This window comes from Drosophila sulfurigaster, chromosome 3 (assembly GCF_023558435.1).
Source record: "Drosophila sulfurigaster albostrigata strain 15112-1811.04 chromosome 3, ASM2355843v2, whole genome shotgun sequence".
Lineage (NCBI taxonomy): Eukaryota > Metazoa > Arthropoda > Insecta > Diptera > Drosophilidae > Drosophila > Drosophila sulfurigaster.
In genome coordinates, this window is record NC_084883.1 from 11,608,355 (window position 1) to 11,740,065 (window position 131,711).

Here is a 131,711-nt window from a genome sequence, read left to right on the forward strand (position 1 = left end):
TCGACTGAGAAGTACACATACTATTAATTTTCAATGAAAGCAAAGCAAATCAGTAAAAAACGCAATTTTTGCACTAATATACAAAATTAATACTGATAAAATACTAAGAAACATATCGAAACGAAATTTGATAGATTGCAAAATAAACCAACTTGCCATCAAAAGTAATAAAGCCCCGAATGAAGCCCAATATATTAGTTAACTAATGTTTGGGTGTCATCGATTTTCAATAGATATAGTAAGACTAATCATTCACTTTCTATAGAATCAAGTAGTTTCTTAATGGTTTCAGATTTTTCTTTGCGAATCGAATTAAATTAAAAATACATTTTATTTAGTATATATTTTGTATATCGTATGTGATTGTTGCACCATTCTTTATTTGTGATTAAGTCGCAACTTAAATGCTTAAGAATTATTGAAAAGCTTGATACTATCATAGACTAGACTGAATAGACTAAATTCATCCTAATAAATCAAAAATATTGTTATGTTGAAATACAAAAGATATATCTTAAGGGTAACTAATTAGCAAGCTGGGCTCTCAATGGCGATTTGGTGTAGGTGAGTCAGCATCTTCGAAGACAAAATCCTCCTCTTCATTCCAACGTACAGTGCGTTCGCCGCCGCTTCTGATTTTGGATTATTTTGATGGGTTGTTGGGGAACGAAACGGTTGGCGGTACAAGAAAAAAAGGTTGAGTTTTCGGTTAGGTTCAGATTATATAGTCTTTGTCGCTGTGAACACATAAGAATTTGTATGCGCTTGGATTGGTAATCTTGTCAAGAGCTCAATATTCGATTAGAAATCAAAAACCAAAAGAGAAACAAAAAGCAAAACTCATTCGATAAATGTTCAATAACGTTGGTAGAACCTGTTCATCCCGGTCGTCGGTGGCGGTGGAGGCGGAGGTGCGCTGCGTGGCGGAGTGCGACGTGCGCTAGAATGGACAAGGGAGAAATCAAATGTTTGCTTCAGAGCATGAATTGGCTTTTGCATTTTGCTTACGCAGCGACGTCCGCGTCCAGATGTGCTCCAGTACCGTAGGTATCGCTCTCATCTAGATCAAATTCATCGGTACCAGTACGTTGGCTGTGGGGAAAAGTGAGATGAGTTAACTCAGTTCTACATAGATTAATGGGAAATATCAGGTATTACAAATCGGAGATGACAGCGACTGAATGTGACTAGACTTAAGTGGATCAAGATTTGGGACCAGGATTGACTGTTGAGTTGGATGGATGGATGACTCACAGACGCTGGCTTCGCTTATTCACAATATCCTGCACGGCTCGGGCTGTCAATGAGACCTTGCTCCTCAAACGCATTGGCGTTCGGGGCATCGGCACGGCAGCTGGCACATCGGGATTGACGCTCAGAACGGGCGTGACCGGACGACGAGCCACTTGGCTACTAGCTCTGTCCACATTCGTACTACGCCTTGAATAAAATATTGTGTCGCTACAGGCTGAGGCTGTTACGGTTATCTGACGCTCTCTGAGACACTTACAACTTGGACTTAGCTTGCGATTGGGATCGATTGTCCGGGTGTTGCTGCTGTTGGCGTCGGTTCTCGAATTGTCGCAACTCGGGACTGGCGCTGGACTTGGCCCTCCGCTGTCCGCTGTCCTGCTGTGCTTGTTCATCCTCAAAGTCTAGCTCCTCAGTACCTTGGCGGCGACTGCGGCAGCACCAAGTAACAACAACGACAACAGAGAATATCCTAGGTCAGAAATGAAGATGGGAGGGTTTCCTTGCTCAACTTACATCGGTGCCTTGATCTTATTTCTCGACTGCCAAATGTTGATGATCTTTCTAGACTGACTGCTTTCGCGCTCATTGGAGTTGGCTCTACTGGGTGCACTGGATGAACCCCAATTGTCATCCTCGGGCATTGGTTCAGCGCGACGTCTAATCGAAGGCATAGATGAAATGTTTGAGATGAGCTGAAGATGGTGATGATGTGCCGCTAAGCTGCATCTTGTGTTGTTGACTGTCTACTTACAGCTGCTGGCGACTTCGAACTGGGGTATTGCTCATCGCCATTTCTCGTCCACGACTCAGCTCACGCTCTCGGCTCCGCTGCTCGCGATCACGTCCTCGCTCACGATCCAATTCACGTTGCTCCGACTCCTGTCGCCGCTGCTGTTGTGGGTGATGATGCTGTTGGTGCTGCTGTCTCGATGGCGTGGAGTCCTCGTCAGCTATGTCTAAAGTTTCCTCTGTGGCAGTGCGTCGTCTGTGGATCACAATATTATTACTGTCTTTCTCTTCATTTGCCTCTGGTCACTCACAATGGTGGTCGGGAGCGTGCCGTTGCACTACTAGTGCTTCGATCCCGTTGCTGTTCTCGCTTCCCAGCGTTGCTCGTCCGCTGCTTCGGGCGTCCACGTGTGCCAGTTCCTCGCTGGTCCCGTTCACTGTCTCTGTCACTCCTGCGCTGCTTCCCCTTGTTTCGCTTCTGTGCCAGCAACATGGCATTCAGTCGCGTCTGTATGGTGATCAGATTGAGGCCAACTGGTGTGCCAATGGCCCAGAGCAACAGAGTCAGAAAGACAAAGAACCACAGACCATTAACAAAGTCCACCAGATTGCGGCACAAAAATATCCGACTGGCATCAAACGTATCGTAGAACGGACGGCACTTGGTTGTGGTATCCCCCAGCTGTGACTCCATTGTGGCTCGACTGCTGGTCAGGTATGTCTTGAGGCTGTTGAGTGGTGAAAGCAGAATAGAGCAGTGTTGACCAAACAAACAATAATTCAATTGGTTAAAGTGCTCGATATTGAGAGCTCAATACTGAATTGTTGAATGCATCTTTCAACGATTGTTTTATTTGTTATTTGTTGCCAAACTTCTTCAGGCGAATTGCAAGTTGCAAACACAGAGAGAGAGAGAGAGAAAGAGTAGAACATTAAGTGAAGCACAGGAAGAAGAGATGCAATCATGACACTTGGCAAACTTAATCAAACGATTACGACTTTCAATTATCTGATAAAACTGCAAAACTATGTACCAGTTGCCACTTGCCATTTACCATTTACCATTTGCCAGTTGCCAGTTGTTCTACCAGTTGTACTTGAGTTTGCTCGTTTGTTTGTTGGGTTATTTGTTTGTTTATTTGTTTGTTGTTTTGCCAGGCATTGAAAGAGCAACACACACTCGAATGTTAGCACACATATGCACAAATGGAAACACAGACACGCTCTCTTGGCTTGCCCAGCCACAGACGAGACGTGGATGAGAGTCGGGAGTGTTGATTCAACTGTAGTCGTTCCATACAAAATCACTCTGAGATTTCAGTGCAATTAACTTTGAAAAGTGCTTCTTCATATGTGTGCATGCTTGTGTGTGTGTATATATGTTCGACACTTACCGCTCTGTATAGACGCGCGTCAGATTGTGACAGATCTCCCCAGCTTTGTTCTCCAAATATCCTTGAATGTTTTTCAAGTGATTGAGTGTCTGATTAACCTGCTTCGCCCAGGGATCTCTCTGCAGCTCCAACGCAGTCAGATGGTAAAGTATTTCATTCTGCAGATTCTCAAGCGGCTGCAGTATCGAAGCTTGCAATCGTTTCGACCGACTGCCCAAAGTTGTCATGCGGGACGAAGTGGCCACATCTTGAATCTACAGTGATTGCAAATGCACAATTATTGGGACTAAACACATTGCTCTCCCTTGTATTCTTGACCGATACCCGATCTCAATTTAAGCGCCTTTAGGTATAATTAGGAACCTTCTAACTGAATGCAGTAACTCACCTGGAGGGCAACGCGCTGCATTTGATCAATGAATGTGGCTAAATCCTTCTCGGGCGTGGGTGCACCAACGCTGTTCCGATACGTGGTCAGATTAAAGGCTGACGTTTGCAACATGTTCTCCAAAATATTCTGAATAGATTGGGTCAGCGAGAGGAGCGTTCGCTCCGATACCGAAATGGCATCGATGGCCGTTGATACTTTCGGGAATTGTTTTAAGTCGGCTATTTTGGTGGTATTAACGAATGCATCCAATTGAAAGACATTGTACGATGCTTGATTTTGTTCGCAGCCCCTGTTACGCAGCACATTACGTATACGCCGTGTGTGTGTGTCAATCATCGATATGGTTGCCATTGGTTATTGTGTTTTGTGTTGTACATTTCATTGTTATGCGAGTGCGAGTGTAAGTGTGAGTGCGTGTGTGAGTGCACAAAGTTGTGAGTTATTGGGTGTTCGTTGTAGTTGCAAAGAAATGAGAAGAGATTTTTGGTTTACTTTTCCGTTTCAATGTACGTTCAGTTCGGGCTGCTTTTGGCCCAAAATCCCGGACACACACATTCCCCCACACACGTACGACAGTTTTATACAGTGTTGCAAGGGGGTGGCGGGTGGCGTGTGGCCTCTAGCAGGCAGGAGGGGAAGAATATGCGGTCATGCATATTCTGCAACGCTCGCATGCATGCGCATTTGTATCTGTGCAGATAATTGGAATCGGGCTTAAAATTTGTGGCTACAAGTGCTGGTCGTGTGGTTGTGGGTGTATGTGTGTGTGTGTGTGTGTGTGACAACGACGGCGACGACGGCCAAAGGGTGTGGCTAGCACAGGGCTGTGGCTATGGACTGTGGTGCTACAACGGGCTATTCTGCGTAAAATTGAGTGCCATGTGCGGCTAACAAAACTCATAGGGCTTTCACAATTTTGCGGCTTGGTTGTCTCAACTGCAATCTAAAGTCTCTCGTCTCCACTTTCTTGTCCTTAGGCTCTTGTCTCTAGCCTTCAGTCTCGGCAGGGAGTGTGCATTGCGGTTGGCATAATAAGTGTTTGGGAAGTGACAAGATTTCGTTGCCAGTTATTTCCATTTTTGGCATTTACATACCTAGTGTAAATTTGTGATAGTGCTGTTTGGTCTTGGGGTAATTAAGCACGGCTTATGGCTTACAAACAAGTGAGCTTCTCAACATTCATTGAAGCATGCGCGAGGCAAAAACATTGACCTATGACCTGTCAATAAGGTCTTCTAACTTGCGACACTTTTCAAAAAGCTAATTGTTCGTTTTGGTGGCAGAGGTACGACTTGGGGAAGTGTTCTATCAAAATTACAGGCACGTACAGTATCAAAGTAATTGGATTATCAAATTCGTTACTTGCTGGTTTATCGGGTTAAGGGTATCTGGGAAATCTAAGCAGACGCATATTAGTACTCGTATATTTTTATACATAGAGAAAAATTAAGTTCTAAAAACCAAAAAATACATTAAGCCTCTACGTTCTTACAATCAGTATACAAATTCATATGGTAAATACAAAATTTAATCTATATTAAAACGAAATTTTAAATATCAATCGTGATATTATTAAAATTAAAATTATTAAATTATAAATTATTAGGAAAATATATTCTTTAATTTAAACTATAAGAATTTTACATTCTTGGTTTAAGAATTTCAGAATGAACTCATTTTCTATTTGGAAACTAAAAATATATGTAAGTATAGAATATGTTGGAGAACTTAAAACATATTTATAATGTAAAATGGAAACAGGGAAAAAAAATAAGATTCTTTAATTTATCTTTTAAAAATGTATACTAATATTTAGGATAATTTTTATATTCAAGTTCGCTAAACAGTCTTTTTTTAAGAATGACAATTGCAAATATTTATTTTAATTAAAATCAATTCATATTCTCAGTTAATTTTTGACTAATATTCGATTATTTAAATTTTTGAATTTGGAACGTAGTTTTTCTCTGTTTACCGTCTAAATTTTTTTAGTAGCTGCCACTTACCTGAGTGCTGTGCCCAGATTGACGTTGACAACGGAGCGATTGACGCCAGCGGGACGAAGGAGCTCTCCAATGATGCCTGTTTGGGGCTCTGCTGCATACACATAGCCGGGCTTATCGAATAGCTTGCCCAGCATCTCGTAGTTTGGGCCTTGGATGGAGCGACAGAGGAAGACCTCGACGTTACCGCCAATGGCGAGGGAGAAGACGCCATAGAAGGTGAGTCCAATGCTGCCCAGGCAAATGACCAAGACGGTAACGAAGAAGACAATGCCGGACTTGGCGTTCGACTCGCAGAGGAAGCAACAGTAGGACATTAGCATAAAGAGCAGCACCCAAACGATGACCATGGCGGCAATCCATCCAATACCCCAGTACGTGTTCGCCCACTCCTTAAGCTCTATGTAAGCCGGCTCCAGTGCTGGCCACGTTCGATCCAGACGCTCCAGCAACGCATTAATTGTCGATGTCAACAGCTGGGCATTGGCTGTCGTCCTGTGCCTTATGCTCGCCAGCTGCTCCAGCGTATCTGCGGATGGATCAGTTTGGCAATTCAATTAGTGTTCGAGCATTGAGTATTGTGTATCGAGGCCCCGTTGACATTAATTAATATTGTGTTAAACTTGTCGCCCACCTCCAACATTCGCAATCACAATCCAGCACAAGCCAGTGAAAACTCTCTGATTATTACAGAAATTGCATGGCTCGAAAATGTTGCCACTTATATTTAGTGCTGGCAGCTGTCGTGTCGTGTGTTATTGATTGTATTGTACACTTTAATTGATAGCAAAATCAAATTTGCTGGCCAAAACAAAAGGAAATGAAACGAAGCGACAACGCACTTGGAGTAATTTCTAAAGGTGATTGCGAAATATGTTGGAAGTTGGCAAAATTTTGCAATTTTCTTACATTCAATTAGTCAAGAATATTTTGTGTGTGTTACGTGCTGATAACGAGTGGATTTTAGTTTACTTTTGCAGTAATAAAATTATAATTCGCAATGTTTTCATCTGTTAGTGTCTTGATTGGACTTACAGTTTCGTTCATATGCTGTATCGTGCTTAACTTGTTGCGGGAAATTGCTGAAAATTGAACGTGAGACGCCAACTTCCGATGTCAGATTCTTGACAGTGGAACCAAATTCAATTTCGCCCAAGTATCGCATGCGAAAGATGCTCTGGTCCTCTTGCAGCTGACAAATTGTTACCAAATATAATATAGGACAATGTTGAATGAAACAAGTAAGAGCAATACAATCGAGTATGCTCGACTGTGAGATACCCGCTACACTTCTTCAGTAAAAGCAAAAGCGGAATGAATATACAAAAAAAAATATGTATATATATATACCAAATGCTTAATCTGGTATACTGATATACTATTACATTAAAAATACACCAAATATAACTAACATCTAAGATCCGACAAAAAAAAACCGTTTTTTGCCATATACAATTATTCCTTAAATAATGTGTACAATTTTTACCTACTTGAACAAAAATTTACAAGAGTTATATATACTGTAGTTATTAATGTATTCAAATAAATCGGAACTCACACTTTAAAACTACGATTGCCATTCGGTCGTAGCATAATTTTAAAACAAACTTGATATGCGAGCAAAAACGATCTTTGATTGTCTCTGAGACCTAGATGTTCATTCAGACAGACGGACAGTCAGATAGACAGACGGATATACGGACATGGCCATATCGTTTCGTTTGAAACTTATCAAAATTATATATATACACTTTATATACGTGTATTTGTCCTTCTGCCTGTATGTATCTAACATTTCCAGCAAGCACAAAGTTATAAAACCCTTTTACACTACGGGTAGCGGGTATAGAAAGGCATTATGATAGTGAGAGTACAAATAATAACAAGAGTGAATGGTAAATTAAAGAACCAGCTCTGACCTCTGAACTCTGACCAACTCACCGTCTTGAGCGCATCGACAACCCCGTTTTCCTCGAAGCTGCGTATACGCAATGTGTCACAGAGCGGACGATCTCGGTACGTGCACTGGCGCTGCAGCACGGATAATTGTATCTGTAGCTCCTCCATGCGGGCGGCTGCCTCCTGGGAGAGCTTCAGAGCGCGTCCGACGGTCTCTTGAAGCATAAGGACGCGATAAATGAGCTCCGCATTCGCTGCGACAAAATCCATGAAAATATTATTGTAGCATATTTATTTGGGGTAGACCAGAAGGCAGAAGAAGGGTGGTCGGGGTTGGTAGACAGAGTTCTGCTCTAAATTACATATTGTGTGAAAATATAATGCAGTTGTCGTCTTGACATTCGTGCTGTCCTTGTGCTTGTGTCAACTTGTCTCCGGATGCGAATGCCAGCTCCAGCTTCAGCTCAGCCTGTGTACTATGTCTGTTGCCATTTTTTTTTATAGAGCGACTTCGGATTCTGCTTTGGAGCATGCTGCATCCTCTCAAGTCTTTCACTCTCATAATGAAATTGGGCGCAAACAATTGCTTTTCTCAGTGCACTTCGATATATTTACCATTGGCTGTGCGGCATTCGCAGAGTGGAGTATTATTTTGAGTGTTTGATGTTTGCCACAATACAGCACAATCTATTTTATATTTGAATCCGCATCCTCAGACCTTGTCTCGTAGTTTGCACAATCTTGGATTATGTGATTTTAATCCATTTCTATGCAATTTTGTATAGCCTCGTTCAGTCGAACAATACAAAAGGCATTTGGGTCAAGACTACGTTCATGGTGCTGGGCCAAACAATCGGAGCGAAGGAGCACTTAACCTTAAGGACTTACCCAGGCTAAGTGTTGTCAATGAATCATATGCCAGCTCGAGGCCAGTGTGTGCAGATATTTCCGCTTGAATTGGTTCGCCAAGGAGAACATCCACGTCTATTATGTGAATAGAGGAGAACATAGAACAAATTCAGATTCTGGCCACATGAAAGGGAGTTGGAAATGGAGAAGGAGATGGGAAAGGAGTCGGAAGGAGTACACTAACTGCAATAATTCAGAATGAAATGCACAAAGTTTTGGTGTGGCATATATGGCATGCTACATATAATATGAATGAGTCGAAAGCAATAAAAATGCACAACGGCAATGGTCATAAAGTTGGCATTGCGAAAACTTTTTTGCGCTTTCGTTTTGCACCCACTGACCTTCCAAGTCTTTGACAACTTTCTCGACGGAAACATGAAAGCCATTATCTAGTTTGTGTTTGATTTGTAGATGCGTATCCTTTAAAAAAACCTCCACGTCGTGCACCGCCGACTTGACCATCTCCGGCGTCATCTCAATCCCAGTCGATAGCCGACTATTGGCATAAAATATGCTAAGGTCGCTCAGCCTGAAAAATGTCCCCAAAATGGAGTTAACTTCAATGATCTATGTAACATTACTTGTCGCACTTTACAACTTTGCCATTGCATTGGTCAACCTACGTGAGCAGTATGAAGACAATCCAAAGTGTGACTACCGAAGCACTTTTGCGACATCGCAGACTTTCCTCCAAGGACTCGTCGCGAATGTGCACCGGGGCGTTCCGTATGAGGTCCACTTCATCCTGTGTGCTCCGACGGCCGCAGCACCAAGCACAGGTGGCAATCAGTGGCACCAAAGCCAGTATGGCAAATATGCTCATCAGTGCGATGAAGCCCGATTCGATTTTAATGGCCTACAGAAAGAATAATTTTCTCATTTTGATGACTAAAGCAAAATTGTATTGTACCTAATACTCACATTAGAGGCAAAGTCGATTAGGCTACCATTCTTATGTAGTACATCCCGTATAGAATCTGAGAATATACGTTATAGTAAATTTTTAAAATGATAAGAACGTGTTATCTATAATAAATAATATTAAGTATACTAATAATAATAATAATAAGAATGTAATTGGGACCATTTTCTCAAAAGATATTTTTGTTAAATTTTTTTAAGATGAAATGAAATGAATAATTTTTTATTTAAATTCAACTTAATCATTAAAAATAATAAATAAGTCTTTTTTGGGATTTGAGTTTTCGGACTCGCTACTCAAAATTTTGAGCAAATAGAAAATGTAAGCAATAGGCGGAAGAAGAAATCTCCGCTTAAACATCTAGATCTCACAGACTATAAAAGTTATAAGCGCTAGAATTTTTTGCATATGTTGCACGCAATGAAAGTTTATTTTAGATTTTTGCTACGTCAACTTCCGTCCAAAAAAATTATTTTAAAAACCGGCGGCAGCTGTTTTCTACAATATATTTGAGGGCAGTATTATGCTGTTATACATATTTTTATATATTTCAGTATTTTTTGGTATATTCGGTATATTTTAAAGACATTACTGCCTTCGGACTGTTTTTCTTTCTAATTAAAGACCATCATATTTCATTTTTATGGTTGTTTACTTTAGACTTTCTTTTTTAATTCCACATATGTATCTCTCAATCGATTTAAATTTTAGACTAACAGCTTTAAACCCTTATTAAGCTAGAGGAATAAAAACACATTTAAAATGACTAATAAATTTTACAAAATTTTTGTATTTTTGTAAAAGAGATTTTATATTTGTCATTTAGTCTTCGTTAATGTGTTGGATGACGACCACATTAAGCAAATCAGCCTCGGATAAGGTACGCAAATCGCTCTCGAGGAGCGGATGCCGTGGAAATGCGGTCATTAACATAAAGTTCACACTGGAATATTGGGGCCTAGCTATGCGCACGTATCTGTAGAGATCGGCGACTTGGTGAGTGCGATTAAAGTTGGCGGCAATTCGACTTCCATTGGCCAAACGGAACTGGATGGTCGTTACATTTGTCTGCACATTAAGAGCCAGAGCATGCTCGGCAGATTGCTCTTGGTTATGCTGCAGCTCCTCTGTGGATAGCACTTGGGTTGAGGGTGCGGGCTCTAGTTGTTGGTTTGGTGTGCCTAGAGGACGACCTGAGCCCATGAACTGCTTGCGAGATAGCTGACGATAGGATTCGTTGGTGTGATCCTGGACACTGAGCTCAATGCGTTGTCCCAGCTCCCGCATTTCATAGGGGAAATCGCCACGCATTATGGCACGCAAAAAGCGTTCATTTTCGGGTACTTCGTAGAGTCGCAATGAGCCATCATCCAGCGAGAAACCTTCTGACCAAAGGTGAAGCACCACAACAATGTGCTCGTTTTCATCCAGCTCAGAGTCGGTGTCTTGGCCCGTATTCCGTGGTGGCGGGGGATTGATGGGATGAGCACTGCCCAGGCTTATGCCATGTCCCCAGGTACGCATACTGCGATCGCTATCGACGGTGGTCAGGGCCGGAGTTGAGTCATCGATTTGCACTCGCTTCGTTATCTGCACATTCTGAAGAGAACTGTCAGATGCACCATCATTGTGCGTCTCCGGTTGCTCATCCCGGCTATTAGAATGTTGGTTCTTAGCACTTGATTTGTCCGTCGTTATTTCTGAGGTGCTCTGTACAATGCGGTTGGCTTTATCGGCCTCATACTTAAGGCTAGCTTGCTCCAAAACCCAGTTGTTGGCCATCAAATATTGTCGTGCTATCTCCTCGACCTCGCCATACTTCTTCATAAAACTATCAAGCTTTTGCTCATTGGACATCTGCACCGCCAACTATCCAACTATCAACTAGTTGTTTAATTTTGATATATAATTTTCAATTATTCATTTTGAATTTCCAAAAAGCTTTGTCTATGCTGACTTTGCTCTAAATCAACTTCAGATTTCCTTCAATTTCATGTTTAACATTCTCTTTAGTTTTTGTGGACAGTAAAATGACTTGCATTTTTGATAAAGGAGCGGCGGAAAGAAAATTCGTGTAGTACACGGCTTAATATATGTAAAAGCTATAAAGCATACGCCAGATGAATTTAGTGTCATAATTTAATCCAATGTAGGACAGAAATGGCACTCGCAATGCTTGCATGGGCAAGAGACACGAAACTTAATCATTCACATTTTGCTCTTAGTGCTAAAAATTTCTTATTTCCTTTTGCGTGAAGATAGATATATTAAAACCAAATATATGTTCTTAATATCTATAATTACGGAATATAAAATTGACGATGTATAATTTAACTGATGGATTACACTATTGAAAAATACCGGAGACTTAATGGTCTTAATTTATTTATCCATATTCGCGAACGTTTTTTTCTATGTTTATTTTCGATAAACTTCACACATCTAAAATGCATGAATGAAAAGAATTCTAAAGTCAAAGTCTAAAGTCAAAGTGTGTACAAGGTAAAAATGAAACCCGTCGATTAAATACATTACAAAAATAAATCAACATATTCGAGAAATATGCCAAAATTTTGTATATTACCAAAAAACATTTTTTTTAAATATCTGAAATTGCTATGAAGAAAATCATTTAGACTAAAGTTTTGAAAGTATTGGAGAAGCTTCAAATACAACACCTGTTGGATATACCATATACATACACATATGCATATATGTATATATATATGAAGATGCTTACATCTGATGAATACATATTTATCAAACTCAATTATACGTTTTTCTTTTAACCTATCCTTAAGTAAAATAACATATTTGTTCAATTTCATTTAGCAGGAACTAGAAAAATAAACGATTACCCCGGTTTGTATTTTTAAAAAGTACCAGAAATCTGTATGAATGATATTTGGATGTAAGTAGAATGGCTCTCCTAAAAATGGCATTCAATTCCCGTTCTCCGTTGGCAGGCCGACAAAACTTGACACCAACACACTCACAGACCACTCTGGCACATACAAACCCTGGCAGAGAGTAACCCTGACCCTTCTCTTATCCTACATGTCCGACGACTTCTTGGGCCATACTGTGGACTTACCAAGCGGCAATTCTTCCGGCGTGATAAGCGATAAAAATTCACTAACGTAGGTGAATATAAATGGTCCCGGCGCGATGTCCATGCCTGGTATGCTGTATGTAAAAAATGTGCCTGGTCCAGTTGATGTCGTTGTTGTTTCCAGTGTTGTTGCTGCTGGGGCATTTGTTGTTGCTGTGGCCCTAGACATCGCAGCGGCCATCGCCGTTGTTGCTGCGGCTGCTGCTGCTGCTGACGTGGACATAATTGTTGTTGCGGCTGGCGTTGGCAGTGTTAGATTGTGTATACGTGTGTCCATCTTCGGACGGGGCCCTGGGCCTGGAATTGGATGTGGATGTGTAGCTGAAATGAATAAATGGTTGAAGTAGAAGACAATGAATGTCTGCCAACACACATACACAGAAGCGCATGATCCCAGCCACAATACACAGGCGGGGTCAATCTTGGAAAAATATTTTTGGAATTTTATGTTCCTATTATGCATTCATATTAATGCCTACCCAACCTACCAACGCCTATAAATTAATAAATATAACGCTGTGGGACATATTCGCATGTTGTTCGCATTGAATTTAATTTGCTGTTGAAATTGTTGTCTATTGTAATTTAAGAGACTACAGGAAGGCGTACATATTTTATGTTAACCAAAGGAATACTTGTCTATAAATAAAATATTATTAAGTTCAATATGATTAACTTTTTTTTTTAATGACTTCAGAGGGACCACATTCTTCCAATGTCAGTTGTGTGTTTATCTTCTCTTATTGCTGGCTCGCATTTTAAATTGTTTCCTTGACCAAGTTTGTTATTTTCCATTCTTAGCACATATCCAAGGTGCTGGCCCAAATTCGAAATGCATTTGATGTCTGTTAACGCCTTGAATTGAATTTTACAGACACGTTCGCTAATTCTATTCCTTTTATTTTGCATTTATTTTTCTTTGTTTTGCTACTATTTGTACTACAATATTTGCTCCATGCTGTCTTTGGCCTCTCAACTGCTGTCAATTGGGCTTTCGAAATTTGCTTTCGTTGCGCATCGTGGGTAATGACTTTCATTGCCTGTGCAACGTTTTCTCCTTACACATGCATATTTATTTTCGCATATTGTTTTGTCTCGATTTGTAGTTGCTGTAAACTACACTCGGCACTCGGGGTACGCCACACCATTCGAAGGGGGTCCAAGTCGTTGGCGAAGCCCCGCAAGCTTGTTGGAACTCTTTCCTTGACAATACGCCGATGTATTGGAAATACTAATTGCGCTACCTCTGGGATTTACAATGCACTGAATTAGAGCAAACCAATACGAGCGAAACTTAAATAGTCTTGAGCTCGAAAAGTAGGTCATTAAAATGCGATAGCCCATCATTGGGCATGGGGAGAGCGTTTGGCGTTCAATTTCACTCGCTGCAATATATTTCTCTACACTTTTCTCTCGTTTTACTTGCTCTATCTCTTTGTATATCTCGAATATAGTGAGCTCAATGGACACGAGTCAAGGCGCTTGGTGGTCAAGCTCTTTTGAAGGCAACTTGATACGTAATGTGTAGCGGCGATTGTTAGGAGCATATTAGTCAAAGCCGTTTTATAATAACTACGGGTATAATGACAAAAGGTGGCAAAGTTCATGTCTGAGGTCAAATAAGAAAACCCTTTTTCTCTAATGAATATTACTGCTCACTAAAGTATATAAACTCCGTTATTGAAAGATGTTGCTAGTCATAAGAAAGTACCCGGCGTATACTTAATTATTAAACTCAACTCGCTTCAATCGATTTTTGCAATTTAGTAATTAAAGTATGTCGTATGGTTGTAAAGTTTGATGGATATTGAAAGCAATCGTTTACAGTGGCGAGTCAATGTGAATGTATGCAATGGAGTCAATGAGTTCAATTCGAATGATGACGCTAACGCTCCAGCTGTTGCCAATGCGGAAAAATCTACTAATTAATAAATTATATGAAGAGTAAATTTACCTCGTTTACAATTTTAATTGATTGATTTATTTGTGTACCCTCTCTCACACTCTTTGTGTCTCGCACACACACACTCTTCTTTTTCTTCTTTGATATGGAATTTTAATATTGCTTGTTAAATGTGCTCTGACATTTCACATACGCTTTTTAATTGAAACTCATTAAAATCCTAATGTCAACAAAAGCTGTTTGAAATGTGGAGTTATTTAGACTCATTTCCGTTTACCACATTTAATTTCGGATTTTCTATAGCATTTTAATGTATTATTTGTTGTTGTTATATATTATTTATATGGGAAATGCATTTAACGAAACGTTTACAGTTTGCACAAAATTGCAGCCATATGCAAAATATTCACTTTTACATATTTGCTTTTCACTAATTTGCATCTTCTTGATACTAATTGATAAAACGAATGCGTAAGCTCCTTTTAATTGTATACACCAAATCAATTTTAAGGTTTATTTTATTAATTTTCGCAAACACCAGCCCGTCACAGCATCCTGGGGCTAGATATTAATTATTTTATATATTGTCCATGGAAATATATGTTTTCAATGAATTGTAGCTCGACACGTTTTATATATTCAAAAGACCTCACAAGACTGAACTGACAAACGCTCAAAGCCCCAATAATCACCAAAGAAAACATATAAATTTTCTTTATTTCGTTTTGTGGCAGAAGAGACCGGTAGAGAAGTGTGGTATAATTGCCTATAAACAGTGGTGAATTCTTCATTCTATTGCTTTCCATTCCCAACACGTGTAAGCCGAGCAAATGGCGGGAAGAGTCGGATAGCATAACCGAAAGTGGGAGGACAGAAATGTATGTTATATGAGGCAGTGATTAAATGTTGTGGCAATTATTCAGTGCATTTAAAGTCTGCGATGGCTGAGTGAAAATACAGTTCAATGTTCAATATTCTCTCTTCATTGATTTAATACTTCATTCTGCCTTTTAATTACCATACACAAAAATATTCTTCTTCATTCACAAGTCTCCCCAACTTCCATATTTTTACGTAATTGTAAAGTAATACTTTTGTCATGCTCTTTAACCAATTCCTTATTTAAACTACAATATTCATCATTTACCCTAAATCTTTAAAATTTGTCAATTGTGCTTTGCCATTTACATAGAAAGCTTATTTCAACTTGTAATAAAAAAAAATTAAAATAATTGTACTGAACGAAAAAAGATAGTAAACTAATTTAAATGTATAATATTAGTAAATTGTTTAAACATAAATATATCAAATAATTTTGTATTTTACATTTTGTTGTCTATGTAAATTAAATTCAATATAATTAGAAGTAAGAAAAATACAGTTGATTAGGCTCGACTAAATTTCACAAAAATACCGAAGCTATATTTAGTATATTGATATAGTACTACATTCAGAATATACCATAGAGTATTAAATTTACCAGATTATCAGCCAAAGCTACGAAGAACCGTTTGCATTTTTTAAATAACTTTTATCCGATCGCAACCAAATTTGTACATATATCTCTATGTGAAAACATAACAAGTGGTGTCGAAAGAAAATTATTTCTCTATCTCTTATAGTCCCTCTATGGGACCTTTTTCCTGTTACATACATTTCCTAGAGGCATAAAGATAAAATTGCTCTTGTATTTTTATTTGCAATAGCAAATTAAAGATTTCGGTTATAATAATTAAAAAAGGATCTAATTAAAAAAATGGATCTAACCATCGTTAATTTAAAACTCTTTATTATATCAGGATTTATTTTAAGTGTTATTCTACATTTACTGTTAGTCTACATCCTTTACATAAAGATAATTTTATTTCTGATGTGGCATCAACGCCGAGCCACACTAAGTTTTTGCGGTCCGCCTTCGGGGAGCCCAACTATTTCGACGGCAACATATGTAGATGGGAAAAGAGTTGGATGGATTGATGATGGCAGGAAGGTTTCTTTCGGTATGCGATCTTCTTAATAGCTAGAACTAATATTTTCTTTGATTTATGCATTGGTAGTCTCGGATTTGCATGGTAGCAGCCTCAAGCAACCTCATTCAACAACTTTGCTGGTAAATTTAAAACATTAATGTCGACATTGTCAGAAACCAAAATTGGTTGCAACTCCAGCGCAGAAGTCCCGCTTTTTCTGAGTAGTTTTTGAATTGACATAGGCATTTTGCACTTCAGAAAGAATGCTCAATGCTTTTGAGTGCATGTAATCGCTTGTTGTATGCAATGTATAGTACATAAGTGTACCTTACATGCTTTTCCCATGCGCTTGCTTCAAAGCTCGTTTCTTAAAGCAGCTTATAGCCCTTAATAGTCATTCCTAGTATATTTTAAAGGTGATGTATAATAGAATTTCAACTTGTTTTTTGCGACCAAGTATTTGTTATCCAAACGAGCAATTAGCTAAGTACAGGGACAGGACACTGGAGGAACGACCGACCGTCCCCTAAGCACCATCTAGTATTCGCGCCATTTAAATACATCCCAGAGGAGCGTGCTCTGTCACACCCAGTAACCATCACTGAGCTGAGTATAAAGCCACTAGCGCTTTGCGGAGCAGCTTAGTTGAGTCAGTGACGTTTGTGGCGTTACATGGAATATGGCCGCAATTGTGGAGCAAGGGAAACAACAAGGGCAGAAGCTCAGCAGTGTCTTGCCAGGCCCAGAGCTGTTGGCCATACCCGGATTTGACTTTCAGCGTGCGAGCATCACTTCAGCGGCTTTGAGCGATGTGCCCAGTGATGTGATTATTAAATCTCGGATTAGATACGGCAGTCGTCTGTCCGCTTGCAAGGGTCTCCTGCTGGAGTACTCGAAGAGCACGACTATTCACGGCATACGCTATATATTCGAGGTGCATCGACCCATTTACGAGAAGTATGTTTACACTGCAAATAAAAGTTGTGCATTTATCTATATTTAATCGATGCACAGATTATACTGGCTAGTGTTGACGTGCACTTCCGTCTACTTTGCGGTCTCACTTATTTGGGCAACCTACCTTAAGTGGCAAGACTCTCCGGTGATTTTGGGTTTTGATGAGACACTCGTGCCTGTGCACAAGATTCCCTTTCCCACCATTACAATATGTCCTGAAATCAAAATGGAACGCAACGTTTTTGACTATGCTAATGTATCGCGACTGATTTGGGATAAATACCAGCAGAACGAGGACTTCTCCGACATTAACGAAGAAGAGTTGAGTACAGATTGGGAGACATAGTTCTATCGAAAATATCATATTTTATAATCTATCGTTTTGTAGCTTGCATCGGATGGCTGCCACTATGCACATTTGTGACTCGGATGTGGCAACCAGATTTGCCCCTTTGCTATCGAATCTACGCTCTGGATTACCGCCACTGGATGTGTCAGAAACTCTTGTGGATTTAACCATTTCGAAGAATGTGACGGGTCCGTTTTGCAGATGGAATGGACGTTTCTATTTCTGCAATAAAATATTTGACTTTGTGGCCACCGATGAGGGTATTTGCTATCAGTTTAATGGACTTCGACCCAAGGATATATATCGAGATGAACGCTTTGTCAGCTACGTTGATCCGGATGTGGTTAGTTTTGACAATTACTTCGATGTCGATTTACCTCCTCTCAATAAGATTACCGGAAATTGGTCCCTGGACACGGGCTTCGTCGATCAGGGACAAAATTCGTATCCTCAGCGAACAGTTGTGACGTCAGTGCGGAATGGATTCTTTGCTTTTTTGCAGGGTCTTGAGCATAACTACGACTACGACTGTCGCAGTTTTAAGCAGGGTTACAAGGTGGGTCTTTATTGACTCTCCATATACATACAGTGCACTAAAAGTGTGAAATTTCAGGTATTCCTCAACTCACCAGAGAGTGTGCCGCTTACCTCAAATAATTACATACTTGTTCCTCATGGTAGCGAGGTTATGGTTAGCGTTCTGCCCAATTATGTCGTGTCCACAAGTAATTTACACGAAATTAGCGCCGAAAAGTGAGAGCATCCAATAGGGTATTTCATTTGAAGTAATTATAATATACATTTATTTTGCAGGCGGCAGTGTTTCTTCGATGATGAGCGCGCTCTTCGCTACTTTAAAGCTTACTCGCAGAGCAATTGCCAGACCGAATGCCTGGCCAACTATACCATGGCCAAGTGTGGTTGCGTCAAGTTCTGGATGCCTAGTAAGTGATATGATTAGCTGGCAATTGCCTTGCCTCAAACCAATTGTTACACCTCCCGTTACTTGCAGAGCCCTTGGATGTTCCAGTTTGTGGTGTAGCTGGAATAGCCTGTTATAATGCCGCACAGGATGAGCTTAATGCCTTGCTACAAAATCAGACCATGCAGAAGACTGTAAATCCCAATGTCAAGGTTATGTGCGATTGTATGCCAGCATGCACATCGCTTGAATACAACTTTGAAATCTCTCGTGCCGTGTATAATGCATCAAAAACTATTGCAGCCTTTCGTGAAACATACGAACTCACCGAGTAAGTATATATTAGTATTATGTATATAGTACTACAGTGAGATATCAGTTAATTGAAGACTTTTACGATCCAATTTGTTTGCAGTTCTATCGGCTCTCGTCTGACCGTCTACTTCAAGGAGCATCAGTTCACAGCCATTAAGCGAACAATTCTCTTTGGTGTATCTACGTTGATATCCAATTGCGGCGGCATATTTGGCTTGTTTATGGGCATCTCCAGCTTGAGCTTCATAGAACTGGTTTATTTCTTCTCAATCCGCATTTGTGGAAGCTGCAGAGATCGTCGAAAGCGTCAGGCCATTCATCCGATATTCCCTGAGGACAAACAAGAAAAGGATCAAACAATCGCTGCTCCTAACTGATTAGTTTTGGACTGCGAGCAAATTAACAGCATATAAAATAAATTTCGTATATTGTAGTATTATAGTTGCGAATTCACACATTATTTGGAAAGTATCAATAAATGGTATTAGCGAACATTTACATATTTGGTATTATTGTAAAGCTTTGCAGCACTTCATGTACTCAGAAGCAGAACAAATTATATTTTTTTTTAATTTAAATAAGAAGAAATTTCATTTTTTGTGTTGAACTAGTTGTGCTTCGATCCAATATAAAACATTTGTACTAATTTAAATTCAATTTTTCATCAAATAAGCTAACAAATGTGGATTATTTAATTTCTTATTTTGTTTGATATTTAATTTTTTCACATAATGTCCAAATATTAAGTATTTGACTATATAGTGTGCTAAGACGTTGAAATCACAAATTTGCTCGCTTTCCATATTTATCAGTAACTGCCATTTAATTGACATGTAATCGAAAAGGCTATTGAACCAATTCTAAATGTAAACTACAAAATTATAAATTTTCCCTGAATTTTTTAAATTTCTAACAATGAAGCATGCATACAACAAAACATTTAAGAAGGCTATAGTCGACTGTGAGAAAGTATTCTACAAATATACAAAAATTATATTACAAAAATACTAAATCATAAAACAACATATAATATGCCATAGAGCCAAAGCCAAAGCTATTTGTATTTCTTAAATAACTTCGACAACTTCTATCCGATCGTAACCTAATTTTCAGGAATCAGGAATACTTTCTATACCAATTATAGCGACTCTGACTTTAAAGTTACGCTGCTGGCACAAATTTATAATATTCTTCTTACCTATCGGTAAAATAATCTATCAAAGTCATTTAAATTGCAGGCTATTAGTTGAATACTTGAACTTAAATATACGATATTTATTATATCACATTTTGTTTTCTTTGTAAATGCAACTCAAAGTACAATAATAATAGGTCAGAAAGTTAAAACAATTGTAATCGACTGTAAGATGTCCGCCACCCATTTTCAATAATATTATATTTTGAAAATTGCGTTCTAAAAATACGATAGAGTACAAAATATTTTTATCAACCCAAGTAAGTTGCAGTCGTTTTTAGACATATGAAATTATTTCTTAAAGATCTTCAGAGTTTTTTAGTAACCATAGCTGGTATAGCTCCAGCTGTACTTGTTTATATACTATTTGAAGTGAAATTTATATAAGAAGTGAAATAAGATAAAAATTTGTTATTTAAAGCTAGTTGAAGTAATCTGTGATGTACTTCAAGTGAGAACAAGTGAGTAGATACTGAACCATTGTGTTTTTATCTGCAATAGCAAAATAAATTCGATTATAATAATTATAAAAGAATCTAAGCCTCGTTTATGTAAAACTCTTCATTATACCAAGATTTATCTTAAGTTTTATTCTATATTTACAGTTTGTCTGCGTCTTTTGCATAAAGTTAATTTTATTTTTAAAGTGGCATCAACGCCGAGCCAGACAAAGTTTTTGCAATGCGTTTGCGTCCGCCTGCAGGGGGTCCAACTATTTCGACGGCTACATATGTAGATGGGAAAGGGGTTGGATGGGTTGATGATGGCAGGAAGGATTCTTTCGGTATGCCATCTCTTGCATATTGTCAGAAGCTCACAGCGTGTCGTCAAGGACAACGATGAAGGCAACGACAACGACAACGATGACAACGTTGCGCTTCAGCGTGTGCAAAGCATTTCATAGCTAAAATTCAATTTTCCTTTGATTTATGCATTTTGTAGTCTCGGATTTGCACGGTAGCAGCCTCAAGCAGCCTCCTTCAACAACTTTGCTGGTAAATTTAAAACTTTAATTCTGAAATTGTATCAAACAAAATTGGCAACATCTGTTGTAGTTTCCAGCTAAAAGTTGCAACTCCAGCGTAGAACTCCGCCAGTTTCAGAGAATTTTCTGAATTGACATAGGCACTTTGCACTTCAGAAAGAACGCTTAATGCTTTCGAGTGCATGTAATCCCTTGTTGTATGTAATGCAAATGTACCTTACATGCTTTGGGTTTTCCCATGCGCTTGCTTCATATCTTAAAGCAGCTTATTGCCCTCAACACTTATTCTTCGTAAATGAATAAGATACATTTTAAAGGTTAAGAATAAAAGAATTTAAACTTTTTTTTGTGGGACCAAGTATATCTTATCCAAACAAGCAATTAGCTCAGTATAAAGAACAACCTGGAGGAATGACCGACCGTCCCCTATCTAGCAGTCGCGACATTTAAATTTATCCCAGAGGAGCGTGCTCTGTCACACCTAGTAACCATAGCTATAAAGTCGCTGGTCGCAATGCAGGACAGTTTAGTTTAACCAGCGACGTTTGCGGCGTTACATGGAATATGACTGCAACTGAGGAACAAGGGAAACAGCAAGGGGAGAAGCTCAGCAGTGTCTTGCCAGGGTCAGACCTTGCCTTACCCGGATTTAACCTTCAGCGCGCGAGCATCACTTCAGCGGCTTTGAGCGATGTGCCCAGTGATGTGATAATTAAATCTAGGATTAGATATGGCAGTCGTCTGTCCGCTTGCAAGGGTCTCCTGCTGGAGTACTCGAAGAGCACGACTATTCACGGCATACGCTATATATTCGAGCTGCATCGACCCATTTACGAGAAGTATGTTTTCACTGCAAATAAAAGTTGTACCTTTATCTACTTTTAATCGAAGCACAGATTATACTGGTTAGTGTTGACGTGCACTTCCGTCTGCTATGCGGTTTCACTTATTTGGGCAACCTACCTTAAGTGGCAAGACTCTCCGGTGATTTTGGGTTTTGATGAGACACTCGTGCCTGTGCACAAGATTCCCTTTCCCACTATTACAATATGTCCTGAAATCAAAATGGAACGCAACGTTTTTGACTATGCTAATGTATCGCGACTGATTTGGGATAAATACCAGCAGAACGAGGACTTCTCCGACATTAACGAAGAAGAGTTGAGTACAGATTGGGAGACATAGTTCTATCGAAAATATCATATTTTATAATCTATCGTTTTGTAGCTTGCAACGCATGGCTGCCACTATGCACATTTGTGACTCGGATGTGGCAACCAGATTTGCCCCTTTGCTGTCGAATCTACGCTCTGGATTACCGCCACTGGATGTGTCAGAAACTCTTGTGGATTTAACCATTTCGAAGAATGTGACGGGTCCGTTTTGCAGATGGAATGGACGTTTCTATTTCTGCAATAAAATATTTGACTTTGTGGCCACCGATGAGGGTATTTGCTATCAGTTTAATGGACTTCGACCCAAGGATATATATCGAGATGAACGTTTTATCAGCTACATTGATCCTGATGTGGTTAGCTTTGACGATTACTTCGATGCCGATTTACCTCCTCTCAATAAGATATCCGGAAATTGGTCCTTGGATACGGGCTATGTCGATCAGGGACAAAATTCGTATCCTCAGCGAACAATTGCGTCGTCAGTGCGGAATGGATTCTTTGCATTTTTGCAGGGGCTCGAGCATAACTATGACTACGACTGTCGCAGTTTTAAGCAGGGTTACAAGGTGGGTCATTCTTGACTTTTCATACTGTGCACTAACGGTGGAAATTTCAGGTATTCCTCAACTCACCAGAGAGTGTGCCGCTTACCTCAAATAATTACATACTTGTTCCTCATGGTAGCGAGGTTATGGTTGGCGTACTGCCCAATTATGTCGTGTCCACAAGTAATTTACACGAAATTAGCGCCGAAAAGTGAGAACTTTCAAAGGGGTATTTCATTCGAAGTAATTATAATATATGTACATTTATTTTGTAGGCGCCAGTGTTACTTTGATGATGAGCGCGCTCTTCGCTACTTTAAAGCTTATTCGCAGAGCAATTGCCAGACCGAATGCCTGGCCAACTATACCATAGCCAAATGTGGTTGCGTCAAGTTCTGGATGCCTAGTAAGTGATATGATTAGCTGGCAATTGCCTTGTCTCAATCCGTTACTTGCAGAGCCCTTGGATGTTCCAGTTTGTGGTGTAGCTGGAATAGCCTGTTATAATGCCGCACAGGATGAGCTTAATGCCTTGCTACAGAATCAGACTATGCAGAAGACTGTAAATCCCAATGTCAAGGTTATGTGCGATTGCATGCCAGCATGCACATCGCTTGAATACAACTTTGAAATCTCCCGAGCCGAATATAATTCTACAAAAACTATTATAGCGTTTCGTGGTTCGTACGAACTCACCGAGTGAGTATATAATAGTATAATATTAAATAAAATAAATTGAAGACCTTTACGAACCTAAATTTTGCAGTTCTATCGGCTCTCGTCTGACCGTCTTCTTCAAGGAGCAACAGTTCACAGCCATTAAGAGAACAATTCTCTTTGGTTTATCAACGTTGATATCCAATTTCGGAGGCATATTAGGCTTGTTTATGGGCATCTCCAGCTTGAGCTTCATCGAACTGGTTTATTTCTTCTCAATGCGCATTTGTGGAAGCTGCAGAGATCGTCGAAAGCATCAGGCCACTCGTCTGATATTCCCTGAGGACAAACAAGAGAAAGATCAATCGATCACTGTTTCTAACTGACTAACCCATTTAAATTTAAACTATAAAATTCTACATTTTTCATAAGTTTTTTAAAATTTCTAACAATTGAGCATGCACATATAAACAACAAAACATTGATACCCATTTTCAAGAAAACCATATTCTACAAATATACCAAAAATACCACAAAAATACTAAAACATACCGAAATTTGGTAAATCAATATTATTCTATATTTAAAATATAACATAGAGTACAAAATATACTAGATTGTCAGACAAAGCTACGAAGACCCAAACAAATGAATTTCCTAAATAACTTTGACAACTTCCATCCGATCGCAAAATAATTCCCTGGAATCAGGAATACTGTTATTTTTATAGTCTATAATAATTTTAGCGACTCAGACTATAAAGTTACGCATCTTTTTTCGAATTATAGGGGCAAAAGTGGGTGGTGAAAAAATATGGAACAAACTTAATCCGCATGCAAGAATAACAAGTGCTGTCAAAATAAAATTATATACATATGTATCTATATATCTATGCATATGGACAAACAAACAGACAGAGGGACATGGCTATATCGTACTGGCTTTTGACGCTGATCTAGACGCTGATATATACAACTATTTAGGATCAGGTGGCATCTGCCAGTTACGCTTCGTTCGTGTACAAATTTAACCTATCGGTAGCGTGTATAAAAAGCTTTTTATATGTGCCGGCAGGAAATATATGCAACAGTTAGAAGGAGGCATTTTCGACCCTATAAAGTATATATATTCTTGATCAGCCATGACCGTCTGTCCATATGAAACACTGGATCTCAGAGACTATAGAGATATAGCTATAATTATACCCGCTACCCATAGGGTAGAAGGGTATTATAACTTTGTGCCGGCAGGAAATGTATGTAACAGGTAGAACGAGGCATCTCCGACTCTATAAAGTATATATATTCTTGATCAGCGTCAACAGCCGAGACGATCTAGCCATGTCCGTCTGTCTGTGTGAATTGTCGAAGTTATTACAGAAATACTCTTGTATGAGCAAAGACGCCTACTTACAAGGGGTCTCAGTTGCTTTGGCTGACAATGTGGTATAATATGGAATGTTTGTACTTTAAATATAATGTATAAATTATTATATCACATTTTGTTTTCTTTGTAAATGTAACTCAAAATAAAATAATAACGGGTCAGAAAGTTAAAAACAACTGTGAGATGTCCAATAAAATAATAAAATAACCCAATAATATACCGAAAATTGCGTTCTTAAATAACATACGTAATATTTTTATCAACCCAAGTAAGCTTCAGTCGCTTTTAGTCATATGAAATTATTTCTTGAAGATCTTCAGAATTTTTTTTACTAACAATTAAAATATTGTATAGCTGTAATTGGTTCTATATTTTGATTTAATTTATATAATATAAAAATTTAAACAAAATAAAAATTGTTATTTGAAGCTAGTTGAAGTAATCTGTGATGCACTTTGCAATTCAGAAAGGACGCTTAATGCTTTTGAGTGCATGTAATCCCTTGTTGTGCAATGCAAATGTTCCATACATGCTTTGGGTTTTCCCATGCGCTTGCTTCATATCTTAAAGCAGCTTATTGCCCTCAACACTCATACTTCGTAAATGAATAATATACATTTTAAAACTTAGGAATAAAAGAATTTCAACTTGTTTTTTGGGAACAAGTATATCTTATCCAAGCATTTAGCTCAGTACAAGGAACAACCTGGAGGAATGACCGACCGTCCCCCTATCTAGCAGTCTCGCCATTTAAATTTATCCCAGAGGAGCGTGCTCTGTCACACCTAGTAACCATAGCTATAAAGCCGCTGGTCGCTATGCGGAACAGTTTAGTTGAACCAGCGACGTTTGCGGCGTTACATGGAATATGACTGCAACTGAGGAACAAGAGAAACAAGAAGGGAAAAAGCTCAGCAGCGTCTTTCCAAGGCCAGAGCTGTTGGCCATACCCGGATTTGACTTTCAGCGCGGAAGCATCACTTCAGCGGCTTTGAGCGATGTACCGAGTGATGTGATTATTAAATCTAGGATTAGATATGGCAGTCGTCTGTCCGCTTGCAAGGGTCTCCTGCTGGAGTACTCGAAGAGCACGACTATTCACGGCATACGCTATATATTCGAGCTGCATCGACCCATTTACGAGAAGTATGCTTACACTGCAACTAAAGGTTGTGCATTTATCTGTATTTAATCGATGCAGCTTGCAACGCATGGCTGCCACAATGCACATTTGTGACTCGGATGTGGCAACTAGATTTGCCCCTTTGCTGTCGAATCTACGATCTGGCTTACCCCCACTGGATGTGTCAAAAAACCCTTGTAAATTTGACCATTTCGAAGAATGTGACCGGTCCGTTTTGCAGATCGAATAAACGTTTCTATTTCTGCAATAAAATATTCGACTTTGTGGCCACCGATGAGGGTATTTGCTATCAGTTTAATGGACTTCGACCCAAGGATATATATCGAGATGAACGCTTTATCAGCTACATTGATCCTGATGTGGTTAGTTTTGACAATTACTTCGATGTCGAATTGTCATCTCTCAATAAGATTACCGGAAATTGGTCCTTGGAAACGGGCTTTGTCGATCAGGGACAAAATTCGTATCCTCAGCGAACAATTGCGTCGTCAGTGCGGAATGGATTCTTTGCCTTTTTTGCAGGGTCTCCAGCATAACTATGACTACGACTGTCGCAGTTTTAAGCAGGGTTACAAGGTGGGTCTTTATTGACTCTCCATATACAGTGCACTAAAAGTGTGAAATTTCAGGTATTCCTCAACTCACCAGAGAGTGTGCCGCTTACCTCAAATAATTACATACTTGTTCCTCATGGTAGTGAGGTTATGGTTGGCGTGTTGCCCAATTATGTCGTGTCCACAAGTAATTTACACGAAATTAGCGCCGAAAAGTGAGAGCATCCAATAGGGTATTTCATTTGAAGTAATTATAATATACATTTATTATGTAGGCGCCAGTGTTACTTCGATGATGAGCGCGCTCTTCGCTACTTTAAAGCTTACTCGCAGAGCAATTGCCAGACCGAATGCCTGGCCAACTATACCATAGCCAAGTGTGGTTGCGTCAAGTTCTGGATGCCTAGTAAGTGATATGATTAGCTGGCAATTGCCTTGTCTCAATCCGTTACTTGCAGAGCCCTTGGATGTTCCAGTTTGTGGTGTAGCTGGAATAGCCTGTTATAATGCCGCACAGGATGAGCTTAATGCCTTGCTACAGAATCAGACTATGCAGAAGACTGTAAATCCCAATGTCAAGGTTATGTGCGATTGCATGCCAGCATGCACATCGCTTGAATACAACTTTGAAATCTCCCGAGCTGAATTAAATTTTAAAAAAACTCTTATAGCCTTTCGTGATCCGTACAAACGCACTGAGTGAGTATATAGTAGTATTAAATAAAATAAATTGAAGACTTTTACAATTCAAGATGCTTGCAGTGCTATTGGCTCTCGTCTGACCGTCTACTTCAAGGAACAACAGTTCACAGCCATTAAGAGGACAATCCTCTTGGGTGTATCAACGTTGATATCCAATTTCGGAGGCATATTAGGCTTGTTTATGGGCATCTCCGGCTTGAGCTTCATAGAACTGGTTTATTTCTTCTCGATGCGCATTTGTGAAAGCTGCAGAGATCGTCAAAAGCGTCAGGCCATTCGTCCGATATTCCCAGTGGACAAACAAGAAAAGGAAAAATTTTGAGCTGCAAGAAAATCAAAAAATATTCCGATATATAACATAGAATTATAATTCTTTTATTTTGATGTGTGACTTTATTTCATATTCGAAAGGTCTGGTCAGCAGAATTGTTCCTTTGATATTTACATTTCTCTCATATTATCCAAATATTTAATAGTTGACTAGCGTGCTGTGACGTTGAAATCACCCCATGGGTTGAAATAATGCAATTTTGTGGCGACCCGGAATTACATTTATATGGTAAGGATGCAAATTTCATAGAACGCTGACAGGGGTAATGAAAGCAGCTGCAGCAACACAACCAGAAGCGTTGCCGCGACTGACCCCAAAACCAACACCAACACCAACATCAACAGCAACACCAACAACTCAAACTGTGGAGCATAACGAGAGAATAACCAATACGAAAACCAGAACAAAAACCAAAACCGAACATCAGGGAAGAGCACAATAACCGAAATTATAGCCGCTCTAATGAGCAGTGACAAAACCGAAAGAGTGCACAAATGTGGTGGCGGAGGGCGAGGCGGGGTGTCCCGATAGCATTTAGTAGGCGTGGCAACCGCAGGCAGCGCCACTCGCCAAAATCGTGCAAAGTGATTTTGGCCAAAGTTAAAGAGCTTTTTACCGTTGCCTGCAGCTTCAGCTGCAATGCCAATGGCCATGGCAAAAAGCCATTCCTATGACAAAATGGGCATAAAAGTCACGTTTCGTTTGGGAAAGCTTTACAAATTATAATGCCAGTAAGACTGGCTGTAAATGATGTCAACTCGCAACGACAACGTCACACTCACACACACAAGCCTTTGTACATACATCACAGAATGTGTCCCGTTAATTGTGTGTAAATTAAGTACTCAAGTATTTGATGCAGTACGAGGATAAATTTATGCTATCTTATTTTCAGGGTTGAGTTGTTTTTAATACGTACATATTGATGCGTGGATTTGACGTCAAGTGATTATCATCTAATTTGGGTTTTTTATTATTATAAGAATATTGAAATATTTCATAAATTGTATGTCGTTTTTATATATGACAAAAAAATGAACGCGCTCACACTATTCTATAACTGAGTAGATAATTGGTATGTTACAATATTCACACCGATCAGGTTTCGAGATGCCGCTTATGTCTATGCGGAAAGAATTAAAAGGTTCCGGATAATCGAAAATTTGTACTAGTATAATGTAATATTATTTATTAAAATGAGAACGGAAACTAAAGAGTTACATAGATAATAGCAACCTAGTGAAACAAGCTACATTCGAAAGTCCTCGACTCAGAGACACCCGCTCTTTATTTTTAATCAAGGCAAAACAGTGTAGTATTATTCCTAAAACTTACCAATTTAATCAGTCTTTGGTATATTATACTTGAAATATACCATAGAGTACAAAATATACCAGATAGTCAACCAAAGGAATTAAGAACCGACAGTAGCTTTCACATTGTTAAATTTGTACCAGGTTCCATAATTGTTTTACATATTTTAGTTACTCATTTCAAAATATATGCACAAGTTGGCAAGCTGATGGTCCACTCTTATTATCACGTGATATACTGTGACTATAAATCGTGGCTTAAAACGAAATAATGATGTCTAATTTAACTAGTTTACAATTTATTTGTACATCGACTCTATGATAAATCTTAGCTAACTCTGAATATAAATACATAGTTTGGCTGAATTGAGAATTTACAATTAATTGTTGTCTACAGATTTTCGTGGTCGTCGGTGGGTTAACTCATTCACAGGCATATAGCCTGCATCACCCAAACACCGAACCGTGACATAGCCAGTTGGCCAGATTGTCAACCAAGTGATGGAACCATGGTTGAGGCTAAATCGGGTCCAGGCATCGGGTGGGAATTGCAGGGCACGACAAACTAAATAGCGGATGACATTGGCATGTCCAATGATGAGTAAATACGAATCATCCTTCTGCTCAGGGGATGCGCGAAAGAAATAGCGCCGAAAGGCAGCTTCAATGCGTGGTCCGTCTCGTCGAGTCGCCTTTTCCACTTGGGATGAAGTCCGATTCTGGGGTGGATCAGCTGCACATGGCGTGCCCTCTGGCAACAGTTCGCAGCGCTTCAACTTGAGTGGGTCAAAGTTGATTTGCTTCAAAATGATCATTGCCGTCTCCTGAGCTCGCGTCATCGTCGAGGCCACCACATGATCCCATGCGATTCCCATTTCCAGCAGCCGCTGTCCGGCGCGATGTGCCTGAAGGCGCCCCAAATCCGTCAGATGATTGCCATCGGTTGTCGATGTATATTCCCCATGCCGCACTAGAACAATGTGACGCAGCGCAACTGGTTCCGGATTTTTGGCACCCACATTGGAGGCCTGATGTTCGCGACTGTCCCAATTGTGGCACCATTGTCCCTTGGACACCAGCTCCTGCGGCTCGTGGTCTTCGTTGCGTGCCTGTGGCTGATCGAGAAGTTTGAGACTCACATACGTGGCAAGCGAACCGCAGCCAATAGCGCCCAGTGAATGCCAAATGCCATGAAGCTTCATTAACGAGGTTGACGAATTTTTCCTCTCAAAACAAATGATTTGACATGTAAAACTTAAGGAAAGCATTTGATGAGTGAAAAGTGCTCGGATTAAACGTGATGACATTTTGATGATTCTATAAATAGTTTGGCAATCGATTGTACAATGCACTCCAAAAGCATTTACACATTTGCATTCCAACTAATGCAGATTTGTCTGCAGCTGTCGTCGTTCTTTCCAGCCCACAGTTGATTAGCATGGAAAACTGTGCCTTGAGATACTTGGAAGACTTTGCTTGCCAACTGATGTCAAAGTTATTTTACCCTTGGCAAAATACTTATGAACAACTTTCGAGTGGTAAACTTTGCGCCTGACGCAATCAGCAATGTGAAGCCGAACAAGTTAGAAAGGTAGCGATAGAAGTTAGGAAGTGGACGGGGAGTTGCAGAGAAAAGTCCAAAACAACTGAAGCGTCGAGTTGATTATGGTATGCTCTACTGTTTCGAGAGACCAAGCAAAGCTCGCAGTTGTACGTAAATTGACTGTGAGAAAGTATTTGCAAAGATTTTGGCCTGTCGCAAACTTAAGCACATAGCAAATGCGCATTTCATTGGTTACTGACAATTACAACAAGTTTTTAGTTAATTTCCCAGTCCCCAACCAGAATCAAAATTGCCTAATAAGTTCAACTTTGACTTTGCCAACGTCAAGGCATTAAAACCGAGAATAGGGTCAGCAAAAATATAAAATACATCCACAAGTGGTTGGTCACGAAGGGTTGCTGCTTCTCAACTTCTGTTTCGGCCACGTCGCCGTCATATAAGACTTTATGAAGTTACTAAAACTTTGACGTGTTGCCCAGGTTTCAAGCTTATGAAAATTGAAAAGAAAAGAAGAATAAAATATGACTATAGCCTACTGACAGGCAACACGAGTAAAATGCATTGCACAATAATAGGCAAGCAAATACTCAAAAGTTGGGCTTGTGGATGTGCATTAAACTCGCATCAATGATAAGGTGTGCAGCAAGTTTCTGACAGTCCTTGGTTGGTGTGCAGTAGTGAGTGCTTTTATATGCATTTTTGTGACTCATTTTCATTCACTTACTCTCGCACTTGCCTCTTACAATATCCCTTCACATACTGTGGCATATATACAACCATATATTCACGCAATTTTTTGTCAGGTGGTTAAAGCATAGTCTCCAACTGAGCCCAAGTTGTTCGTCCTTTGTATGACCCAGAAAAGTAAATCTTATAAAATCCAAAAGCCACTGTGAATGCCTGAGTGAAACTGTGAGTGTGTGAACTTGTGAGTTTGAATACCAGGCAAGTCAATTTAAAGTTGTAATTCGACCTGAGAACTCGTTGAGCTGCGGTCTTGGTTCTAGTAAAAGCATCTGAGATACGCATTAATTTAATTACCTTTGTTTCAACCCATTCTGAAGCTAATTGTTGTTTGCAGTTGAAACTACATTTCCAGCTCTTGTAGATTACCTTTCATCACGAAGTAAATTGCTTAAATTGTTTTAAAATAATTAATAGTTAATTGTAGAGGAAATAATAGGAATTGTATGATTTATATCCATATCAAATTACAGTCGATTGAATTAAGCAAATTTGCACAATTTATTGAAATCGACTGTGAAATCAGACGTCTCTCTTATCACCATTATTGGCAAATAATAAAACCACATTTGGGTGTACTTTATGGTCGATAAGTTTGACAGCCTATCCTGAAGAGGGCAAATTGTTAAAAGCATCTTTTCATTAGCAATTGAGAGTGTTTTTGTGCTGGGCTCTTGTTTCTGTAAATAAATCAAAAAGTCGGCAATGAAAGTTAAGCAATGTTTGCTGTGCTGTTTTCCTTTTCCGCAATAATTTCTCGAATTTGCCGCCAAAGGACAGCCCCGAGCTCTGCGTGTCCTTGACACAATTTCAGGCTCCACTAACTGACGCGCCCATTCCACTTGCCCCGACAACTGAGAGTAGAGCAGAGAACAGTACAGAACAGAACGACAGAGCCACATAAAAGCGCAAAACTTTTGATTTGGCTAACAGATAATTTCACCGAGTCGAGTTGTGCCTAGCCTTCTCGCTGAGGCATTAAGATTCGAGCGGGGGGCATAGAAGGGATAATACGGAGGAGGGGGAGTTAATGGGTGGGGCAGGGAGGGTAGGGGGGTGGTATGCACAGTGCAGATGCCACTTAAAGTAATGCAATGTTGGTAGATAAAGTGCAAAAGGCAAATGAATGCAAAACGCGACAAGGCAAATAAGGAAATCAAAATGGCACAACGAAATAAGAGGCAAGCGAAAATTGAACATCCTGCAGCAGGATGTGCTGGACGAATGAAGCAGACGAAGGACGTGTGTCGGTCACCAACCAACAGTTACTGGGAAAATGAAGGAAGATAGAGAAACAGATAGATAGAGAAGAGGAAAAGGACCTCTTGCTCTATATCTGCCAATGCCGCTGCCGCTGCCACCGCCACAAACTGCGTCATAATTATGGGGGACCGCGATAAGCGAATAGCAAGAAGACGCGCACAGCTTCTATAAAGAACTATAAATTTCTGTTAGGTGGAAGACACAATTGATGCCAAGGATTCTGGCAAGCATTTTACGCTGGGTGAGCAGCATCGCGAGCATCTTCTGACCAACAGCCAGCTGCTCCATTTCAATGAGGTATAGACAGTCACCCTGTATTGAGTTGAAAGTCCTGCGCCACTTTGCGCAATGAGAAATTTCCGTTTGTCCAACTATATTTTTCATTTTTCCTCTTTTTTGTACTAAGTATTTTGCCTGCTGCAAGATGACATTTTTGCAAATTGCCATCATAATAATAATCAAATTCGTGTAAATTTGCGCAAATTCAAGAGGGAAATGGTGCCACGCCCAAAGCCCTCAGTCGGGCGTCACTCTCCAAACAGAGCGAAAGAGTGAGAGATATAGGGGAGAAGAGAGACAGAGAGTTGTATATATCATCCAGCTACTCTACAGCAACTGCAGCTCACGCGTCCATTTGAACATTCGGACTTGCATTTCGAGTTAATAGCTTTTTCGTTTTAGTTTATGTTGATGAAATAGAAAACATAAACCAAAACTTCTCAGAAAACATTTGTATGCTCTTTACTATGGCAATTATGCATAGCAACTTGCAATGCAATAAACAAATCCGAACGCAAACCACTTTTAACTTTTATTAAAACAACATTTTTGAAATGTGTTTTTAATTGAAAGAGTTCGCGGTAGAATAAAATAATTTTTATAGCTGGTGAATTATGACAACTTTAGCCAATTTTATTTAAGGCTCTAGTGTTAAGAAGCGTAAAACGAAATCAGTAGAGCTCTGATAAATTACGTCAATGCTTTTAAACGGAAATGAAATATTAAATGGAATTTGAAAACAATTTACATGACGAAAAGTTAGTTTAATTTCATGTTATGAACGAAGTACTTACAAATATATGTATAAGTGGGTTTAACAGCAATAAAATTGTTATATTTGTTTATAATATGTAAATAAACTTTAATATAGGCAGCCAGCTTGACGGTCTGTTTACTTTTGCTTTATTTCTTCTATTGCTTGCTTTGACATTCTCCCTCTTCGGTAACAATTGAATGTCGATAAATTATCGATATCAATGTTAATCTATCGTGTGCATACTAAATAAAATGCAATTGCCGAATACATTTTAGCTAGGCTGCCGTGAAACTTTAAACTTTGCAGTAAGAAAACGCTGGTAATATATTTACTTGTTTGACTATTGTTATCTATTGCTTTTCATCATATTTCCAATTTCAATTGCTATACCCAATTGGTGTCATAAATCTTTGTTTTAATATTTGGAGAGAAAAGTCAACTAGAAATGAAATCAGCTTGGTGTTGCAGAAAACTTGCAGAGTACGCAACCTGGGTGGTAGTTAGCTTAAATTATAACTAGACGATATGCACATACACAGTTGCACTTTCATTCTAACAAATGGGGCCACAAATGCTACACTTAATAGCTCATACGACATGTTGGACCTTTGTTGACTGCGCTCGTTTGTTTACGGTTTAGTGGATTAATGCTAGCGTAAAACTTGAAATAGCAGCACCATCAGCATCAGCATCAGCAACAATAACAGCGTCCAATGCTGTTCGCTCTGTTATTTCTTTTGAAGTTAAACAAATCTGCATAAGGTAGAGCTAAAAAGCCGTTACAATTTATGTGCATAAATATGGGACACAAAGAAACACACGAGCAAACGCACACACATACACAGCTCAACACAACACAACAGAACACACCACACGCATAACCAGGAACAGGAAGAGGACGAAAAGCAGGACCTGAAACAGGCCATTGGCCAGGAAGCCAGGCAATACGACCTTCTGTCGACTTACGAGTATTCTGCATGTGTTACCATAAATTATTCATTCGTATTTGCTTTCTGCTACAGCAGTCCAATTTTGTTTTAAGCATTTGCGCAATTTTCGTCCATTTTATATTTTATAGTTGACTTTTTGTTTTGTTTTGTTCTTTTTTTTTCTTTCAATTTTCCATTTCTGTTTATTATCTTGAGCTCTGCAATAATATATATGTAATATAAGTATGTATGTATGTATATTTGTTTAATTCGTATCGCTTCGTCGCTCAAGAGACTCAAAACAAAATATTGTGCAAAAAAAAATATATATACAATATATAATTGAATTATTTTTGCTAACAAATTGTATTGTCAGATTACTCGAGCTTGGCTATATTCTTGTTGCAGAGAGTTGCAGAGTTTCAATTAAAATACACTTGCTTTGTTGGCAAGCAAATCTTGTTCATTATCTAGCTATCCCAAAAGTTTCTGCAGTTTTCTTTTTTTGCGTCAAATAAAAATTTCGCAATGCAAACTTTAAAATGAAGCAAATATATATATAGAAGCTAAAACCGCACTCAAATAGCTGTACGTTGGTAATTCTATTTCGCATTTACCCAAACCAATTCCCCAACTCGTACTAAAGCAAATAGAAAGAGAATATATATGTACATTCATTTTTGTATTACAATTGCCGGCCATAAACCGAAAATCATAAAAATGATGTTCTATCACACGCACCCATGGGAGTTAAATCTAAGCAGCGTTCAACAATTTTACTGCGAACTATAATAAATATTCATATTTAACAATAATAATTCAAAAATATTGGCGTCTAAATCATTTGCCAAATGGCCGCATGAAGTAACTCCATACACGTTTATGGTCTGCCGACAGAACAATTGCTGGGAACGCAGCGTTGAAGAGGATTACATATGAACAGATAGCATTTTAGTCTAGTGTAGTATATATAGTATAGTAGATAGTAACATAACATACATATAAGGCAATATGTGCAATGCTAAATACATACATATGTATATTGTATATTAAACAATTGAACTGTCGAAATTATGGACGCCTCTTTAATGGTTTAAGCAAGGATGTGAATATTGGCCTTGGAAAATTATTTTGATGGGTTTATATAGAAATTCCCAGCAAGACTTAATCAGTATCATAAAAGATAGCGATATTTTCGAGTAGAAAAAAATCACAATAATATATTTTTAAATATAGAGGTGAAATGATTCCAATGAATTTTGTAGATTCTGATGATTTTCGCACAAAAAAATTATTTTTCTGAGAAACATTTTTTATGTTTTAATTTAATATTTTAAATAGCTTAACGCAGAAAGGTAATCGGGTTTCAAAAAAAACATTTTTTTTTGTCTGTGATATGAGTTAAGTTTTTATGCATCTTGAAAATACGAAAATTAAATGAAATGGTGATGAACCGATATCGTATATTTCTACAATACTTAACAATTAAATTGAACAAATTCAGCAGATTGTGCTTAAAGTTTGTCGCCATTCTTGCACAATGGCAACGCTGTTAGATTTTACAGTAATTAAACGACACAAAAGTTCAGCTTAGTCAGTTAAAGAAAAAAAAAGAGCAGAGATCTTAAATGGCTCGCCACGACGGCGACCGAAGGCAGGCAGGCAACTGCTTAACCCTCTATCAATTGGCAGAAGTTGCGAATCTGCCGGAGTCGTGCAATGTCAGCTACGGCATTTAGCCTTGTCACATTATTTTGCTTATTCGCCGTCTGCTTCTGCTCTTCTTCTGTATTCCGCTCTTTGCTTCTTTGCTTCAGTTTGGGGAACTCTGCACCTAATTGTTGTTGTAATCGCCCTGGTTGCCGTTTTCGGCATCGTAGCCACAATTCGCCATTTATTCGTGGCTAACTCCTCGACTACGTCTCCTTTTCCTCTTTGCTACACTCTGATTTCGGATTTGGACCGTAACGCGTTGCCTGCCACACGCCTTTCTGCAAACTTGCATAGCCTTCTGCATGGACATCAACAGTAGTTGGACTTGAGAATATGAATGGGAAAGAAGGCGCCAGCCCTCCTCCCACCACAACAGCAGTTAGGAGACATCAGCATTATCAGCCCACTATGCTATGCCAATCCTGTGTACTGTGTGAGATTTTCAAACTTATACATTTTATGTGTGTGACACTATCCACTTTATTTTAGTTTCTGTTTCTGCTTCTGTTTCGGTGCAATTCAGTTGAGTTCAGCTCAGTTGAGTTGAGTTCGAGTTCGGTTCAGTTCAGCTGAGTTTGGCTTCCAACCTCTGAAATACCAGTAGTTGGGCTTTTTTGGATGGCTTCCGTCGGTGGTACAGCAGCTACAACAGCAGCAGACTGTCTGCCTCTTTCAATGCACTTAGTACTTTACATCGGATGTTCAATTTCCGTATTGTGGATATGCTTACACACATGAATTTGCCACTGATTTCGGTTGCTCTAAATACGATTTAAGAAACGCGGATATCTCTCCAAAAGTGTTTTACTACAACACACTCTCTTTGTTAATCAATTCTATTGTAATTACCCCAGGTTAGTTCGTATCAGATTATTGAACATTTAACAAGTTTCATTTCCATTTTCAACGTATGCAGAAGTTAATAGTCCTAATTGCACAAGCCATGCAGGAGCACATTCCTCTTCCTCTTGACACTTAATATGAAATGCATAAAATATGTAAATGATGTCTGTTTAAATTGTGTACATTTATGTTAAATTGCCTGTCAGCCTTAGTCTCGGTCTCTTAGTCTTTCCATTGCAGCGTATTTTCGTCTCTGTTTCACATTCCAAATTGTTGCACTCGATGCCTAAACTGTTATACACAAATCTCGGGTGCTTCGAGCTCCTAAAAGTTAAACCTAGAATTCAGTTGTTCAATTACCTTTGCATGAGACAGATGCTGTAGGTTAATGAGAAAACCAGCTAGTCGTGATATTTCGTAATTGTATCACTTTATTTTAATGAACGAACATTATTCTTATACATAATACATTATAATGCTGTGCAATGTTGACCAACTTAACACAGACACCCAGGAAATTTGTTCTTTCTTATTGTATATTGCATTTACTTTGCGCTTTCATGACACCTTTCCCGCACATTTTGCATTTTGCATTCTGTATTCTTCATTCTGCATTCTCATGCAAATACTTCACACCAACTTATAGCACTTGCAATGCCATCCGTTACACACAGTGGCAGTTCCGCGGTTCTCCCAGCCCGGATCGCAGCTCGTCCTTTGGCAGTTCTTATATTTTGGCCATGTTTTTTGTTTTATGCATAATGCGCCATGTAGTGCGAATGAAAGTAAAAAATACGTCTGGGAACTTTTGTTAAAATCTACTTCAGCGGCTCGCTTGCCTTTCGCGAACACCGATCCACTTGGAGGGGAGGCAGTGGAAAGACATCGCGCCCAACATCTCGCATCTTTCAGGTCCCCAAACAATTTGCACGCCTCAGTGCGTGCGCATTTCTGGGCACTTAAGTTTCTATATAAAGCTATAACGAGTACAAAACCCCAGTCGAACGCGCCCCTGACTCGACTTTCATTTTATACTTATTCATTTTATCATTCTCATTCCCATTCTCATTCGCGTTCGCATTTCGTTTTTTTCTCCGTTTCCTTTTTGGCATTGAACATTTTATAAATTGAGACTGTTTTGCATTTCTCATTAGGAGGGGCACGGAACAGTGTTGATGAGTACAATTAGCAATTTGCATAGTAAGAACTAAAGGAATGTTCTGTCTTAACTCAAACGCTGCCTAGTGGCAGGTTAACACAATTTTTATAACTATGTTAGACGGTGGTTTAAAGTTTTAAAAGAAGCTATTTTAAATTCAACGTCAAACTTAGACTAGAGCAGTTCCACTCCAAAAGACATTTAATTATTAAAAGCGAATAACTAAATACAAATTTATTTATGAGAAATGAGGTTTTCAACTTTTGTGTCTTAATATCATTGTGTTGAGTATAACATACAAAGTGAATATATGTATGTATGTAGATTGAGCTACGAACAACTAGAAGTCTTAATATATATAATTTTTTTTAAGGATATTCTTCATGTCCTTCAACAAAGTAGATACATCAATTGTCATCGCTTGAGCATAAGCAATTGTCTGTATTACTTTGCATGCCTGTCACGAATTGAGAGTGCTTTACATTTAGTTGACTGAGATTTATAAACTTACATGGAACATGTAAATAAAGGAACGGCAAGAACAACATAAAGTTGCCAGGAATATATGTAATTTATATCCATGCATAATAATACAGCACGTAATTGTAATTACTCGTATGTGAACATGATTCCACAATTCTTTAATTCCGTAAATGGCACAACTCTTCCATGAGTTTATTCGCAAAAAGAAACAAAGAAGAATGTTGAGTTGTTTATGTTTGTTTTTGTTATGGTAATTATCAGGGTTATATACATGGGTTTATAAACATAGAAAATGCACTGTTGTTGTCTGGGAATTTGTGAGGAAGCCGTAATTAAATCCTCGTCTGACCTTTGTAATTAAGGAAGAGAGCCATCAACATTTAGTTCACCTGATTAGGAAAACTGTTGAATATAACTGCTCTTTAAGTAGCCACTAAAGTTCCCCCAGGGAGCAATATAATAACAGCACTCTCTGCTCTTATCGGACACTTTTGCACACAGCAGAATCTTTTGACATTAACAATAGAATCAACATGGTGGCCACATCGAGACGGTGACGTGGCCTAAAAACTTGAAGTAAACTTAACCGAGTGTCGTCGGTCAATTTGCATCAAGTGGAAAACACAACTGACAGGTAAATGGCCCTCTGGCTTCTCATAAATCGCAGTCAGCAAAGCAGTAAAAGGACGCAGCATGAAGGGGTGTGACTAGTTAGAGCATTCTCTCTAAGTTATGGCCAACTGCAAGCAGAGTCGAAATTTAATTACAACTACATATTAGTATAGTTACAAGATGGCGGAGTGGAAGTAGAAGTGGGAGCTGACAGTGAAAGCGGATGCGGAACCGGGAGTCGGTGGAGCAGCAGCAGCAGAAGGAGTAAAAAAAATGTTTGCAATTTAGAGCAGGCAGCCAAATTGGATGGCAGAATCCTTGGCTTGCATCCGTACAGTTTGTACAGTTAGTATACGCTTACCCTCATATCTCCGACTGCTGTCAGTCCACTCCTGTCTGACAAACTTGGGCAATTTTATGCTTTTGTTGTTGTTGCTGTTGTTGGTGTTGTTGTTGTTATTACTACTAGCAGTAGCAGGCCACAAAAACTGACGTTTATTACTTGGGCGCGTCTGTGAGCCCATCCTCGGACAGACTAGAGACCAAGAAGGAGCCATAAATTATTAAATTTTAACAAGTTTTTATGCAGCGGCAACGGCAACGGCATCTGACTGTCTTGTCTTGTCGTTTCCTTTCCTGTCAGCAGTCAGCTTCTCCTTCTTGGCATCTTTGCATCTTAGAAGCAATTGGAGCAACTTGGCTTACTTTGTCAGCGGCCAATACGTGACCCTTATTGACTGCTCACCGAGGCGAACCTTCAAGTTTATTTAATCACGTTATTAATGGCAAGTTTTTAGTAAAAAATACTTTTAAATCGGTTTATCGTTTAAACTCTCTTTAACTCCTTAAAAAACTATTATTTAAACAACTTCACAATACAAACTGAGCTAAATGAAAACAAATTTAAAACTTTAACTTTTGTTTCAAGCTAATCTTTTGGCTATTGTTACCTGTGGCGCAAAATTCAATCTGTAGATTCAGTTTTTATCCCAAATTCACTCACGAGCACGGAATAACTTTTGGTTTTCTATTCACACTCCCCATGCAAAAAATTGCAGTTTCTATAGTTTTGTGTAAACTTTGTTCCATTTACTGAATAGATTCTTTTTTTGATCAGTGAACTAAGCCTTTTGATTCATTCGTTGGATGGTGTTTCTAACATATTCATTGTCATATTCGTCGTTGATTTTAATACAGTTATATTTTTAAGTTTTATGTTCTAAATTTTTTAGACTCCCTTTTGTTTTATATATTTTAAGTATATTATTTTTTTATAAGAAATGTTGGACTATTTAGTTTGCTAAATGTGATAAACCAATCGCAAAAAAAGGACTATTCAAGAACAGAACATGTCTAATATGGCTAATGCTTATCCTTGTTAAGAAAGAATATTTTTCTAAGTAGTATATACCATTATCTGAAGATCGGTGATAAATGATTAACGTTTCTAGATCTACATTATCAAATTTTATTGAAAGAAATTTTGATTAATATCTAAAATGAATGAAATGCGAAAATCAATTAAAACTTCTTTCGGTCCGACATTCATATATAGTTACTGTTTTGCAATAAAATCACACACGGCCTTAGTGAATTCAGAACACTTGGCTTTGCCACCAATATCTTTAGTGCGCATATCTGTGTCCTTGTAAACACTTTTGATAGCACAGGAAATTGACATTGCCTGATCCATAAGGCCAATTCTGCGTAGCATAAGAACTCCGGAGAAAAGCATGCCAGTAGGATTAATTTGATCTTTGCCAGCCAGCTCTTCGCCCACCTTATTTAGAGTGTCGTAGAGACGTCCATGGGGACTGACACCGTATCCGGGGCACATTGCTTTGCTACCCGTGATGCTTGAAGCCATCATAACCAGTACATCGCCATACATACTGGACGATACGAGTACATCGTTGGTTTCCGGCTTCATGATGAGATTTAAGCAAGCTGTGTCCATGTAACGCTCCTCGAAGAGTCGATCTGGCATGTGTTTGATTGCCTCCTTTCGCATATGCTTCAAGAAATTCCCGTCGGTCATTCGCATTATGTTTGCCTTGTGAGCCACGGTGATTTTTTTGCGATCGAATTCGTTCGCATAATCAAATACGTACTTCGCAATGCGTTCCGCTCCGGCAGCAGTGCTTATTTTGATAGACTGCAGAACTCCTGGGACGACATCGTGCTCAATGCCCGAATACTCGCCCTCCATCATATCGCGTATAATAACGCAATTTAATTTACCATAAGGATTATCTTGACCTTCCATGTTGCGGCAAACGGCGGTGTAGGCAAAAAGATCGAACTGTTTGCGCAGATCTTTCATCCAAAGCGGATCCTCGATAGGGCCTTTGATTCCGACTTTATTTCGTCTCAATGAGTCTAAGAGCTCTTTTGAGACCTTATGGCTGCCTGGTTCGTCTGGGAAGGATTCCCATTCGATGGGCACTTTGGCAGCATCAAACACCGTTTTCAGCGATTGAATCAACTCACATCCCACACCCTGTCCCTCGATCAAAGTTATCTTTTTTACTTCGTTATTGGTCGCTTTTTTATTGGCCTTCTTTCCTTGGTCTCCCTTTGGTTGGTCTCCCTTTTTTGAATTTCCCTTTTTTGAATTTCCCTTTTGTTGGTTTTTCTTTTGTTCATCTCCGCACATAGATTTTGATCGGATCTTAGTACATTTCTTGGATTCATCACATCCTTTGGTATAGCAACGCAACCATTGGGCGAACGGAGCTCTACCAACTCGAAGATTTCGTAAATTGTTCATATTTGAATTTTGTTGAAATTCTAAACTGACATCGAAAAGTCTTACTTTTAATTTATATCTCACAGAGTTCTCTTGACTCCTTGCTATACACTTACTTTGTGCCATATTATCCATATAATTTACCTGAATTCAGATTCGCACAAGTGCAACACAACAATATTCCCCGGGGACGGGCACAACTGAGGTAGGAGGAAGCGTGTGAATATGACAAATGACATGTCAACAGTTTTATGCCCCTGACTGTTCAAGACAAATGGCTGTGGGCGTGGCAGTTGCTGCCTCTGCGACTATATTATGCCAGTGATTTTTCACACAACAAATAAGTGACCAAGTCATTAGCACAGATGACTATTATGAGCAGGCATGAAGAGGGATTCTCAAACATCCCCAACGAACCAAAGCATGTGCACCTCAGTGGGGCGCCAAGATCATAAATAAATTTCTAAGACTGTGACATTTTGGCGTGACGGCCTTTTACTGCAAGTTTATGATTATTTTATGCTATCGCACTTAAGTTTTAAGTAAAGCTTTATTAACTTGTAAATATTATTTAATTTTTCTGTTACTATAGCTCGAAGTCTGCTTTTCATTAATATTGTCCCTTAAGTAAGTCTCTTTTATTGGGCGCTTTCTCGTCGACCTTTGAATATTTCAATAATCATACCATAGCCAGATTAACTTGGACAAAACTTTGTAATGTTTTCGTTTTATGCACTGCTCGTAATCTCATTCCCTTTTCTGTGTAGCAAGTATCTCTCATCAAGAACTCCTTGCACGTACTCGTAAATCCAACAAAGTACTTCGAACTGACAAAGTTGTCCAGGAAATGTCCCAAAATTTAGAAAGCTGTATAAGCTTCGTTTTCATGTCAATTGTCGTCTACAATGTTAAAAACAGGCAAAGGGTTACATTTGAGTTCTGCCAATGTTTCATTTTAAATTTTAAGCATTAGACACTAATTATTAATATAATATATACATGCATATGTATTATAATATAATTATAATTCCACGTTATTGAAAGGGTTAACAATACCCGACTTACTTGCAAATTGTGCGCTCGAGTGCAAAAAATGTTGATGGCTTCCCTTCACTGTGCAAATGCATTCGTATGTGTTCATGTGAGTGCCTGCCTGTGAGTGTGCGAAGGACATTTCTTACAAAGCTCATAAAAGTGAATTACATTTAAGCATCTGCGTAGTCATTGAAATCCATTGAGCTTGCGATGCATTCAAAATGTGGTTCTGGCGTATTCATGAGTATGATTCGCAAGATGCGTCTATTGAGCGATAACTTTCCTTTTCCTTTAAGGGGAAACGGAATCGACATTATCATCAGAATAATAATCACTGTTAAGAAATATTCAATGAGAATGAATCGCTTTTTAAACGTTTCACATTAGCAGCATGTGTTCACCTCGTAGGAGCTTTGCCTTACATAAGAGAGGAAATAAAGAATTTCAACAAGTGAAAACCAGATGTCGCATGGCGGTTGCAGTTTTAATCCGTGGCAAGAATTTAAAACTGATTGTGCGAAGAAAATGTAAAAAAAATTGTAAGGGTAATCAGTTTTCAAAACAGTGAATTTGATCATTAATTCTTCTATGCGATCACAGAGGCCAAGAGAGATATTTCCCTTAGGACATTGGAAATTTACAACTTTTCTGTAATCTTTGAATAATTCATACAATTCCTATTGTACTTCAAATAGCTGGCGTCAGTAGCTTGGCGAAGCCTAAGGTAGAATCTTAACTGTTTCAAAATAAATGTAACTTTCTGAGCAACCTAGTGCAGAGGCGTGTAATATACTTCAGTAATTAAATTATATTAAATATCAGATAAATGTGAAATACCTTTGAACTTACTCTCAGCAATGAACGACAAGTAGTAGTAATATTATCAGAAGTATCAAGTTTTGCTTGAAATTGATTTGATTATTATATGGTATTACGATAAGCTGAGATTTATATAAAATATTAAATAAATTTGTCATTGACCAAAGTTTTAAGGAACAAGTACGAATCAATAAATATGAGCATAAGCTATTTGACCTGATCAGGAATACAAAATTCCTTAGATGCGTGTCTCGTATAACATTTCAGGACTTCTTTGCTAGTTCGGCTACGAAATCATGAGAGCACAAGAGCCCCTCGTCAATCCGAAAGGGCTGGAGTATAAGGCCAAGTCAATTGATGCAAAAAATTACTGCATATTTGATTGTCTCATCCAATATTTGCATATCTTTCCATTTTTCCTCTTTTAGTGACCTTTGGGTGGGTTGCTACAATTTTTTCAATTCAACATTCCCCGTCAATGGTTTTTCATACCTTTTGTTGGTTTACGCTTCGTTTGGCAGCTGAACCCGGTTCAGGTCGTACTACTACACCAATTGGAGGAGCTTGGCATGAAGAGTTATTGACTCCAAGTTGGTCAGACGGTTGAGAAGATGCGTTCGGGCTTTTGCATTAATGTAAACAATACTCGTCTTCGACCGCTCTTTCAGCATCAGAATTTACATTTCTATGGTTGTCGTTCCTCTCTCTCTTTCTCTTTCTCCTTATCCTTCTCTATGTTGCTCCCGCTTGTTCTCTGTCTTTCTGCTGCAGCTGATGGAATGTTTTTCAAGTTGTTGCTTTTCATCCTTTTTCAGCACGCATTCACGTCATTTCCATGCCGGAGCGTGTGAACGGTTGCACTTGTCCTGCCGCCGCCTAACCGCCTGTCGAATCAGAATCCTTACTAAAAACCACTATTTATTCCCAGCATGGCGTTCAAATGGTGTTGCTTCATCAAAAAATAACACGTAAAACTTCTATGCCCAACACTGATGGACCAACAGCAAACACACACCATTTCAGTGTATTCTATATGAAAAAAGTAGACCGAAATAAATACTACAATTTAATAGATACACACAGATTTATGTATATAGTAAGTACAAAATCCAAGGATTTTAATCCTGCCTTGCTATATCGACATAAAAGCAATGGCCACAATGCTCTTCTCGTCCTCTCTCGCTACCAAACATTTTTTGTGAAGAGCAAATTGTTCAATTCTTTTCCTAAATCTAAAAAAAAGAAAATAACAGTTTAAAGCTTCGGTAGAGATTGAATGACTATGAGGTACCCTGCACCAGTTAGTTTATACAATCACATATACTTAAATCAACAAATATTTTTTGTTCAGGTGGTCTAATTTCCATCGGAAGTCAATTTATGCATCGGAAAAGTTAACATAATATGGAAATTAAAAAAAATCGATTTTTATTATTTCTGGGCGAAGAACGTGCGGTTCTAGAAAAACTTATATGCCCTTTGGTGTATCTACATATATATACTATATCTTCTTATATATATAGTCTACAATACACGCACAGAAACGCAGGCAGACACGGATACGGCTGAATTGACTGGACTCTTGATGTTGGTTAAAGGAGAATGTCGATGGTGTTTTCCACTAAATTAATAAATAGAAAAAAGTCATTAAAAAAAGAGATGCAAATCGTCGCACTCAACAGAGTTGTGTTAAATATTTTTTTCTGAATGATTAATTACCCTTAAATTGAGTTGAATTGCAACCGTTTACCACCATTTGTTTACTTGTTAGTTTTTGTGAACGCTGTTCCATATTTATGTCATATACTAGCCAGTTTTCCCGAAATTTCCCTCGCGTTGCATTTTCGGAGAATTTTGAATTTTGTTGTTTAACTAAATGTTGTTCTCGGAACCTAACCTCGTCTTTGAATTGATCTCTTTTGAGTGGTTGAGGATTATGATTTGGGCAGCGGTGTCTGTTTTATTTATCAAACCCAGAGCGCTTTAATGTAAGTTAGTAAGTTAGTAGTAAGTACTATCCTAATGAAGTAGTATATAAGTATAAAATCTTTTGGTATATTTGAATATTTTTAGGTATAATTGATATATTTGAACGATACTGTTTTCCACTTCCCAATTTTAATGCACGAATTATTGAGATTGGAGAAATCGAAAAACTTTATTTTATTGCATGATTAAAATTTGAGTGCTCTTATCGTTAATATTAATTACTCAATAAGTGAATTTATGAATCAGTCAGTCAATCAATTAGTACAAACAAATATATTTTGTTGTATCGAATTGCAGAAATGTAAAATTACTGTGAACTAGTCTCTTAAAGTCTAGGTTCTTTAACAGTCGTTTAAAAGTTATTTTGGGCAATCAGCATGCTCGTATTTCATATTAAACTGACAGTCTGTACTGTCATAATTAGATGAGAAGTATTTCGATAAAAAGGTTACTCATAATGTTAAAGTGTTGATACGGATGACATATTATGCGTACATATGTCGAACCTCGAGGTGCATGCACCCATCACGTCCGGCGGCTACCCACGAAGGGGACAGAGTTAACAGTATTCCGGTCACAATATTGAGAATATTTTGCAAGAGTCGCATCGCTGCTTGTTTATGTGTGTGTTGAAACGTAAAAAGGCGCACAATGTGACAGTTAAATATTGCTGAATATTTTTTACGACCCACGACCCAGGCAACGTGCGTTTCTGGCCAAAAGGCCATTGGTTGCGACAACAACAACAGCAACAACGACACTTGAAAAAAGTTAATTAAGTTCTTTAAGGACGTGTTGTGTGAATGTTTTTTTTGCTGTAAAGCTTTCAGTTCCGACTTCCCCTGCACATATCTCAGCCAGCACAGAAATTGAGGAGTTGGGGCACAGAGTTCAGCAGTCCATATAAATTGATTTCATGCAAACTTATAATTCATTTTCGTATCTTTCGACCTCAGTTCTCAACGGTGTTGACCAGCTCTTCACTTAAGCCCACATTGTCATATTGTTGGGAAAGTGAAGTGAATTCGCAAACTGAATTCGAATTCGGTTGAATATAATAATTTGTATACGGTTTCATTTGAATACTTGTCGAATAATTAATTTACAAAACTTATTTACTTCATTATGCCGAATTTTTGACCCAGCTCTCTAAGTCAATGAATTTAATTGACTTCAATCCGATTTTGTTTAAATAAACATAACCATTTACCATTGCCTCAAGCCAGCATCAGCGAGACAACTGGTTGCGTAGCCACAGCTGAAAGCAGTTGAAATCCTTTCCTTTCACTGTAACTCGAGTAAATGAATAATTCATTACCATTCACGTCCTTGGCCCACGCGCCTCTGATTAAATCAAATTACTGCCATCTGCGACTCTAACTCTCGGTCTAGCTCGGCGTCCAAGCCAAGGTCAAGGGACGAGCTTGCCAATTGGGACACTAAGTGATGCAGTGCTACGCTTTAACTTAATATATATAAATTCATTTCGAAAGCGTTTTAATCTAAAGGTACGACTTAAGGATTTAACATCACGTCGCAATTTGTATGAGAATTTCACATTTTCAGTTAGTTGCGTTTATATTGACAGGAAACAAACAAACTTTCCTCTGACTGAAATAAAAAATCCTAAAAACAAACAAAGAAAGAAGTCTGCAGTTGCGTTTTGCCCGACCTTAGTTTACGTAAACCACAATTTGCAGACAATCCTTTTTTCGACTTCTTCGATATGTAGGTGCTTTCCTCTTGGATTAGACAATTCTAGACTTTACTTGCTGTCCCTTAAATATTCGTATCCTCACTTATTGTGTGGCCAAATATACCCACTTCAGACTCTAAGTCAGCATAACTTTTCGGGTTACGGGTGTAAAAAGGGTTAAAAGGTCCAACGCTAAGCAATCAGAAACATTACGTATTGGCGACACAGTTCGATGATCTTAATGATTGTCAAAAATCAGAAATCGGACCGACAAATACTACGCATAAATACAACTTTTATCTTTTTTCTTGATGTCCCTCGTATAAATATTAAATATTAACTAAATGGTTTTAAGGTCGGTTTTATTAGCTCTATCTTGAGAGTTTTATGATGAGGTTAACAATTTTTTTTTTCAATATTCATTTGATTTTCATTACAAGCGAAATGCCAACTGTGAATCAAGCAACAATTCGAAGAAGCATGTGTGCCTTCAAAGTAATAAAAAATTACAATCAAAATGAAACAATGCCAAGTCATGCAACCGGAAACGGAAGTCAGAACAGACAGAGAGAGAGAGCAGCTAGAGAGCAGGATAGGAAAGGAAAGGGCGCCACAAAAGGATACATAGAAGGCTCGTAAGGCCAAAGCTAAAGCCAAGGCACAATGGCCATCAGAAATATGTGAGCATGAACAACAAGAACAACAGCAAGTGATGGCCTCGCATGGCATGTTTTTTATTTTCATCCTGACTCGCTTTTACGATTTTTTAAATAAGCAAACACACTTTTATGACATTCCAATTTTGCGCCAAACAAAAGAGCATCAAGAACTCAAGGCGATTCGAGGTGAAACGAAGTGAGGCGCTCGGTGCCAGATCCCAAACTAATAGGTGCGCCCACAGCAACAGCCGCAATGGCAACCAACGACTGTTGCGGGATATGTTGACAGGAAGACAGCAATGAAATGGCAGAGACCATAAACGAAAATGTGCAAATGGCTTAAATGGCACTAAAAATTGTCTGCTCCGACAACCCACGCAGCACGCCCCTAAAGTAGCTAAGACACTGACGGTGTCTGTCAACATGTGTTTTTATTATCGCAAATTCGGTTGCAGTTGCACTTGCAGTGGCTGTAGCAGTGGCAGCTGCATCCACGAGCTGCTAGTTGCACATTTCCAGAACACGGGAATTTCAAATAGAACTCTTAATTAAGTGCCCCAAATATCAAGTGCAGCGCTTGCAACGGAAAGCGGCAAGAAGAGGAAGGAAAGAAGGAAACGGAAACAGTGCTCGCCTGCCGCTTAATGCCATTTAATGCCCCTGCCATAAATCTGTCTAAATTCGCTAGCGCAAGGGCTATATAAATATACGACTTGCGATAGTCGTGCGCATTGTGACTTTTGTGGCCTTCGCAGTGGCCATGTGAGTTTAATGCGAACTAATTTCTTTAAAATCTACTCAGCTAGTCGCTCAAATAAAGTATTAATTATGCTTTCAATATTAGAGTATCTTTGTTGCATATTGGAGATGAGATACATGTAGAAAATACGAGTTTATTGCCAGATAATTTCTTTAAACTTTACTCAAATGAGTAAATGAGTAAATTATGCTTTCAGCATTAGAGTAATTTTGTTGCATATTTGAGATGATAAATTTAGTAGATTTGTGCTATTTATAAAGCTCTCAATATTAGAGTATCATTGTTTGATATACTTAGTAAATTCATGTTACCCTGCAATTCAATTAGCAAGCACTTAGTAGTCGCAAGTGGAGTACTGGACTACACCTTTCTCGTTTGGATCTGTTTAATGTTTTCCTAACACACACACATTGCCAACAACGACTACTAACGATAAACACATAAGACCTATGTATGTTCTGTGCATGTGGATGTAAGTGCCAGCAGCATTTTTCACTGCAGATTCCAAGCTAAAATTGCCATCCGATGATAAATTACAGGCACGGCAATTAAGAATGCGACCTAGACACTCCTCTCTCTGTGTGTGTTCTCGCATTTACTTCTCCGTTTCCTCTTCCTCCGCTTTATCCACGACTTAATCCTGATCTCTGGAAATGTAATAAATAATTGTGAATGGCGTTCGAGTTGGCAACCCAACACTAGAACGGTAATTGCATGTAAACATTTCTTTATGTGCGTCATTGAATGGGTTTGGGGAGGAGCTGAGCTGAGCCTGGGATAATTAGATATGTGGAATGGCGGACTGATGCAGTCAATTCATTGTTAGTATCTGATGGATGGCTGACTGCTTTCAGTGTTGTCTTTGGTTTTCTTGCTCTACACTATTTATCCAAGCTACCTATGTGGTAGAGAGGTAACTTTATACCTACGGGAAATGAATGTAACAAGCGAAAGGAGTCATCTGCTATTTCAATTGCTTTGGTTGACAATCTACGATATTTTGAAGTGTATGCTATATTTGGAATGTAGTACTATATCGATATACCAAATATAATCTTTAAATATTCTGATATAATCTTTGATTATATTCGTAGAATATAATTTAATTGAAAATGTGCATCGGGTATTTCACAGCTTAGCACACTCGACTGTAACTTTCGTACTTGTTATTTAAAATCTTCAATAAAACACTGCTCTGAATTGTATCACAACTTTGTTTTGCCTTGAATCTATATTGACTCCGGTTGCAAATGTATCTATATAGTACTATTTACAAACAATAACAATTATGGCAGGATAAACAACTAAAAATGGCAATTGCCAGTGACGGAAAGGGAGGGCGTACAATTTACAGTTATGAAATGCGCTGCCAACACAATTGCAATAATTTAACTTCCGCTTCATAGCGGTATTTTGAGTTTCCGTTTATGTTCGCTGCTGTTGCCATTTCCGCCGTCAGTTGTCCGCTGTCCGTTGTCCGCCATCTGCCGTCCGCTGTCCACTGACCGCTTTCGGTTGTCGGCTGTCCGTTACTCGCCGCAATCTGGTCGCTGCAGTTGAAGGTCGTTGTTGTTCAGTTGGTATTGTTAGTACTTACATCTACATTGCCCGTTCTTGAACAAAGTTCTCATCTCCCACGCAAATGCAATGCGCATAGCCATGGCGATAGCCATAGAGCCAATAGCCTTAGCTCGCAAAAAAAAAAAAAAGATTCAATGTTCCATGGCGAGTTGCATGTTTTCAGGGCTTCGGCTTGACTTTGTAACAGTTCCAGAGAACGCAATCCTCTTCGTTGTTTTTTGGCCTTGTTGCAAACACACATTCTCGGCCAAATACAGCATCTAAGGGAGTGTACTGAACTGGATTCCTCGCCTTCGGCCGACGCCATCGTAAATTATTCAAATTTTAAGTCGTAAATAAATGCGCATAAACATAAGCACACTCGACTGGGCCTGAGCTTGTGCCTGTGCCTGAATGTGTCGCTGACTCTGCCATAAAGCATCTCCTCGTACTTAACAAAGCGGCCAGAGCTCCAGCCCCCAATTTAGCTGTTTGTGGTTTTCAGCTGACGAATTTACAGCATAGTTTTAGGCGTTTGCAATTGTTGAACGGAAATTATCAGATGTAACGCGTGTGACGACCTTTACGACCCAAAAGTCTTCTCACATCACCTTCAAAGGTAACCATGGCTTCTATTTGATTGGCATTTTAAATACGCATGTGTCACTTGAGTCTCTTTTCAATTGACATTAGCAATCAGCGTCCATGTGTCTCGCATACGCTCAAAGCGTTTGCCGATCTGTCTACCTGACGTGATTGTAAGATTTTCAAATTCAAGTTGCTGTCATTGATTGATTGATGGCCATTTCATTTCTCTTTCTTTTTTGTATTTGCTGTTATCCATTGTTCATTTACTCTGCAGACATCTCGAGTATCAAAACTGTTTATCTACTTTGTTGTATGAATATTTTCAGGTACTTACTTACTAGTTGTACATAATAAAAACAACTAATGTTTGAAATTATGCTTTGTCAGTATTTATTATATTCTCAATTATTATCAATCGGTAGTTTCGCACGGACTTTGATCATTGCTGTGGTATTTTCAGTTTGTTTTGCGTACAGGTGTTTCAGTTTATTGATAATAAATCGATATCACATATAAAATATATCTTCATTTCATAATTATCGTCTACTGCTCAGTCACGGCCATTCAGCAATTATTCAATGGGTAATAACGTCTACTTGGCTAAGTGAGATAATGTTATCCAACTTTATGCTGAATATTGGCAATGTTTGCTTTCATCAGAGTTCATACACGTGCATAAATCAACGAAAAATATGTTAGCTTTTTCCATTCACTAAATGCACATTAGACAAGTGACGCAGGTAAATCTATTTATTATAGAAAAGATTCTTTTTTATCTTATCTAAAAGTATATTTTTCATTGTATGTGTTCGAAACAACCGTTTTTCTCAATGAGTTGATCCATAACATTAAGATTAATGTGACCTTCTCATAAACTTTACGCTTGAATTTAAATACTTGTAGTCGGCCACAACAAGCTTGACCATATGATCAATTATATATACATATATTATATATGATCAATTATCTTCTGCTCAAGCCATTTGACAACCAATACAACAGCAGTGTCTGTGTATTGTCTTGAATTCCTACAATTTGTAGAATTAATAGTTCGACCAAAAAATTATTTGACTGAAGTGTTTGCTAATATATTTATAATGCCAAGCCCATTTTCAAAATGAAATTAAAAAAAAGTTATGTTATAATTATTTAAGAACCGTTTGAAGCATGCACTTGCGGGGGTAATGAAGATTTCACTGTGTTTTGAATATCAACAAAACTTATACGCATTTAATCTGTTGGCAATAGTCAATTAATTTGTGGATAATAAAAAATTGATAACACAATTGAAATATACATCTATACATATACATCTACTCGTATACTTATTTTATATTTCAGTCGTCGTCTATTGAGGGGCGTTATGGTGCCTTTTTCTTAAGTAATGTCGAGTTTCCTTTACGAGTTTAAGTACAATAATCTGATATGATAATACCATAATAGGCAATGTTTGAGCATGGCCCATTTTCACATTAGTTTTTGTTTAGTTTTCGGAGTGATTACTTTTTATTTTGAAGTTACTAAATGAAATCGTGTCTTTTGCGGGAGCAGGCCTTTGTAAACTGTGAAAACTTTGGCAATCGCATTTTGTGTGGCATTTAAAAAATATTTGAAATACCTTGTCCGAGAAATAATTCAAAGCCAGGAAAAAGTTGCAGTTTTATTGTTAGCTATCCGGTACTATTGTTTAATAAAAGCAAAGCAATGTGATGGTTTCCTTGACATGGTGTCGCTGTCAGGGTTGCTCTCAGAGCAAACCGTAAAAGACGGTGGAAGTGGAATAATAATTATTTGGAGCTGCTTCACTTTGTAGAAGACTAAGCCACTATACAGGATAAGTGGAATAGTGGAAAAGCACCAGCATTGGGATATTTTGAAAGCCCATCTTCATAATTTTATTGACGATGTGCGTACGACGAAGCCTAAAAAGAATTTCAGCAGGATGGAGATCCAAAGCACACCTCCAAAAGCATGCTAGACAGGTTGGCTGTAAAGTTATTTCTAGAACAGCTTTTAAAATGACCATCAAGTAGTTAGGAAGGACAAGTAGTAAAGATGTTTGCTTGATTTTAGATATTTTCGTGAGAGGCCAAAAACATGTTAACAAATTATACCTCCATCTGCCCTCTGGGTAGCGGGTACAAATATATTTTTATTTTTATATTACAGCTTGGATACACATATGCTTAACAAAAGTAATGTTGTTATGTGAAAAAATGTGATAATCAGCTAGAACTATAAGTTCTTGCTATAGATAATAAATAATTTACATACTATATAAGAAATCACAGATAATAAATAATAAACTATACAATTTCTGAAAAATGCAATTTAATCTATTATTCCAATTCAGATAAAAACTATTTTGAGGAATACGATTACTTTCAATAGCTATTTAGCGGCCAAATGAAATGTTGTGTATAAGATAAATGTCACCGATTTGGCTTTCTCTATAAACTACAGTATCTAGGCCTTCAAACGGATTGATAGATAAGACTATATATAATCTCTGTATATACCATATATATTGATTGGTAAAAAATTATTAAATGAGTCGGCACATTTGTATAGATATGACGTAAACAAATATTTATTATACCCGAACAATGAGGGTAAAGGAACAACATATAACTTATAATTAATAACAGACTCTACAATCAATTAATTTAATCATGCCAAAAACACTTGCTTGGCCAAGTTTCGCATCATCTTTCCATTCGGGTTCAAAGGTAACGTGTCTACAAACTTAACACCCGAATGCAATTGCTTGTACTCGACCACAACACGCTTAGCCACATGATCGATAATCTGCTGCTCGGTGATCGTGGCTCCAGGCTTCTTAATGACTAGCGCGCCAGCAAGTTCTCCGATGCAGGGATCGGGAATTCCCACGACGCAGACATTTAATACCTCAGGCAACTCTGCGATGATCTGTTCGATCTCTGTTGGCCAATAGTGATTTGATTTGTACTTCAGCAAATCCTTCTTGCGATCCACAAGGATCAGATTATTGTCATTATCGAAGTAACCAAGATCGCCGAGATTAATCCAACCATCCTGTAGTGTAGCCTCAGTATCAGCAGGGCTGCCCAAGTATCCCAGCCACTTGGAACCAATGTCGATTAGCACTTCTCCGACTTTGTTGTGGGGGAGAGCGTTGCCGTCTTCATCGATAATCTTGATACGCATTCCGGGAAAGATGCGACCCACATTATTAAGGGAATCATCATGGCTATGATCAATGTTTGCCGTAATTGCTCCTGTTTCTGTGGCTCCATATGAAGACACAATCAAACATTTTTTCATCAAACTCTGGCCGCGTTGCAGAATTTTAGTGGAGAGCCAGCAGCCGGTTATGAAGATCACTCTGATATTAGCCAAAGATTCTTCGGTGGCCAATGGATGGTTGAACAGCTCATAAGTCTGCCAAGGTTTCAATACAAGAATGGAAACGTTGTATTGCTTGATCATGCCAATAAACTCTCCAGCCTCGAATGGACGTTCGAATATGACTTTTTGGACACCGTAAATCAAACCGATGGCTGAGCTGATGAAACCTGTCGCCCAGTCGAGAGTGGCGTTGGTCAATATAATATCGGTGCTGTTGCAAAATCTAAAAGGAAAGAAATGTTATAAATGTGAAATAATAAAGATTGCGTAACTCTTACGGTGCAATCCTAGTCACATGCTTGTGGGAAATAGCAACAGCTTTGGGAAGACCCGATGTGCCCGAAGAGCACAAAATTAAAGCGGTCTGATCTCCATCGATGGCCAATGGCTCAGGTCTAAAAGGGGGAAATAGAAAGAGAAATGTAAATTCAATTGCTGGAATGAATTGCTATTATTTTCACTCACTGATAGAAATGCTCTTGCATTGTGGGATTCAGCAGATCCTCGATGCTGGGAACGCCTTCGACACGGCCAGTAAGCGTGATAAATTTGGGGGCCCACTCTTTGGTCACTTCCTTAATGCGTTCATAGTCGTTGCCATCACAAAACATGATCTTTGGCTTTGTCAGCTCATAGAGTCCCTTGATGACGCTGGCTTCTTTATTCACAGCCACCGCGTGGAATGGAGTCGTATTGAAGAAACAACCCACGGCCAGTGGTGCCAAGTATGTGCTTGTGACTCCAATGATGCCAACCACATCATTGTGGTTCAATTTCTCCTTCTTCAAAAATAAGGCCAGACGTGTGGCCAGTGCTCGCATTTCGGCATTGGCAATCCGCCTTCCATCCTCATGGTTGATCTACGCTCCAGGAAAAGTACTTATTAGAAACAGCTCTCATCGGATTTTACAGTTTATATTTACCAAGACAGTTTGGGTGGGCCAATTTTTCATGGCATTGAATAAAACTGATCCCACCGAGCAGTCAGGAGCGAAAAAGGGAGCTCTGCTCATGCCGCTCCAAATTTTGGTCTCCTCGTCGTAAGTTGTGGGATACAAAGCTCTTGTTGCCATTGTGCTTACTTTAAGGCAAATCTAATATTAATTTTTCACAAACCTGTTGCTGCTTTATATATCGTAAATGTCTCCCTCAAAAGCAGAATATCGTTATCGAATCTTATTACTAACTGACTCTATCCAACGTACCGCATTAAGTAGATTAAAGGGTTTGCCTCTGATATGTACAAGAAAGATACCCGGCACCTACAGTGTAAAAGGGTAGTTCAAAACCTCTTTCAAACTTTTGAAGATACATATGTTAGTAGTCACATAATTGAGATTCTTTTAAATTAAATAGGCGAAAATCTCGTTAGAAGCGTAATTTACTTTTTCCGCAATTCTGGTTAATCTTTTAGATAGATTTTTGTTAATGTTTTGTGATCATTTTCATTATATGTATTCATGTTCTATTCCATTAAAGTGTATAACGACAATTTAATGGAATAGAATATGAATAGAATACAAATAATTACAAAACATTTACGAAAGTCTGCCTAAGACATTAACCAGGTTCGTCAGAATGGAAATGATCTCAAAACATTTACTAAAATCTAGTTAAACAAAGATGTCTATGCAATTATTAAAGGGCTTTTATCATAAGTCGATCAATGCTTTGAGAAGTAAAGACTCAATGTATAAAGTCGAATTTTATTTGTATAACTTAATTTAAATAAGCTTAAAATTTTAATTTTAAAATAGCCTTAAATTTTATTATGATATTATGCATACAAATATATACATACATACATATTTTGTTTGGGCGGCTTTCTGTTTATGTTACTAATCGACCACATGACTCTAGCTATCTTATTTATTTTCCATTCCAGGAAACAGCTGACTTGGGTACGTGCTTTAAATAAATATATTTGTGTTGCTGAACTGGACACCCGGGATTTTTGTTATGTATATGCTTTATCTTTGGGTAGCACCTCGGCATATTCGTATCGATTAATACATACATATATAATCTAAGAACTCGTACACTTGGACGTGGCTAAAAGACTTACCTGTAGGAATATGTCGTCGACCACACGCCTTTTTACCCCATGGATAAAAAGTATAATAAACTTCTTACGTAGAAAATTTTTGTTTATCTCGTTTTGCCGAATTTGCTTACTTAACGCATGAATATTACGGCAGTGTCTAGAGTAAAAAGTGATTAGATTATTCTATTCAAAATTGTTTCTAAAAATCAAGTATAATTCTTCAATTATTTAATTGTGTTCATTCCCTTAACTGTATTTGTTGTCTAGCAAGTTCAAAATAGATTCTTGATCTAAAGGTCTACAGTTAACTATGTTTTCGACTTAAGCAGCATTTTAAATAGATGTTTTTGGATGGTACGTCAACAAAGATGACTCGATTGATCTGTAACTAATTTGTCATTTCTTAGACTAAAAATATTTAAAACAAGATTCTTTCTTTCTTCCAACTATTTTAATTATTCTTAATAACTTGTATGTTTGAATGATTGAATGAATGAATGATTAGTAGACCAATTATTATTTAATTAGAAAACTAAAACTTTCTTAATTACTCAAACTGCGCGGTGTTTGCCTTTATATTTGTATCATATATCCATAAATTAAACAAGTATTATAACATTGTGTGTCAGAAGAAGCTATCTCCGACCACCAATATTCCATATATATTCCTGATCAACGTCAGCAGCGGAGAATGTTTAAACGCCTAGATCTATTGCAACTTTCTTACTTGTTTTAAGTTCTTTTAAAAATTAGTTTAGCTTTCTGTTCAAATTTATTGTTTAATAATTTCAGTATCTTAGCCTTTATTGTTTTGTGTTGTTTCTGTGCGTTGATTCATTCAATTAGTCAAAGGGCAAAGATTTACAAATTTACGGCACTTTACTATATTTTACAGTTGAAAATAACATACACTTTAAAATAGCATTTAGCTATACAAAAATAATTTCCGCGATATATTATATATTTCAATTTATTCTCTAAAAGTAATCTAACAAGAACCCTGATCTGTTCTTGGACATCCCCACAGTAAAACACTTTTTAGCTGCCATTTTCGTAATAGCTCTTGAATGATTTGCATATATTAGCATCAAATGAAGGCAGTCCAAAAATTATTTCGTAGGAAAACGTATTTCCTTTGAAGATGAAACATTGAAAAAGGAACACTTAAATGAAAACGAATTGAGAAAAAAGCAACAGTTGCTTCGACTATTGGAAACTCAAAAAGACTTTATGCTATGGTCTCCATTCCATTTGGATAAAATGAGGAAACTTTAAGATTCGTGGAACCGTTAATTGTCGATGTCAGTGTCGCCGTCTTCAGTTTCGGTTTGATGATTTCCTGACAGTTGTGGTTCATCAGTTAATTGGCTTTCTCGTGCAGAAAATTCAATGCCTATTGGCAGTTGATATGGCGAATTATAATACTCCACGAAAATTCTGCTGTTAAAGCAAAGCAGTCACTGTACGATAAGTAAAGTGAATTGCTTGGTCAGGTCCTGCCGCAAAGGACTAAGATTGTGTGATTTTGGCGTTTTGCTCAATATTAAAGTTGTTGAGGCAGTCGTGTTATGATATTAAACCCATTTACATATAATGCTCAGAGTTTAATTTGATTAACATTTTGAAGTAAGCTAAAGATTGTTAGATTCACATTTATACAATATATTACCAATATTTTTATAAGCAATTTTATCAAAACAAACTTCAGCATTCATTTATAATGTCTATATTCTATTGACTATACCCATATCTAGGTTTAAAAACTGCTATTCGCTATTTTGAATAAATGAGGGCGGTTCATGTCTATATCGTCTCCCTAGATGATGATGATATTTTTGTGCGCTGGTCAAATTATTAATTCTTTATAGGGTGTCCTGTTGACATTGCTAAGATACTATTTTCTTATAAAATTGAAGAGTGTATTAGCGATATATTAACGTGTTTCTTTTATATTTTTGATCGCAAAAGTATTTTACATTACTCGAATACGAATAAGGAACACCCGCATTCAATTAACTTTATTAATATGCTTCCCTATTCTGTCATCCTTTTCTGTTTGGACTCTTTTTAATAATAACAATAATAGAAAATCACTAACACCGTTGAGGTGGCACGAATTAAGCAGAAAATCTGCAAATACAAACTTCCGGGAGAATTAGACAATAAGGAATAAAATCAGATGCACTGTAATCATTTGACGCTAAAAACACGAATGAAAATAGTAAAATTCTGCGGGATTTTTACTTTTATCTTTTGTTCTTTTTATGTTGTATGTTATAGCTGCACTCGTAATGGACTTTGCGAACAAGACCGTCAACCTCTACGGTTGACGGCGAAATAGCAATAGTCAAACTTTACCCCTACCCAAATTGCTAGTCAGGCCTTTCAAAGCCCAACTAACTACAGCTGGAATTTGTTGAATCCATTTTTGAGTTTTCAATATTGCATACTTTTAGGCTGAAAATATACACTTTTCATTACACGTTTGTAAAACTTTTTTCTGTACCAAATTTTTTAAAGTTTTAATTCATTTTTCAAAATTCAGCTTGAGATATACTTATAAAATGATAAAATCTTTTTTTCCCATTGTGTAGACACTAAATATCTACCATTTTTGAACAATTTTAAAAAGTTAATGCAATAGTGATTTGTTTGTCTCTCGGACAGTCTATCGACCCTAACAGAGCAAAACTAAATACATCATTTGCATTTACGAGTCCTTTTTGTCCAAGATTCGCTACAGTTGCTATTTAAATTAAAAGATGAGGTTGATATTTTCCTCGTTTCTCCTCGAAGCATCAGAAAGCTTAATTACGGATAGTGGAGGACGAGAGACCACTAAAATATCAACTTAAACGAGGTTGCAAACAGAACTTCACATTACGACGTATTATTTAAACTGGTATATTAAAGTCAACCAGAAAAAGGCCTTACTTATTATTTAACTTATATTACTTATTGGCTGTTATTAAAATCTACAGAAGTAGCAATCATTAAAATGAATACAACATTCATTTATTTACTTTGCAAGTTGTCTATTACTGTCAATAACTTAACGGTTTGAGTTTCTAAATAAACTTGCAAAAATGATTTAATATGAATATGCAAGCAATGTGGTCTTCAAGTTCAGTATCCCTGTGGTATAGAGTAAATTTCCATGTTTAAAAGTGTAATAAAAATATATTGTGATTTTCAAACAATTTTACTAAGTACGTAATTTACACAGCGTAATTTATTTTGCTAATACAATGTCTCTTTACATTGAGTCCTTGACCTTAGACAAGAAGCGAAATTTGAGTGCTGGTGTTATCAGCGCTTGTTTTAATGCTTATCACACTTGTTGGGGGCACCACGTGTAGTCGCTGCTCTCTCTCTCGCTTTTGACCCGCGGAACTGTTATAAGTCTTGCATATGCACAAGACGCATGCGCCAATCGGGTTCCAATGCCAAAATGTTCCGGCAGTAGTAACAAACATCGCACCATTCATAAAATTGTGCGATGTTTTGCGACTTAGGGATGCTGCACTTGGGCAATTCCACTGTCTGGTCCAGGGACTTGGGCACAGGGAATCAGTTTGCGGTGATTCCTTAGACGGTGCGGTTGCAACATCGGAAACAAAATTGCACAACAATTTCGAAGTTCGAATTGTAATTTCCAATCTGCCGAATCTGTTGGAGCTCTGGGCGAATCCACTTGAAAAATATATAAAAGAAGAAAATTAATTAACACTCCGATAAAAATACAATTAATTATAGAACTATTACGATTGTCGTCTTACGCGAGAAATTCTAGGAAGGAAGTTCTAAATATAAATTATTTGTAGAAGAGTGTTGTACTTATTAAGTCTGACAAAGTTGGCTTTATAAGTTAAGTGTATTCGTAACTCGACCGGCAGCTGCATAACACGTTCGTTCCCCGCCAAAGTTTTTGGTCAGCATTTTAGACAGAATCAGAGGCAGCTGTGAAGTTAACCATTCACTTGCAATTGTGACAGTATATTTCGCTAGTGCTTTTGGCGGCCAACAACTAAAGTTTAGACTTTGAAATTTTGTGAACAACGCACCGGGTTGCTGTGACGGTATTGTGCTTCTGTCGGATGCGGAAGTAACCGGAAATTTTGGCTAAACATTTTAAAGTGTTCGCGTATAGGTAAACCTGCGGTACACACACAAAGCACCCGAGTAAACGAGCGATGTGAATGGTAAGTGCACTGGCATGCTATTGTAAGACAAGTTTCTTACAAACAAGAACATACTCGTACATTGGAATTTTAACGTTTATAAGTATTCAACAACCTACAAGATGCTAACTTGGTCCTTTTTGTTATACATATGCTTGAATTCTCTTAGCATTTTAAGGTGATAAATAAATATTTGATAAGAACAAATTTATGAATTTTTTATTAATAAAAATATCTACAATTGTAAGAGTGATATTCTTATAATAGTTTCGTGAATACATTTGCAAATTAAAAAGTTATTATTGGCAATTTTATTGGAGAATTGTTATACTTATATATTGTATATTAAGATATATAAGACGTCAGCCCTTTACTCGGTACCCAAGAGATTGAGCTATATTTAACTTTCTTGCAAACATACATTTAAAAAATAACCTATTACTCCAATTAAATATATTATATAAAGAAAATTACAACTTGATGCGTGTTTTCAATGTATCTTCAAGGATGTGTACAATATTTGCCAATTAGGAGAGTTTGTATCTCTTGAGCATTATTTACGTGTATTATTGCGTGTGTCGCGTGCTCGTCTTGTTTTTTTTTAGATCTAATTGTAGTTACTTTATAGCTGCAATGAGAGGCATATAATAGGGCCCAACCAACTTAAACATCTGGTTCAGGGGCAATTTAGTTCCATCTATCCAGCACATAAATATGCTCCCAACTGAAGTTGAGAGAAACTCACATCTTCCTTGTCACGCCTCTTCTGAATCAGGATGACCGAACAATTGGGCTGCGTGTCGCATCTATAATTAAGTAAATATAATATGTACTCTGGGGTAGTGTGTAGTAGAACTAAGGATGTATTCCATGCGAACACTTGCTGTTACTTCCACACATAACAAACATTTAGCAACTGGTCTGATGGCCATCTCTTGCAGAAACTCATGATGCTGGACATTCTCTATTGGGAATTGTCTGTTTTCGGTTTGAAGCTGAAACTGATATGGTTTACGAGTACGACTCAGAATGTCCCCATGGAGTGAAAGCCTATATAATGCTATGATAAATACGTTTATATATTATATATCTATATGTCAAGTGTGTTCTGCTGTGAAGCTATAACTTTCATTATTTAGAATAAAGTATTAAATACAAACAACCAACTGAAGCTTGTAATATACTTTCTATTTTCACTTTAAAAGTTTTTCAAATGCTTAAAGTTTTGCCTAGTTTGTCCATTATTATATTTACCAAAATACTCTCTAACTTTAAAATTTCGCCCGCTTTTACATTTTGTTGTCATTAAGTTATCGTTATCGTCTAACTTGATGGGGTGGGCTTATTGATAAGCTACTTAAATTCACTTGTGAATGTTCTTATGTTCCGGTTTTTTTTGCCTTTATTTCCAAACAATTAACATGTGAAGGGCAAAGCAATATTTGACTGCAATAACAGTTAATTATGGTCACAAGCACAATGGAAAATACTCGTAAAGTCCTCAATAATTTCAATAGCAATGGCTAATTGGAGTTGGTTATACAAGTTCACCAGTAATAAATAACAATGACATGCCAATTAAATTATTTGTTATATTCGACAAATGTTTGCTTTTCGTCTCAGCCTCATGAAAGCCTATTTGTGTTTTTCTTGTATTTGTGTGATCATTAGAACAGCAGCAGCAGCAAAAATAACTTTGCAAAGAGTACTACATAAATAGCTTGTACCTCAACATGTGTGCTCCTTTAGTTCATCTTCTAGTATTCTGCCAATTCCTCTCCAAGTTTTGGAATTTATTCTTGTCTAATTACGTCAGAATCATAATTTCAGATTTGTCTGCTACTATTCGTGTTCTGTGTGCTTGAGCTTAACATGCACACACTATTAGGACTAATACTCGTATCTATGGAGAGTCTTTTAAGCATGCAAAACTTAAAACTAAAACAAGCACAAAACTCGTTTTGTATGGCCCTAAGACAACAATAAATTAGGCTTGCATGTGTTTGTATTATGTTTTCCGTAAAAGCCAAACAGTTTGAGAGGCATCTGTAGAAGCTTTTTCTCCTACTCTTATACTCTCTTGTAGTACACAAATGTATATAATTAATGATCTGTCTCATTTGTGGGACTTAAATATATGATAGGTTTTTGTATAGATGATTCTATTTGTTCAAATTAAAACCCAGAAACGATTATTTCAAGAGTAGCTTAAGGGAAATCAGTCTTTGAAGAATTAAACAAATGGTAAATATAATAAACATCTTAGTTCATGCTGTAGACATTGTGTTTCTTTAAGAATCTTGTTGTAGTTTTTTACTTTGGATATTCCAGGAAGGTTGAATCATGTACGCCTTCAAATAGGGTTTAGTTAATATATAGAAATGGTCAACTACAATTTCATATTTATTTTGTTTTGCATAAAGTTAAAAGTAAATTCCGCATTGAAATAATTATTTTTCGGCATTATAAAAGATATCTACACTCATGTTAAATATAGGCTATCCTCTGCTTTGTATCCTCTGTATATTTTGTATTCTGAGGAAATTGTTTCCAGTGTCGGACACTCTAAATCTTATCCCAGTACTGTAAAAAATACCTAAAAAAAACTCATAATATTTAAGACAAAGCGTGCACAAGGACAAATACAGCCGCAATAAATTCACAACAATTGCAAAGAGACAAAACAGAGCAAGTGAAAAACTCAGCGGGAATATATTCGTTTCCATTTTTAGAGCATCCCAAAAAAACCGCGATAACAAGAAATCATATTACCAGAGTGGCATGACTGCATACATACATACATATGTATGTATGGATATCATCTGGTTTGTGTTGTTGATAAAGTATTTATATAAAATATATTTTTTGAGCCTGACAAAAATTTCGATTCACTTCAATACATTATGCCGTTCCAGTGAGTCAAGTGTTTGGGTATAAAAACAAAATAAAGATTGCAAAAATAAATAAAAAACACAAATAAATGCGTATAACTTGTGATAAGTAATCCAGCACACTGCGTGTGTGTGAAAGATGAGTCGATGTCATCAGCTTAAATAAATAAAATAAATCAAAAATGTAAATCAACACCCTTCATCCATTCAGATTCAGAGTCAGAGTCAGACTCATTTATAGCATAGGTCCACATACATATAACATATATAGTATGTTCCCGGGACAATAATTTGTGCACACTCACAGAATACATATTTCTCCCTCCAACGGAGTCTCTCATTAAATTTGTCTGGGTTGCTGCGAGTGTGTGCGTTCATTGACTTTGTTATTCCTAGTGGTTAGTTATTTGGTTTTGTCTGTAATATGAAATCACAAAAAAGCATTCACTCAAGTATTTTGGATTTCAAGCTTACAAATATTAAATTATGCCCGCCACAAAAGGATCTAACGAAGCGCTTTTTCTTTTTTTGGCAAACCTTTTTGATTTAATAAATTTGATTGTATGTTATTTTATTGGCCATATCTCTTGTGTACATCGTTTGCAATAAAAGGTTTATTTTCAGTATTCACTAGGAAACTTTTTTAAATCTTCAATTCAATGTAGAAAAAAACATATCCATATGATTGTTAGTGAAGCGTAGGTTGAAAATAAACAAGTAACTAAAACTTTAGTCGGAATGTAAACTATAACTGATAATTATGGAAACTATGACCAACCACTATTGATGTAAGTTTAAATTCCCCATATGTAGATACTCTTATTAACAATATGATTATACAAATTATTCTTAAGGAATAAACGTGAATTATTTAAAACCAAATGTAATTTAAATTACAAGTTCATTTAGATGGTTTCAGGTTACTAAAGTAAATTCATTTTAAATGCTCAAATTATTTTAACCTGAAAATGTAGTTTCAAAAAAACAAACCAAATTCGAGCTGCATTACCTGAACTTGGGCAAATAGTCTCTTTGAGGCACCGAGTGAGTGCATCGAAGACCTTCCAGGCATTTCAATTTCAATTAATAAGAGTTCGCAGAGAAACTTCATTTCCGCACAGACGGGAAGGGCAATTGGAATCTTCAGTTCTTTTGACATTTCTTCTTTTTAAAGAACAAATTTTCTGCAGTCGGTGTAAATTTGTTCATTTTGCATTATGATGCTCCTCCAACTCTGGTCTCAGGTCTCAGCCTATAGCCTCTGGCAATGTTCTGGTCGTGTCTCTGTGTGTTTGTGTGTCTCTGGCAGTCACAGACACCTTTTTATTCATTTGACAAAACTGAGTAGGGACGACAAGGCAGCCTTTGTTCGCATTCCGTATTCCGCATTCCGCCCACCTGTCCATCCTGTAGAGGGCACCCTTGTGCCCCCCTCAAGTGGTAAATGGACAGCCAGTTGTCTGACATTTGACATTTCTTGCGCGTTACGCTCTCACAGCTGTTTATAATTCGGCCTGAAATCTACTTTAGTTTATCGCAGTCCTCACGCCATCATCCTGCATTTTTGAAATAAATTCTTATTCATTTTTTTCCCTGCCATCATCTTTATTTCCATTCTCTTTTCTCATCCTTAAGTTAGAATTATCCAACTCTTTGCGCTTTTCCACAGTTCTGCACCTTCTGTCAGTTGATTTAATTTGACTCGAAATTTATTCACCTCTTCTTATTCAGGCTGCATTTGTATTAATTTGTCTCCTTTACGTTAATTACTTTGTTAGCAAGGGCTCATTCTGGGCAATTTACGAAATGTTTTTAGGGAGTATTCATTAGTTGAGAACATTAAAAACTAGGCTTTCAAAATTGTTGAAGCTATCATAGAAAAAAGTTTAAGTTGTCAGCAATCAGCATAGTCAAGTGTAAAGTTAACTTGAAAATCACGTCGCCAATTGTCTATTATTCTCCTCTTGAACATTTAATACTCATAGCATATAAGGGAATGTCTCTAACACTTCTTAAATGATTGCAGCGTGTTTTAAAGTTGAAGAGAAACGTAAATCACTGATTGAGTTTTCTAATTAATTAAATTTAGACCACAAATTATTGACCATTAAATATTTCTGTACTGATCTAAGCATTTAAATATTTACTTTACTTAATCGTTTGTTGACATTTTTATTTTTATTCGTATACGTTTATATAGTTTTATTTAAATTGTACATGAATAATTTAAATCGAGTTTATAACGCAAAATCTCATCTAATATGCATTTGTTTTTCTTAACGACTTTATGTGGGCAGACACAACAAATTTGTAGATCCATAATTTATGTTATTCTACAAAAATGTGGTTCAGGCACATTTTGAAGGCGATTTTCCTGCTGTTTGTTATTTTCAGAGTCCAAATCTTTTTTGGCATGCAACAAATGCCGTCACTTGCATTTATGTATTTTTTCTTCTTCTCCGATAGAAAAAACAGAGATTTTCTAGGATATTTGGCACATTGCTTGTATTATTCTTTGCTGTTCTGATGATTTTAATTTTTCTATTCCGAATGCAACAAAAACTTGGCAGACGTACTTGTCGACAAGCATCTAAGTGAATTTGTAGGTTGCTCGAGCGGCCAACTGAGCGAAACAGAAATATGTAGATACTATATAGAAAAAGAGAGATGGATAGAGTCAGACGTTGACCATGCACTTGGCAAAGAACCAAAGTACCGAAAAACCGAAAAAGGACAACGCACAAAAGCTCAATGCGAACTTTCGGTTGCTCTTTACAATTGGGATTTGGGACTCGCATTGATTGCTACATGGCCTATTATCTTTAAGTACTTATCATAATTTCTGCAGCGCTTCATTTCCGGCCCAAAACGGACTCACTGAACTTCTGACGAGCTACTCGAATAATTTATTTCAGTCTTGTGCATAAGTCGCCGTAGCGCCAAATTCCCCTGAGCATCACTGGCTAGTGCCATGTCGAAAGTAGTGTCAAAGAGATTCGTGTGAGTACTCAAATAAATGGATACTCTACAAAATGAATATTCTGTTCACTCCCGCTTGTTATTTGAGAAATTTCTCTGATAAAAAATACTTAACGCCGCTAGAATTACATGACCAACATCCAATCTCCACAACCCATTAATCAGTGTTGCCTTCAGTTAAATGCCATTTCTATATTTGTTTCCCATATGTTCATAATACCCATTACAGATAGAGTGAAGGGAGTACATACATATGGATGACCAAAGTGTATGGTATAATATTTATATTTGTTGCAGGGTAACTAAAAGTCGAATATTGTTATGCGAGCTTTTAGTGTGAATGTTTTTTATTAGAGTGCTTCCGATTTGTAGTAGCTGGTTGCAAGCTTAACATTTAATAACCGAGGCTGGACATGATGTATCGATTTAAAAAAAATTACGAATTTATTTTCCCTTACAAAATTGATGCAAGTTTCCGGTCGGAAAAACAAATATTTGTGTATAGTACATATGCTAGAACCAAAGTGCAACATATGTGCCCATTAATTGTAAACGAATGTAACTGTGAGAGGAATAAAAAGTACAACGAACCCGAGAATAAGCCTAATCTATACTATTAGCTTGATAAAATACAAGTGAGCACTTATGAGTTCCTTAACAACAAAACAAATTCATCCCAACAACAGAGATCAAGTGTATGAGACGCACTTGTATTTTGTTTACTGCCTGAGCCATAAGTGCTTTTTAAGCTGTCTAAATAATCGATTGTATTATTTGTACTCGACTTTTTGCGGATTTGAAAATTTGTTATTGCCGACCAGCGCAAATTCAAGGAGACATTGGCGCCAACATCTCCTCTCAGAGGAGGAGAAAGTGCACACATATTCTCATTCGACTACATTTGTATTGACATGATAAACAACATTGATTTTCCTTTATTTTTCGTCTTCGTCTGCATTCACTCATGTTTTTGTTATCCCAACTTTTCAAAGCCCCATAACAAGTGTGCAAACAATCTTTATTGAGATTGTGCATATTTTAGTGCGCAGTATCTTTATGGACACACATTTCTTTTTTTTTGAGCATACGTCCTTAATCCTTGTTGGTTGGTTTGTTTAAAGAGTTTGTGGCGCTTTCGGATGTTGTTTACCTTGTTGGTGGAAATGGACGTACTGTATTTGCTATCTCTGCTGCATTATGGCTGGTCGCATAGAGCGCAAAAATTAAATAAAGAGCAAAGAATTAAATCCTATTAAGCTTGCAACGTTTTACGCTTTCGCATTTGGCCAACTTTCACGCTTGCCTTCAGCCATAAACACTTTTGAGACTTTTGCCAATATTGCAGCTCAGCGTAAAGAATGAAAGCAAAAATCATCACAAATTTCCTCAAGATTTTTTCAAACAATGAGCTGTAGAGATATCAATTTTAATCTGAATTTATTAGACCGTTTACTTAAAAAAATCTTAAAGGGTCTTACAATTTTGTCAAAAAAGAAATGTGTGCAAACTGCAGAAGAAAACATCTTCGCATAAAGATTATATACTTTGCACCAGCATCGAGAACTGAGATTTCTTAGCCGCTTTTAGTTATACGGTTTTTGCTCTCTATACGGACGGACCTCAGAACTCAGCAGAGAACTTGATTAAATATGAAATTGTTGATATATCGTTTCAAGTCCATAATCAGCCAATTTCCAACATATACAACTATAGAAATATACACTGCATTTTTTCAATCATGAATAATGTTGGGAATTATCCTGCATAACTTTATTTTATCGGGCAACCCTGTTGAAATTGATTTTAATTTTTTAAAATAAACATTCCAAACATTTCAAGTTAAATATGCTTTACTTTTTTGCGACGCTTTTTCGTTTCAATAGCGAACAATAAAAGATTTAGAAATAAAAGGTCTACTACAGCCAAAATTGCTGTATCTCTTTTCGTTTTTAAAAATTGTTTACTTTGGCCTCTATGTTTGTTGTTTGTTTGTTTATGCTATTACATTTATGCTGTACGTTTTAGTTAAGCATTTCAATATTATTACTCGAGTTCTTTTTTGACAGTCATAAAGCGGATTAAATTTAACGCTTTTATTTTTAGAACGTATTTATGAAATCGATTTCAAACGAAAAGAAATAACGTTCTACGAGAGAAACCGCCGGCGAAATACCCTGTTTTTGTGATCTTTAAGTCTTGACACATATTAATAAAAAAATTGTATTTATAAATGATAATATTAATGAAATCTCCATATTTGATGGTGAACTCGTAGCAAAATTTATTTATACATTTCATGTAAGCTCGTGTTTCATATACTATATAACAAAAACTTATTGTTGAGTTATATATTAAAATATTTCCATAAATTGTTTAACATAATTTCATTGAGCATAATTGAGTTTTCCTGAAAAGTGATTTCACATAATCGTAGTCTGATTTTTTTTTTACAATTTAGTTTAAAAGAGTTTCATGCATTTAAAGACAATAAAATTGCAAAGCAGCTCAGATCCACTTCTTTCTATAGCTTTGTGAAAATTTGGGCATTGCAACCAGCTTTTAAAATATTTTTACGGTTTCGTCGAGCTCAGCTTGAAAGTTATTTTTACTGCATGACGTGGCCTAGCATGACCGAAATTATTTCTGGCCAATGGGGCGGCTACGCAATATTTCGCATTCCTTTTTATTTTTCGCTTTCTTTTCTTATTTTTTCAACGCGTTTATCCGCCTTGTTATGCCATTTACGTTAATGATTGCTGCGGTTGCTTGCGATAATACTTTCACCCCTTTGACAATTTACTACCCTCAGTCACAAATCTGTTTTCCGTTTCCGCTCGCATATAACCGGCACATTCAAACCAGACCCGATGCTTAATGTCTCCTGCTGTCTTTTGTATATGCCGCCTGTTAAGCACAGACTGTTGTTGATTACAATCTGAGCATAAAATATCGAGTTGCATGTGCTGCGTTATGTAGTCGATCAAGTAATAATAAACAGAGCTTATATTTGTCTATCAATCCGTTCAACTATCATAGATGAAGATCTGATAATTTGTGGTCAAATTAGTGAAAGTTATGGTCAGATACATTTTGATGTGGCAACTTTCATTTGTTAAAGAAGGGTCAAGTTAAATAAAACTGATTTGGTGTTTTTCAAGTATATGGGGCGTATACCTAATGCTGCACTATATAAAGCTACTCAAAATGTCTCTTACTTAGTATGTTATTATATTCACGCAATATTTTCAGGATATTCCTAATAATTGTGGTTTTAGCAAGTAAATATATAAACTTCTTTGTTTTGAAATTAAGATATACTAATTATCAGATTAAAATTAGAATTGCTCAATTTATATTTAAGCCCGAACTTGTTCTTTTATGTTTTATTAGATTCTTATATCATTTGGAAACTTAACTGAACATAAATTATAGCAGATATGAGGATAAATATTTCATAAATATTTAAAAACTAATTTACATTTTGCCTTACGTTCCTGGGTTCTAAACAAATTCCAACTGGTTACTATTAAGTAACATTCAATTACAAGTCAGATTTAATAGTTTATCAATCAATACAATATTAAATAAAAAATCATTCGTTCGTTTTAATATTTGTAAGAGAGAAACATCGAAGTTTAAAAGGCTACCAAAGTCATTGGAAAACTTTGTTGTCTGTCGCTATTTGTTGTTGATGCTGCATATCGATAAATAATTCATAAATATATTGCGAGAGTCAGAGACACTTGCACACACACACACCCACACACACACAGACACTCTCTCATACACACAGATACATTCAGAATAATTTTCATGTATTGTCAACACCATGGCATATTGAAGCAAATATAAACGCATTAAAATAAATCCGAAAAATCCTGTCACACACACAAACACATGCACACACAAGGACTCACGCACACATTTACTGAGGCGCATACAAGCAGAGGATGTCAATGGCACACAAGCCACAAAGAGTGCCAAGCGACATATGACCGCATTTCAAATTAGCACACACCAAAGGATTTTCTCGCAAACTCTCAGATTCACCCACCAATACCAACTCACACACACGCACACTCAAACAGATATACAACTATATGTGTATGTGTATATATTTTGTATTTAAATCCCCATTTAAGAGTTAAAAAATGCCGCCACAAGGAGCATAAATACAAATATCTGTATTATAATGCAATATAATAAACGTCAGAAGCAGCAAAAAATACTCAGCCAATTGTTTGCTGAAGGGCAAAATCTTACCCAACCCAGAATCCTCGTCTAGATAGACTCGCGCAAATTTACATAAGAGGAGGAAAGTTATTGCTTGGTGGTTATAAAACGTTTTCAATTTGCGGCTTTCATGTATTGTGGTAAAAAATAATTAATAACAAACATGAAGCTAAATCAAAAGCATACATGAACTCGATTCAAAAATCCAATTTCCATTTTGAAGGGTTAAGCGAATAAATAGATCCTTTAAGTTCGGGTTTATAGAAAATCGTTATTCTGATTAATTTTTATGTTTATTAACTAGTAAGTCAAGTAGAAGTCAGAAGGCACTACTACTATTCGGATTGTGTCCGAAAAGTGTTTTTAAAAACAGTAATTCCTAAATCTTAAACAAATTCTTATTGTCAATATTTGACATTGTCATATTTCTGAAATATACCATTATATCTATATCTTTTACAGTCTCTCAGATCTAGATTTATATACAAGGTCGAAGACGACTTCATCTGTCTATTATAAACATTTCCTGGGGGCACTCTGTGGGTGTCGAGTATAAATAAAGATGTACTAGTAAGACCAATTCTCTGTATACTCTTCTTTAAAGCAATAATATGAGAGGCACCTTTTGTGAATTTACCTGTCAAATATCTAGCAATCGAAGTCACCTTTCCCCTCATTATTAAATAACTTAAATAAAATATTCTATTCTAATATCTGAATTCATACTCTAGCTATTTCAAAGCTAATAACGAGATTCTTGAACTCAAGAAATCTCATAACCTCACACATTAGGGCATTACAAATAAAGACTTCACTATATTTCTATATTTGTTGATCCTCGATAAATCTTGTATTGCACCAGCTGGACACGTCCAGTTTCTCAAGAATCGCAGAGTTTTGCCTGTGATACTGAGTGCTAAGCGCTTTAATGATATTGTATATAGATCTACAATGGGTGCAAAGCGGGACAAACTGGCCACAACTGAAGAGGATGAGAGATATTTGGAATACCTCAAGCAAGGACACGATGCACTTTCTAAACACTTCACAAATATCGGTGCTCACTCACTGGATGAGGAGAAACAAGCAAAGCTAGATCAGGAACTAAGAGAAGCGGAAATCAGGGAAAAGCAAGTTCGATTGGAGGACGAACGAACACGCAAAGAGCGAATAATACGGGCAAATCGCATATTGGAGGAACTTAAGCCAGGACAACAGGCTCTTCATCATGCGCTGATGGAAAGCGAAATGATTTACCAACGCAAATATAATGAAGCTGTCAATCGCGAGATACTTCAGAATGCTGAAGACCAGCAGCGCCGAGATGAGATTGAGTGTCCAGAAACACTTGTGCCAGCAAGTAGTCTGACTGAGGAAGAGTTGAAAGCCAAGGAACAGGCGAAAGCCATCGTGGTTCGTACTCTTTTTCTCAAAGACATCGAAGAAAGGCGTCAGCAAAAAGCAGATGAGAAGGAGCAGGAGATCTACGAAGGCATTGTTGAACGCGAGCAATACAAATGTCTCCACGAGCAGGAACTGAAGGCTGCGAAAAAACTTGCTGAGAAAAAGCGCGAATTTTGTCGAAATGCTTATCGAGAATCATTAAGAGAGAAGGCAGCTGTAGCAAAGTGTATGTATATTAAAATATGAACTGAATCTGAATAACATTTTATCCATTTAGTTGAGAAAATATGTAATAAGATAGATGATAGAGTAATATGTGTGGATAATGCAAGGCGTCGACACTTGGACACACGCTACAATGTTGCAGTCAACGCTATGCGTAATAAAATCATTCAGAATCGAGAGAAACAAGCTGTGGAAGTCTGCAGGCAGCAAGAGGCCAACAAGCAACAAAATCGAAAGCTGCAGGAAGAGCTTGTGGACCGTTATGATGTTGAGGTCGAGATGGACGAAGCACGGCGTCAATGTCAGAGAGAGGAATTGTCTAAGCAGCGACGTGCTTACCAGATAATCGAACAACGGCAAGCCAGGGAGAAGAGGCAGAAAGAAGCTGAGATTCAACGATATCAAATTGCAGGACGGTTGAAAAATCACGAGACGAACAAACGATTTGCTAATATACAGCAAAGTCGCAAAGATAAAGCTACGTCTCAGTTACGTAGCATATTGTTCGGTCAACGAGACGAGTTTCTGGAAAAGCAACGGGGATGAAAAAATGCGTATGGCCGAGTGCCAAGCGAATCCTTATCTGCAAGAGGATCTAAACTTCACCAATGATGCCTTGAAGTCAGCGAAAAAGGCTCGAGAAGCTGGAAGACCTATTTATCCAATTGCAAAGGCTGTGGAAGTTTACAGACGCAAAAACCAGTTGGACGTAGAGCCGGAAGGTCGAATGGTACAAAGGAGTAAACTCTCCGGGACTATTGTTGGCCTGGATACCACTCGAAAGCGGACTTGGCCTATAGACAATACGAGCACAACGAGGAATGTCGCCAGAAACAAGAATCGGATCGGAATCAGATATTCGCCAACTGCATTAAAATTACAAAAATGGCAGCTGAAGAGCAGCCATACAAGCCGTGTGTTCCATCTTGTCCCGTTAAATGCTTTCAACACCGAAGCATGCCGCCCATAGACAGCAATAATTCAATAGATGTGTGCCGAGAAGTCTGCTACGAAGAGCATCTACCTATACGTCCCTGTCCAGGTTCTATGCAGCTTATTAAGCCATGTAAAATGGATTCCAGGGCTATTTCTAATCGTAATAATGGCAATTGCGACGAATCCCTGGCAGTGAATCCGCCCAGCACTGCACGCATATCTGATATCGATACAAGAGATCATCCTTTTATTCATGTTCTTTCGAATGATCCTCATAAAGCCACAATACGGTCATCCAAGACCTATTGTATATCGCGATCCGATCGAGCTCGCACTTGGCGTTAATAATCCTTGAAAGAATATTTTATTTCATTAATTTGGTAAAAATTTTAAAAATTGAAAATAAATAATTATACCTTACTTTTTACCCAACTTCATTTTGCATGCTCTTTAATTGAGGAATTAAGGCATACACACAAACTGCACTAAGCAAAACCAATCAAATGAAAAGAAATTACATGCTTCACCACAGATCATATGGCTCGACACTAGGTTCTAAATATGTATGTATATAGAAAACATTGCATCCGGATGCTGAATTGACTAACATTTACCCAAAAGTCATTCTACATATAGTCTTTTCTATATATAATGTAAAAGACCAAATGTATTCATTTCGCATAGGTTCAAATAATCTTTTCTGTTTCTATAACACCCTCGTAGATCAAGCAAGGATCTCTCGCAAATTTGTAATCACTCAAATGTTTTGTTATATGCATAAGTTTAAGTTCGTTTCCATTCAAACTTTCATGTGAATATAATTTTTTTTAGCTTTCTTACTTGTAAAATTTCATTTTGAAATATGAACTAAGCCATTTTGATTGTTGTATGCAAACAACAATATCGACGACTTGGGCGACTTGATTTGAAGGTAACGTAATTTCAAGATACATATAGGTAATTCCATGGCGAAATTTTGTCCCGTGCGAGACTTTTACAGTTCACTGCAGTGAAAATAACGTAAACTGAAACAATTTTAAAAATAAGTGAATGTTATTCTTAAAGCTCTAGATAAGCACTATATTTAGAGCTAAGATTGATTTTAGGAACTTGATCTGTTTTCCGATAAAATATATAATTTCGTTCATTTTTTGGTTTTGCGTACGAATCGGTTAATTTTTGCAATTATCACATCAGAAAACAAAACAGAAAAAAAATTCCAAAACCATTCTTAGCTCTAATTAAAGTACTTATCTAGAGCTATAAAAATAAACTTTTCTTATTTTCAAAATTGTTTCAGTTTATGTTATTTTCAATGTAAAGAGTCTCGCACGGGACAAATTCCGTTTTGCAATTACCCATATATTAAAATTGGTTGCTCAAAATGAGTTTCATTAGTTCTACAAGTGTTCTTTTTAGAGTAACACGTTTACAATCGCAAGTATCACTTTCATAAAAACAGTTGTAAGCAAATCATGCATATACTCATGCATTTTTTTAAATTTGTTCACGCAAAAGGTACGTTTTGGGAAAGTTGAAAAAGTCAAATGTCTGGTATGGTGTGCATAATGTTTCCACTGCGACTTGAACTATGCAGTTGGAGTGAATGCTTGTGTCATTTTGAGGGGGCGTCAAATTAGCGCAGATTGCGCACTTTGGCGAAGTAGGGACAAGAATGTGAAACTTGGAATGCAACACGAATGAGACTGAGAATGAGACTGAGAATGGGAAATGTTAAGAAAGCGAGTAAACACGTTGAACGAAAGAAATCGGCCACACAAACGCACAAAAGTAGTATACTTTGAGGGGATAGGGAGGGGGTGGAAAACACTTGATTCACTTACCGTGCACACCGGCATGATGATTCAGGTGTGGCATTAGCAGCTGTTGACATACATATGTACATCACATCTGGCGGCGTGCACCATGTCGTATAAGTATTTTAATTAAGCATCAAGGGCCGCGGACAAACACATTGCTTCAAGTTGCGAGACGAGTCGCGTTTTAATTAAGACCCACTAAACTAAGACAGTACATGCGGTGGCTATTGCCCCGAGGAGGAGCGCAGCGGAATGGTCGGCATGGCGAGCGGGGAGCGGGGAGCGGGGAGGGCGGAGGCTTGAGAGATGCGTTGGCAAAAAGAAAAGTTTCCATTTAAGCTAAAATTTAATTTACTTTAGCAAAAACTTGTTGTGATGGCAGCTGCGGCAAAAGCCAGCGGAAAAAACAACCTACCGCCGTTTCATGTAGATTACTCGCATGCCATGCGTGTGTGTGTGTGTGTATATGTATGTGCTTTACTTATGTGTGTGTGTTAGTACTTGGGTGTGTGTGTGTTAGTATGAGTGAGTGTGGTGTGCAGCCAGCGACTGGGCTGGGCACATGCAGCAAGCACAGTCTGGTCTGAAATATCAGTTACCACGCCTATGGCGACAGGTGGCGCTGACAACAACGACAACAAATTACATACGAAAATATAAGTTGCTACGCCAGCTTCCGGTTTGCACTCGCAGCGCCATCAACTTTTGCGAATTTAAATACCTTAAAGTGACGTCTGTGTCGTATTCATGCGTATGTATTTTTAAGTACTCTGCGTGGAGTACGGCAGAAGATATAAATACGACATGTTGTTTTAATACTGACATCAATGCACCGCAACAATTTTCATGCTCGAGGGCCTATTTAATTTTATGAAACGTTATTAAAAGTTGTCTCATCCAATGATAATATCTTTGACTTATTTTCTTCTTAATTCAGATTCCTCTCCCAGTAAATATTATCTCAAATACTGTCAATAATATTTCGTAAATAAAATTGCATCGCTTTAATGATAACTTTTAATTAAACTTATATTTGGATTTATCATACCACAGCGTTTTAAGGAATATGTATTTATTTATTACATATTTAATGATTGTTTAGTTCAAATTTGAATTTTAAATTTCACAGTGAGCTTGACACAACACTTAACCAGACGTCTGAATCTTTCGACAAGAGTTTTATTGCAAAAGTGCAGTATCATTATCATTAAACTTTAATCTCGAATAAAAAGGACTCCATGCGGTTTCATAATTTGCAAGGGGAATGACATTTAAAATTGAAAATCAACTTTAAATGCACCATGAATAACATAGCAAATTTTACTACTTTTTGCAGAAGTAAGTAAGAATGATAGAGTCATTGTACAGACTAAGATATCTGGTGCTCATTTCAAATAAAAGAAAAATATGGTAACTGTCTCTTATAGTCTCTGAAATATAGATGTTGATACGGACATATCGTATTAGCAGTTGTCCCTGAACTTTATTGGCTTGCCATAAACATACATTTCAGTAACATACATTTCATATTGGCACAAAACTATAATACCCTTTTACAGTGTGTGTAACTGGTATAAAAACCTTTAACTTCCTCACATAAACAAAAACGAATGTCTTGAAAAAAGTGCGTGGTTAATAAATGCGTCTGCTAACGGAGTTTCCACTATATTAAATTATGCGAATTCTTGTAAAGTTTGCTGGCGTCTTCTGAAAATTATTTGCCTCGCAAATTACATTGTCAACAAACACAGGCTCATTTGGTCTCAGTGAACTTTGATCAGCATTTATTGAACAACTGCAAGTCAACTGAACTACTATAAATATTGTCCTATATTTGTTGTGCTTGTTTGTTGTCTAAGCAATCCCAATAAATGTAAACAAATGCATAAATTAGCCCATGCAATATCATCACATAGTCGTAAGCAAAATGCGAAAACATTGCGTATACTTAATGAGACCCAAGATGGCAACTTGATGTGCTTGATTTAAAGCCAATTTGACCGTAATTCAATGCATTGAGATTACAGTAAATTCTTCACTCATATATCGACGTATTACAATTGTTGCCTACAGGCAGTTTGTTTAAGCAATGTTTAATAAATCAAAATATTTCTTGATTAATTGCAAATATTTACTCTGCAACGTTATACTCATCATTGCAAATTATGAGATGTTGATGCTGAGAATCGACATTTCTAGATAATTGCTTTATTAAAACATCACAGTAATAGAATTCAAAACTCAGTCAAATCAAATATCACTTGTGTATGGACACAACTAATATAGGTAAATTCGTTTAAAGAGCTGACCTTTATATCTTAAAATTCCAAGCTCTTATATAGCAAACAACAGTTTCTTATCTCCAATGGACCTTAGTCTATAAGAGCCCTTTCTATTTTAGTATGTGATGCAACACAGAGCTCTTTCTCTCTCTCTCTCTTATTTGAAATAACGACACAACGCAGAATGCGTGTGATTCATTATTTTATTGGTTAATTTTATTTATTGGTTAATTTATGATGATTTAAAATTTTATCAAATGCATTCTGGGTATAAAGTCTGTGCGATATGTATTTTGACATTTTTAGATTGGTGTTAAGTACTTACATTTGAATATTATATTTAAAGTATTATAAACAACCAAATGTTTTTGCATATCAACTTTAATCCATTCTCATTATAGCAATAAATATTAAACAAATTTAAACACAAGTAAGCGTGCGTCTAAATAAACACAAATATGATTCAATATTTTGGCGGTAACTCGGAGCATCGTGAGGTGCATGTTGCAACGCTTATTGTCTGATTTCTAAATACATATAATACACGTAATAATAAGGAAGTGCTTGAACATAATATACAAGTTGTAACATAGTAAGCTTTCAAGTTTCAGGGTCATGTCATGGTCATGTTGTGTTGCACCCTAGCAACAACTTCAAGTTACCCTCAGCCGTGCAACCTCATAAACTAAAGAGTTTACTTTCCAACTGCTCGTAATGCTAATTTGATGAGGTTTGTACTGGAGGTTCTTAGCAAGGTCGAATTCTTTAAGGGCTATAAGCAGTACCTACAAATTCTACTTTTCGTAATTTTATATGCAGCAAAGGTTGAAGTTTAAGTTAAGCTCCCAAAGAACTCTTCCACTGGTAAATTGATGTTTAAATACTGCTATCATAACATGGAATAAGCATCGGCTTGCAGTAGTCATTTTTTGTGTCGATAAACCATCTTAACTAAATTATACACATAAGGGTTCAAAAAGTATTTTTTTTTAAATGTTTTTTTTTTTGTTTTGATAATTGTTATCAACATTGATTGTTGGCAATTGACATTGACCGTATTGTAAGTTCATTGTTGTGATGTAAATGTCTTAGACAAATAATATTTTTTTATGCGGATCTTAGCTTAATTGCTTAACATTCTGGTATATTTAAAGAAAAATCCCATACTATTTTGCATTTATTAAAAATGGGTATCTCAAAGACGAGCCCACTCGTCTCTAGCTTCCTTATTTGTATAAAACAAAGTGTCTAAAAATATTTATATCAAAATCCATTGTAGATAAGCAGCGGGTCAATCTAGGTAGTGTTGGTGTAAAATTCATGGTAGCTGGATATCAGCACCTAGAGCTTGGCTGAAGAAAGCAATACCAAGATGTTCGTACACAGCATGACTTGAAAGACTTTGCCCGAGGGACAAAAATAAGAATGCAAAGTATTTATATAACGACGGATACATTATGTGGGCGGTTAAGTGTGCGTGAACTAATGTTTGTGTGTGTCTGCTGGACCGAGGTTGTATGCAAGTTTGTTGACAATGGCAAAGCGAATGACTTTGATTTGCACTGCAGAGCAAATTTCCGCAAGCCAAATGAGAAAAAATTGAGCTTTGTATTCAAAATGCATGTGCAACATACGAAGGAAAAAAAATGCAACTTGAGAGATGAAAGGACAAAGGTTAAGCGATGGAAAAAGCTGTGGCTTCTAGGAAATGTCATGAATATGTAATCACACAACTGCCAGACACACGATTGCGACAAAAACAGCGTTTCAGTGCCAGGTGACAAGCCACATGATCGCACAGAATAGGCCAGCACAGTTACAATGTAAACTGCCGACGGATATGAAAAACTATTTCACAGTTGCTTTGTGGTCATCTCCATCGACCTCCAACAGTCCACATACATAGAAGAATCTTTAATATTTCCGACAAATCGTTCGGATAAGTAAAAGAAGATTTTGTCGAGAGTGCTTGACTAGATATTTCACTGTTCTCTTGGCCTTTAAAATCTAAATTCATTCAAATTCTAATATATAGTTTTATTTATGCATGTGAATTTTTCAAATTTCAAATGTCTTATGACGAAATATTTACATTTCAGTACCTTCTAGATGGTCTTACTGATGATTTTCTTTTAATTAATTTTTATCTCCAATAAAATTTATATTGTACAGGCATTGCAAAAGAATTAATATAAAATTTTCGTTTATCGGGCATCTAAGCATTGTCATAAAACACTTATTCGCTTTATTTATTTAAAGAATATTCTAGCTTGGAAAAATACTATGGATTTTGCTAAACACATTTCTCGCATTTCATTGTAACTAAGCTTTTTCTTTAGTTATATATGAAACTGCAACTTAAGCTTGCTTAAAGAAGACAAGCATTGAAACATTGAGAGCTTTTAAGATTACTTCTAGTCGAGTAAACTCAACATGAAAATTGTTAAAATAAACTATCATTCCCCCATTTGACAAGTACGCCATTGATTCATAGCAACAGAGAATAAAACTTTGATTTGTGGACATAAGGGACACGGCACCCAAAATTGAGCACAAAGTTTATCTTCGAAATGAATACAGAAATATTTAAAGCAATATTAAATCCACTTGAATTAAGAAACGAATGCTGATGTATATATGTATTATCAAACTTAAAAATAAGTGATTAGCAATAAATTTGAATACAGTGCGATCAATGCAAGTAACTAGAAGCGCAAACCTAATTTTACATCTTGAAAACTGTTGTCAAATTCAAGTAGAAAGCACACATCTTGTAGCTAAATTTGTGTTGCCTTAGAATAACAGCTTCGGTGAGCTATGCTGTTAACACGTGTTACAAACGTGCGAGCATCAAGTGAAATATCCCTACCGATTATGGCTTGTAATGTTTTGGTAAATTGCTTTGAACAACCAACTCTTTGGGTGCTGTTGCATAAGCTCGTCTCTACGTGGATGCATATATAGAAGTGTTTGCATGGTCCTTTCAGAGTGTTCCATGAACAGTTGTGTTTGACTGGCACACTGGACACATGTATTCCATAAAACTTGGCAGAAGCGTCTCGTCAGCAAGTTGTGGACTGAAAGCGGCAATCTAAGAGTTTGGCCATTTTTTGCTTACTCTGTTATGATGATGGAGGAAGAATTTTGTTTTAACTAGTTGGTGAATAATAAAAGCCATATCAAAACTCAATTTTCTTTATTTATATGACTTTTGCAACAAAAGAGAGTGGCAAATTGTTTAGGAACTGAAAGTACGATATTGATTTAAATGGCGACAAAGCTGTAAAAAATTATTTTCACAACAATAGAATTGGCTCGAGGCAAATTCGTTTAGCTCTCTGCAAAGTTAGAAAATATGTTAATAATATAATAAAAAAAAAGCCATAAAAGATTACTCTACACCTAAATGCACTGCTATTAAAATACATTCTGCTTGAGGGGCTCAGCAGCTAAAGATGAAGCGATGTTAAGTATAAGCACTTCATCTCTTTGGGTGTTGAGGGTTTGACAGGCGCCGCTTCTTATGAGGCCATTAATCTAATTGGCCACCGGCTTGTCCGGAGCATTTGTGGAATAGACTAATAAAATTGTTTCGAGATTACATGTATACTTAAAATTTAATCTTATCTTAAGCCCAGCCATATTTAACCTTTTGGTTTTTCCTTTTTTACTTTCGTTACAGGGTCTTTCAACAAAAGGTAAGCTTCTTACCTCCATTTAAGCCAAAACAGTTGCAAGCAGTTCCTGTATACCTTGTGGTAGGCTATTATGCCGCCAAGTCTAGAGCAAGCCACGTCAAGTTACCAGACACCAACCAGCGACCAACCACGGTGTGCCTTTTATAAAGCCTTTACAAGTATCTAAAATTAGATTAAATATTTTTGGTGGCTTAAGAGCTGATATCGTCGAGCTCTTAACACCTTGTCTTCTTGCTAATTAAGCTCCCTCTTATTCCCCTTTTATGGCCTGTTACTGAGTGATTAAGTTCTTGAGGGGCTGTAAGCTTGATTTGTCAATTTAATTAATTAGCAGCTTCGAAAACTGCTGTCAGAACATTAATGGTTTTAATTAACTGATGTCTTTATGTCCCCTGAATTTGTGGATCAATGCGCTGGGGATTTTACTATACACGCATAGGCAATCTAATTTTCTTAGTGTGTTCTAAGAAACCAACCTTTAATTAAATGTTTAAAACAGCTCAAATATGTAAGCTCGCTACTTGCAGTGTAGAAGGATATTATAACTTTCAGTCAACATGCAATATAATATATATCAAACAACACAAGCTGGCATCTCCGACCCCAAATATATAAAATAAACTCAGATAAAAAGCTATATTAATTAAAATACGGCGTAATATAGATTCAGATGTAAAGGATTTATTGCTTTGATCAAAAATTTGGTATATTTCGTATATATGTATAAGGAAAGGTATTAAGCTATAACTTTTCGTATATTCTAGTATATTTTCCGCATAAGAAATTTGTATATTTCAATGATATTGCTGTTTTCGCAGTGTTTTTGAATTGACTGAAAATGGTTAAGGGTATCTCGCAGTCAAGCATACTCGACTCACCTGCTTTAAATTTGAAATGTGAAACCCTTTTTAACATCTAGCTTGAGCAACCAGCATGAAAGTTCGCTATACACACTCAGAAGTGAAACCTATCTTAGATACTCAAATATGCTTTTTGCATGGCATTTTATGGAACCGTTTAGCTTAAAATCCCCGGAAATACCCAAAACATAAAGTGGCCCTAACGACAAACTGCACTGAAATATGTTATGTTGAAAGGAAGGTTTGACCGAGAAAGTGAAACTCTGTTGGGTTCACCCTTAACGTATCAAATATTCGTGTAAGCTCTGTGTTCCTTTCGCAGTGTGTAGTATAATAAAATACGAAAAGCACTGAGTGAGGAGCTGTCAGTTGACATGCGTAGGACATGGCAAGAAACGCGTCAAAGCGTGCAGCATAAAAGCACATTTATACAGTCAAAGCATTTATCCTCCATTATGCTCTTAACTTTTGGCTGTCGGCTTTTGTTTCCATTTTTGGTAGCCATCGTAAAAAAACACACGCAGAAATATGAAAACATAAAAGCATAAAACTTGATGGCAGTGTGTCTGCTGAGCCAATGTATGGGAATAGGACAAGGAGCCAGAGCGAGAGCCGAAGTGCGGGGGTTTTATCGCAAGACAGCAAGGTCAGACACATTATTGGGTGGCCCCATACGGTTTTACATACAAACATACCTCGGAAAGTCATAAGAAATAAAATAAATGTGTAGACGAGGCAAAAAATCTGGCTGAAGACAAAACATATGAGTATTTTGTGTATTGGGGCAATCGAATGGAAGCATCGAAGGGCGGCTAAAAGCATCTTGAGAAGTGAAATGAAATGAGTCGTGTCTGATGCCCGTAATCTGGAAAATATAGTAATGTCGTTATAGCTGGGCAATAATATATTTAAGGTGATGGCAGCTGCATTCACGACGGCGATTAAATCGCTCTGCGTTACATCGACTGAAACACAGAGCGCACTTGCACTTGGGATTTCAAAATGTATTTTCCATTAAACCAAGTCAAACACAACGACTACTGACATTTAATGTATGCATATTGCAACTGGTGTGTTGTAGGCTAAACAAATAAAGTTGTGCGCATACGAATGCGAGACGACTGACGACTGACGACGACGACGTTTATAAATTTGATTATATTGCCAAAGTGGAGCCAGTGACTCCCACTGCTCTTCTCTTCTATGGTTGATTACATTTACATTTGTGAGTTCGTCCCTCAGCTCAGTTGGCATCTTCATTGTTGACATATTTTCAAGCGTCGAGCGTTGCAACACGAATTCGCGATGTATGGGGCATACAAATATTGTGCACGCAACAACATTCGCACTCTAAGCCCTGACTAACTGGCGAATAGTCAGAAGAGTCAGTCAGTCACTCACGCTGACAGTATAAGTGAAAATAAGTAAAAACATAGAACTTGAATAGTTCCTCGTGATACACACATATTCAAACACAGAGTAACAGCATCAAGTGGCATGGTTGAGCAAAGCTGATGCAACTGTGTGACACTCGAGAACAAAAGTGCTTAAGAGGTTCTGTCTTCAGCAGTTGCCTCGCTCTCACTCAGCGACAAGCATCATTCCATCCCTCTTCACCAGCGCCCTTTAATCATACTTGAAGTCAGTGCCATCATTGACTCATTGATTGATAAGGCGCCGCTGATAGCCCCTGGTAGACAATACTCGTAGGGGTACGATTGTCCTTGTTTTATTTACCCCAAGTGTGGAAGCTTCTACCATCACATATTAACATACATATGTGATTAAGCCCGCTGCTCACAGGGTTGAAGGGTATTATAACTTTGTGCGAACAGAAAATTTATGTGTAATAGGCAGAAGAGCTCATCTATTAATATATATACAATAAAGTATATATATTCTTGATCAGAGTCAATAATAACTACGGTATTCATGATTCCTGAAATTGTGGATGCAATCAGATAAAAAGTTTAAAAGTTCTTAGCTGCTTTGGCTGACAATTTAGTATGTTTAGTACTCTATAGTTTATTTTGATTGTAGTACTATATCAAAATAACAACTAAAGCCTTCAGTATATTATAGTATTTTGCCAGTACTGATTTGGTACCGCACTGTATTCCTCTTATTCAAAATAGGAAGCGGGTATCTCATAGTCGAGCACACTGGATTGTGGCTTTCTTTCTTGTTTTATATTTATTTTAATCCAGCCCTTATCGTGACCACACACATTCAACATAAAAATCATGTCATTAATCATTTAATTGTGCCCACAAAATCTTTAGCATATTAACATTCAATTAATGCAAATCGATTCAGTATTAAATGTTTATGCGGGCACCAGATGCTTTATGCCGATAATTATGCCACCAATTATGAAAAATCTGGCAATTGCAAGTATTTAAACAAACTATACCCTTTAATACATGACCTTATTATGTTTGTTACAATGACAAAACAAACAAACAAAAGAGTAATTTATTGAATCAGAATACATGAAATTGTTCGCTTAATGTAATAAATTAGTTGCTTAGTTATAAATATTTCATACATAAATGCACTTCACTTCACGCATTTTAAAAAAGATGGGAAATGTTTTTTAATTAGAATAAATGTGAAATTATATGTGCAGCTTTTGCAAATCACAGATGTTAATTTTCAAGTAATTAAATGACGTTTGTCGGACTAATTTCAGAATATTTAACGTCATACATTGTAATCCCTTTTTAGCGTAGTCAACTAAACTAAAAGTAATTTAAACGCAATATTATTTTTGATTTTTTTACTTGCAGACCATCACATGCAATGTCGATAAATGATTTTAGCTGATTGAGCATATTGCAATCAAATGATAACCACATTGACCATTATTAACCTCGCACTTTACATCTACCTACTGGTAATTCAGAGTGCATTCATTTCTGATTCCCAATTTAGTTTCACTCAAAGTTCAATGACCGTATGCAATTTGATTAAATTCAGCCATAATTACCAGTTCAGTTTATTGAAGACTGTGTATTTAACTGAGCATTTTTAAGAATTGTAAATGAAAACATCAAATGTTAAATATTATTTTTATTTCGTTCAGGCTATTCCCTAATGGGTAAATATTGCCCTAGTCTTTGTTTACTCAGCTTTAATTTGCAATCGCTGTGCAATCTATCCACTTCCATTGCCATGGCAACGGGTTCAATTCAATTGCCCTCCAGTTGCCTGGCACGCATCGTTGCTCGCACAGACTAGCTTTACTTTTGTGCAATAAAAACGGAATTTCTCTTTTATTTTCACTTTTGGTCCATTTTGTCGTAAATCAGAGTTTTGCCACATGATTGAGCTCAATTAACAGTTTGGTATTGCACATTTATGGAGTTTGAAACAAGAATATAATTATTTGATTGCGACAATGTGTTGAAAACTGTAAACTGAATAAATTTCCAATGCGTAAAATTGCTATGTTAACGAAATATTTGTAGCAAGTTAATGAAGGCATGCAAAGATTTGGCTAGGGATCTAACTTTGTAGGTACGCAAAATAGTACTTAACCGTCAGAATAAGATAGTTCTTTTGATACCCGCTAGCCATAGGTAAGAAGGGTATTATAACTTTGTGCCGGCAGGAAATGTATGTAACAGGTAGAAGGAGGCATCTCCGATCCTATAAAGTATATATATTCTTGATCAGGATAAACAGCAGAGTCGATCTAGCCATGTCCGTCTGTCCGTCTGTGTGTCTGTCTGTCTGTCCGTCCGTCCGTATGAAACATTGGATCTCAGAGAATATAAAAGATAGAGCTGTAATTTTTGGACAGCATCTGTTATGTTTGCACGCAGATCAAGTTTGTTTCAAATTTTTGCCAAAAAAATCGAATAACAAGCGTAATTTTAAAGCTAGAGTTGCGAATTGCGTCTACTTACTAGGGCTCGTAGTTGCTTTGGCCGACAATCTGTTCCACTATGCCGTCTATGGTATATTTTGATTTGTGTACGATATCGATATACCAAACATACCATTTGGTATAATTTTAGTTTTTTTTAGTATTTTCGGTATATTTTGAAAATAATAATGCAATATTTTGCCTTTATTAAAAATGGGTAGCGGATATCTCACAGTCGAGCACACTCGACTGTAACTCTCTTACTTGTTATAATTGTAATCGAGCAAATAGTGATTGAAACAAACTCAAATCAATTACGGTAACTGCAAAAGAACAGCTCACATTTGAGTTGTCAATGTAATTAATAAAAGTCATTCAACATAATTGTAATTTAAATTGAATGTATAATGATTTGTTCATATACTGTATTCGAGTCAATTGTCAATCAAAAGGCAATGAGATAAGAATAACAATGCAAAAATAAAATAAAATAAAAAACCACTTATTCAGTTGGATCCGTTGTTTGCAGCAGCTTGGCTTTTTGCATAATATAATTCCAACGAAATAAACACACATTAAAGTGACAACAGCATCGGGAATCTCTTTTTGTTGATTCAGTTGCGGATCAACAAATACTCACCCCGAAAGCATTCCGAAGCACAAACACGACCAACAATCTACTCTAATAGTCAGATATTTTGGATATCTTGGATAACGAGTATTTCAAGTGTACTCGCTGTAATTTCTTACTTGATTTCAATTGTCTTAGCAACCTTAGGAATTCAATAATCGTATCCCCATAATAACTTCTAGTCAGTTCGACAAGTCCACAACGAGCGATTTTGAGATAAAATTTATGTATAAATTTTCATTCTGAATAGAGATACAAAGTAATAAGTGCAAACATGTTTATAAGAGAGGTCCCAAATCCACCACGAGTACAGAAGTCCCCTCAGAACACTGGCCAACAAATGACACCATATGTGGCGGCTGTCAAACGCGGACCTTACACGCTGACCAATCCAGTTTATAACCATCCGGAGCCAGAAGACAGCAACGCAAAGATGCATAACCACACTTTTAACATCAATGTGAATGCGATGAAAAACAATTTCAAGCATCATCAACGTGCGATTCCTACGCCTATAAGCAAGTCTCAGCTGCCTAAAATAAAGTCTCGATCCCATTTGGGTATGAATGAACAAAGGGATCTATATCGTCAGCATCGTGATCGTCTGGCCAACATTAAAGGAAAGGTGAACACTTGCTTGCCACCACCCAAGATGAAGAGCAGCGAGGGTAATGGAATGGAGCTTTCTTATATGGAAATGCTTACGGCGCTTTACAGGAAGAGCAACAACACGTTGAGGACATTCACCAAATCGCCGGATCGTTTAGCGGCTGGTCGCTGGAGGAATGCCAGCGTAGCCCGAGAGAAGGAACGGAAACAGCAAGAGAGGAATATGAAATTTAATCCAGGTGGAAATTTGTTTGATCCAGCTATGGGAAAATCCCATCACAAGGTCAAAATGATTAAGGCGTTCAGCTATGAGGTGCCAATGCATGTGCTCCATCGATACGAGGATCTCATGAACATATGCGATGTGAGTGTGCTGTGTAAGCTGCTACGACCACAAATCTACATTGATGTAGAGGTCCTTGGCACGCAAATACGAGGTCGTCTTGCCATTCAGCTCTTCACGGAGGCGTGCCCCCAAGTTGTGCTAGAATTTATGCGTATCTGTTCCAACCAGAGTAATCACTGCATTAGCTTCACTCGAAATTTTGCGCCCATTTGGCTTGAAGGCTGTATTGCCCTGGATCCGGATCGCAATCTCGATATGAATAATATCGAACACGATTTCGAGGTACTCAACCATGGCGTCGATGCTGGCATTCTTTCCTTTCCTTGTCGCTATGTTCGCGGTAATGCTCGGACTGCACTCACTTTTACCATTAGCTACAAACCGTTGTCAATTCTGAACGGCAAGCGAGTGGCTTTTGGTAAGGTTCGCAAGGGACTTCAGCTTCTGGAAAAGATTCAAGATGCTACAGCTCATTTGGCAAAGAATAATCAGCTCGTTGCCATCAAAAGCTGCGGAGTTCTTTAGATGAATCGAATATTCAATTTTGTCGTATGGGTGAAATTCCGCTCTCTCTGTGAACACGTGTTATATATCTTTTTATATTTTAATCTGTGAGATCCAAATGGCCATATAAAATTGTATGTTTACTGATATTAGCAATATAGTACTACGCATTCTTTTTATCTTTTTTTACAGTTCAAAAGTTTGTAGTCGAGTGCGAAGCGGTATTATCTTAGTACTGAAACATACCAAACGCATATTTTTGAATATCGACATACTGCATGTGTATTCCCATTAAAGCAAAACCAATAGCCTGCAGTATTTACAAAAATACTTATATTAGGGGTCGCCAAAAACAGTAGTTTCTTCGGTCGGGCATAAAAAATAGTATTATATTATACCAAATATAAAAATAGATATCTTAAAATTTCTAGGTATGTCAATTTGGAACACTCGACTGCATCCATACATTCCTTTGTGTACATTCAATTAAACAGACAGAAAGAATCAGCTACAAACCCATTAAGTAGACTGCAACTTTCTTACTTGTTTTTCCTTCAAGAAAGAAGCATCACTAAATTGTGTATAAAACTCAGTCTTTAAAGAGCTTTTATAGCAAACGTGACACCTATTTTTAATTTAATTTTTTAAAACATTAGTAGAAGTCTTTATCGATGGCATAATGGCGAAAATCAAATCTTCAAAGTCCTATTAATTATATCTCGAAGTACTTATACATATGTGTACATATGCAAATTGTGAAACACCTTCAAAAATAAATATTCAATCATCTTACTCTCTCTAAAATTGTCATAAAACAATTGTCATTTGAATTCAAGCAAATGATACAAATTTATTTTCAGTCGCACTAAAATCGTTGTTTCATTAAAATCAAATTTTTCTAGTTTTCACTATAGTCGCATTGCTTTATTAAAATGGTTGGCGATGGCTTGAATAGTCCCCGCCAACAGGGCGGAAAAGCGAAATCGACAAAGAGTGATCCGCAATTTCCAGATAAGTATTCGATGCGCAACACTCGAGTTCTCAAAGCAAATTCGAAAAATCTGACGGAATTGCCAGAAGACATCGTTGATATGGCGTGCCATGAGCTAGTCGATATTGTTTGCCTTCAAGACAACTTGCTGACAAAAGTTCCTTCGGAACTGCAAAATATGAGCGAATTGCTAACAGAGTTGAATTTGTCTAAGAACCAAATCTCATTCATACCCTCCTTCATATCGCAGTTCTCGCGTCTATTACGCATAAATTTATCAGGCAATTTGCTTCGTAGCTTGCCCATGGAGTTGGCTGGCCTTAAAACGCTCCGAGAATTAAATATTTCCCACAATCGTTACGAACAATTACCACCTTGCATCTACGAATTGGAAAGTCTGGAAACACTTGTTGCTAATGATAATCAAATTCAAGAAATCGATGCTACTGATAATGGATTGGGGGCACTCCCTAAGCTCGGTACTCTAAATCTTACCAATAATAATATACAGATCGTACCGCCAGTGCTGGGAAACCTTACGAGTATAGATGAGCTGCATTTGTCTGGAAATCCTTTCCGTCAGCCTCGCCATCAAATTTTAGCAATGGGCACTGCTTCCATCATGGAATATCTACGGAATCGCATTCCCCTGTAAACTTATTTTATCATTTGTACCTTAGATGTTAATAAAAATGAAAATCTAATAATCTGATCAATAACATTTATTACATACACCAAATATGTATTATAACATTTGTACATATTCTTGTAATATAACCTAGTAATTCTGTCAATTAGCTAGTCAAATTCATAGATGACGAACCAACAGATATGAAATTTGATGCTGACCCTGATCACGCATAGCTCCTTCAAATTTGCACAAAGCTAATACACAAGAAAACTAAATATACATAAGTCTGACATAAGTAAGCTTTGAGAAATTTTAAAACCATTTTGTGCTTAAATTTGTAGACATAAATATCACAATTAAAATAAATATGGCACAACCAACGAGACGAACAACAAAAATACAGTCAGCGTGAGTATGTTAATGTTCATGGTTTTAACATATAGTGAATGTGAATTACGCAAAGCAGACGTACCAGAGCTTATGATGATGATGCTTTCGTCCATAATTTCGCTGTTCGTGGGGCTCGTGAAATAATTGTAATGGATCCCAACGGAAGGCCAATGCGGTCTACGGTTAGTCAGAGGCGCTCTTATGCTTACGCTAGTCATCTGCATGCATTGGCGATCATGGCACGCAATGTGGTCCGAGATCTGGATCCCGCTAATGATGTGACTTTCATGCGATTGCGGTCGAATCGTCAAGAAGTTCATATATCCATAACGCAGGAGTTCATTCTAGTTGTTATACAGAGGTTGAAGAAACAAAAGGAATAAACAGCAACACTAATGTTGTGTGTGTGTGTGTGCGAAGCATATAATCGAAACTTAATTCCCAAAATGAATCCATTGTTTTCATAACAATGGGGCGTTGAAAGTAATCACTTGGCTAATACACATTTGAGTTTTATTGGGTTAAAGCTTGGCAAGTTGAAAAGTGTTTTCAGCAAAGAAACGTTGGTTAATGTACCAACTAAACACACATCTCACACTCTTCGATGTTGTGCTTGTATTTAAATGGGTAATTTAGGCAAAAACCAAAGCTCACTTGCTGGCAATTGTACATTGCTCATAATTTGGTAATCTGCACATAAAGCCTCGAAGCATCTCGCTTCTGCCTCGTAGAGGCTGAAATTCCAATAAAGTTCTAATGTGAATTTCTCACTTTGTTAGTATTCGATACTCAATGGATACTGGCAATTAATGATGCACGTTTCATTCGTGACTTGGGTATTTGTTTTTTCCTCTCTCAGATGCATAAACTCACCGCATACCAACCTTGTTTTGTAGAAAACTCCGTGTTATTTGGTCTTTACTCTGCTGCCATTATTCATTTATTGTGGCCAGCCAAAAGCCAAAACAACGCAGTAAAGCGTGATGCATTTTCCTTGGAAATATATACAAAAAATTTTTGGCTTTGTGTTTCCACATTGGATTTTGGTGTATAGAAATTTACGAGTGTTTATTTGGCACTTTATATCGTTTTCCGCATTTACAGATTTTTGATTTTTTTCTTATATCTTGTATTTATGGTCTAAACGCCAAATGTGTATTTTCGTTTTTAAAAAACGAAAATTTATTGTGTCGTTCAATATTACTAAACACCTATGTTAAGAGGTCCATAAAAACTAAAACATACAGATAAAATTTAATTTAATTTTTGAATAATTTGGAATATAAAAAAAATTAAGCAATTTCTTCTTTTCATGCTTTTTACTTTGAAATTCAATATTTTATAATAGGCAGAGTTTCGTGACATAACCCGTGAGTATTTTGATAATAATTTTAGTGTGATGGAATTGTTATTTAACTACATACATAAAAAAATGTCGCCAGACTTTTCCGAGTCGCGTTCATATGATGTTTTGTTCCGTTGGCAATTAATTTATTTTATATTTGTATTCTACAAAAATAGTGGCTTGGATATTTAAAAGTTTCCCCATAATATAGTTAGACTTGAAAATTTCAAAAATATAAATTTGTGAACTATATTTAACGAATCAAAGAAACGACATTAATAAATAAGGACAAATAACTTGCGCTGTGTAAGTGATTAATAATTGGTAGGCAGCCATTTATTATGCCAGTCAAAATCTGGTGTGTCTGGCATATAGTTCCAACAAACAATACACTTAAATATAAAAAAAAAGAAATTGCCATTCAAAAATAAAAGGCAAAATTTAACATCCAAATTTAACTTTAAGGAAGAGAAAGATTATATATAAAAAAATAAGTTTTTTAAAATATATACATATTCCAAAATTTATAACAATATATCAAAAGTTATAAATATTAGTAAAATATAGAACTACGAGTATTTTCAATTTTGCTCTGCATTTACATATGTTAATTTGTTATTAAATGTAATTGTGTACTAAGAAATTTGAATATTTTGAAGAGATGAATATAAAAGAATACCAGTTATCGTACAAGGTTTGGAAGCTTGAAGTTTATTTCATTAGTAGTTGGAATATCAAGTTTCTATACAAATCAAGTTCCTGTGCAAGGAAGTGCTAATTAGTGTCACCTGTCATTAATGTCAATTTAGGGGTAATAAAAATGCAATTTAATTAGGGTCACCTATTGAAATGTCAAGTGTGAGGTAATAAAGATGCAATTTAATTAGGGTTAGCTGTGGAAATGACAAGTGTGGGATTTGTGTGACGAATCGTACGCGACCCGAGACGGGGCGATGAAAGGATCGGGATCGGGGTCGGGGGCGTTTCGTCACACAAATCCTTCGGAGTCGGGGTCGGGGTCGAGGTCGCTTGTCCCGACACGCCCTCGGGGTCGGGGTCGCAATCGGTCTCGCACTCGGGGTCGCAATCGAAAACGATTCGTAGATCGAGGGCGAAAACATATGACGAACACGTGCTACGATACGCTCTCGAGGTCGTGTGTACCGACACTTGAAGATAAAATAGAAAATCTGAAAGAAAAACCGAATAGTGCTGTAAAAATTCCATTTCCCGTAAAGATATAGTATTCTTCTTTGCATGTTCTGTATGTAACATAATTTTATTTCCAAATACATTGTTTAAAATCGATTCTCTAAACTAACATACATTTTTATAATTTTTTTTTATTTTTGTGAGCGAACAGTATAGAAATGACAGGCACATGTATCGACTCCATCCTCCACATCGTTATGAGCCCAACAGCAGGATGAGAAATGTTGACGATGAACATTAGAAACCAATGGTCCATCACATATTCTATTATTAAAATATTTCAATTTCTAAATATCTCCCTCTAAGGAAAAATACGCTAGAAATCAGGTTTTTGGATACTATCAGATTCATGCCCTCTAGTCTAGACACACTCGCGGGGAATTTGAGTGAGGAGAATTTCAATGTGCTGAAATCACAGTACAAAAACAAGTCAGATTTTGAACTACTTCGCAGGAAAGGTGTTTTCCCCTACGAATATTTAGATTCTGTTGAAAAACTAGATGAAACTTCTCTCCCATCAAGATCCAAGTTCTATAGTAATTTAACAGAGTCAGAATGTTCAGAAGAGGATTACGCTCATGCCATCCAAGTATGGTATCATTTTAATTGTCGTTCATTGAAGGAATACTTAAAATTGTATTTGAAAACTGATGTTTTATTGTTAACAGACGTTTTCCAAAATTTTAGGGCAATTTGTTCTTCAATTTACAATCTTGACCCCGCCCATTATTACACTACACCAGGATTGTCGTGGGATGCTATGTTAAAAACCACAGAGATTGAACTCGAGTTACTCACTGACATTGATATGATTACATATTTTAAGAGTGGAATTCGGGGTGGGTTGGTGCAATGTAGTCATAGGCATACAAAAGCAAACCACAAATACTTAAAAGATTTCGGTCCTACTAAAGAATCGGAATTTTTAATGTATGTAGATGCAAACAAATTGTATGGATGGGCTATGTCTGAACCACTACCTTACGGTGAGTTCAAATGGTTAGACACGAATCAGGTTAAGAGTTTTAATCTAGAAAATATTCATGAAAATAGCGAGTATGGGTATATTCTAGAGGTTGATCTAGATTACCCTTACTCAATCCATGATGAACATAATGATCTACCATTCTGTCCGGATAACAAGCTACCATCAAGCACTTGTAAAACTCCAAAGTTAATAGCCGATCTCGCTGAAAAGAAGAATTATATCATATACTATAAGACTTTAAAACAGTGTATGAGACATGGCTTGGAATTAAAAAAAATTCACTCCATCCTTCAATTTAGGCAGAAAGCCTGGCTCAAGAAATATATTGATATAAACACTGAGCATAGGACCAGAGCCAAAAATAATTTTGAAATAGATTTTTTCAAATTATTGAACAATGCTGTTTATGGAAAAACCATGGAAAACAGTGAAAAACGGGTGGATGTACGGATAATAACGGAGTGGGAGTATCCAATTGAAAATAGGAAGTCAGGACGACCCAAATTATGTGCCAGGGATTTAATATCAAAATCTAATTTTCATAGTGCATCAAGGTTCAATGAAACTATGTATGCAATTCAAATGAAGAGGTTACACAACATTTGTGATAAACCAATTTATTTAGGATTTGTAGTGTGGGAGATGCCAAAATACAAAATGTATGACTTCCATTATGACTACATGAAACCTAAGTTTGGGAAAGCACTCAAATTAAATTATATGGATACGGATTCATTTATTTACAGCATAAAACAAATGATTTTATGCAGATATTCGGGATGATGTGGAGTTAAAGTTTGATACGTCCGAATATCCAGATGAATTGGCCGAGTTGTATAAGTTTAAGAAATGTAATAAGAAACGATTGGATTTCTTTAAGGATGAGTTGCATGGTAAACCAATGACTGAGTTTGTTGGTTAACGCTCAAAAATGTATGCATACACTTATGAAAATTTCGATAACTCTGGTGAAATATGTATCAAAAAAAATAAGGGGGTAAAGGCATGTTGTTTGATGGGCATTTCATTATCAAATTATTCAAATACTTTGTATACAGGAAAGCAAGAACGTTCTAGTATGCAGATGTTTAGGTCTAGAGGGCATGAAATCACTACAGTCGAAGTAACAAAAACTACATTAGATAGTGAGGATGATAAGCGAATAATAGAAGAAGATAAGATTTCAACTATAGCAAGAGCACATTATTTAGTAATTCCCTTTGAAATTGAGAGTTCCATATCAATTCTAGAAGCGGAGTCAAGAGTTTGGCGCAGCCAAATGTTTGCGCTAGAGAACTCACACAGTAATCAAACTAGTGTGAACAAAATAAATAATCTTAAAAGAAAGTTGGATACCATCCATTTTTGTATGGTTGTAAATACAAGCCAGCTCCCAATGCAACCGTTTCCATTTTTTTATTATGCCTCTTGTTTTCTTCTAGATGTTGTTTAGCCATCTTTGCATTGTTAATAGATTTTACTATTGCTGCACTACCTGACACCAAACTACCCACAGCGCTCAGAGCTGTTAAAATTGGGACAAGTGGTAAGAACCCACCTATCTTGGGTACATTTATAACACGTGGAATAACAACATTTTTCCTACATCCCATCGAGTTCGATACTGCTTTACGTGCAACTTTTATTGCACTCAAGATATCAAGCGGTTTATTCTTTTTCAATTCCTTTGTAGCCTTATTGTAGTCAATGATCTTTTCACTCTTTTCTTTCTCTCCTGATTTGATCCCATTCCAAATTTTTTCTTCGTCTTCATCATGTTTGTTACAAAGTATGCTGCTGCTCTCTCTCCAATACTACTGTCTAACGCTTTTACACGATTCCAAGCCTTTTCAATTAAAACTGAATCAGCTTTATGACGTTCACTCAACTCTTTACTGTTTGAATATGCAATATCATGCTCTCTACACGCTTCATCCAAACCATTAATTCCACGATCACCACGTGCTAATCGTTTCTCTAACTTTGTTCCAGGTCCACAGTAATTGTATCCAGGTATATGAGCCTCAAAAGGTAGAGAGTCTATTATATTGTTTACAAGACCACTACCCTGTTTGAATTTTGATTTTGAACTAATTAAATTATAAAAACGTTTGGCCATTTTATAGCAACCTCAATCAACAAACGTTTCCCATTGAATGAAGTACTTCTCTCACTAACATGCGTTTTTTAAGACATAAGAAAAGCATACTAGTACGAAACATTGAGGGTGGTGGACATGGAGAGAATAATCAACAACCTCGACATAGTGTTTTGCTACCCAATACAATTAGAGCATTAATTGTTGGACCATCAAATTGTGGAAAACCCAATGTGATGCTTAGCATTATAGAGAGTCCCAATGGTCTCAAATTTGAAAATATTTATGTATTTTCAAAGAGTTTATACCAACCCAAATATGAATATTTGGAAAAACTTATCAAACCAATTCAAGGAATGGGATATTTTACATTCTCCGGAAACGATGCAGTGTTATCACCGCACGAAGCTAAAAATAATTCCATTATTATTCCACGATGATGTGGCATGTGAAAAGCAGGATAATATCCGAAACTATTTTTGTATGGGAAGACATAAGAATATTGATTCATTCTATTTATGTCAAACATACACACATATACCGAAGCATTTAATACGTGACAATGCTAATTTTATTATAATGTTTAAACAAGATGACTTGAACATGCGTCATATATATCGAGATCACGTAAACAGTGACATGGACTATAAATCATTTATGGAAATTTCACGAAAATGCTGGGAGGAGAAATTTGGATTTCTACTAATCTCTAAAGATGATGATATGAAAAATGGGCGATACAGAAAAGGCTTTGATCAATTCATTATACTTTAAAAATATGAATATAAAACTAATGATATGATGATTAAACAACAGTCCAAACTCAGACTTCAAAATGTCTACATCACTAACATTTGCATTAAATGGAAACACATCAGTTATAGCCAAAAATTTTTTCCCACAAATTGAATTAAATAGAAATTATGAGTGTGCTCTCATTGACTTCCACACATACAATTCTATACCAAACGTAGATAGAGGGAACAATCTATTTCATATTGGAAATAAATGTATAGAAATACCTGTTGGATCGTATGAACTCGAAGAGATTGCAACATATATTATTGATGTCCTAAAGGGGTATGGTTCTTATGATGTGTTAAAAATAGAAACCAACAATAATACGCTGAAAGTTCAAGTCACCACTAAAAAAGAAACAGTATATTTTAATCGTGAACGAAGTATTGGAAAGCTATTTGGATTTGGTGCATGTATTCTAAAACCGCACAATACTGAAATTTATGTCTCAGATAATCCTGTGAATATTTTAAAAGTAAATACAATTAGATTGGAATGCAACATTATCAGTGGCTCATATGTAGGTAATAGACCAAATCATGTGCTTCATGAATTTGGAATCAATGTTCCTCCGGGATATAAAATGAGTATTACACTACGAAACTTGATTTATTTACCTATCAACACTAGAGAAATAAGCACGCTCGAAGTACGGATAACTGATCAGGAGGGGGAATGAATCAATTTTCGTCTTCATTTACGAGCAACAGAATGATTATTTATAATAAAAGGTCGTTACATCACATCACAACTCCCATTACTAAATGTAAAGGTGAAGTGAAAACACCATCATCATCTCGAGGACCATCATATCCACGACCTGCGGTATCATTAAAAAATAAACTGATTTTAAAATCACTTGGATTTAATATTCAGTAAAATTACTACCTTCGTTTCAAATGAATGAAATTTTTTTGTGCAAGATAAACCTCACAATGATGAGAGTATCACGAAAAAAGAATATCACACTTATTACCCATATCAGCAGAACTTCAAAACAAGTGATGAAGTTCGTATTACAATACAATTTGTATGTGTTGCCGTCTGAAAGTTTCCTCCACTTTGAAGGGACACTTAGTAAAATTACTAACCAAAATTCGGGGACAAGTACAACAAATGATGTTGCCGGCTTGCTTAAAAATAATTGCATGGCCTATTTTTTGGATGAAATAAGATATGAATTGAACGGATGCGAACTGGATAGAACACGGTTTACTGGAATCACATCTACTCTGAAAAACTTTCTTCCCATTGGTCGACAGGAGTCTCTATGTTATCGTAATGCCGGGTGGAGTGGAGGAGAGAGTATATCTTCCGGAGGTCATTTCAGCTTTTCAATACCACTAAAAATGCTAATGGGATTCGCTGAAGATCATAAAAAAGTTATATTAAATTGTAAACATGAACTCATTCTCTTGCTAGCTAAAAATATGAATGATATGTTTGAAAAAACGGTCGGAGGTGTTGAATATAAAATTGCTATACAGAACATTAGTTGGAAAGTACCCCACATTGTTCCAAGCGATACTACTAAAATTAAAATGTTCAATGTAGTCAAAAGTGGAGCTACACTTCCACTTTCATTCCGCAGCTGGAATTGTTATATTATATAAATCCCTCGTTGGTACAGGGGACTCATCATGTATGGAACGTTAAGCTAGCTGCAAATAGAGAACGTCCACGGTTTGCAGTCATTGCGTTTACATTAAATGGCAATCTAATTACAAACAATTTGAGAAATGCAAAAGTGTATTTAAATTCTGAAGTCTATCCATATGAAGATTTAAATGTAAAATTCAATGAAAATCGGTTTGCTGCCTTGTATGATATGTACGTGAAATTCCAAGAGAGTTACTACAACCGTGAGCCTCGTCCACTTTTATCACCACTAGACTTCAAGTCAAAGGCTCCTATTGTTGTTATTGATCTTTCGTATCAAAACGAGTCGGTCAAATCAGGGCCAATTGATGTTAAAATTTCAACTGAATTAAGAGTACCAAGTGAGTTGAATACAAAGGTATATTGCCTTCTCATTCACGATCGTCTAGTTGAATATACCCCACTGACCGGATTAGTTCAACGTATCGTATAATTTTTTTCTCAAAATATTTCTTCATTCACCTTTTTTTAAATCATTCAACGGATCGAAAGAAATTTAAAATGATATTGATTGAAAACAAGACCAACTCCACAACTCATATTTCGATACAACAACTTATAACTGGAATAAATAATTTTATGAAAATGTTTAACGATAAAATTTTTCCTGAACACATGGAATATTTATCAGAATCATTGAAATATTTTAATAATAGAATATGTGATGGACCATTGGTTTCTAATGTTCATCGTCAACATTTCTCATCCTGCTGTTGGGCTCATAACGATGTGGAGGATGGAGTCGATACATGTGCCTGTCATTTCTATACTGTTCGCTCACAAAAATAAAAAAAAATTATAAAAATGTATGTTAGTTTAGAGAATTGATTTTAAACAATGTATTTGGAAATAAAATTATGTTAGATACAGAACGTGCAAAGAAGAATACTATATCTTTAAGGGAAATGGAATTTTTACAGCACTATTCGGTTTTTTCTTTCAGATTTTCTATTTTATCTTCAAGTGTCTTGGAAATGGTGTTGTACTCTCGTCTGAATTACATCACGTTCCCATCCTTTTTAACGTTCATCACGTCTTCCTTCCTCCGCTCCGATTTCGATTACATTCGAATTGACGAGAGAAGTGGGCGTCACACCTTCGTTCGTTTTACAGGTAGCGTGGCGCCTACGATCGTTTTACAGCTAGCGATGCGTCAAGTGCAAGGCGCCTTCGATCGTTTTTCAGGTAGCGTTGGGCTTCCGAACATATTTCGTCACGTTTCGTAACGTTGATTCGTGTTAGACGTTCACGTATTCGATCGTCTTGGATGTGGCGCTGCGTCACGTTTCCGTCCATTCGTTTCGTAACGTTTCGATCTAGTATGATGCGTTGCCCCACGACCTACGTTTTCGAGGTGGGTGTTCGCGCGTTCATACGCTACGTTCATTAAAGAGCGTATCACGTTTTCGTAGAACGACTTCGTCTCACGTTTTCGAGTACGATCTACGAATCGACTGCGATCCCGACCCCGATCCCCTAACCGTCTCGTCTCGACCTCGAGAGCGTATCGTAGCACGTGTTCGTCATACGTTTTCGCCCTCGATCTACGAATCGTTTTCGATTGCGACCCCGACCCCGATCCCCTAACCGTCTCGTCTCGACCTCGAGAGCGTATCGTAGCACGTGTTCGTCATACGTTTTCGCCCTCGATCTACGAATCGTTTTCGATTGCGACCCCGACCCCGATCCCCTAACCGTCTCGTCTCGACCTCGAGAGCGTATCGTAGCACGTGTTCGTCATATGTTTTTGCCCTCGATCTACGAATCGTTTTCGATTGCGACCCCGAGTGCGAGACCGAATGCGACCCCGACCTCGAGGGCGTGTCGGGACAAGCGATCTCGACCCCGACCCCGAGGGCGTCTCGGGACAAGCGACCTCGAACCCGACCCCGACCCCGACCCCGACTCCGAAGGATTTGTGTGACGAAACGCCCCCGACCCCGATCCCGATCCTTTCATCGCCCCGTCTCGGGTCGTGTACGATTCGTCACGCAAATCCCACACTTGTCATTTCCACAGCTAACCCTAATTAAATTGCATCTTTATTACCTCACACTTGACATTTCAATAGGTGACCCTAATTAAATTGCATCTTTATTACCCCTAAATTGACATTAATGACAGGGGACCCTAATTAGCACTTCCTTGCACAAGAACTTGATTTGTATAGAAACGTAATATTCCAACTACTCACGTTTCATTCGTGACTTGGGTATTTCTTTTTTCCTCTTAGCTGCATAAACTCACCGCATACCAACCTTGTTTTGTAGAAAACTCCGTGTTATTTGGTCTTTACTCTGCTGCCATTATTCATTTATTGTGGCCAGCCAAAAGCCAAAACAACGCAGTAAAGCGTGATGCATTTTCCTTGGAAATATATACAAAAAATTTTTGGCTTTGTGTTTCCACATTGGATTTTGGTGTATAGAAATTTACGAGTGTTTATTTGGCACTTTATATCGTTTTCCGCATTTACAGATTTTTTAATTTTTTCTTATATCTTGTATTTATGGTCTAAACGCCAAATGTGTATTTTCGTTTTTAAAAAACACAAATTTATTGTGTCGTTCAATATTATTAAACACCTATGTTATGTTAAAAGGACCATAAAAGCTAATACAGATAAAATTTAATTTAATTTTTTAATAATTTGGAATACAAAAAAATTAAGCAATTTCTGCTTTTCACGCTTTTTACTTTGAAATACAATATTTTATAATAGGCAGAGTTTCGTGACATCACCCGTACATACTTTGATAATAATTTTATTGTGATGGAATTGTTAACTATATATATAAAAAATGTTTGAGATTTTTCCGAGTCCCGTTCAAAACATCATAAATTGTTCCGTTGGCAATTAATTTCTTTTCTATTTGTATTCTACAAACATAGTTGCTTGGATATTTAAAAGTTTTCCCTTAATACAGTTAGACTTAGAAATTTGAAAAATATAAATTTGTGAACTATATTTAACGAATAAAAAAACGACATTAATAAATAACTTGCGCTGTGACAGTGATTAATATTTAGTAGGCAGCCATTTATTATGCCAGTCAAAATTTGGAGTGTCTGGCATGAAACTTCAACAAACAATACACTCAAATATAAAAAAAAATTGCCATTCAAAAATAAAAGGCAAAATTTAACATCCAAATTTAACTTTAAGGAAGAGAAAGATTATATATAAAAAAAATAAGTTTTTAAAATATATACATATTTCAAAATTTATAATAATATATCAAAAGTTATAAATATTAGTAAAATATAGAACTATTTAAAATTTTGCTCGGCATTTACATATGTTAATTTGTTATTAAATGTAATTGTGTACTAAGAAATTTGAATATTTTGAAGATATGGATATAAAAGAATATCAGTTATCATACAAGGTTTGGAAGCTTGAAGTTTATTTCTTTCATTTCGTTAATTTTTGGCCATGTATGTCAGCCACCTCTTAATTCTGAGCAAGGTATTCGAGACAAGGAAAATCAAATTTCTATACAAATCTAATTTTTGTGCAAGGAAGTGTAAATTAGGGTCACCTCTGGAAATGTCAAGGGAGTGGATAATAAAAATGCAATTTAATTAGGGTCACCTGTAGAAATGTCAAGTGTGTGATAATAAAAATGATTGTGTGACGAATCGTACGTGCCCGGAGACGGGGCGATGAAGGGATCGGGATAGGGATCGGGTTCGGGTTCGGTGACGATTCGTCACACAAATCCATTAATGGATAATTATCGTGGGTGTCCCGAGACGGGACGATGAGGGGATCGGGGTCGGGGTCGATCATTAACGAACTTAGCGTACATTGACAATCAGGGGCGCAGCGCTGTACCCAAAAACGATCGAACCCTCGAAAACGTAGTTCGGGATTGGGATTCAACTCATAGCAAACGTTGGAAAAAACTCGTCACGAAGCGACGTAGCGCCCTTTTACATCGACAATCGGGTGCGCAATGCCACATCCAAGGTGACCCTAATTAAATTGCATTTTTATTATCCCACACTTGACATTTCCACAGGTGACCCTAATTAACACTTCCTTGCACAAAAATTAGATTTGTATAGAAATTTAATTTTCCAACTGCTGAGACAGTGAAGAAAATTACAGTGTAATTATTTTTCTGTACAATCGGACTACCAATATTATACAAAAAATATTTAATGCTGAAGGGCGTTGACTCTTGAAGTCGCAACAACGTGATAAAGTGACCGAAATCAACTGCATATGTTGACATTTAATTTATTTGACTCGATTTAATTCGAGCCAATAACGTGCCCAAGAGTTCAGAACACCCAATTCGACACTATGTTAATTTTCAATGAATATTTAAGAGAACAATAAATGGCGGAAATTAATGAATACATATGAAAAATGAATGTCGATATTTATTAACCAATAGTTCAAAGATGAAGTACTCTTTAATTTTATAAAAGTTGTCATATTTTTTTTTTTCTTAACTACTTGACTTAATCTACTTTGGATCCTCTATGTTCTTTATATCAATTGTGGAAGGTTGGTGTTAAAAATTGGTTGAGATATTTACTGTCAATGCAGGGACCTTTTGTTTGTCCCATGTTTTTCACATCGTCCATATGAGAAGATTTTTACAAATATGTATATGAGGTTTTAGAAACAGTGCAATATATAGTATTGTTTGTATTGACTTAGACAACTTTATGTTCATATTGCACTATTTCAATGATTTCAGGGGGGAGCCTCTTCAATATCTAAAACTAAATTCATGAAACGTTTTCTTTGTAAAACATACCCAAACTTGCATTACAATTTCCGCATTACAAAATTGTGTTGGTACGATTGACACACAATAGAGACACACAATAATAATGTTTTGATTATTTGTTTAAATACTTTAGAAGATTGAATCAAAAATATCTGTGTGTAAATACAGGTTTCATTAGCATGGAGCTTCTAGCCCATGGGTAGCATAAACAAACAAATGCAACATAAATATACAAATAATTTATATACTCTGAAACATAGACTTTAGAATGAGAATGCACCAAGAGGAAATTTAATTTGATTTGCAAGAAGATACAAATTTCAGTACAGTACGTAACTCCAACATAACTTCAAATAAGTGGAAGGAATTACACGTACTGATCGGTCAAAGGCGACAAGAGGTACCTAACTGACGATGCGACGAAAAAGGTCAAGGGTCCGTGCTCTAGGGGGGCCTCAAAGATGCGCACGATTGTTTGAACAGGTAGAGAATAAGCAACAGGATAGACCGTAAATTTAAAAAACTGGCAGGGTAAAGATACGACGACGTTTATTTTAGATTTTGTTCCTAGGAAGCCATTTGTCGTTTCCTTTGAAGATCCTCACTCATAGGGATCCTAAACAACAATGAAAATTGTCTTGTGTTGGGTATAAAAGCAGCCAGCTCGTCGAAGTAAAATATCATTCAGTGACCAGCAACCTTAGCTGCCAGTAGCATCAGCAACCAGTATTAGGAGTTACCAGCAGCATCGTCAAGCAGCCTCAGCAACCATGTGCCAAGACGACCATTTTGAGTTCATCTTCGACCGCATTATCACGCCGGGCAAAGTCAACATCATGAGCTTTAATAAAGAAGGTAAAGATATTCTAAGCCTCGGCGTTAGTGAAATGGACCGTTCGGAAATAAGGAACTCCATCCTGCAAAGTGTAAAGCCCGTGCATAATGATGATCGATTTAGAAGGGAAAACTGTGCCAACGAAACAGTGTTTGTGCTAAATAATTACTTTGTACGTATCCCGCTTAAACATGACGCGATTCCCTACGCGCCGGTAGAAGAGTTTCGCACAAAAAAACATGTCATTTTAATAAATGATGACGGAATCTATTTTGGTTAAAACGTGTCATTCACGCAGACGATTCTGATGATGCTAGAGAAAGAATGTACATTTATGAAAAAATCATTAATGACAGATATAACAATAAAGCAAATGTTAATTTAATCACCAACACCAAAAGTTTTATAATAATAACGACTGAAAATAAATGTTGAAAAATATATTCTTTACTTTCTCTTCAATTTTGTATTTTATTTTTATTTTATATATTTATTTACAAAAAATTTGTGTATATTCAATGTTTTTCTTTTTTTTCGGGTTTTGATGGCAGAAATTTCCATGTTTTTATTATTTATAATTACAACTGTTAAGAAGTTGAAATTCACACAAATAAAACAAACTACTAATAGATAATCGAAAAAAAGATCAAATTTAAATTAATAATAATACATAAAGTAAATCTGAGGCGCTTCAAAACAGAAATGCAAACTTGACTTTAAATTATGTTAATTAAAATAAAAAAATTAAAAACAAATAAGAATAAACATTACCATAAGAAGTAGTAGTTACTATTGAAAAACTATGCGAATATTTTGAACTCAGAACAAGATATGAAATCTAAAATAAACACCTTTAAAATGCTGCATTACTAAATCATATAAAAAAAAGTTAGGTGTAGCTGTATAGACAATAATATGTAGATGTTAAGACTGACAGCTATTAATGATGATTCAAAATATACATAATTAGTATGGTCAAAGATATAATTAGATATTTTTTGCATAGAAAACCAAAACTTAGTTAGAGTTTTCCATGCAGAAAATAAATGGTTATGAATAAATAACATCGATACATCAAAGGAAGCAGACCAAATCTCAATCTGCATCTACCCAAAAGAAATGAAAGACTTCTTCTGACAAATTTTTAGAAAGCTAAGCACAATTTAACCCCAACCTAATGAAAATAATCTAAAAATGCAACCCAGAGCTTGGGGGACAAAAGGGTTAGTGAACAAAACAGTTTAAATTGTAATTCAATTATTTAAGTTGACTTCAGTTTGCTTGTTAAAAGCTACGAACATTGATTTTATATTATAATTAATTTATTATACATATTTATGAAATACTTCGAGAACAATTGAAGTCTGCAATTCACACTACCATATTAATTTTAATTACTTTCCAATTAAGTCATAATTAAACATCGTTTCTGAGCGTAATTGATTTGCAACGCACAGTGACATATTTAACAAAACTTTTGAGCAAATCTCAAATTTCGTTGTTGGTATCAACAAATATTGTTATCAGGGCTTATAAATTTTCTTGTATATCCTATAAAAAAATGTTGTTTTCTGAAATATGAGCATTTAGGGGTTCCAACTAAATGTTGTTTTTAACCCAAAAAGTCTCAAATATAATTATACCAAGCAAACATTGCCCAGATGCGAATAATAGATTATTTTCTCTGATTGTTGTTATTACGACATGATTTGAGAAAACGATCCACTGTGCAAAGTCTTAACAAGCTTTTGGTTTGAATTGAAAGCAATTAAAATTCAACAAACGACTATTTAGTGCTACTAATTCAGCGGATAAGTTGACTGACACACATACGCCTCATTTCCCGGGTCATTTATTATTTGTACATACGTGTATGAACTCGATTTCAAGTGTTGAATTTCCTAAAATCAAAACGTTTTATAAAATCATTTTAATTACACTACTAAGAACATGCGGTACGATGGCAAATAAGGTAGAAGGATATTAAAACATTGTGCCTTCATAAAATGTGTGTTACAGGCAGAAGGAGGCATCTTGCTATCACATAAAAAAGGTAGAAGTTATTAAAGAAATATATACAAATATAATATAATATATAAATAAATACATACACATATAATGCCGCACTGTTTTACTTATATTTAAAATGGGTTGCGGGTATCTCACAGTCAAGTGTGCTCGACTATCTTATTTGTTTTTAATTAATTAAATGAAAACTGATAGAGCTGGAGTAGACATGAAATAATCACAGTATGAACTCTAACTCGCATTGGTAAGACTTAATTAAAAAGAAAATGTTACTATATAGTTTTGTGAAGTTTATCAATACAAAAACCGGAGTGAAGAACCGAATTTCTGATTTACTAACGCACAACTTCTGTAATAAAGCCACAAAGCTTTAGAGTATTCTTTTTACTGGATATTTTTCTCCTACTCCTGTGTTGAATATCCAACTTACAAACACTATCATGGCCAAAGCCAATGCTAAAGCCTGGCATTTGCGAAGGTCTAAGCTAAACATTTCTTAGTAATGCTAAAAATGCCAACGGGCTTACTATAATTACATGCACTGGCTAAGAGCATGTAAATAGCAGGCACTGTGCAGTCCAAATGAGCTGTGCCTATCAAATACACCCCACCCCAAGCCACCCCACTCCACCTTACATACACATGTATGTACATGGGTGTGAGTTGGGGTTCTTACAAACCTGAATTCACCCACACAAAGGAAGGTAGTTTGGTTTATTCTATGGTACACGAGTTGTCCCACTTTGGCCCCAAGCCAAGATACAGACAAGTTTGAAAAGTAAAATCCAACTTTTCCATACAGTGGAATTTACAAGATTTTTAATTATAATAACCTTTGCGCCTCCAGTACTCATAGGTCAACTAATTAATAACTGAGGTTGTGTAAAGCATGCAACATAATAAAAAAAACTGTCTTGAGAATATGAAGAAATCGAAACCAATTAAATTCCAACCGATAACCAAGTTCAATAGATTGTGGAGCTTAGCTGGAAATAGTTTCAAATTTCTCCATCATTTTGTCCTCAGACTTACTGCAATTATGAAATAATTTAACTATAACATAAAAAATCATTACATACATTGAAAATTCTCCAAATATCATAATTATTGGTGCAAACACAAATTAAATTAAATCTCTCCATAAGTCTCTAACAATAAAAATATCTAACAATAGAGAATGCACAAATATTCCAGTAATGTACAATTTTTGTTCGGCTACAGATATCCTCCCGAAAGAGTTAAATGTGAATCAAAAGTAAAACGAGTATCGGATAAAAAGTGTCTTCAACAACTGCACAACACATTTAACGCTGGACAAATTGAATATCTACTATATTATTAAGAAATTTCCGACGGCGCCATAAATATAATATAAATTTATGTATATATATGTAAATACCAACAGAAACAAACATAAATAAAAATAAGATAGAAAAATGTGGAGTTTGATATGTCGCGAGTGGCAGTGATAAAAATGAAATTAAAATTTTGATTTAAATAAAATATTAAACAATCATTTGGATTTCGCTTAAATTATTGCTTCCACATATAGGCATAAAAAGGATTTTGTTTTCATTCGTGAATGAAATTGTTAAATAAGTATTCGTGCAATCCTTACTAAAGTTTTTCACGATGTTTTTATTTAATTTAAATTCTTTTTAATGAAACTTACAAAAGCCGCAAACTTATTAAAACTTCAATTGCAATTTTGCTCAACTCTAAAGCAATTGTTTCCCATCGTACTGGTAGACAAGAAACCCAAAGGTTGAATTCAACTTCAACCCAAAAATGCTGTAGCTAATTTCATATGACTGCGGACGCTGCAATTTCTTAAATGACTTTTTGAGCTCATAGCCTCCTCCATTTGTTGCCTTCCACCACACCACACACGAAGCAAAAATACTTCATAACAACTTTGATGAAACTTTTAAAACATTTACGCCAATTTTTACAACTACGTGACAACGCAACGCAAACACAATCACTATAATTTCTGCAGTCTTTTTTCCTGACCCATCCTGCCTGCCAATTGCCTTCATCCAGTATCTGCTGAACATACACCTACTTAATTGCAGTCAGGTGATAATTTAGTAAAAAGTTTTCGGCATTCAAATGCCTGTTTAAAGGTTTATCAGCACATAATCAAAATCAAAATGTATTGCACGTTCACAAATATGAATTTAATAAACACCGTTTGTGCCGCTTTCAAATGGAAACTTCATTCAGCTCTGCTTGCATGAGTATTTCTCACCTTTTCATCCTTTATATTGTGTACCCTGCAGTATCTGCGAAGCAGTAGAAAGTCTTTTGATTCAACAATCAGCGATAAATTATGTATCATAAAAGCAAATATAGTTCTAAATAAATGTTAGCGATTTTAAAGACTATTGAATGTATGAATGAACGCTTCTTAGATAATTACAAAGTGATGGACACACAGTATCTCATTGTTGATCACTCTCGTCTAAAGCATCCTTGCTTAAATTATGCTTGGCATATCAATCGAGTTTTCACTTCAAACTGAGGCAATAATGTGTGATATTTAAATTAAATATTGTTAACTCAATCAGTAATTTTATAACTGCTTTCACATTTCAATGGCAAGCCACATTTTAGAAGTTAGCTCACGTAAAACTTTAATTTTGATTTGACGGCGCTCATTTCGGCTTTTATATGAATGGTATTAAAGCTAAATACTGTTCAGAGTAAGAATCCACCACAAAATTGCTTATTAAAAAATTAATGTGTTTGACGTTGTAACTTAAATTATATGCGCTATTAAAATGTGTGCACAATGCAGCAGAAAACTTCTTTTGAGCAAATTTAATGGCGCAACTTAAGCAAACTCAAGAAGCTAATACAACTTAATCGACTGTCAGAGCTTAAGCCGGAAGATTTAAATTAATTAATGCAGATGTCAGAAATTCAGAATTTTTCACTGGCCAAGCTTCTCACTGCATTCTCATCCCGGGCAAACTTTGCACTCAACTTAACTCTCAAAGATACAATAATTAGCATATATTTTGCAAGAATAATGTGTCATAAATTGTGGAATGCATGCATCTGGCAACTAAGTTTTGTCAGTCTTTCATTTTAATCAACAGACACAAATTAACACGAACGTACGTACGTATACGTTATGAATTTCAACATTTTCACAAGAGCAGCTGCTAGACATCAATTAGCGCATCTGTGCCTGGCACCTTGTTATACCAATTTCAAACATCGAAGTGAAAATTCAACTTTTGACTGACAGCAAACAAAACAAAGAAAATACATATATTAAAGCTGCATTTTTGCTGAAACACTTGATAGCTGACAACGAATTGAATGATTGATTGAATGTTGAAATACTTTAAAAATTACTTTAAACATTTTTGTTCTTTCAAAGGGGAAAAATTAAATCTGCTCGACTATGTTCCCCATTTTCAATGAATAAAACACTAATGTACCTATATTTGTATGCATTTTATCACGTGCGCAAATATCACAACTAATAACCAATACAAAATCATACGATTAACCTCCCTTGTTAGCGGTTCCACCTTAATGAAATGGCAGCACTGACATTCAAATGGCAGTACTGCACTTTGGTGCCAAACCCAATTTGCATGCAAAAAGTCCAAAATTGGAGGCAAAGTCATCGTTTTCTCTCAATGTGCAAGCTCTCACCATATCGCTAGCTCGCTCACTTCACTAACTCTGTCTCCCTCTTTCAATTTCGTCGCCGGCCACTATTTCATTAGGAATTTGGTTTGTTTTCTGTTGTTACGCTATTATTACAAAAAGCTTATATTCGCAAAGCTCTTTCTAGAGCTTTCTACCTATGATCACTTGTAGTCGCATGTGTTATTATTCTTAAGCCCGCATTTCACTTTGGAATTATTGTGCTTGTTGTACATGCTAGCTGTTCAATCGAATGAAATGGAACAAGAACAATATTGTATTCTATGAGTATTTGTCGTTGGTCTAAATAATTACTAAAATAAAGAGTGACGTCTGTGTATTTAAATATAATTAATAATAAAACTTAATGATTTAAAGTATTTCAGACTTTTAAAACATTTACATATGTATGTCCAATTTGCGCAGCACCAAAAACTCCTATTTTCTTCATATATTTTAATAAATTTGAAATGAAAATCGTAAAATCTGGGTTAGCTTAGCGTCAACTAATCTCTACATCACATATAACAAATGAGACAAATGAATTTGGAGTCTTTATATCAAAATTCCGCACTCACGTTTATAGAAATTCGAATGTTATTGAAACGGTTTTTAATAATTTTAGGGCAGGAACTTCTAAGAAAAAAGGTCTAAAAGCGTAGTTCAACATTAAATATGTATAGTACTTAATTGCATTTGCGTCTCTTACACATTTTTGCTTTGTTATATGATAACAATCATATCACCTGACAACATGTGCATCAAATTTAAACATGTTCTTACGTAAGTTAATAATTATACATATTGATTAGATGTTGAAGAAATTGCCTAAACCTGGACGAATTCTGTTAGAGTGGTATTGGGGCAGCCGATGTGCAATCAGTCAACGCGTCTCTGGCAACTTAGCCATTTTGTCAAGTGGAATCAGCTTTGACCCATGTGGAAAGTGCAAGGCTTCAAAGCAAATCTTATAAATAAGGCAAAGTCAGCAAATGCTTCCAAAATGCTCTCGCAACAAGAAAAATTCATGGCAAAGCCGAGTGCAGTAAATTTGCATTTGAAATGCATACACACACATACACACACAGGCACAATGGCGAACACTTGCAGGAGGGATTGTCAACACCCGTTTAAGAACAAAACCACAGAACTAGCCCTTCATACTACTTTACATGCGTGTGCGTATGTGTGTGTTTGTAATTGTGTGTGTGTGCGTGTGTGTAAATGTTCACGAATTGCATTGAGCGGCTTGTGCTTGAATGTGGCTTGAATGGAGGAGCGGACTTTACAGTTTCGTGCATTAACACGCACGCACAGACCTTAAAAAGCAGAGCACTGAAGGGGGAGTGTTAGAACTTATGAAGGCAGGAGGAAGTTGGGCGTGGCTGTTGCTGTTGCTATGACTGTGACTGCGACTGCGACTGTGGACCGACCACAAACGAGGACAAAATGCAATGTGAATACAAAGTTGTTAGTCCAGTTCAAAACTCCTGTCTTGTTTTTCCATTGTATTGTGCTGCAGCTTGGCTTTAAAATTGTAAATCTTATCAGAGAAAAGAATGAAAATGAAATATTCATTTTCACAGAATCGATGTAACAGCATTGATTTTCAAACCATTATACAAATTAGATTGTAAATGAATATTTGGGCAACCCAAAATGAATCAGATTTCTTCTACACAAGGTATTTCATAGTCGAGTTCGCTTTGAGCAGCTGTTAAATGGTGAATGTTGAATGTGTTGTGCAGTCATTTCGTGGACACAAGCGTCTTGTTGTTGCCATCATTGTCATCGTTGGCCAAATCGTTTGCCAAGCTTGTGACAAAAGTTTGGTCATGGATTATGCAAGCAACGTGCGGTGGTCGCCAACTGCAGCTTCATCTGCTGCACGGTGCACTGGGCAGCGGTGGCAACACCTAATGATATGCAATGGAATTGCACAAAATGCCACTAATGGAAGTAACTTGAGTGTAAATTCAAAAGCTGATTGTGGCTCTCTCTAATCCAGCAGCAACTAAATTATTTATTCCGCATTTGTCTTTACCAATGTTCGGCTACATTTCTCATTTTCATTACTATATTATTGTTGTCATTGTAGTTGTTTGCTGTTCTTGTTTTGGGTTCTCGTTACGAGAGAGAATACATTGATGATTCTCAAATTCGGTTCGAGCTCTCTATCTCATCGGATATTCATTTGGTTTACTCTGAAATGTTGTTTAGTTCTCTCTCTATCTTACTCGCTTTTCTATCGCATTCGCTATTGCGCATTTTAAAACAATTACGTGGTTTTACATTTGACACTGGTTTCCGGCATTTGCCGATGCCCCGATTCAGCAACTCCATTTTGCGATTCCGCTTCAATTTCTATTTGGGCTTCAAGTTAGGTTTTTGGGGTTGTGACTGCAGTTGCCGATTCGATTACGAGGGACTTAACAATACGCGGAATTAAGCGAGTTTTCTCCTTTCATTACTTGGAAATTGAATTGGTTTTGGGCGAGCACAGAACCATCCGCAGATTATTCGCTTTTATTGTCTTTCAGTTTATTATCCATTCAAAGCATTTCAGTACTCCCAACTCAGAATTGAAAATGCAGATTTGCAGCAGCCAAAAAAAGAATGAAAGAACTATTTACTTGTCTTCACTAAGCACATCTTTAAGGTCTGACAAAATTATAGTGACAAATTTGATTGTAGTTGGTAGTTGGGTCATATTTTTTTCGGTGATTTTAGACTTAACTTAGGCTGTGCGACCTCAAGTATTATGTACAATAAATCACAGAGCTTCAGATTAATGACAATGAACATATTTTGACTAAAGAAACTGTAACTGCAAAGAATTTGTTCTTTCTGGCTTTGCCTAAGTACATTGTTTAAAGCAAATATATTTAACGTTTCTATGTTTTGAAACATTTCTCAATGTCAACATGGAAAAGAGAACAACGAACAAAAAAGGAGCACAGAGACTTGGCCATCAACGTTGGGCAAGCATTTCTGATTTATTGCGAGTGAAGATACTAAAATACTAGGCAATCTAGAATAGCAGAGAAAAAAAAACCAAAACCGAGCAAAATCATCCAATTATGTTGTAAAGGTTCATTATGTCGGCACGTTGTTTCGTCAGTGTCTGGCGTCATATGGACACTGTTTTCCCTCTTCTCTTTCGTCATTCATCTCTCTCTATTTATCACTTGTCTGGAAGTGCTGCTTCAGCCACAATCTGAATTCCTTTTACGCTGATAAATTGTCCAGGCGACGAGTCGCTTTCGCATGTTTTGACTTCATTATGGCGTAACAAATTGCGGCCATGTTGAATATTTGCACATGGGACAATGAATTTCAGCAAAATGTAAATATGAGTTTACAATCAATGCAGACTTTTCACTCGAAAAAAGTATCTCAAATGCAACTAAACTATATCATATTAAATCTTTTTCAGCTTTGCAATGGACCTGAAGACTGGCTCATTGCTCGTGGCTCCCGCTGTTAAGAATTCCAGTTGTTCCCATCCACGTTACTCTGGCCACAATTTTATACTACACATTGGCATTGCCGAGACCATCGAAGCGGTGCTCATTTTGGTCCTCACTTTGGGTGTGATTGGAGCCAACTGTCTGGTCATATTTGTCATCAACAATCGTCGCTACGCCGCCTACATACATCAACAGGTAAGTCAGATGGATAGTCACATACTCATCATGAGTAAACAGACACTTATTATTCTCGCAATTTGCTTTCAGCCACGTTATTTGCTTACCTCGTTGGCTCTGAATGACCTGACAATTGGTCTGCTAATTACACCGTTTGGGCTAATGCCTGCATTGTTTCATTGCTGGCCTTATGGTGAAATATTCTGTCAGATACAGGTAAGATTAACCGACTCGACTGACCGTCACAACTTAAGTTATCCTAAGTGTAAGCACGTAAGTAAGGAATCCTGATAACAAACAAACTGAAGCAATAAACGCATAGATGAAATGTCATGTTTGTAGTATATTTAATATTGATTTTTGCCAAACAATCAGATGGAGGTATATCCGATATTATAAGATGTATGATGTGTGTGTTTATCCGTATCAAGTTGTCCGACTCGTTTTGAATTTCATACATGTTTAACTCTTTGCGACACCTCTTTTGACAGGATAAAAATTGAACTAACATATACTTAGTAGCGAAAGTAGATCAAATGGGTTCGAAAACTTCATGTGCGCATTCGTTGAATCGAAGAAAAATATCCTATAGGATATTTTCCAAGAATATTGAATCTGCCCCCTAAATTATTATTTAGAACGTACATATGCACTCAAAGTATACAAAGTTGTATTTATACAAAAAAAAAAAATCAAAAAACTTTTATTAGTTTGTTATTTTTTAAATGTGTTAATATATCACCTATGTCATTTTATTTTATTTTCGTTATTTTCATTCGTATGAATTATATATATAACATTAAAATATACAGCAAAGCATAATAAAATCTGATATTTGTTTTGTGCTTGTCCAGGCTAATTGCTCTACTTTATAATATTATTCAATTTTGGTAGACAAGAAAAATAGATTCCGATAACCAAACTGTTACTAAGCTTTTCGTTTATTTATTTCTGAACATTATATTTTATTATTTTGCTACGTTGAGCTATGTAATCGATTGCTAGATGTGACAAATTAAAAAAGAAAAAGCATTGTCATGCAAAATTGAACATAATCCAAAAATATTTAAACATTAAAAGAATGTAATGCTTTTGTAGTAGTTTTATATCATGAAAAACATAAAAAGTAGCACAGAAATCTAAAATTATTCAAAATATTTTTATATAGTTAGCATAAAATCAATATTTACAGGTTTTTGTACATTGATAGCCCAACGGTTAAACACTCATTTTGAGAGTTAAACAACTATGGAGCTACGACATTCATTCATTCGTGTTCATTGAATAGAGAATCCACTTCACAAAATAATAAAAACAATATGTAAACAGGACATAAGCCCTGACATAGTTTGGATTGCAAATTCTTAGTAGTTGAAAAAATGACCATTAAATAGGTTTACTCAAAACATCGAAAGTGCACAAAACTTTTTAATTTTTGCTCTAAGCTTGGAGTCATACAAGTGGCAGCCTTCAGTTGAGACAAATTTTATTTTATAGATTGACTTTACAAATGTTTCAATATGATTTTCTATTTTAATAAAGTACACAAACGTCAAACGTTATAATTTTGAGTTTTTAAGTAATAGTGTTTAAAAAAAATGCAGCATTTCCTAATAAAACTATTTGTAAATAAACAAAATTAGCTCATGAATATTATTAGAAAATTCAACATGCGAGACAATCTGCATAAAATAAAATAATAATAAGGCTAAACAACCATTAAGGACGATGCTCTTTCCGTCAAATAGCATTAAGAGGCTGAAAGTTCGCTTTCGATTTTTAATTGGCACTACTTACACATAATTAGTTTATAAAATGTTTATTTTCGAAAAAATTTTTAGTGGTTACAAAATAAAGCTTAATTTTATAGCAAAGTTGTATTTTATCGTTGTTGTATTGTTGAACATTTCATTGCAATACAATATTACACATAAGAAGCAATTTAAAATTTGGTCCATCAGCTTTTTCAACCATATTTATTTTAACGTAAGTTATTATACTCATATCGCTTTTATAATTTATGGCCGATTTGCTGCTGATAATAGAATAACAATAGATCAGATAAAAATATTGTCGCATTCTAACTTTCTCTTTCCATTCTCCCTCTCTCTTTCTCTCCATGTTTTACCCACTGCAAACATGTTCCTGCACTTGCTTCCTTGCGCAGGCTTTGCTGCGAGGTGCACTTTCGCAACAGAGCGCCGTTATTCTCGTTTGCATGGCCGTGGACAGATACATGTGTGCACTACATCCGCGACGCTATTATCAGCACTCTAGCAAGAAGGTGAGTGGATTATAAGTCTGTTGTGGGGGGGGGGAAGGGTACAGAGAGGTCTTGTTAATGCGCGGCAAGACAGATAAGGCACGTTGTCTGCTGCGATAAGCCGAGCGACAAGTTAAGATAAGAATTTATTACAAAGGACAAACTGCATGGAACAAAGCGTATGGGAAATTCGCAGAAATCACGCGCCAATAAAATCTAGTAACCAATGCCACCAACGCAACATCATCCAAATCATCAGCAACAACAGTTGTATCTATGAGCCAATTACGTTGGGATAAATAAGGATAATGGGCTCTAAGCTCTTTGCCAGTCATTAAAACAAAAGGCAAGTAAGCAAGAGAAATGCGAAAAGAAGAAAAGTAGAAAAGGAGAAAAGCGAAGAATAAACCAAAAATGAAGAATGAAACAGCAAGACAAGCAAAAAACCAAAACAGCACATAAACACAGTCCAGTGTATAAAATACGCATAAAAAAAGGAAAGCAACATTTTTCCCTCGTGAAGTAAATACGACGACCGCAGAAAAGTCCCTCTACATACAAACACACATACATACATAGTATTGGCTCAGGACCGCGGAGGACAAACGATAGAACACACGCAAATGAAGCGATGGCGCCCACCCCGGAAACCGCAAGCAACGAGGAGGCAAAGGGGAAAAGGGGCAGCAAACGAACATAGGCAGTCAGCCTAAGACCTCTCTTTGCAGTTCCCTCTTTGGCACACACACTGACATCATAATTTATGAGCAAGTAAACATTTTGGCCGCCTCCAAAAAAATAAAGAGACGACGTCCAGAGGAAAATAAGAAGCGAAATTTGTGTGCAGAAGTAAAAAGAAGTACTTTTTTGGTTTGAAGAACAAAACGTCGCGTATCATTTACAAAACGGGAGAAAAGTCCATCCGGTTATATACATATATTTTTTTTTCGTTGGTGTTGAAATATGCAAATGTATATTAATATTAAGTCGACTATTAAACGACAAAATTTTACATTTTTTAAATCAAAAATGTATTATAAAATCAGTGTAATGCTTTAATGGCTTTTGTTTTCGCCATTGAGAGTCACACAAAATTAGCAGGATAGTGAAAAATTATGGTCAAATGATGATGAAAAGGGATTTGATTGATTCAAATCTAGAATTTTAGGTTTATTTCATCAATTTAATCCTCAAACAGAATTAATTTAACTACTTTAACTACGTTAAATACTTATTTTCTTCATTACTTACTGTGTTTGTCGTTTTCTATGAGAACAGAAAATAAAAACATTTATGTTTCAGATGCATGTATAAAGAGTCTACTAAAATAAAGATTTAAAGAAATTTATGTTTAGCTCATTTCCATTTTTCTAGTTCAATCAAAAATCTAATCAAACTGTATCAAATTGCTGTTAAATCTACAGCAATATCCACGAGATTTAATTCACATTTCCAATAAGAGCATATAAATAATATTTTATGTTAATATTTGCATAAATTTGATTGCTTAGCTGAAAATTTGTTTTTTTCTGGTGGAATTACGCTTTACAATATTTGGCAAAAGTAGAGCACCGTCACGCCCATTTTATTATAGAGTTTTCTATGTCAAAAAAATTAATAAAGGAAAACTGGCGACGCAACCCAAGGCGACTGACAGACAGGCTATGCGATTTATTGGCCCACTTTTCGCCACTCTCGTATAATAGCGAAAGAGAGAACTCGCCACTTCTCAGCTTAGCTGTTGGAGCGTTTTTTATTGAATCAACCATAAATTGCAACTCATTTCGGGAAAAATAAAGAGCAAAACTTTATGTTGCTGTTTATGTTATTTATGATAACGAAAAGTTTCTAATGAACGTACAAATGCACAAAGGACCTCTTTACAAATACACTTAGCGATGGTTGCTTTGGGGTAATACGTTGCAATTAATGATTATTTAAGGTCAGTTGCTTGAAAGGCTTTCAGGAAATTCTTGTTAAGGTCAGTTTTACTGTTGAGTACCGTCCTCGACGACAAAATCATGAAAATTCTTCAATTTCATTAAAGTTACTCACATATTTTGTCACAAAGAACTAAATTCCAATCCATTTTATATTATATTAACAAAGTTAGAATAATATGATTCTGAAGTGAGTCTTGGTTAAACTGTTTATCTTGAGGTTTAATGATATTGACCAAGAAATTGAATAACATTGAAATACAAAATGAGCGGAAGTATTAGATAAGTTTTCTCAATACTAATAAGTAGCTCATGAAATCAATTATTTGAAATACAAAATATTCTAGAGCTAAAAGATTATTTGTTACGCAAAACGAAAACGTTTAAGATCTCGATGCAAAGCCTCAGTTTGTCATTTAAGTTCATTAAGTTATCAAAATAGTTGAATAATAATTAAACTTTAATGTTTCGTGTCAGTGGAAGATTTAGTATTTTTATATGTTGATAGCAATTGCTTTTCATGTAATAAACTGACCCCTGTATCAAGGTGCTTGACCTTTCCGAACTTTTTTTGCTAGACAGAAAACTTTATTCAATTTATATTCAGTCCTATTTAGTTGGCACTTAATGAGGCTGGAGAGCTTCGAAGCTGGTGCACAACTGAAGTCCGTTGACTTGCGAATGCTAATTTAAATAATAATGAAAACCACTAAAGCTTTTTGCAAGTTAGCTCACACACAGACACCAACAGATTGTTATAATATCAGAGCGAAAATGTTTTTATTTATGCTGCCATTCAAATTCCAACAGAGCTAATGTTGGGCAGACAGTTTGCCTATCAGTTTTTCGCGAATTTGGAATGATTTTGGTGGTGTCTCGCAAATGTTCCGTTTTCTGCTTTGTTTGCGGTCGAGTCTGTCCAATATTCGTAACAAAATCAAAAGTTTTAAATTTAATTTTCAGCCCTTGTCAGTTCTAGCTTTCCAAAATATATCTTTTTCCCAAAAGTTGCACTCGGCGCTAACCCAAAAAAGTTAAGACCATCACTGACCGCACAAGCTTGTTTAACTATATACAAGGTGAGTCGTTTGATTTTCTTGCGACCAGCGGTCTATATTCGTCGTGTTGGCAATTCGACTGTCTCTGAATAACACTCAAAAATTATACATGAAATCGTGAGGGTTTGCTTCACATTTTAAACACATAAAAGATATTTTAGGTGATTACTTATTTGAGTATTGTAATGGAAAAATGTTCAAAATATGTTATAAATATAGATATAAAAAATTATACAAGTAAAATAGCTACAGTCGAGTGTGCTCGCTACCCGTTTTCAATAAAAGCAAAACAGTGCGGCGTTAATTTTAAAATACATATACTAAAGCCATATTTGAAATATTAATATAGTACTATATTAAAAATATAAATTTCAATAAAATTTTTTTTTTACCTTAAAAGATATACGATATACAACCATCATATGTACATCGTGCTTTTAGAGTGAGTTTTATAAGTTTATCTCAGTCCTGAAAATAGAATATTGACAATCTTCAATAATTACTAATACTTTATGCTACGTATTCGGGAGATCAGATGTTTCTATTTCACGCCGGTATTTTGCTGATTTTTTATTCAAAAGAGAAAGGAAACATTATAATTAAATTAATTTAAATGATCAATAAACGTTACTAAATGATTAAAAATACAAATTTGGTAAAGCACTAAAGTCGCCTGATGCTGAAAAAATGTGTCCCGTTATGGAAAATTCGAATAAACATGAACGTGCATCTGCAATGTTCCGCATAAAAATCACTTCAAATCAGATACGTGCTCATTTTACTCCTTCGGCAATAAATCACATAACCAGCTGGACTCACTGGACACGTATGAAGCGGAGAGGATGTGAAGGGCAGTCCAAGAATGTGGCAATGGGCAATGCTATAGATACAACCAAGGCTAGAAGTAGGCAATCAAAATGTGACAACAAAAACTCAACTTAACGAGCACCAACTACATATATACATTGAAATGTGTAATATACTCGTTTGTATGCTTATTTTACAGGGCTGCGTTGCTATATTGAGCTTAACATGGATTATCAGCCTGACGGTGTTCGGCTTTCTCGTTTTGCCCAAAGGTGAGTTGACTTATTGCCATACCCATAAAGTAACACATACTAAAAAGGGAAAATTAAATGAAAGTAAACTTGTGCTCATCTGGCGTTTATCTATGTGTATCTCTATCCTCCAAACATAGGCTACTACTTCAACAACACGGGTCTAATGGCCTGCGAACCGTTTTACAGTAAGCCCTCTTACCGAATTTTGTCCACATGTGCTTTATACTTTCCCACAACGATGGTGCTGATGTACTGCTACGGCTCCAGCTTCCATATGAGTCGGTTTCGCCTGAATGATCCAACCATGCCGCTTACAGCAGCCGCCCATCATCCCCATCCACATCATCCCACTCAGCATCTGCATCAGCATCAGCATCAGTCGCAGCATCAGGCTCAGCATCAGGCGCAGCAACAACAACAGCAATCATCACACATATTTGGACATGGAAGTCACAGGCACTCGCATCATCCCCATCATCATCATCGGGCACCCGTTATGAACCATTTGAGCATGGCCATGAGCATGGGTCTCGTTGGAATGCCCAGCATGACTAATAAGATTACCAAAAAGGTGAGTGATGCTTCTGGATAAGCATTTTTAGCTACATTTTTGTGGCAATGTTTTAATTCATTTCCATTTTGAATTGCAGTATTTCAATATGAATTTTATTCGAAATTACGCAATCCAAAGAATGTCTACATTAAATATGCAACCAGCTAAATTCATTTGAAAATAATCAAAACAATTGAAATTCTTATGTTAATACTTAAATATTTAAAGGAAAAATGTTATTCTTATTGCTTCGTAATATTGTAGTTCTATGGTAGCTTTGATTTAATTAGATCATTAAATGAATCTACGTTAATTACAGATTGTGCCCATACAAGAGAAGAATTCAAGCGGCAACACGTCACGTTCCATGGCCGCAATTTCACTTGGATTCATTGTTATGGTCACGCCGTGGACCATTCAGGAGATTGTTACTGCCTGCACAGGCTCAAAGGCAAGTAGTTATAAACACACGATAGAGATAACGCATCGCATGTGTAATAATATTGCGTATACGACACCGACACTTCTATACCACCAACGGTGTATTTATTTGATGGAGCTTTTTCTTGCAGCTGCCTCCGTTCCTGGATTTTTTGGTCACCTGGACATCGTTGAGTAACAGTCTGTGGAATCCTTTTATGTATTGGCTGCTGAACTCAGACTTTAGACGTCTAAGTCGTCAACTTATGCCAAATAAAGTAAGTGCTTAACTACAAACATACATGTTACAAGTTTTGAACAAATTTGTCTGGGGTTACATAAATAAACTTGAATTTCAATTCACATAAGCTCACTGGCTGAAAACGTTACATACATTCATCTTCAACACTTTTGGTCTTGTTTATTCGAATACGCAATCAAAAAGCTGAAAACATTTCGATGGGAAAGAGTAAACAAACTTTTTAAAAAAGGGTCGCACCTCCGTGTTCGCCATACTTCGTATAATAGAATACACTCTAAAGCGACCAGCAAACGCCACTAAAAAAAACACGCGCTGTGAAGTGATTTTGAATTATGAAAGCGAAAATCCAGAGCGGCGTTAACATGACGCCCTCTGCGGCAAACGTAATCACGAAATTTCGTATTTCATTTTGCAAAATCCCCCGAGTTCTTTGAATATTGTTGGAGGATGAAAGTGGCTGTTGCCAAAATAAGTATACGCTCGTTTAGTAAACGCGGCGAAGTTGTATGATTTAGCGTAGCTCCGAAGAACTCAAACAGCCAAACAACCAAACAACGAGCAAAACTGAGGTCATGTTTGGCAAATTTATGGCAGCAGCCCGGAACTAAAACTCTGCTCTGCCCAAAGCTATGTATAAAGCTGGCAGACTGCCACCAATAGATGCGAATTTAAAATGCTTATTAATTTTGTAAACTAACATCAGATTTATGATGCAATTTTCATTTTCTTTCTGTGCTCTGCTCGTTCCAGTGTTTTCCCAATGAGGCTACGCCAGAACACAAATCAGCATGTTGCCACATCAATGCGAATGATTTTGAAATCACAACGCTTCCGATGCCGCCCGAGCCACCCGTCTCGAGGCCTCCGGCCAACAATGGCACAAGCGGTGCCGGATCCGGAGCAGGAGGAGGAGGAGGGGCTGGCGGCATTGGTAGCTCCATTGGCGGCTCAGTGCTTGGCATTTGCGCGCGATCCAGAGCAAACAGTTTAAGTCGCAGCGCCTCACAATACATAAGGGGCACTTTGGGCGGCAACAGGATGCACAGTCAGCACTCGCGTCAACCATCAACAGGAGATGGCTACACTTCAGTGCGGCCCGATATTGAGGGCTTGTCCGAGAAGTATTGGGGCGAGATCTTGGAGCGGACTGTCAGCTCGGGAAATTTGCATGCAATGCAAAAGAGTTTTCCCCACTTTCCGTATCATCAGCACAGCGGCGTCGGTGTCCATGGCCACATGCATCAGGTCCATCAGCCGCAGCAGCATCAAACAACCTCATTCAGTAAATACAGTGATCTACATTTAAACATATCCAGTGCAGCACAGGAAGCTACAGCAGCGGAGCTCAGCAAATTCTCCACATCGGAGCCAAAACTCTGCGAGCATCTATTCCACGATGCCAATTGTGCCAAGAGCAAACTACTTGGCACCACAGACGCCGCTCCCTCGACTTCAGTCTCGACTGTGGCCGCCAAGCTGGCAATAGGTCACAGTATACCGGACATTTAGTACGCAGAGGACGTCATTCTGGCCAACAGTCAAAAGGCTCGTCGGGCCATGTGTGCCCATCACTCGCTGCACCAGCAGGGACATGCCAGGACTCTTTTGCATGCTCCCATCGATGGTGGGCATAATACGGGCAGTCTGCGGCTGAGTCGCATCCGCGTCTCTTGTCACAGTCCTCCGCCTTCGATGGCGCTGGCTGGCAACGCCCAAGCCGATTATCGCAACTAGAATTCTAATTACAGATAGAGATATTCCGATACGGTATTAAGCCAATCTATGAGAATGTGTAAGAATCTTAGGTCTAAATATGTGTGTGTATATTCAAAGAATACTGCGTCGACTTACAAAACAAGTTATAGACTAAACCAATTCTAGCCAATTGTCACGTAAACTACATCTTGAATATTTCAGTGGGGTATTCCATCAATGTTCGTATACTGCAAATGAGAAAAGTATTTGATAGATCAAACAATTAAAAGAGGTTTCTCAGTTTCTTTTAATCAAAATGATGTTGAATATTCCATTCAACGAACTTCAATGATATTTTCTCCGTTACTAAAATAATAACCTCTTCATTGCTTCTTTGCGCCGATTTCTATATTTCTGTCAAAATCAGAGACTGTGAACTCTATATTGTAGACACTGTGGTTCTTTGAAAGGAATCCAAGTACTTACATCAAAATCATCATTAAGGACGTAACTCAAGATATAGCATAGTATTGTGGCAATAAAGTACAATCAATTATCTATTTCTTCTGAGCGCAAGACATCTCGAAGTCGAGAAACTCGACTTGCTAATTCTTTCTTCTGTTAAGTATGTGTTGAGAATAGCACAGTTTAACATTATTCTGGGTGTGAATAAAGAAAATAATAAATGGACGTATCGAATGAATAAATAATAAATAAAGGTGTACTCGTAAGTAAGAAATTCTGATACAATATGTGACAATGACAAATCAAAAGTCATGTATACCATACATACAAGTGTAAGTGAAATTCTATTCTGATCGTTCAATGTGCTAAGTGTAGATATTTGTACTAGTATGTAATACTATCCTATTGGATCTAATCTATTTCGAAAATCTATCACATAGTTTTATAAAAATCTTTACATTTTAAATTCATAGAGATGGTAGACTACTTCTTTCCCCCAAATGCTATGCAATCCATTTTAATTTCGTGTAACAAAACCTTGTCAAAACCCTTTAATTTACTAAGGAAATATACTCCCAAGTGCGAGATGTGCAGATTATATATAAATGGTTTTAAACGTGTTGTGGTTATACATAGATCTAGTTCTCTTTAATCGAAACCAGCCAGTCAGCTATCGAAATAAAACATGTCTAAATTAAATACAACTAAAAACTAAATGTAAAATCAAAATCAACCCAAGTTTGTGATGGCCATGAATTTAAGTGAGTTAAATGAATATTAAATAGTTCATTACTGAAGTATGTAGTAGCTAAAAAAACAATTGTTAATTGCAAGAAATCATTTGAAGATCAACGACAATTTTAGTTTAGACAACCAAATATTTTAAATATACTCGTATAGTTTACAAAATAATTCAACAATATGCCATAATGAATTGTGAAATTGATTTTTATGAAGTGTAATAAAAATTAAATAAAAACAAATTGCATTTCAAACTGTGTTTTCTTCGACCCAAATCTTCTGTATTTCAACCCGCGGAATGATTTATATATAATATATACAGGCAGAGTAATTGTTAAAAAGCCAATAAAATAATAATTTATTTCCTGTTTATTATATTATATTAATAAAATATGGTTGTCGCCAATTAGAAAACTTGGCAGTAGTTCAGTTTGTTCTTTTTTGTTGTTCAGTTGTTCACTTAATTTCTTTAGTTTGAACTAGCTAACATGCTCGATTTAAATATGTTATCTTGTTTTTTTTTGGTCTGTTTTCCGTTTATATTGTGCATATATTTTAACTTATGTATGTGGCTGCTCTTATTTTTTTGTCTTCAGCTTTAAAATGGATTACTTACACTTATTTTGTATCTTTCAAATTTGAAGTAGAAATTCAACACAGATTTATAAAAAAGTGGTATACTAAAATAAAACAAATCCCGTTTAAAAATATCAAAAAAAGAACTAAAATAAATTATGAATGAAATCGAACTATGAAAAAGTAAATTACAAAAGTAAATTACCTAACTTCTTCAATAAATTATACTATGTTTATACGACATCATATGTTTTCCAGAAATTTGTGTTCGATTCATGGAAAAGCATCCTCTTATTAGAGGTGTAAAGTGTACAATAAAAACGTCAGGAATAACTGCAAGCAATTACGTATTGCAAATTTAAACTAACCACATAGACCACATTTTTTTTATTGTATAGGGAAACAGTTTGTACAAATTATTATTTGATTATAACATGTACACATGTAGTACATACGACACATTGACTAAATACCGAATAATTCGCTGCTGCACACAGTTGAATTCAAAAGAAGACCACCAAAAAAACATCAATTATTATTGCAAATACAAACACATCAGAACGCAGCTGGATTCATGCAACAGATAAATAAGGTTAAATTAATAATAAATTATTCAAATTTGATTTTTATTAGCCCCCCTAAATGAGAGGAAAGTAACAATGTATAAACCAAACCGAATTGCAAATTAATTTCGCAAGCTACGTTTAGATTTTCATTTTCCATATGAAATGGCGACGCCAGAAAAAATTAATAAAGATGAAAATAAAAGGAAAAGAACCGGAGAAAAGTTGAAAAACTAATTTTCACCAAACAATTTTCAGAAGCCTGTGGCAGACAATGACGCCCAACTCAACTCAGCACAGCACAGCATAGCTTCCACAGCATGTTGCGCCCCTTGAGTCCCGCAGGTTCCATTCCCTTTCTCTTTCACATTGAAAAGTTCAGAACAACGACGATTGCTTCTTTGGGCAATTTGAATCTAAATCTGAATCAGAATGTGCGTCTGAATTCTCATTTTTGAGTCCCTCTACGTGTTCCTTGCCAAAAAATTACATGGCCCGCTGCATTTTGTAACAATAATCGCCGGTGTTTGGCATAGGATCACGGCAAATGCTCCCCCTTGGCTGCTGCCACGCCGCAGTTGGAGCCCGAGCAGAAGCTGGAACAGAAACGGAGCAAACGCAATATTTTGCGTGCACAAATTCACGCCCAGCGATTTTCACAAAAACTTTTCGAATGAAAGTCAACTTTGCTCAGCGGTTCTCTGTTTTTCCTTAGCTTTCCCGCCTCTTATTCTCATTTAATTTTTTTTTTCCTTTTTTTTTGTATAATTTTCCGCCAGCTGGGAATTGGACTGTGCAGCATTTTGTCGTTGGCTGTAGTCTACCTCCAGCTGCACTTTAACCTACATTTATTCTGCCATCTCCCACTCTACCAATCGAACATCCTGCCAAGGTTTTACCTAATTTGATTAAACAGGCAAAAAAACACTAATTGAGGTTTATCCAATTTTGGGGCCAGTCAAGTAAATGGACAAACGGAACAGCCAAAGGAAAAAGTTTTACCTCTGCCTTTTCTGAAGCAATTGACTTGGTGACTTTTAAGGAGCATTTATTTAAATGAACAAGTAAGAAAGATTAAGTAAAGTATGTATTCAGGACTTTACGGGTATTTTTCAATTTCAGCTGTTGTCGAATGTGCTCGACTTTCAAATATTTCCTACCACTTTTTAACAAATGAGTAAGACTCAGTCGAGTGTGCTCAAGTTTGAGATAATCGCTCTTCAATTTGAAGAATGACTTCACCCAAAAATATACCAAAATATACTGAATATACTATATTATACCACAAAGTATATTTCGTTTAAGGATAAATATAACAAGTAGAATATTTTGATATACACTAGTACATTTAAAATACACCATAGAGTGCAAAATATACCATGAAGATCTTTTAGTTTCTTTGCAACCAAAATAATTTAAATTTTTGAAAGTAGTAGGATTCCCAAAACAAATCAACACGTTTAGACAGAACACACGCTCAAACAGTAAAACAGTAAGAAAAAAAAAAGCTCCACAACACAATTACACACAATTATTGTAGTTAATTTTATTTGGCTTTTCTGCACACTTGCGTAAATTAAAGCCAGTTCTAATTGGTTAAAGAAATAAAAAAAAGAACACAACAAACTTAACAACACATTATTAATTGGAATTTCTGCGCACTTGTAAAATTTAAGGCCAACACTTGTAAAAGCCGAGAAACACTTTTCCAATAATTAATTCATTATGAAACTCAACATGGCATGCAGAGGCCAACCCGGCCACAAAGAATTTGTGAGAAAACATTTGGGATTTCGGCCCACCGTCTTGTCTTCCAAGCGATTCGAAGCAATTTTATCAAGATCGAGGCAGGACGATAAACGGGAAATGTTGGCTGCCGTCGAGGAGGAGCAGCGATATAAGCAGTATCTCAAGGATGGCAATGATGCTCTTTGTAAATGCTTCATCAACCTCGACAGTCACCAGGTCAATGACGATGATGTGATGCAGGCAGCCAGAGATAAAGCTCTTGCAGAAGAGACCAAAGACTTGAGGGCACAAGTTCTGCTAGATGAACTCCGTAAGGAAAGGATTATGCGGGCCAATCAAATATTGCATCTGATGAAGCCGGGTCCTCGTGCACTGCGTCAGGCTCTTCTCGAGAGCGAATTAATCAAGCACCGTCATTATGACGAGTCAATCAAACAGGAAATTGCTCAGGATGCTTTGCGTCAGAAGCATTTGGAAGATCAGCAGTGCCCCGAAGTGTTAATACCTTTCGGTCATAGTACCGAGGAGCAGATTAAAGCTCAGGAAAAGGAGAAATCGCTCGCCATGCGAACATATTTCCTACGGGATCTCGAAGAGCGACGACAACGCAAGCTCGACGAAAGGAAGCAGGAGGTTAACGACGCAATTGCTGAGCGAGAAAAACTCAAGTGCCAGAATGAGATCGAGGACAGGGCAGCTAAGGCGATCGCGGCAAGAAAACGCGAGCTCTGTCGACTTGCCTATAAGGATGCTCTCAAGGAGAAAGCAGAGAAAGTCAAATGTAAGTTAAATATCTCCGCCAATGAATGCATTATATTGATTTCTGTTTCATAGTTGAGAAAATATGCGATCAAATTGATCATAGAATACAATGTGTCAATCGGGTAGCACAGCGCAATCTTGATAAGCGCTATAACAAACAAATCTTAAAAATGCGTGCCAGCCATATTCGAGTCAAAGAAGAGCGAGCTAAGCAAGTTTGTCGGTTGCATCAAGAGGGCAAACGAAAAAGAGAAGAGGTCCAAGCTGCAATAGAAGCAGAGTCTCAAGCCAAGGATAATCTGGAAGAAACTGCACGTAAATGTCGCCGAGAAGATCTTGCCAAACAGCGTCGAGCCTACGAGCAAGAAGAGCGAAGACAACGAGTCGAAAAGAGATTACGCGATGCGGAAGTACGACGCTTTGAAATCGCCACGCGTTACAAAAACGATGAGACAAACAAAAAGTTCTTTGACGCTGAGAAGGTGCAAAAGGACAAAGTGACCGCCGATTTGCGGCAGGTTCTTTATGGTCAGCGACAACAATTCCTACAGCAACGACAGGATGAGCTTATGCGTATGACTGCTTGTGAGGAGGATCCTCATCTTCAGGATGATGTGGACTTCTTTAACGAAATGGTTGATACTATGAAGGATTGCCAAGAAGTTGGTCGACCAATGTTTCCTCTGGCCAAGGCCGCGGAGCGTTACCAACGTGAAAATCAATTAGACATGATACCCGAGGGTCAAATGATTCGCAGAAATACAAGTCGTGACGATTGCTGGCCAGGCTATTTCTCCAAGGCGGAGTTAGCCTACAGGAAATACGAACATAGGGAAAAATGCCGAAAGGAAAATGAAAAGAAGCGCCATTCGATATTTGACAACTGCATTAAGATAACTAAAATGGCATCCGAGGAGCAACCATTTAAACCATGTGTCCAAAGTGGTCTCGCTAAGTGTCAGCAATACAGAGGCATCCCCGCATTACCATGTATCCCTTCAGAAATTCCAAGTAATATTGATACTCTACCTGAGAAACTAGAAGAGCCGATTTCTATTGCAAAAAAAGAATCAACATCATCTGTTGGAAGTAAAAGGGAACCTGGAGGTGTAGATATTTTGCCGGAATCAAAGCGGGATGGAATTTCCAGGTCATTAGTGGCAAAAGTCTCGACAAAGCAAAAAAGATCGACAAAGCTGCCACAGACACACCCAATTAAATCGATTCCAAGCTGCTCAACAAATCGAGCTGCTAAAAAATCGAGCACTCTACTACAAAAGAGATCTGCGAATTCTCCCGGTTCTGCATGCTGTCTGGCTGTTAGACCACACTCAACACTAAAGGATACTCTACAATCAAAAGAAACCCATAAAGTGCCATCTTCCAAACTATCAAATTCAAAGTTACCCGATCTGACTCGCTATTTAACTCCAAATACAGAAACTATGCAAAAGGAATCGGATTCTGTAAAGGAAACGGAATATCCAGAGAAACAATCCATTGCTGTGGGAGAAAAATCAAACAGATTGCCGGATCTAACACAATATTGGACACCAAATCTACTTAGTGTAGAGCGAAAACAAAAAACCATTGCGGCTCAAGATAAGCCCATTGTTTATTCTTTAAATCGATAATCGAGATAACCAGAAGACATAAAAATCAACTCGATTGGAATATATGTTTGCAGTCGTATCCCAAATTCATGGTGCAATCGCAAGTGATAGTACCTTTTAGTAGCAATATCAGTAAAGCACAATATAGATGGCATTAAACCACAACACATACTGATTTTTATTTATAGTTGACCTGAAGTTGTGACGTTCGTACAGAGACAGCTCAGGAAATGACGTTAATGGTTTTTTAAAAGCACTTTAACTTGGCGCAAACTTTTACTTTTCTCTTTCTCTCTCCGCTTTGGCATTTAGTCACCGCTCGACAGAGCATAGTATTGGGCAAAGGGTCTAGGAATATAACCCTTGCCCTGGCACTCGGTATGCGGTGTGCATTACGCGCTTTGTTTAGCACAAGTCAAAGTTCAAGAGCTGTGAGTGAAGTGTAACCGAACATCCTCCTCCAATGGACCAAAGACCCAAAGTGGCTCAAAGGACAAGTGCCAAAGGAAAATGACTCATAAATTCCAATTATTACGTGAGTCAAGTTATTAGGTTGCTTTTGACGCCCATCGGCGACTGGCTGACTGACTGACTGGGTGACTAACTTACCAACTGACTGACACGCTTCATGAGCGGCTGACATTTTTGTTTTCATTTAGCTTATTAGAGGGCGCCACATCGATGCGTCCCACTGCACCTAACTTAATTTGACCCAATGCGGCTGATAAACTCTTAGACGGGCCGAGACGGGACGGGTCACCTTCTCATTTGAAGCCTGTCCCTGTCTCATCATCGTAATTACGCTCCGATTTTTTTTTGCTCTTCCACAAACTTGAAGACGAGCTCCCCAACGGGTTAATCAGACGCTGTTGGACTTTGTATTCTGCAGAGTTTTTTGAGCGCTTTGGCAGTTAGTGAAGCTCACAGCTCCAATTAACGCAGCGATCTGCATCTACTTGGCAAAGTTATGAAAGTTTAGACAGCCGCCAAAGTTAACTCATTTGCAGTGGTCACTTTGTGCCAGACGATTGATGTTTAAATTGTGTATTCTTTACCTAAACCAGATTTTACTTCTTTTCAGTTGAATTCATTTAAAGCTTGCATTCATCCAATATCCACCAACATTTTGGTGAAATTATTCTTGGTCTATATAGCATTGCATTGCTTATTGACATAGAGCAAAATGAATGTTACTGATAGACAAACAAATACGTAAACCAAATTTCTTGTTATAGAAATCGCCAACCACAGCGAGCTTCATTGTTTTCCTAACCGAATGTGCGTAAATAACATTTCAAAATATAAACGTAAATTGCAATTCGAATCGTAGTAGCATTTGCTCATATTATTCTGCTATTGATTTCAGTTTTAGTTTAAACAATTTCGCTCTGACGAATCTTGATAAATATAACAGCAAAGCTTGTGCAAATAGTGTAGAAACAATTTAATACGTAATCAGTTAAGTGCAAAACTGTTGACAAAGAAATTATGAATTTCATTTTATTTATTGTTTTATTAATTAAAATGGCAAAACTGAAATGAAAAGACCACAATGCAAATTGTTTAACTATGAAGCGGTTAAATAATGAATAAAAGTAAATCTCACTAAACGACAACAACAATAACAACAAAGAAGAACTAAACAAGGACAAGAATAACACGTCGTCCTAGTTGTGTATTCTCGACTTCAAAATACTTAGTAAATATTTGTTTTGGTCCACTTCATACAAATTGTTTAAATAGTTATATTGATTTAAATATTTATTAAGAATAAGCCTCTAAATTTAAATATTGCTGGTGGCAAAAAAGGATGCTTTATATTATAAGTTGTCGTTAAATTTAACTTTCGTATAAACCTTTATCCTCATCTTAGCAAAAGAACATAGGGTATTGAAATGGCAAATACAAAAGCGAACGCAACAAGTGCATACAAACAAAAGGCGTAAAATAAGTGAATGGAAGTGCAGAAAATGTCTGAAGGGACAAAAGAAAAGGAAAACAAGTTGAACGAAATACGAGAATAAAACGTATAAAGTACATTATATACGAGTAAAACCAAGCACTCCGCATTTGTAATGGTAGAATTTTCTCAGTCTCATTCTCAGTCTGACCAACTGTTTGCTTTCCCCTTTTTTCCTTCTCTGTGCCCTCCTCGTTGTGCCTCTGCCTGTTTAAAACTCAATAAAAGTTCCAGTATGAAAAATTACTTAATGAAATTAACTGTGAAAAGTATGAGTGAAACAGGAAGAGAAAACACCAAGCAAAATACTCACAGGCGACCGAAAGCCGGGAATTCAGAGCACAACTCCACTGCAAACTCAACATTGTTACTCCACCCCACTCGGCACTTGACACTCGACAAAGTAAATGAGTGGCAAGTGGCAAGTGGCAAGTGGAGCAGCAAGGGCAGAGTCAAAGGGAGTTTCGGTACTCTAAATAATAATACAGGAATGACTTATTGGACTATATGATTTAAGTTATATTGTGGTCTGAAGTGCAGACTCAGCACTAACTCGTTGGTATGCGCACTTTAGCAAGGCGGCGAAAACGGTATGAAAATACCCGCTACCCATAGGATAGAAGGGTATTATAGTGTTGTCCCAACAGGAAATGTATGTAGCAGGCCGAAGGAATCATCTCCGTGTAAATATTCTTGATGAGCGTTAACAGCCGTTACCTACAGAGATCAGAGACAATATTGTTTCACAACAAAATTGTTCCGCCCACGCAAATAAAGAAAAAAACGAATACCAATCGTATTTTAATGCCCCGACTTTTGGAACAAATTTTAATAACTAAAATCTGTGTGATTCCTGAATTTAATTAT

At 36.8% G+C, this 131,711-nt stretch overlaps 13 protein-coding genes, 2 long non-coding RNA genes and 1 pseudogene across 24 annotated transcripts; 9 read left to right on the forward strand and 7 right to left on the reverse strand.

Annotated features, from left to right (window-relative positions):
* Nucleotides 1–338: 338 nt before the first annotated feature.
* On the reverse strand, nt 339–15,183 carry LOC133841178 (prominin-1-A). 8 transcript variants are annotated; one of them, XM_062273509.1, is made up of 19 exons: nt 14,571–15,181; nt 12,599–12,913; nt 9,504–9,559; nt 9,206–9,438; nt 8,924–9,111; nt 8,559–8,654; nt 7,713–7,924; nt 6,807–6,963; nt 5,775–6,300; nt 3,766–4,057; nt 3,378–3,631; nt 2,295–2,711; nt 2,006–2,239; nt 1,768–1,911; nt 1,511–1,681; nt 1,255–1,440; nt 1,009–1,092; nt 875–940; nt 339–632 (listed from the first exon to the last, which is right to left on the reverse strand). In XM_062273509.1, exons 2-19 carry the CDS (start codon nt 12,891–12,893, stop codon nt 545–547), a joined length of 3,699 nt encoding a protein of 1,232 aa, XP_062129493.1. In that variant the 5' UTR covers nt 12,894–12,913; nt 14,571–15,181; the 3' UTR covers nt 339–544. The 8 variants fall into 8 exon arrangements, 7 of the variants coding, with proteins under 7 accessions (XP_062129493.1, XP_062129491.1, XP_062129494.1 ...); XM_062273507.1 differs by having other exon boundaries at nt 12,599–12,937; XM_062273510.1 differs by having other exon boundaries at nt 339–737; nt 12,599–12,937.
* Nucleotides 10,296–11,473, reverse strand: LOC133843695 (NSFL1 cofactor p47). Its single transcript, XM_062277344.1, has one exon. The coding sequence runs from the start codon at nt 11,359–11,361 to the stop codon at nt 10,327–10,329; it is 1,035 nt and encodes a 344-aa protein (XP_062133328.1). The 5' UTR covers nt 11,362–11,473; the 3' UTR covers nt 10,296–10,326.
* Nucleotides 15,184–17,168: 1,985 nt separating the features above from the next.
* Nucleotides 17,169–19,521, forward strand: LOC133842116 (pickpocket protein 28-like). Its single transcript, XM_062275045.1, has 7 exons — nt 17,169–17,446; nt 17,504–17,767; nt 17,835–18,351; nt 18,409–18,548; nt 18,609–18,739; nt 18,808–19,048; nt 19,133–19,521. The coding sequence occupies exons 1-7, from the start codon at nt 17,169–17,171 to the stop codon at nt 19,407–19,409; spliced, it is 1,848 nt and encodes a 615-aa protein (XP_062131029.1). The 3' UTR covers nt 19,410–19,521.
* On the reverse strand, nt 17,324–24,064 carry LOC133842118 (uncharacterized). The gene is made up of 5 exons (XR_009894357.1): nt 23,984–24,064; nt 22,176–23,931; nt 17,730–19,362; nt 17,571–17,661; nt 17,324–17,457 (listed from the first exon to the last, which is right to left on the reverse strand). It is a non-coding gene; the product is annotated as an uncharacterized LOC133842118 (long non-coding RNA).
* Nucleotides 21,526–23,978, forward strand: LOC133842117 (pickpocket protein 28-like). Its single transcript, XM_062275046.1, has 7 exons — nt 21,526–22,051; nt 22,109–22,372; nt 22,440–22,956; nt 23,007–23,146; nt 23,211–23,341; nt 23,394–23,634; nt 23,702–23,978. Exons 1-7 carry the CDS (start codon nt 21,777–21,779, stop codon nt 23,976–23,978), a joined length of 1,845 nt encoding a protein of 614 aa, XP_062131030.1. The 5' UTR covers nt 21,526–21,776.
* A 1,737-nt stretch (nt 24,065–25,801) lies between the features above and the next one.
* Nucleotides 25,802–28,658, forward strand: LOC133845588 (pickpocket protein 28-like; annotated as a pseudogene).
* A 647-nt stretch (nt 28,659–29,305) lies between these two features.
* LOC133844393 (serine/threonine-protein phosphatase Pgam5, mitochondrial) lies at nt 29,306–30,299 on the reverse strand. The gene has a single exon (XM_062278347.1). It carries the CDS (start codon nt 30,288–30,290, stop codon nt 29,403–29,405), a length of 888 nt encoding a protein of 295 aa, XP_062134331.1. The 5' UTR covers nt 30,291–30,299; the 3' UTR covers nt 29,306–29,402.
* A 10,523-nt stretch (nt 30,300–40,822) lies between these two features.
* On the reverse strand, nt 40,823–42,203 carry LOC133843595 (isocitrate dehydrogenase [NAD] subunit alpha, mitochondrial). Its single transcript, XM_062277217.1, has one exon. It carries the CDS (start codon nt 42,136–42,138, stop codon nt 40,924–40,926), a length of 1,215 nt encoding a protein of 404 aa, XP_062133201.1. The 5' UTR covers nt 42,139–42,203; the 3' UTR covers nt 40,823–40,923.
* Nucleotides 42,204–53,785: 11,582 nt separating this feature from the next.
* Nucleotides 53,786–55,714, reverse strand: LOC133842476 (luciferin 4-monooxygenase). The gene is made up of 4 exons (XM_062275572.1): nt 55,537–55,714; nt 55,079–55,473; nt 54,892–55,008; nt 53,786–54,836 (listed from the first exon to the last, which is right to left on the reverse strand). Exons 1-4 carry the CDS (start codon nt 55,684–55,686, stop codon nt 53,894–53,896), a joined length of 1,605 nt encoding a protein of 534 aa, XP_062131556.1. The 5' UTR covers nt 55,687–55,714; the 3' UTR covers nt 53,786–53,893.
* A 7,567-nt stretch (nt 55,715–63,281) lies between these two features.
* On the reverse strand, nt 63,282–64,451 carry LOC133845298 (uncharacterized). Of its 2 annotated transcripts, none has more exons than XR_009894726.1 (3): nt 64,204–64,451; nt 64,035–64,146; nt 63,282–63,434 (listed from the first exon to the last, which is right to left on the reverse strand). It is a non-coding gene; the product is annotated as an uncharacterized LOC133845298 (long non-coding RNA). The 2 variants fall into 2 exon arrangements; XR_009894725.1 differs by having other exon boundaries at nt 63,611–64,146.
* A 7,328-nt stretch (nt 64,452–71,779) lies between these two features.
* On the forward strand, nt 71,780–73,116 carry LOC133843206 (GRB10-interacting GYF protein 2-like). Its single transcript, XM_062276646.1, has 2 exons — nt 71,780–72,571; nt 72,623–73,116. The coding sequence occupies exons 1-2, from the start codon at nt 71,893–71,895 to the stop codon at nt 73,114–73,116; spliced, it is 1,173 nt and encodes a 390-aa protein (XP_062132630.1). The 5' UTR covers nt 71,780–71,892.
* Nucleotides 73,117–86,834: 13,718 nt separating this feature from the next.
* Nucleotides 86,835–88,299, forward strand: LOC133843262 (uncharacterized). The gene has a single exon (XM_062276721.1). The coding sequence runs from the start codon at nt 86,943–86,945 to the stop codon at nt 88,146–88,148; it is 1,206 nt and encodes a 401-aa protein (XP_062132705.1). The 5' UTR covers nt 86,835–86,942; the 3' UTR covers nt 88,149–88,299.
* Nucleotides 88,300–88,955: 656 nt separating this feature from the next.
* On the forward strand, nt 88,956–89,825 carry LOC133844452 (leucine-rich repeat-containing protein 40). Its single transcript, XM_062278451.1, has one exon. It carries the CDS (start codon nt 89,060–89,062, stop codon nt 89,771–89,773), a length of 714 nt encoding a protein of 237 aa, XP_062134435.1. The 5' UTR covers nt 88,956–89,059; the 3' UTR covers nt 89,774–89,825.
* A 143-nt stretch (nt 89,826–89,968) lies between these two features.
* Nucleotides 89,969–90,764, forward strand: LOC133842041 (dynein light chain roadblock-type 1). The gene is made up of 2 exons (XM_062274937.1): nt 89,969–90,157; nt 90,216–90,764. Exons 1-2 carry the CDS (start codon nt 90,117–90,119, stop codon nt 90,520–90,522), a joined length of 348 nt encoding a protein of 115 aa, XP_062130921.1. The 5' UTR covers nt 89,969–90,116; the 3' UTR covers nt 90,523–90,764.
* A 19,441-nt stretch (nt 90,765–110,205) lies between these two features.
* Nucleotides 110,206–122,936, forward strand: LOC133843247 (5-hydroxytryptamine receptor 1A). 2 transcript variants are annotated; one of them, XM_062276703.1, is made up of 9 exons: nt 110,206–110,299; nt 112,953–113,181; nt 113,254–113,379; nt 115,331–115,447; nt 119,431–119,503; nt 119,623–120,056; nt 120,358–120,489; nt 120,611–120,736; nt 121,471–122,936. In XM_062276703.1, the coding sequence occupies exons 1-9, from the start codon at nt 110,244–110,246 to the stop codon at nt 122,227–122,229; spliced, it is 2,052 nt and encodes a 683-aa protein (XP_062132687.1). In that variant the 5' UTR covers nt 110,206–110,243; the 3' UTR covers nt 122,230–122,936. The 2 variants fall into 2 exon arrangements, with proteins under 2 accessions (XP_062132687.1, XP_062132688.1); XM_062276704.1 differs by lacking the exon at nt 115,331–115,447.
* A 3,280-nt stretch (nt 122,937–126,216) lies between these two features.
* LOC133842517 (axoneme-associated protein mst101(2)-like) lies at nt 126,217–129,045 on the forward strand. Its single transcript, XM_062275634.1, has 2 exons — nt 126,217–127,290; nt 127,344–129,045. Exons 1-2 carry the CDS (start codon nt 126,486–126,488, stop codon nt 128,903–128,905), a joined length of 2,367 nt encoding a protein of 788 aa, XP_062131618.1. The 5' UTR covers nt 126,217–126,485; the 3' UTR covers nt 128,906–129,045.
* The last annotated feature ends 2,666 nt before the right edge of the window (nt 129,046–131,711 follow it).

Excerpts from the sequence above, each read along its gene's own strand:
- LOC133843695 (XM_062277344.1), bottom strand. The coding sequence starts at position 11,361 with ATGTCCAATGAGCAAAAGCTTGATAGTTTTATGAAGAAGTATGGCGAG.
- LOC133841178 (XM_062273509.1), bottom strand. The coding sequence starts at position 12,893 with ATGGACACACGTATACACAATCTAACACTGCCAACGCCAGCCGCAACA. Across the intron at positions 9,112-9,205 it reads ATTGTCTTCATACTGCTCAC|GCTGAGCGACCTTAGCATAT; the intron begins GTAGGTTGACCA and ends GACATTTTTCAG. Across the intron at positions 633-874 it reads CCGACGACCGGGATGAACAG|AAGCGGCGGCGAACGCACTG; the intron begins GTTCTACCAACG and ends ATCCAAAATCAG.
- LOC133842116 (XM_062275045.1), top strand. The coding sequence starts at position 17,169 with ATGGCCGCAATTGTGGAGCAAGGGAAACAACAAGGGCAGAAGCTCAGC. Across the intron at positions 18,549-18,608 it reads CACGAAATTAGCGCCGAAAA|GCGGCAGTGTTTCTTCGATG; the intron begins GTGAGAGCATCC and ends TTTATTTTGCAG. Across the intron at positions 19,049-19,132 it reads GAAACATACGAACTCACCGA|TTCTATCGGCTCTCGTCTGA; the intron begins GTAAGTATATAT and ends ATTTGTTTGCAG.
- LOC133842117 (XM_062275046.1), top strand. The coding sequence starts at position 21,777 with ATGACTGCAACTGAGGAACAAGGGAAACAGCAAGGGGAGAAGCTCAGC. Across the intron at positions 22,373-22,439 it reads TCCGACATTAACGAAGAAGA|CTTGCAACGCATGGCTGCCA; the intron begins GTTGAGTACAGA and ends ATCGTTTTGTAG. Across the intron at positions 23,635-23,701 it reads GGTTCGTACGAACTCACCGA|TTCTATCGGCTCTCGTCTGA; the intron begins GTGAGTATATAA and ends TAAATTTTGCAG.
- LOC133844393 (XM_062278347.1), bottom strand. The coding sequence starts at position 30,290 with ATGCTTTCCTTAAGTTTTACATGTCAAATCATTTGTTTTGAGAGGAAA.
- LOC133843595 (XM_062277217.1), bottom strand. The coding sequence starts at position 42,138 with ATGAACAATTTACGAAATCTTCGAGTTGGTAGAGCTCCGTTCGCCCAA.
- LOC133842476 (XM_062275572.1), bottom strand. The coding sequence starts at position 55,686 with ATGGCAACAAGAGCTTTGTATCCCACAACTTACGACGAGGAGACCAAA. Across the intron at positions 55,009-55,078 it reads ATGCAAGAGCATTTCTATCA|ACCTGAGCCATTGGCCATCG; the intron begins GTGAGTGAAAAT and ends TCCCCCTTTTAG. Across the intron at positions 54,837-54,891 it reads CATGTGACTAGGATTGCACC|ATTTTGCAACAGCACCGATA; the intron begins GTAAGAGTTACG and ends CTTTCCTTTTAG.
- LOC133843206 (XM_062276646.1), top strand. The coding sequence starts at position 71,893 with ATGGGTGCAAAGCGGGACAAACTGGCCACAACTGAAGAGGATGAGAGA. Across the intron at positions 72,572-72,622 it reads GAAGGCAGCTGTAGCAAAGT|TTGAGAAAATATGTAATAAG; the intron begins GTATGTATATTA and ends TTATCCATTTAG.
- LOC133843262 (XM_062276721.1), top strand. The coding sequence starts at position 86,943 with ATGTTTATAAGAGAGGTCCCAAATCCACCACGAGTACAGAAGTCCCCT.
- LOC133844452 (XM_062278451.1), top strand. The coding sequence starts at position 89,060 with ATGGTTGGCGATGGCTTGAATAGTCCCCGCCAACAGGGCGGAAAAGCG.
- LOC133842041 (XM_062274937.1), top strand. The coding sequence starts at position 90,117 with ATGGCACAACCAACGAGACGAACAACAAAAATACAGTCAGC. Across the intron at positions 90,158-90,215 it reads ACAACAAAAATACAGTCAGC|ACGTACCAGAGCTTATGATG; the intron begins GTGAGTATGTTA and ends TACGCAAAGCAG.
- LOC133843247 (XM_062276703.1), top strand. The coding sequence starts at position 110,244 with ATGATAACAATCATATCACCTGACAACATGTGCATCAAATTTAAACAT. Across the intron at positions 119,504-119,622 it reads CTTTCTCGTTTTGCCCAAAG|GCTACTACTTCAACAACACG; the intron begins GTGAGTTGACTT and ends CTCCAAACATAG. Across the intron at positions 120,057-120,357 it reads CTAATAAGATTACCAAAAAG|ATTGTGCCCATACAAGAGAA; the intron begins GTGAGTGATGCT and ends CGTTAATTACAG.
- LOC133842517 (XM_062275634.1), top strand. The coding sequence starts at position 126,486 with ATGAAACTCAACATGGCATGCAGAGGCCAACCCGGCCACAAAGAATTT. Across the intron at positions 127,291-127,343 it reads GAAAGCAGAGAAAGTCAAAT|TTGAGAAAATATGCGATCAA; the intron begins GTAAGTTAAATA and ends TCTGTTTCATAG.